Raw genomic sequence first — 112,847 nt, forward strand, 5'->3', positions numbered from 1 at the left:
GATGTCGTAAGCAAAACGAGAAAAAAGTATAGGCGAGATTGTCGCCCCTTACAAAAATCCCACTTCGCAATAAAAGATATCCAACATCGTACCCATATGTTTAACACATAATTTCACTTCATCATACATCGACCGAATAATGTTTAACAATATATACCGTTAATTCCGCTCTAATTAAGCTTGTACCAAAGCCCGTTTCGATATATTGAATCATAGCATTTCATTAGGTAAAAGCCATGAGGTGGGTGTCAAAAGCTGCAAAAATGTGCCAGTGTGCTGAACGGTGATATTCAAACTGTCTGGTAAAACAGTGATGCATCAAAATCGCTAAAGAACATTTTCTAGTTCTATGAATCAAGTTATCAGCATTTAAAGGCTCCCTAAGGAGTAGACCAAGTGCATTTTTCCAATGAACTTTCGTTTTACTGACACTGCTTGATATGCATTTATCAGCTGATCTAAAACCTTATAAAAAAACTAAGCATACGGAGCATAAAAATAACGGAATATAAATATAATATTGTAATATTGAATATGTTATGTAACATTAAATTAATTCAATACTTGTGTAGCAGAGAGGGAATAATATTATTCATTTCATTCAAGTTTAACTGTTAATTTCTAGTTTAAAAAGGGGGAAACCTTTCGTATAGCATCATATTATTTGTATGTCCGTTCCATCTTCCTATGTGTCGTCATCTATTGGATGATTTATTAAACTAATAATTTAAGACAAAATATTAAAAGCACATTTTAACCATCGACTTCGATCTGCAAAGTTATAGTTCATGCAATTTCTATTCGTCATATGGAGTAAATAAAGCGTGTTCGTTGCTGAACGCTAGGTAGCATGATGACGAGAATGTGGCTTAGACCAATAATATCACATGTTTTCTTGAGGCTTGTTGCTGGTATTGTTAACACTTTTCAATGAATAGAAATGCAAACTATGCCCGTTTCAATTCACTGTCGTGTGGACGTCTTTGAAAAACTAATTGACCATGTTTTTCAATGGATCGGAACCATTTTCTCACTAATCTGATTGAGAACAAATGTTCCCAGCACATTAAATGACTATTTGTCAGACATTTATCTTTTAGGACCATCACAAGCTTTTTTATTTTACCTGGTGAACTAATTTTTGATCCCTCGTTACCGAGACTCCATTTCAAGAAAATGTGTTCAATAGATATGGCCTCTAGGGTGTTCACAAAGTATATGCTGACGATTGACCATGCAAGACGAACGATGAACAACAGGCAAAAAGAGAAAGGCCAAAACAAAATACAAAAATACACAGACATTGTTTTATATAACGCATCCTTATCAAATATCAATAAGTGTGTTAAAAATTGTGTGTGCTTTGTAAGTCAAGTAAAGTAAGTATTGTGTGTGGTGTATCAAAATAACTAAATAAGCCTACCTGCTAACAAAGAGACTGATAAATGGGATGCCATTAATACAAAATTGAAGACCATTTATTATTTTCAACGTGGCATGTAGACGGGTTAAACTCTTCAACAGTTAAATGCACTTCATGGCACATGTTAAATAAATATGAACGTTTTGGTATGATGATTGTCTACGCTTATCGGCAGGTCGCTTAACTGAATCATTTTACACACAAAACAATATTAAATCGGTGTGACTTAAACAAATTTGAACACGGTATTATATAAACTTTAGTATTTCATCCATAAACATAATAAATTTGGTAATATTAATCCAGCAACAGTGAAGGTCAGTTCCAGGTGTTTTTCGCACTTAATCAAACAACATCAGATAATACATATCTTAGGGACTGATTTTGAGATTTTAAAAGTAAATATTTATTGTTTATATAATAAACAATTGTCAATAAGTATACAGCACATACGCGTTATGTATATAACCAACGAGTGGCCAATTGACTAGTGCATGGCATATAAATATAGTACATGTTCATATACAAACACAAAATTAGCGAGAGGTCTGTCCCTGAACGTCACAACACAATTGTCAGATAATATATAAGGATCTAGAACTTTGAAACTGAAAAAATATGGAAATAACTGTGTTAACACATCAAATATGTATGACTGAAGCCGAGAGTATTAACACAAGTAAATTAACCAATATCAACACCTTCCTCATTTCTCCCATTTACAAGCATGAAGCATGTCATTTTATAGAATCAAAGTTATATCGTTCCGTACTATGTCACATATTTATCTAGGAATTCTTGAATTGCTTAATTGTCATCAGGCAAAGAATCTTTCATACAAGCATAGATATTATCATGAACAGCATACTGATATTACAAATATATACTAATCTTCATATTATTCCATTTATGAGCGTGCATACATGAAAGGTACAGAGATTTCAGGCCATATAACAGTTGAGCACGTAATTTCTTATGTCGTAAACTATTGCGTATGCAATGAAGAAGAATGTAAATGGTCGTAACTAGCATACAGTTCAATGCTGTGCGTATTATCAAAGTCCTTTATATAAGTCTTCACGTGACAAATTGCATATACAGAACAATATATATATATAACTTAACTTAAAAAATATTTAAACTGGGGGTCTTTGTCTATGAATATTAAATCACGTATGACATATACATGGAACATTTCAGCCAACAAATCAAAATTGTCGAGGTAATAGACTAAACACAATGCAATCAAGATGTTCACATAATGACGTATTTCTGTTTTCATTCTGATTGTCAACCTATTACCAACCCACGCGAAAGACAATATAATCTAACCGGACATGAGGTCCGACAACATTTGAAATTTCCCGGGCCTTACCAGATTTTGCCGGACCTTGTTCTTCGTAAACCAAACAATATAAAATATCATTTAAAATTTTATTTTTATTATTATGAAGTTCACAATGTCTAACAATTTTAAATACAACAAAAGAACAACTTAATAAACAGTTTATATTTAAAATATGGTAAAACTTTCAATAAATAGCGAAGAAAGCTTTGTGGTTTTGTTTTAAAAATAACAATTAATTTGATCGCTGAATCAGCTTCTACTACTGCTGACTTTCACATAAAATTTTGACACGGAACAGCAACGGTCGTGTGGTACTCAAAAAATTATACATGTATTGAATAATTGCATTTTTATTTCACCATTTCCTATACAGTATTTTATTGATTCTTTTTGTATTAATAATTTGTTTATGAAACCACAAACCACGCGTTTAATGTAGATTGGCACTGGACATACTTCTAATATAATACAATATGAGCTATGCTAATCGTTTTGCGTAATAGGGCTTTCATCTTTACAATTTCTTTCATTTTCTGTCGATCAATATTAGAAACACCATATTGAAGGAACATATTATAAATGTTTGTGTAGAACGAGTGTGCTGCATATATAGGCACAAATGTTTTATTGCATACACCGAAAAATACTTTTGCAAATTGTCCCGAAATCTGAATTAAAAGTACTTAAGCATTCCGAATAAATAAAACGCTAAGGTATAGACACGTGCGTGGCCATATAACTAATTAAAACACGTTGACTGTGTGCAGATAAAAGTCGAATACGAACGAAATTGTGTCATTTCTGTAGCGTTTTATTGATTTTTTGGCTCTGTTTCAATAGGGTGATACATATAATATTTCTGTAGACACATGGTCGTCCCCTTTGCACGGCGGTTTATGTATGTTTGCAGGGCAAATGGCTTCAAATGTATACGTATATAATATTATAAGTACAAAATGAATGTTCATCTATTAATCGATACAAATTATTGACTTTTAAAATCGGTTTACATTTGTCATTTTTCGTTTGTTTAATATTGTGAGAGAAAAAAACGTGACTCGAAACAAGGCGTGACTCGAAATAAGGCGTGACTCGAAACAAAGCGTGACTCGAAACAAAGCGTGACTTGAAACATGGATGTACGTTCGTACATGTGCTTTCTAATGGTCCTCATTGACGTTATCATACACGCTTTACAAAACCTTGACGGCTGCGAGAAGCAGTTATCACAAACTTTAGACATTCGAATTTTAGACCGTCGATATAAATCAATGTCTTTTTAACACCTATGATTTATGTCGCTCAACATACCGTATTGTGTTTACTGAAGGTCCTCCGCTAGTACATGGCCGCCCCCCAGGAGAGTGGATCAGACGTTTTATTGCGAACACATTCGACTCATGATACGGAACAGGTTTCGTATTGCTTTTGAAGTACTACTATCCTCTGTTCGAGTTCAAATGAGGAGATTTTCAAGTACGTCCATAATCGCCCGTGTGATCATCTGACACAATCTATATACTCGTGATTTGCGGGAGGTCTGAGTCAACAAACAACGGTTGTAAAGTTTGTTAATCAAAAAAGCGAGGGTTAGATCAATCGTTATTATGGAAATAATGGAGACAATCTCTCACTTCTTATCATTAGACAATATGTGAAACAATGTTCCACGTTGATTGATATTGAATCATTATTATGTTGATTACCAGTATGGAAGTTAGTGGAATAACAATATTCATGCTGTTGTTTTTCTCAGGTATGTTTTAAAATGATTTGTCATTGAAGAGCATGGAGCAGATAAGTTCGTTTTTTATCATGATGAGTTGTTACTTATTTGATCAATCTAATGACGACAAATGAAATCCTCTTACTAGTATTTTAATTATGATAAAATAAAACCGTAAACACTTTTCGACAAATGACTATATTCCAGTATTTGCAGGACGATTAGTTGGTGTTGATGCACGTGGATATTGGCAACCCAGCAAGCTTCTATTAAAGACTATCTCATTCTCTGTGGTTCAAGAAAAAGACGCTGCCTCTGACCAAACGGCTTGCAATAAGATAAATCGAAGCTCTCCGTTTGGTTGCAATGGTTTCAAATCCTTAAAGTCAAAACAAAGAGTGGAAATAACTGACTTACTTCCAAAATTACCTTCGTCGGAACCAAACACAATACGAAATGAGACAGCTGGACAAAATTTTTCGAGCGAAGGACCGCTTCCCCAGATAAACATCAGCCTAGATAATACGTTGGCGGCACAATCTACAGAGCAGAATTCCACAAGCATCTTAACGGAAGTAATAAAAACAAAAATAGTTGGCGGTGTTAACACTGAACCCCGAGACTGGCCCTGGCAGGCGTCCATACAGTATAGAGGCGACGACCATCGCTGGTGGCACTTCTGTAGCGGAAGTTTGGTCTCCCCACGCTGGCTGGTCACTGCGGCCCATTGCGTGGCACTCCTCAAGTAAGCTCGTACAGTTTTCATCGTTGTATGCGTTTTCAGCTTCGCCTTTTCTCCGTCGTGCGTAGTCCGTCGTCAACATTTATCTTGTTATCAATCAAGAGGCCACATTCATGTCCAATGTTAAATAAACTTGGTAACAACATGTGTCCCAATGATATCTTTGACGAGTTCGAAAATCGTTCCGGTTGGATGAAAACATATGGCTGCCTGCGGGCGTGTCAGTTAAACCTTGTTTACACTCAAGAAAAAACATTTATTACCCAATCGTCATGAAACGAAGCTAGAACATAAGTTGAAATAATACCTTGGATTAGTTGGAAAAATGGTTCCGGTCTGTTGAAAAAACATGACCGCCAGGGGGGGGGGGGGGGCGGGGCAGAGAATGTTTCCTTGTATGGCTAGAGTAAAACCTTGTTAAAACTCTAGAAGTCACATTTTAGTCCAATCTTCATGATACTTGGTCAGAACATGTGTCTCACTGATATCTTGGTCGAGTTCGAAAATGGTTGCGGTTGGTTAAAATATTGCCGCCAGGGGTGAGGAAATTTTCATTATGTGGCTATAATAAATGCTTTTCAACTCTCTAGACGTCACATTTATTTCCAATCTTCATGAAAATTAGACAAAACATTTTGTATCTTTTACGACTTTGACAATGGTTCGTCAATGGCCGCCAGGTGGGGGCGGAGCATTCTTCAATATATGGCTATTTAAACCTTATTAACACTGTAGAAGTCACATTTTAGTGCATTCTAAATGAAACTTATCTCGGACATCTGTTCTCATGACTTCTCAGTCGAGTTCGAAAATACTTCCAGCTCGTTGAAAAACATGGACACGGAGAGGGCGCGGCAGTTTTCCGTATACATCTATTACTTTTGTGTTAACTTGATGACGCTATATTAGGCACAATTTGGGTTCAATCTTTATGAAACGAAGTCTGACATTTGACCCAATAAAATCTCGGTAAGATTGAAACTTGATCATGTGAGCTCAAAAACTAGGTGTTAAAAATAAAACATTGTATTACTTCAGAAGTCATTTTGTAGTCCAATCTTCATGCATCAACTCGCACTCAGCTCGGAATAGTTTTATTTTAATCATGTTGGGCTCAGGTGAGCGCCTCGGGACCCATGGTCATATTGTTGTTATTAAAAATGTCGTGATATAAAGAGTTTTCAGAAGACAATATAATTTTATCATTCACGTGGGTGTACATAGTACAATTGCATGTACATGCTTATTCACATGTATTGCTGTTATCTGTTGTTGATGTATGAGTGCCAATGTATTCTAGATTTGTTATGTAAAAAATCTGTATCATGGATTTATTTCTGTTGTTTTAGGATTTTATTTCTGCCATCTTTAAAGTTTCCCTTTTTTATCAAAATATCTTATGGATTTAGAATACTACCCGACGTAAACTTGTTAACTTGGCGTAATAACTTCAAATGTATAGATCTATGTGAATCGCCATTTGTAGGGATCATACCATCCGGGTTGTAGTTGGCGAGTATCGACTGAGCGTATATTCTCACAATGAGCAGGTTGTCAACCCGGAGAAAATTTATATGGTAATGTGAAATCTATAATAATCAGTAACGTTGGTCTTTATTGATAAATATCGTATTAACCCATTTATGCCTAGCGTGTAGAAAAAGGCCTTTGAAAAAGCGTAGACCCAGATGAGACGCCGCATGATGCGGCGTCTCATCTGGGTCTGTGCTGTTTGCTTAAAGGAATTTCTGTAAGAAATATTCTAAATATAGAAATAAATAATATAGACATCCCTTATTTTGGAAATAAATTGATGCAATTTAGAACGATGGGAGAGATCACTAGGCATAAATGGGTTGATATCGTAGTAATCATACATTTTATTGTGCGGGAGAGCAATATGAATCTCATTTAGATCTATTGCATTATGCGCATAAAGATACTTTGTTTGTGATCGTTTGCGTGGGATAAAATTATATGACTTATGAATATAAACGGCTCCCGATTTGTCCGAATGATTTTAGGTTGAACACAATATATTAATATATATCGCATATTGGATGGCCTTCAGATTTTCCCTAGTACCAGTCCATGTGCTAAGATAGCTTAAATACCAAGTGTGTACACATTACGAATAACTTGCGCATAAACGCAATAGGGGTACATACAGTTGTGTAGCTAAAACTTTTTTATTTACAACGTCATAAATAGGAAAATAACGGCACATTTATAGTATTGCGCGAGCTCTTAATAACTGTTTACTAAATTTCTGTCTCGGTTGAAGTCAAAATGTCTTTCTACAAGTAAATATCGATCATATTCAATACCTAAAAAATTTATAAATGAATAAAAAGGTTTGACGACGATTTTGTCATTCATATCTGAAATGTAAGACTGATTGCAAATTCATCTTGTCATTATAATGAACTTCACGTTTATAAAAACGTATATAACAACGTATATAACAACGTATATAACAACGTATATAACAACGTATATAACAACGTATATAACAACGTATATAACAACGTATATAACAACGTATATAACAACGTATGTTTATGTATAATATTGTGCCATTATGTTACACACAAATGTTTAATTTTATATAAACACAGCATTCATGTGTTATGTACTCACATTGTGTGAGCGCAATAATTTTAACAATTAAAATTTAGTATTGCATGACCCCCTTCATACTGAAATCATAAACATACCAATTCCATATGTAAACCAACATAATGTGTCGTGCTCTGAGAAAACTAGGCATAATGCATGTGCGTAAAGTGTCGTCCCAGATAAGCCTGTGCAGTCCGCACAGGCTAATCAGGGACGACACTTTCCGCTGTTATGACATTTGTCGTTTAAATGAAGTCTCTTCTTAGCACAAATCCAATTTAGGCGTAAAGTGTCGTCCCTTATAAGCCTGTGCGGACTAATCTGGGACGACACTTTACGTCCAGTTTTCTCAAAACGCGACTCTAATGATAACGATCGATACTAGTGTTATATCTTTGTCAGCACGGGTACTTCGATGCAAGAACGCACCTGTATGACATTGCCATGGTAAAGCTGACACACAACGTCTCCATGACGTGGAACGTGCAGACAATCCAAGCCATAAGCCCGAGACAGGACACGGAGAACAACCACGCCAACTGCCACATCTCTGGCTGGGGAAACGTCATAGGTTACTGACTAAACACTAATATAAGTTACAAAAAATACTTGCAATATATCATAGTTATAAGTTACAAAAAAATACTTGTAATATATCATAGTTTATTGCATCAAACTATTTTCGGCTATGTAATGTAATTCTGAGTAATAATTGTTTTAGATTATGACATGTCGGATTGCTTTTCACGAGTTTTATTACACCCATTTATCTTCGTTTTAGTTCGGTTATGTGTATTATTGAACTAAACACAAAAAACATACATACTGGTCGATTTTCATAAACAACTCAACCAAATTATCAGTAAAACTACTTATAATTCGAATAATGTGTACGTATTTTCTATTAAATATATCGAAATGACTTCCACCATCTCACGTGTAACTGACCCCTGATAACCGTATGTAGGCTCCACGACCGACGTGTTCCTGTCAGATATCCTGCTGCAGAGCCCCATGAAAGTACTGCTCCACAGCGAGTGCAGCGTCCATAACTACGATCTATCGAACTCCCAGCTGTGCGTGTTCAGCCACGTCGCGTCAGCCTGCACGGTAGTGTTACACATGCAGCATAAGATGACGTCATGATGTATTTTGTGCTTGTTTCAATGCACCAGTACTAGCTGCATTGGTAGTCATAAAAAACACGTATTTATTACGGGTGTGTCTGCATCAGCACTTACAGCATTTGTAGACTTCATGACTTGTATTCGTTATTGTTCTGATTGTATAAGCAGCAGCTTTTATTTGTAGACGTCATCTTAAGTATTTGCTATTTATATTATCAACGGCAATTGGTACAATGGGTAACAACATTTAATAATAATAATAATAACTTTATTTCATGAAGAATTCACATAAAGACATAATTTCTTTTTTACAATGTGGTCTTCAGTAACAAAACACAAGTATACATATTAAAACATGCATACGAACATACAAGGGAAAAAAGAAAATGAACTATACAGTTAAATATTATAATAACTTCCTTATCAATTCCGACGACGACGACGAAGACGACGACGACGATGATAATGATGACGATGATGATTATGATAATACAAAATATGCAAAATATGATACAAAAATCAATTTTTCAAAAATTAATCTTTCAAAATAAATCTCATCAGACACATCACAATAAAGTATTTACATAGAATAATTAAAAAATGAGCATACATATATATCAATGATTTGTTTGTAGGTATTCTTTAAATTATATTTTGAATGTAGTATTCGAAGACACTTGTCGGATGCTTATTGGAATTGAATTCCATTTGGTTCGTGACCGAAACGAAAACGCTCGTTTTCCCTAGTTTGTTTTAAACGGAATAGATGATATATCAGTGTGTGTGATGGATCTTAGAGCGTACACATTGTTATTTGAGATATGAATAACATTATTGAAATAGAAGGGCATTGCGTCTATAACAAACTTATGAACAATAGATCCAATAAAAAGTGCATCTGTTATTGAATGTCAACCAACCAAGTTCTTTGAATAAGGGAGCTGAAGGAGTTGAATATGGTTTATTCAGTATTATTTTAGCAGCTCGTTTTTGTATCGAATGTATTTTACGTAAGTGTGACTGTGTTGCTTAAAGGGGCCTTTTCACAGATTTTGGCATTTTTTAACTTATTCATTAAATGCTTTATATCGATAAATGTAAACATTGGATCGTAAAAGCTCCAGTAAAAAATCAAGAATAAAATTAAAAAAAGGAAAAGAACATTGCCCGGACCAGGTTTCGAACCAGTGACCGCTGGAGTCCTGCCAGAGTCCTGAAGTAAAAACGCTTTAGCCTACTGAGCTATTCCGCCGAGTAGATACACTTGAAGTATTTTATACCTTATATAAGCAATCTTCGTATTTTCACAAAATTTAACGACAAAAACAGAACTCTCCAAATTATTCAATCGTTTCGCGTTGCAACGCTTTATAATTTTTAGGTTTTAAAATCGTCAAAAGATGCATATAATGGCTATATTAGACCATGGTAAATGTTCAGTATTACTGTTTCCTCACAAATATCATAACTAAAACGAAAATTTGCGAATCTGAAACAACTTTTTTCAATTTTGTCAATTTACCAAAGCGTGAAAAGATCCCTTTAACACCATAATGCGCAACAATAATCCATAGTCGTTTCATAGTTAATAAAATAGTTTATTCGTTTTAATAAGGCCAGTTTAACGTTAAGTTTACGACATACACTGTTTATGTGAGATTGCCATGTAAGATGCTCATCAATCGTAACTCCTAGTAAATTAAATTCTTTGGTTTGTTCAAGGATAATGCCATTTATATTAAGTCTTAGATTGTCAGTAGAATTACGAGCTTTTGTTTGGATGAATTGACATGTTATTAAAGGAACACCATGTTGCTATACTGTCCAAATCGTTTTGCAAATGTAATTGTAAATTATGAATGTTATAATCCGATACGTGTAATGTTGAATTGTCTGCGTAAAGATCAATTGTTGAGTTTTTAACGAAGGATGGGATGTCACTAATGTAAATAAGAAATAAAATTGGCCCAAGTATAGAGCCTTGTGGTACACCGGCTTTGATATAAATTTTCTGGAACCTATTTTAATACACTGTCTTCTATTAGAAAGATAAGATTTCATCAAAGCAAGAGCATTGTCAGAAAAATGGTACATGCTGAGTTTTTCAAGTAAAATGCCATGACCTACTAAATCGAATGCTTTCCGGAGATCCAGGAAAATTGATCCAACCATGCGACCAGAATCAATATACTGTTACCAAGAATCCACAAGGCGAATCAATGATGTTTGACAGGAATGATTTTGGCGGAAACCAGATTGGTAACTGTGGAGTAGTTCATGCGTTCAAGATATGATTTAAGTTGATTTGTCATGTGTCTCTCAAATATCTTCGAAATTGTTGGGAGAATAGAAATTGGTCTATAATTGCTAAGATCACTTATATCTGCACCTTTATGTATTGGCAAAACATATGCATCTTTAAGCCGGTCAGGAAAAATTCCAGCAATTATACAATTATTAATAATAGAAGTAATCGGACCTACAATGGTATCCCCACAATATTTGAGAATTTTAGAATATTGTCTATTCCGGCAGCTTTGGATATTTTGAGTCTATTATTTTCCGAACTTCAAATATCGTAATCTGAGGAATGTCAAATACATGAATTCCTTTTTTTTGTCTAAAAATGTTTTGAAATTTTGATAAATGTTTGGGTCATATTTTCTTTTCGAAACTATATGGGAAATGTTGATGAAATGATTGTTAAACTCTTCTAAAATATCTTCAACATTTTCAATATCTTTATTATTTATCCTTATTTTTGTTGGAAGAGCAAGTGAAGTTTGTGGTTTTGTTAAAGCTTTAAGAATATTCCATAGATGCTAAACTGATGCATTTTCCTTCACCGATTGGTTATAAAACTGCCTTTTACTTTTTTATTAGGAATGTTACACGATTTCGCTGTTTCTTGTATTCATCTATTTGATGATGCTTTTTTAACCAATCGCGAATTTTGATATCTTGTCTTATTTCCGCTGTAAACCAACTGGGTAGACGATCAGATTTTATTCTTTTTGTTTTTAATGGTGCGTGAACGTTTAGCGCTTCATTAATTTTATTTAGTAAATAACTAAGTGAAGTATTTGGATTTGCTATTGTTTCAACATGTTCTACATTTGACATTAACATTAACATTTGCGCAACTACCGTGGTATACTAGTTGTTTCTTTGCGAAACCGCACTTTTAAGATAGTTTGTTGCACATTCGCGACATAAGATTGGTATATCTGAGGTTTCGCATTGACGTCACATTATAAGATGACTTTGTATGCTTCTGTCACAATGGTAGTATATGGTTTATGTCTTCGTATGTTAAGTCACTGCATTATTAGACGTCCTTTTACATCAATATATCACTGTTGAAGTTTATTTTCTGGTGCATAAGTATCACTGCATTGGTAGAGTAGCATGTGTGTCATTGCATCGGTATACTTGTTGGTGCATCGATGTCACTGCGTCGTCAGCGTCGTGGTGGTAAAGATGTCTGTTATTGTATACAATATTCGGGTATTACATAGCTAGTCATGCTGGTTAAGATGTGTGCCGTTGTATTGGCAAAATTTACCTCATGCCAGATTTAGGCATGTTAGCACATAACGCTCTGTTGAACTTTATTGGAAAATTTATGTCAACAAATGTTTTTCTGTGTTGGTAAATACTTGTCAAAGTAAGTCTCGTTAAGATGTGTCTGTTAATTTGTGAACGTGATACATCTGTATCAAGGTGGTGATAGATGCGTTTATACGGGTTGCACCACTCAATAGTTAAACCGTTGTGCTGTACCGTGATAAACGCGTCATTGTATTTAAGGCGTGTTGGCACATCTTCGATGTTGCTATGTGTGGTGCTTGTAAGATTACCGATCGCCTCGGGCATCGTACAGAAATATTACGTACAATCCTTAGTTATTTGTTCCATTTATTAAAGCGCCAATTGCAACTTTTTGAGTCTCACTTGGTAAACAGAACAAGAATGTCGAATTTGCAATACTAGATCATTTTGTTACATATTGTTGTCATGTTCATTATTTATTGCATACATCTGAATCTGGGGTGGCCATTTTTATTTGTGAGCGTTAGCTCACAAATAATGCAGACCGAATTTTGCAAATCAGTATGCCTTAGCTACGCTATGAACCGAAACCCGTGACTGCCTGTGTGGATAACTCCAGTAAAATCTAGCAGACGACAGAATGCTAAAAGCGTCTGCTTTAACCACCGCATCTGCCTGTTCTCACTGGAACAGTACATAGTGTGTATTTAACAGCTTGTAAGACAACGTTGGCCAGTCTAGTGTTTATCATTGAAATCTGTACATATTGGCTGCTTTCAGGGAAAACGGGGCTTAATGCATGTCAATAAGATTAGCCTGTGCACACTGATTAGCTGTATCAATGATTTGAAAAAAAACACACATCTCGACCTGTGTTTTAAGACACACTCTTTATCAATTTGAAATGGTTGTGGTCATTTCAAACTTGCGATATAAAAAGCTACAACATAATTTTGTAAACTGAGTTGCGTCTAAGATTATACAACAGCGAACAAATCCAGTGCCTTCAGCGCTTTGATTGCTGTACGTTGTCCATTTCATGTAACTTGCCAACATAGGTCAGTTGTGAATGGCAATCGATATGATGGTAAATTACAATAATAACACATTATACCGAAAAATATTCTCATGCAAAATTGAGATCCTGATTTCGTCCTATTTTGGTTGGTGAAAATGTCATCCCAGGCATTTACGAAGCGCTTTTGCAAGGGCATGCACTCGTGTAAATTCACCGACATTTTAACTTACAATTACCTCCTCTGTACTGTGTTATATTGTACATAATTATTCCATCGGCAGCATTAATTACAGAATTACAATTCCCGATATTTGAACTATGATAAGGTTGAACGTTTGGTCTATACTGTCAATACGATTAAAACACTGAAAATAACTCAGCTTTAAAAATAACATGTATTCTTGTCGTTTTATAGGGTGACAGTGGCGGTCCGCTTGTGTGCGCCGTGGGGAGCGAATGGCGGCTGACAGGTGTGGCGTCCTGGGTGGCTAGCAGCACGTGCGCGCCCTCCTATCCAAACGTGTACACGCGCATGTCTTTTTACATAGACTGGATGAACACTGTCATCAACTCTAAGTAGAGCCCGTGCATGCGCATGGTGTTGTATTTCGGCGTTTCCGGTGACTATCACAACGACACCATAGCGCTATATGGAGTGCCTTAATTTTGTATCTGCAAGTAATCTCGTTCGGTTGCACTGATGGTTACGGACTTTGAACCCCTAGGAAGACAATATGTTTTATTTCAATATTGCATATGTTTTAATAACTATTGTAGACAAGTCAAAACATATCTTTATCTTTGTTAATATTATTCACGACATTAAAACAAGATATTTCTAGTCATGTCCTTTTCAGTAATCGTTATTTTCAAAGACTTCCACGAAGTTAGGGTTCAGCGCAAAATCCATTTGTTTTCAACTTCTAGTTGAAGAGGAAACGGCGTTTTACAATTGTCAATGTTATTGAAATCAGAAATTTGCTTGTATATGTAAATGCATATAGATCTGAAAGTATCAGTATTGTGTTGTATGACTATTACAATATACAGACATATTTTTAAATGGCAAAGTTGTATGATACATATAAATTTGACATTTACAAATAAACATATAAAAGTAAATTCAATAATACTGTATTGATATGATAGAGATTACAATTTTAGTATGAAAGGTGTCCTCTTTATCAAATTCTAGTATTGAAATGGGTCCAGTTTATCAAAATTCTTGTATTGAAATGGGTCCACTTTCTCAATGGTATCGTATGCTTTTTTTTTTAAATTGTTTCCAAATTGGTCTACTTTATCAGAGTTCCGGTATAAAAATGGTCATTGTCGGCTCGATTGGTCATTGTCGGCTCGCGTACTACTTAAATGTACCCTGGGTACTCTGAAGTATGTTTAAATGAACCCCAGATATAAACGGATAATATACTAAAACGTACCCTGGAATTCTAACGCTAAATTTGTCGGCTTTTTTCAAACAATATGAATGTTTCATATTTATGCCAATATATTGTATAATGGAATCTATATCATCGAATCTCATACTTAAAAAGCATTTTGCGACAGGTCTTGTTGAAAGAGAATCGCGTTTCGTATTTGACGCCATCGGATTTTATGCGGGAATAGAGCTCGGGTACAGTATACATTAGCAGGGTACGTTTAGGTATATTTTCCGTACCCGGGGTACATTCAAGTATACTTATAAGTACCCGTTGTACATTTAAGTAGTACCCGAGCCGACAATGACCAATCGAGCCTCAGTGGGACACTAAAATTTTTGAAGTTATCCCCCGGGGATCAATTTGTGATCATGAAATTGGTAGTCTGCACCGCTGGAAAATGTTTGTTGGGGGATCCCGTTATGTCAGAAAATACCGACGTCCAATCAAACAGCTAATACCGTAAACCCATAAAAAATAGTACGCGGTATTCGTGATTCATTCTCATCCATTGGTTACAAGCTGTGTTATTTTGGATAAATACACGTCATATGTGTTACTAAATATAGAAAAGGATATCCCATAATTTTCATCAATATTCGTATATGTATATATACTTGACCATTGACGGCATAAAATACAAAACAACAGCAAAAGAAAACGAATACACTTTTACATTACTGGATACACTTGAACGTTTTGAAAATGAAATAATAGCTACGAATTACATGTGAATTTGCGCGTTTACTTTAAGTCTGATGCAATGTAAATCTGGTCTTGACCTTGCCAGTTGATTTTCAAAAATATAATTGTATGCTCAATATTACAAACTGTACAATACCTTAGCTAAAAAAGTGTAACAAACATAAGTTATAAATAAGAAAAAAACACTGTGAATGTTATTAAATAAAATATCGATTTCGTTTAAAGAAATACAAAATAAAAGGAACTCTTTTTTTCGGCGCAATGATTGGGAATGCTCATTGTCACTTCCGTCTAATTCTGACTACAACATCGAGCAACATGTCAAACAAAAACGCATCTGAAAACGATATACAGAAACTTTAGTGTGATATCTCAGTGATTATGGCGTCGACTAATCAAGTAATTAAGCATAATTGTGTATGTCTTAATCATCTAAAGGAGAATTCTTCGCGAGAAAGTTACGAAACCGGTACAAAAGCTGTTGTACTTGTAGACACGGACCTAGCTTGGTGTTGCGAAAAGTGGCGAAGACCGCTTAAAATAGAAGTCGGACACTTCCATTGGTGTGGTGGAACTTTTGTTAAACTTTTATCACCCATACCTTGATCGGTAAGTTATCAAAATGTGGTGTTAAGAGATTGTTATTGTGATGAATCGGAATTCTAGACAAAGTCAAGCCCAGTGCCGCGGTTTTGGAGGTGGATGTGCAAACAATAGCAACTTTCACAAGTTATTGCGGTTAGATAGTGTTGGAGAAGTAACATCTGGAAGAAAGCCCATGAACTTAAATCAACCCATAGAACGTACTCAGAATAACAAATCAAATCATATTAACAGCACAATGGCAATTCTACAACCAACATTATTTGAAAGTTGGAACTCGGGATGTGTAGCTTCAAACAGCCTTACTTGTTCCCACCAGTCAAAACCATTCACACTCTTTAAGAGCATGTTTTTGTGCAACAACAACAACCCAGGGCGATTGTTTCAGTACACCAGTGCAGATATTACCAACAGAAATACAGACTTTTGTTCAATGGACAACTCAGGTAGTGTGAATTCCAAACGGGCCAGATCAACAATTGATAATTTGTGTAGCAATCATATTCAACAAACCATGGTAATTCCAGAGTGTCAAAAGTACATTCCCCCTCCTTTGAGGGTGGGGCATGATCATAATAAACCTTGTATTACTCCTTATAATGCAAGGTTGCTTGCTAATAGTCGGAAAGTTGACTCGTCGGAACCCAAACTTCTAGCACACTCCATGAATACCCAGTCCAACGTATGTGTAAGTATTGACAGAAAATGCTCAGACGACAGCAAAAAAATACAAATTTCTGCTGATTTAGTTAAATGCATATTGAAGGAAAACAAGGTACCGGATGAGGCTGTTGGGAAAAGACAACAAGGTTGTGGTCCAATAAATAACATTGACAGTGTTAATAAAGAATCTTCTACATCAAGCACTGACTGGTTCGAATATAATTGTCAGAGTAAATATGTCCCAATTGTAATAAGTAAAGACAAACTGAAGAGTGAAAACTTGTCAAAAGCAGAAGAGTCTAAAAATATTATTTCGCAACATGCAGAAAAACAAAGTGGCATTCACAGTTGGTTCAGTAATGAATTTGACGAGAACGTACAGAAAACTGTGAACTTGCATTCATCTAGTCATGACTGTGATAATGTTGATGAGAAATGCTTTGTTTCACAAAATGTGTTGCCTATCAAATCAAACAGTTCAACAATAAGAGAACAGGAATGCATCACAGAACTTCAACCAGCTGTGTTGTTTTGCAGAGCCGTCGGCAAAAAAGCTCGGCCCTCAAAAAAGAAAAGACGTCAACAACAGTCTCGACAGAAAGCTCCTCTAGTTCTGGATTCACATAGAGGTAATGAAAAAAACAGTGAAGCTTCTATGAAACTTGATAATACTGTGTGCATCAACATTCATTCATTCCAGTTTACCTGTGATAGCGATACATGTAGTTCAGATTGGAGTGATGATGAAGGTGAATTTGATGAAGATTTCTCGTCTCTTGAAGAGGACAGAGATCTTGGTCTTCGCTGCAATAATCTATTTACCTCATTGAGCATTTTAAGTGGTCCCTGCGCCATTTCAAATGCATGTGATAACGAAAACTCTGCTGTGTCTTCAAGGTTGCAGGCCATAAATAACTCCTGGCAGGCACAAAATGAGTCTCAACCAACACAACAGAGGCAGTCAAAGAAACAGGTATGCCAAAACAATAAGCATGGTCAAGAACTGAATAATAATCAAACTGTAATAATAATAATAAGTTATCTTTAACTGTAATTTTCAAAATTGACTGAAATATGCCCATAAGGAACTAAAGCCTCTGATTTAAACTGATCACATACAATGAGATAAATGCATAATGACACTAAAGCATTCTATGGTGCGGATATAACGTTTACTTGAACACTTAAGTATGACTTCAGCGTTTTGTGTTTTTTATCATTATATGAACTCCTGTCATTCGATGTGACACATACTTTTAGAACAATTGACATTCTCAATAAAAGTATTCCATGTTTATTTGGTTGAATTTCAGGTTCGGTTTGCAGCAGACCATGATTTGACTTCAGTCCACACTATCATAGCTTGGGGACACGCTTACGCAGCAGCCAGGAAAGGTCCTTGGGAGGAATATGCCAGAGATCGGGCTCGGTTTGCTCGGAGGATTGAGGAATGTGGTGCTGTTCTGAATCCAATTCTCTCACCAATTCACAGATCCAATGTGTTCACTCAGCGGTTAATGGCTAATGATAATTAAGCATTTACTTTCACTGTTTCATGCCAAGTGCCTTTTTAATGTTTTATCATTTTCATATTTGTACGCAGGTGTGGGTCATTGAAGTACCTGATTATGTTTTGGAAGTGTTTGAATGTTCATTATCTTATCAGAAGAGGCTTTTATTTTATTTGTTTAATTCCAATTTAGAAATTGGCAGAGTGACATTTTTATATTAATAAAACAGTAAATACATGTTACATATGTATTTGTTTATTTAACATTTCATTATATGGGCCTCCTCCAAAATAAGATGGGTCCCTTTTGACTAAGATAATTTTTTTCTTGATTTTCTAAAGGTCATTTATATCTTATAATTTTAATTCATTCGCTTATGGTTTTAAATAATAGTAATCAAATTGTTTATTTACACTGTTAATTTACAGACGCATATAATTTTAAGTGCATTATTTTTAGTGCATTTACAAGGTAATATTTTGGCAGTATTTTTTCTCTTTAGAAATTATTATCTGAAGTAGTTAATTTTTAATATCTTTAAGTTAAGGTTTAATTGACATGAAGATTAAACTATTCTACAGGTATGCAAGTTATAATTGTATAATTTTTATTAATATTAATCACAGTTTTCTTTGTCCCTGTTGTTTCCGAATTCATATTTAATGGTTGTTTTAACTGTAAAATGACATTGAAGTCTTTAACAAATGTTCCTTTGAAGATTGCTTGTTATAAGTTGTATAAAATGATTGTAGTACTAGTGACCTTAAGATAAGGTGGATGGTTAGCTAAAGTCAAAATTGAGGACAATACAATTTGCCGGCATGGAAATTATTCGGGTACATTAAATATCAATGCATGATAAATTTATTCTGTTTTATGAGTTAAATTAATGCTTTCATGTTTACATGTGTACTTCAAAATGTATTTCGTAAGAAGTGATTTTTTGTTTAGTCTGTGTTTACATAACTGTCATGGATGATGAAATAAACATGTAACTAAGGAAATGTTTAACACACTGAATTTATAGATCTCACTAAAGGCCATAAATAGAACACACTGAATGTATAGATCTCACTAAAGTCCATAAATAGAAATAACCTCTGAAGGTAGGGTGGACATTCTGTTTGACATGTTTAAGGAAATTCAAATTGCAGCATCTCTGTTTGTGTTATTTATTATACATGTAATAAATATGAAAACTTGTGCAAATTGTTAAAATGTTTAGCCATAACATAAACAGAATACACAACAAATTACATACATAATGACATTAATAAGCAGTCAAACAAACAAATACAATAATAAGAAAAGACTGAATGAATGTCTGTGGAATGATTGTTAATTTAATGGATATGTACAAGCTTGTATAACTTAAAGTGAAGAGGTAAAGCCATTGATTTTGCGCAGTTATGAATTCTACTGGTAAACATTTTTTGTAACAGGATGTTATTTACATTATATTTTCTGAAATTGATTCAGTTTAACCACTGTCGCACCTGACTGCCTTTGCATTATGAATCAAACCAAATCAGTACTGTTTTTATATATTGGGACACATTTTGTTTAAGATATAGATTGTATGATTATTTATGCTTTAGATTTTATGATTATTCATGCTTTAAGTGTTTAAAACTGCACAGTGTCATTTCAACCAATTACCTGAGATGGTAAACTTACATTTTCTTTTGTAATATTTGCCAATAAAATGTTAACAACACACACATACAGTAATTACATGCAGGCAGGCAAACTTGGTAGTGTACTGCATTTTCCATTTTTCGAGTTTACTTCCCCAAATAAATGGTGTGGGAACTGGGCTCGCCCATTTTTTCAAGACTTCCACTAAAACGTCTTGGAGTAAGGCAGTTTTCAGGCATTTGCTTCTTCATTTATGTGTGCCATATGTGTTCATTATTGTCATATGATAAATATGGTTAAAAAGATCTAAACTAAGAAATAATAGAAACTATATGTCAAAATAATTAGGAGGGAAGACAAAAGGTATTTGAAACCTAATAAAATGTACAAAACCCCAACATTCTAATGCATACATGAAGTAATTTTTAAGTTTTTCTTCAAGCATGACTGACAGTGCAACCTGTAGTTAGCTTGAGTTGAATGGTAAATAACTTCCTATTCGAAAAAAATAAATGCGGCTTTGAATTGGTACATGAAAAGCAAGTTGAATGTTCGAGATTTTAAAGTTTTTCTTAAAGCATGACTTCCAGTGCAACCTGTTATTCATGGTAAACAACTTCCGATTTCAACAAGGGCTGTTTGTAAAACATGCATGCCCCCCATATGGGCTGTCAGTTGTCGTCGCAGCCATTGTGTGAATACGATTTTTTGTCACTGACCTTGACCTTCCACCTAGTGACCTGAAAATCAGCCAGTCATGATCAATGTACCTATGAAGTTTCATGATCCTAGGCCTAATAATTCTTGAGTTATCATCCGGAAACCATTTTACTATTTCGAGTTACTGTGACCTTGACCTTTGACCTAGTGACCTGAAAATTAATAGGTGTCATCTGCCAGTCATGATCAATGTATACCTATGAAGTTTCATGATCCTAGGCGTAAGCATTCTTGAGTTATCATCCGGAAACCATTTTACTTTCTGGAGTCACTGTGACCTGGACATTTAACCTAGTGACCTGAAAATCAATAGGGGTCATCTGCCAGTCATGATCAATGTACCTATGAAGTTTCATGATCCTAGGCGTAAGCATTCTTGAGTTATCATCCGGAAACCATTTTACTATTTGTAGTCACTGTGACCTTGACCTAGTGACCTGAAAATCAATAGGGGTCATCTGCCAGTCATGATCAATGTACTTATGAAGTTTCATGATCCTAGGTGTAAGCATTCTTGAGTTATCATCCGGAAACCATTTTACTATTTGTAGTCACTGTGACCTTGACCTAGTGACCTGAAAATCAATAGAGGTCATCTGCCAGTCATGATCAATGTTCCTATGAAGTTTCATGATCCTAGGCGTAAGCATTCTTGAGTTATCATCCGGAAACCATTTTACTGTTTTGAGTCACTGTGACTTTGACCTAGTGACCTGAAAATCAATAGGGGTCATCTGCCAGTCATGATCAATGTACATATGAAGTTTCATGATCCTAGGCCTAAGCATTCTTGAGTTATCATCCGGAAACCATCTGGTGGAAGGACTGACCGACCGACATGTGCAAAACAATATACCCCCTCTTCTTCCAAGGGGGGCATAAAAATTAAATGGTGGCCATTTAGTGGTACATGTCGAAAAGCAAGTTGAATATTCAAGATTTAAAAATACATTTATTTGTTCAACTTTAGGACAGGTATCAAAGCATCGCATAAAAATCTTGACTTCATATGTACTTTTAGGAACATTTCTGATCAAAGTATAAATTAAATCTTTGTTAAACAAATCTTAAAACATGAAAGGGTTTATTAACATTTTAAATAATTTTGATCTAAAAAGACTTAACACAATCAAGTCACAGACTTGAACACTTGCGTGTATGGACTTCTTTTAAGTTTTACCTATGGAAATAGTGAATGCTTGTCATACTCTTTATGTTGTCAAAAGGAATGGCAATAAGACAATAATGCATTTAAAGTTAATTCTAGTCCTTTGTTTGCATGACCTACTTAAAAATCAGGGATACCAGTAATGAAGACACACACAAATCTAAAAATTCTTTAATACATATTGAATTAAACTAGGAAGTCACAATCACTTTGTTCTTTTTGTCTTTTAAAATATTTTAACAATATTGGCACAAAATATATTCAGAAACACTAAATCATTTTCTTAAAGGGTCTATACATTACTTAAAATCGTGTCTTTATTGTTAAGTCTTGAGAATATTTGGTGTATATGGGCCCTGATATTGCAGTACAATAATCCACCATATTTGAGAAAGAATGGACTAAGCAATTTATTAAACACAACAATATTATCTGAATCCATTAGAGGGCTTGTCTAGACATAGTGTAAAAAGACCAGTATTATAGAACTCATAAATGAAATACAGCATTTTTTTTTTAAATTTATGAGCATTATCATTTCAGTACCAGTAAGTTGATGAAAAGTTTTGTGGTCATACCGAAAGCTAATCTGGTATACAAATCCACTAAAAAAGAGTGCTGCATTATAAGTAGGGGTTGATGAGTACAGAAATCCATGGAGAAAGTTTAACCTTTTATTACTGTATATGAGTCAGTGGGAAAACCAGGCTGAATGCATGGGTGAAAGTATTGTTCCACATTAGCTTGTGCAGTTGATATATTTTCTTTTAAAGAGACTTCCCTTAAACAACTATATCCCATAAAAGCTGAAAGAGTTGTGCCTGATTCAGTGTGGACAGAACAGGCATATCTGGGACCAAACTTTTCACACATGCATTAAGCCCGTTTTTCCCAAAACGGCTGATATAATACTTTCAACCATGTGCATGAAATATTTATGAAATATAGCTGCTACAAAATTGTCTGTTATTGGTTACATGAGTTAAAATAATATGTTAAAATTATATTGCATCATGATAATAAACATTAACATACATAATTATCATAATTACCCATTGAAATAGACATATGGTAAGCAATATTCTTAGTATTCTTAACAATCCATCATTTTAAAGCGATCTTCTTCAATCTCCATTGAAAGGATCAAACAGCCTTATCTATTAAATGAGCGAAGTTAAACTGTTTTGAAATCACATATATGAATCAGCACACCATGATTTGCTTTTATCTTAACCCATTTATGCCTAGCGTCTAGAAAAAAGGCCTTGGCAAACAGCGAAGACCCAGATGAGACGCCGCATTATGCGGCCTCTCATCAGGGTCTGCGCTGTTTGCTTTAAGGAATTTCTGTAAGATATATTCAAAATATAGAAATAAATATACTAGACATCCCTAATTTTGGAAATCAATTGATCCAATTAAGAAGGATAGGTGAGTCTACTAGGCATAAATGGGTTAAACAAGAAAAATCAGTAGTCTGAGTTCTCATAATGAAAAGAAAAGTATTCCTGCCAGACAACTGGTAGGATTGAAACAATTATCAAGGAAATTAGTTTCAGACCAACATAAATTCAATGCCATAAAAATTCGGCTTCATCTACAAAGCAGCGACCATAATTATACTCCCCCATTCAGCAGAGCATCATACAAGCTAAAGAACTGACTTGTATTAAAACAGGCAAATTCGTTGAATTGATATGCCCTGCCATTATACTTCTGGACACAAAATATGGCTCCGGACACACAAAAAAAGCATTTTTTCAAAATACAAAGGGCCATAACTCCGTTATTATTCGATTGTGTACAATGCCATTTGGCGAGCATCATCCTCTTATCCATATATATACTCATACCAAGTTTCAATGAAATCCGCCAAAGCACATCCAAGATATGGCTCAAGACATAAAAGTGCCGGACAGACGGAGGGACACCGTCAAAACAATATCCCTCCGCCTACGGCGGGGGATAATTACTCATCAATTAAGATCTTTCTGTTTTATCTTAAAATACAGGAAGTTTCCAGTCAAGATAGTTGTTTATATATTGGTGTTTATTAGCCAATAAACAACAATTTGGAGTAATAATGAGCATAATTTTAAACGCCTTGGCCCAGATTTACCAAAGATCTTATGACACATGTAAATTATGCTCACAACAAGTATACATGGTAACATTTGTAATCAATTTGTTCCTTAATAGATACAACGGCAATAAATGACCGGTATTGATATTTACTTAAATAAAAGGTTGGAGCTATGAAATTCTTTGTCAAAAAAAGCATTGTAAGTTAATTTTTCGAATGATGATTCATAACACGGACTCAAACAGGTAAGTATTTACACAAACATATGCTTGATGCATGCGGGTATTGTCCCACCTTAGCCCAATACAGTAGGCTAATTAGGGCAACACTTTTTTCCCAAACTTAATTTTCATTTTAGAGGAGACTTTCTTAAAACAAAAAATCCGTAAATGCTGAAATTGTCATTCCCTGAGAAGCCTGTATTGATTGCATGCTACAGGCTTATCAGGGGCCATGCTTTAACCCTTGCATGCTGGGAAATTTCTTGTCTGCTAAAATGTCGTCTGCTGAATTTCTAAAATTAGCATTTTCTTCCATTTTTTTTCCAAAGAATACTATCAGAATAGCAAACAGTTTGGATCCAGATGAAAGGCCTTCAAAATTCGGTTCCAGCACTGAAAGGGTTAAGCACATGCAGTAATATGCCCAGTGCTCCCAGAGAATGGCCCAGATGTTTTATTATAAGTTGATTAACAATTACTTTTTTGATTCCAAATATATATCATTAATTTCTTTTTTTTCATTTGTAAAAAGAACTGCATTGTGCTGACGGCATTCATGGATTTCCATTCTTTATGATGACATCCCATAAATAAAATGTGATCAATGTCAGAATCAGGTGTACTTGTTTGCCTTGTTATTTATATAAGTTGTAACAAGGGTAGTAATATCTTTGTCAATAAAAACTTAGCATGTAGCAGGTTAGACTTATGCACACCCAATGGTACATCTTTGAACAGTCATCTGATCTACCATTACACTCTTCTCAGTGTTCTTCGGACAGTGACGGGGCATGATAATCTTGTAGCAGCTCAAAATGACGTCTCCTTGTCAGCAATGTCAGTTCAAACTTGTCCATACCTTCACTCAGAGCACCCTTCTCATTTATTTTCACATTGTTGGTGTTTGCCTAAAACAATATGAATATCAACATAACAGAGTAGTTCATGTTTAACTAATGGGAATTCTTTGCAATTAGCCTATCAAAATTATATTGATCTGATGATTTCTTTATTCTAAACTAATTACATTTATTTCTTACCATGAAAAGTGTTTGAAATTGCAACTGTGAATCTAGGTGCATTTCATATACAACAACACATACCATTACTGTACATAGGTGCATTATTTAGTCACAACACCATAGCACTACAACCCACACACTAATATTTAAACCCACCAACATCAGTGATGCCAGGAACGTGCGACAGGTCTCATGGATGGGTTTCCCTCTAACAACATCCCGAAACTTCACGGTGGCGCCTTTGTCTAATCTGTCAAGGACTGCAGAGCCGTACGTGTTAATGTCAAAGGAGCCGCGCCGCTCCTCTTCTTCGAGCCTTGGCAACACCTTGTCCTCCCACTCGGATACACGTCGGGACAGCTCTGTGATCTGGGCATACTTCTGGGCACTGCTCATGTACTCCTCCTGTGTAAGCAGACAATATTATCCCTTTGCATGCTGGGAAATTTGTCTTCTGCTAAAATGTCGTCTGCTGAATTTTTAAAATTAGCATTTTCTTCGCTTTTTTCAAAGAATACTATCAGAATAGCAAACAGTTTGAATCCTGATGAGACGCCACGTTCTGTGGCGTCTCATCTGGATCCAAACTGTTTGCAAAGGCCTTCAAAATTCTGTTCCCGCACTGAAAGGGTTATTGATCATGTTATGTGAACACCAGGCCCTGTGTTCATAGAGCTTCTTTGGTAAATTTTCAGGCAATTCCTCTAAAATATTACATTTTTCTTTGGCTATTTCATGTTGAGGTCATTTTAAATCAAAATCGCATAAGCATGTACAAGTTGCAAAAATGGTTAATATTGCTTAATTCTGTAAGTGGACTTTAAGGCGGAAATATAGAGTTTAATGTACAAAATTTCAGATTACTTCCCCATAAGCAAAACTTAAGATTTTTTTGTTAGGCTTTTGCAAACAGTACATAAAACAGCCAAGGACCTTTCACCTCTTTTTGTTAGAAAACCTCTGACTTACTCGCAAAGAAGGAAAGATGGGGTGTGGTCATAATTTAATACATTCATTTTTTTGTTAAAATTATAGCAAGGGAATCACAAATCCTGGTACATTGTATCACATCAGTTGTAGGAGAGAACTTCATGGTGTTACAGAATTTTCTGAAAGGATGAAACCTTTTAATTGCCTCTTAGTCTTACTACAGTGTATATGAAAAACTAGATAAAAGTCCAAAGGACACAGATGCCCAAAATATTTCACTTGAATTGCTGCTAAAGATAAAGCCTATATCACATGTGTAACATAATTACACATAAATAATTGTTGTACTATATACATTGTACATGGTCTTCAAATAATGCTCCTTTGTGCTCATTTATTTTTAAATCCCTTTATGTACAAAAAGTACAGACACAAAATGTCCCTAACAAGCAAACAAGAACGCAGACACACAAACACACACATAAACAGGGGTTACACTATAATCTATATGCCCTTCTGCAAGCATCATGGCAGGGGGCATAAACAACAGAATCTGTAACTTAAGGTAAAGATTTACCTCCCATGTATCGCTTTGGCATTGATTTTAACACTTGTGACTCCTTAATACAGAAAGTGCCGCTTCATTTAAAAAAAAATAATTATGACTTGCATATAAAGAATAAGCCATAATTGAACAAGAAAGAACTTAATTTAGAGAATTTACCTCAAAGTATGCTCTCCACCTTGAAGATAGCCAATCTGTATTTGTGCATAACACACCATCCCATATAGATATACATTGTATATACAAGAACATGCCGAGTTATTTTTATAGTCAAATAAAACAGATTGGATAAAATAAAGTATGACTAAGACCTTTAAGTTACCTAACAATACAACATTTCTTACAAACGATTCATAATTCTACGATGCATTTCGAATTTTAGAACTCTGACCCAGAATATGTTGCCAACAAAATCCACAACTTAAAAGCTTAATTTTAGAGTTCAACCTCAAAAATAGCCATCATATTCTTGTCAATGAAACACTCCATATTTAGGCTACCATAATTCTTTTAAATCCTACCATGCATGGAAAGTCTCAGGGCAGACCTACTAATGTGAATCAGTTATTTTGTGATTCATACAAACAAACTTTGCACACAAACACACACACATACACCTATGAGAAGTTTAACAAGAGTACAGTACTAAGACTACGACTTCTATTACTCATTTTCAACCAATCCACTCATCAAACTCACCACATGTTTCCGCACTAAATCTTCATAGCTATTGAGAATAATACCATCTTCAAGTCTCTCTGAAATTTAATAAGACATAGTCTATGAAAGTTCTTCATACAAGCACAACAATGTTTAAAATACTGTTGCAGAGACAAACATTACAGATTTACCAATTTTCTATTCAGTATGATTTAAATAAATATTTTTGTACAATTCTGCAGTTATGTCTCTAGCAGTAGGAGTTTCTGTCTGGGACGCACAGCTGATTATCATTACATCTCATTAAATGCAATGGATCTGTTCTGCATAAGGCTTTAAAGCTTTAAATAGGCATGCTGGAAGCATTCGTTTTGTTGCCATTTATGAAAAAGAGCTGCACTATAAGAGGTTAAAATTGACAAACATGTTATCTTATAAAGAAATCCTTGAATATTTCACCTGTTTCAACTGCACTATCTAGTTTTACCTGCCCATGGTTTTTCTGTGGGTTCTGCAGGATCGTACGGGTCATTTGAGCTTAATGCATTGTCAATAGCATTGAAGAGGTTATCATCCACTAAATCATCAATGTCATCATCCAAGACAGCTGCCAAATTTACAAGTGATAATTGTAACAGCAAACTTGTTATAGTTTAACAAGATTTATTGCGACCAAGTAGTCACAGTGACAAATATCAAAATGAAAATCACAGTAAACTCAACTGTACATGGATCACTTAATGTGTCAGAATAATTGTGTAAAATGATAGTTTTAGCTGTCTATTCTTATGAAAAAAACTGTTATGATTAACAAAAGGCATAGTTTGAAAGGTTGACATTGTTAAAGAGCTTTTTTTCCAATACATGAGACATTTTGTTACAGTTTGCAAGGATGATGAATGAAAAGTGATCTTTTTCAACTCTTACTTATTCTTTTAGTGCACCAAACTTTAAAAGCAAAACACCAAATGTTTAAAATCTGATAAAAATCAGTTCTTCAGTATTTTTTATTGTCTAATGTAATTTTGGTTTATATTGATTGTGTAAAAGATTTTTTGTTTTCATAACAAACCAATTTATACTTGACGAATATCAAATACTTGCTGTATATCAACTTGCCAAACAATAGCAAGTAACATGCTTAAAATATCTTGCTCCCTATGCAATTTATACAAAGGTCAGAACTTCTCACAATTCGGGAAAAATCACCTATGCCTCTGGAATATAAGCATCAATTTAACTTTAAAGTTACTTTTTCAAAGATTGTGATTGACAATTATCCAACTCTTTGTCAAAGTTAAAAAAAAAGCACTGTAAATCACTTATGTCGTAGACTCATACAGAAAATACAGCTTTGTTTATCGATTATAATCATTTGAAATTTATAAATTAATCAAGTGTTACAAAAAAGTTTTGTCGGTTAAACGTGGATCACTTACTAGTATATCAAGTAAAAAACACTTAAAAGTAAAACATTCAAGATGGTAAAATGTTTGTTTTTTTCTTTCGAAAAATCTTTTCTATTTTTTGCAAAGCTCTATAGTTCTGTGGTAATAATCTTGAAATTTAAGGCATTTACTGACTCACTTCAATATATGCCCAAATCTGTGAACAAGTTGAAAACCTTTTATTGCTTAATGCATAACTTTTTAAAGTTCTTAATAAAACTTACATAAAAACTGAAAAGACTAAACATAAAAATATCAGTTATACATATATTACAACTTCAAACGCTTTTTTTCCTATAATTAACAGCTATATTTTCAAACATCTGAAAGTCAAAAAATCAATGTGAATTTCGGGACTGAATTTCGGGAAAAATATACTTTTTGCAATTAGGAGAATTAAAACATAATGGCTTTGAAATAAGCCAAAAAAGCCTCGAAAGTTATCATTGCCAATTAATAACTGTTCAAAAAGATGATGGCAACTGTTGATTTAATTAATATTCTAAGCAGATGACATGGACAAATATTGAGCATTTTTTGAGTAAAATTTATGGAACAATTTGTTTCAGATTTTCAGCTGTGAAATATCTGCCCTTATTATTTTATTTACTCCCATCGCACATATTTACACCAAAATATTATAATTTGATGTTGACCTCAGTGCATTTGTACCAAGTTATGAGTAATTTGACAGGTACAACTGCATTTGGTCAAAGTACTACCCTTAGTGCATAAGATACCTGGCAAAGCAGGGAAGGCATCAATATTCTCTTCTTCTTCCTCCTCCTCCTCCTCCACTGCCACATCTGGGGCCTTCTGCTTCAACTAGCACAGTACAATTAGAAGATATTTTCAACAAGACTATTGCCAAGCAATAAATGTCCCCTACCGGCTCCATCATTGTCAGATCAAAAATATTATATATAAATATATATTTAATTATTTTTTTGTTGCCATAGCAAACCTTAATTTTTTATGTGGGAACAAAATGAAATGACGTGCATAATCTCCATATTGCCATCTATCCATGTTTCAAGTTTCATGAAAAAATATGCAGAACTTTTAAAGTTATCACAGGATCCTGAAAAGTGTGATGGCCTGACAGACAGAATGACAGACATACGGAGGGCAAACCATAAGACCCCTCCGGTTTCACTGGTAGGGGACAATAAAACCAGGTTTTCAACGTCTTAACAATTACTTTTACCTAATTTAGTGTCCAAGCTTGTACAAAGTACAAGCTAGGTCTGCCAGTAAGCTACCTACCCAATGTTTCTATTTTTAGTAATTCTTACCTGCATCTAGCTGATACAATATACATTCCCATGCTAGGTCTTTATTCAAGCTTTCATCACCAAAAGTTTAATCAAGGTCTATTCAAACTCAAGTCATTAAATGAAAAACACACGTATGAAGACACTCAAAAGCCCCTCTGCTTGCCATACCCCAATATTATAACCAGGATATAATGACCAACTTATTAAAAACCTGCTATATAATGTAGCATGTCATAGGAAAATTAGGCTTAATAAACCTGCTATATAATGTAGCATGTCATAGGAAAATTGGGCTTAAAAACCTGCAATATAATGTAGCATGTCATAGGAAAATTGGGCTTAATGCATGTGTATCTGAAAAGGACAATCAAAGACAGCTCTTCCCGCCTGTTGTGAATATTTAGTATAAAAAGACTTTGTAACACTGACAACACTTACTTGCATGTAGCCCAGGACATCCAATTACTTCAAATGTAATTCTTGCACTTAGATGAAATGTTATTTAGAACATGGACCAGTGATTGTTACTATTGTCTATTGGTCATGCAACGGCTTTATGAAAACTCAAAGAAAAAGTTTTTCCCTTGTACCTGAATCAAAGAGTGTATCTAATTCTAAAAGCATAAGCCTTTTACTAAGCTCAAATACATAAATATGCACTAAAAACATGACAGTTACCTGTTTCAGCTGTTCCCTATGCAGAGTTTGCCTTCGTTTGTACTCCAACCAGTACAGCCCCTCTAATTCATGGAATGTCGGCACTTTCAGCTGACTCTTCGGGAACTTGTCCACATTCGAATACACTGATTACCAAAAATTATATGCTTATTTTGATACATTTGTTCAATTTTGTTCTGTGATAAGATTATTGGTTTTAAAGATTTTATAGGATAATTCATTTATATGTTGATATTTTGTGCTTCCAGATGGACATCACTCTGTCCTTGACGTTACTGTAAAAATCTATAGCTTGGTTGATGCAATTCACAAAGTTTGCCTGCAATACAGACATTAAAACTGACGAAAAATACATTTACACTGCGGATCATTTATGAAAGAATAAATATTTCATCTGAACATTAATAGACACATTTCTTTTTTCATTTAAGATAAATTATTCAACTCACCTTTTTTTTCAAAGTATGAAGTCAGATCCTCCAACTGGGTGTTCTGAGTAGCTGCAGAGTTACGTTTCCTTTTCTTGCTCTTGTCCTCTACTCCAGGACAAAGCTTATAAGACCGACCTAGCATAATCATACATAATGGATGAGTTGCAGTATTCTTGTTAAAGGGTGAACAGGCAAACCAATTCATTTAACTCTTTCAGTGCTGGAACCGAATTTTGAAGGCCTTTGCATACAGTTTGGATCCAGATGAGACGCCACAGAACGTGGCATCTCATCAGGATCCAAACTGTTTGCTATTCTGATAGTATTTTTTGAAAAAAATCGAAGAAAATGCTAATTTGAGAAATTCAGCAGAGGACATTTTAGCAGATGTCAAATTTCCCAGCATGCAAAGGGTTATGACAAATACATTTTTTTATTAGTGGATATCAGCCGAAAACTTCATTAAGTGTCAAGTTTGACCAGTTGACAGTTTGTAATATTTGAGAGGGCAGCAAGGGAATGGAGGGGGACAACAAGGCCAAACAAAACATGGTGAGCAGCTCTGCAATTTCATCATGTATCATGCTCAGATTCAATATTTAAACAACACCAGCTAGTAGTGGGAGACAAGGCAGGTACAACACCAGCTAGCAGTGGGAGACAACGCAGGTACAACACCAGCTAGCAGTGGAAGACAACGCAGGTACAACACCAGCTAGCAGTGGGAGACAACCCAGCTACAACACCAGCAAGCAGTGGGAGACAACGCAGGTACAACACCAGCTAGCAGTGGAAGACAAAGCAGGTACAACACCAGCTAGCAGTGGGAGACAACGCAGGTACAACACCAGCTAGCAGTGGGAGACAACGCAGGTACAACACCAGCTAGCAGTGGGAGACAACGCAGGTACAACACCAGCTAGCAGTGGGAGACAACGCAGGTACAACACCAGCTAGCAGTGGGAGACAACGCAGGTACAACACCAGCCAGCAGTGGGAGACAACGCAGGTACAACACCAGCTAGCAGTGGGAGACAACGCAGGTACAACACCAGCTAGCAGTGGAAGACAACGCAGGTACAACACCAGCTAGCAGTGGGAGACAACGCAGGTACAACACCAGCTAGCAGTGGGAGACAATGCAGGTACAACACCAGCTAGCAGTGGGAGACAACGCAGGTACAACACCAGCTAGCAGTGGGAGACAACGCAGGTACAACACCAGCCAGCAGTGGGAGACAACGCAGGTACAACACCAGCTAGCAGTGGGAGACAACGCAGGTACAACACCAGCTAGCAGTGAGAGACAACGCAGGTACAACACCAGCTAGCTAGCAAAGAAGCCCCATCCTGGGGAAACTGGACTTGCATGCGCGTAAAGTATATAAAACAAGAGATTGCCAAGCAATATTTTCCCCTTACGGTGAAACTCCACCATTTTCAGCAATATTTCTAGTCTATTTGTTGCCATAGCAACCAGAATACTTGATGTAGTATCAAAATGAAATGACGTGCACAATCTGCATATTGCCATCTATCCATGTTTCAAGTTTCATGAAAAATATGAAGAACTTTTAAAGTAATCGCAGGATCCTGAAAAGTGTGGCAGATTGACTGACAGACAGAGCGCAAACCCCTCCAATTTCACCGGAAGGGGACAAAAATGTCTTGTAAACAAAAATCCAGTTTAGGTGGAAAGTGTCATCACTGATTAGCATGTACAGCTTGATCTAGGGTGATACTTGACACACATGCAACAGGCCCAGTTTACCTAGAATGAGGCTTTATGAGCCATGTTCTGAGAAAACTGGGCATAATGCATGTGCGTAAAGTGTTGTCCCAGATTAGCCTGTGCAGTTTGCACAGGCTAAACAGGGATGACACTTTCCGCCTAAACTTGATTTTCGGTAAGAAGGGACTACCTTGAAAGTAAAAATACCATAAAAGCAGAAAGTATTTCGTCCCTGATTAGCCTGTGCAGACTGGGACAACACTACGCAAATTAAGCCCAGTTTTCTCAGAACGCGACTCATATTTTTTACCTTTCTTGGCTGTAGGTTTAGCAGGTCTAGACTCCTCATGAGCGTCCAGTTCTTTCCATGGGTCCTTCACCTGCATCATTCAACTTACAGCATGCTTACCTTCATATATCAATAGATGTCTGTGAGACAAACCGCAATTAGAAAATCAGTTAATACTCATTTTAATTTGTCAAAAAACAAAACTGAAATATGGGACATTTTACAGATGGTACCTGATGATGAGAATTCAGACATGATTAGAAAAGCTAAAAACAAAAACGCATTAATTTTCTTCAACTCTTAAAGCTTAAAACTGAGATGCCTTGTAAATTGATTTCCGCATACATATGCCAGTAAATGACAGCTGCCTTATTTAAATGTGAGGTTCTGTGAGATTTAGTGTCTAGTGAGTAAGTTGGCCCAGTGCTACTTGTTTTCAACATAAATATCACACTGTCTGCCTAGTGCCATGTGATCAGAAAGGACTCTCAGATGCATTCTCAATGCTTGCTGCTAGTGATAGGCAAGTCTATCTCTGCTACTATTCATGATGAATTATCACTCACTGGTTTTGTGGCTGCACTAGTCTTGAGTTCCTTCTGTCTCTTGCTTCGCCTCAGCATGTCTCCACCCACAACCTGGGACATGAAAAATCAATGAAATGTCAAATGTTTAACCCTTTCAGTGCGGGAACCGAATTTTGAAGGCCTTTGCAAACAGTTTGGATCCAGATGAGACGCCACAAAACGTGGCGTCTCATCAGGATCCAAACTGTTTGCTATTCTGATAGTATTCTTTGAAAAAAATCGAAGAAAATGCTAATTTTAGAAATTCAGCAGACGAAATTATAACAGACGACAAATTTCCCAGCATGCAAAGGGTTAAAACAATCAGCACATTGTCATCCACGGCAGATAAAACTAGGAGTTGTCACAGGACAAACGAATGCTTGACTATACTACATCACATCTATGTATCTTTAAAAAAGAGTATTCCTTCATACAATAACATCTGGATACCAGATGAACACTGTAACCATAGTAGTTGTAAATCTGACTCTTTTCTTGTGTTACTATGTTGTTTGCATATTGATCATAAAGTTTATATTGATTGTGTTGTAAACTGCACTATAAGTGTAAAATCAAACTTTGTTAAAAAGGTCCATTTTTAATGACACTAGCAAATGTACTAGGTATTATCTCTTTGAACACTGTAGCCATAGTTGTTGTAATTCTGATCCTTTTCTTGTTTAAGAATCACTTAATATTATTGTGCTATACATAAATAATTATTTAAGTTAAGTAAAAAAGGTAAAAAGGTTGAAGGAAGTATGATCCTAATTCAGCTTGAGTAATGATTGTATTAATATCGCGAAAACACATTACATATGGTAATTTAAGTATATGAACAAACATGCCTTTGTAAATTGTGTGTATATGTATATATTATGAATGGATAAAAGCATTTAAACAGGAAAAAAAAACCAACATCTGGATACCATATTTTTTAACAGATAATATGTGAAGTTTCAATTGAATACCTGTAATAGAAACAGTGATATGGAGTTAATTCAAGTTTACCTTAACAAGAAAATTACAAAGCTGCCTATGCAGAATGCAAACATCTGAGTGACTACCGGTATTTTATAGCTCGAACAAAACTGTGGAGATAAATACTATCTTAATGCACCAATCATTCATTGTTTTTTGCTCTGCAAACAGTGTATTCAGAAAAAAAAGAAGCAAATACATCAATCAATATATATACCATCAATACCGTTATTTATAATATTACTCAAAGTTTTCGAATAACCCCGTTTGTGGCCAAAATAATAATTTTTTATGACTCTTTATTTTCGGACACACAGGTTTTCATCCAAACTTAATGGCTCTAAATGTTTGGAAAGTTTATTTAAAAAGTGCTATTTTACTAGAATTCTGCCTTAATGCGATTATCTGGTGCTTATCTGGTGTCTCGATTGTTCGTTTTTAAAACCAAATTAAGGTCATAAACTTGGAAGAGAATGCCTTAAGATAGACCAATTCATTTGTGTTATTGGGTAAACAACTATGAATAGTAGTCAACAATTGTTTCGCCTAACAGCTTAAAGTAAAACATATATAAAAGTAATGTATACTATTTTACTTAGTATTTTACAACCCGTGCTATTTTTTGTTAAAACAATAGACGCTACACATAATGCATACCTGTATCTAATCATCAATGCAATAATATAATATATAATATACAGAATTATCAATTTAAATTTATTTAAGATATACAAGTACATAGCTCAACAATTTAAAACGTAGACATACAAACAGACCTACAAAGTAATTCATCATGGAATTTCATCCATATGGCTCTTGAGTTCTTTGGCTGTTTTCTCATATTATGATATTACTAACTTCAAAAATGGCAGCCTTGTGAAGCATAGGTATAACAAGGATGCAAGAACAGTTGTTTATTTGTTGACAGTTTCAAAATTTCCAAAATGATCAACAATAGTTGCAGAAAAGCATGTTTATTTTAACTTACCGGGTAATTGTTTATAACACGCTTCGTTATAAATTTTTGGTTTAACTTTTGTTTAAGGGATTATCAATTACAGATAACTGTCAACACTCAAACACAACTGTAGGGTGAAAGGTACATTTTGACAACTATTTTGTGTACTGGAGATCAATAGGCAGCATGGAGTGTTGGTAATAAGAAACAAAAACATGCAATTCATGTACTCTATATGCTTTTTGAAAAACAACAAACAAACAGTTATTCAAATATTTGTTTTCAAATATTCCATATTTCTTGAAATCGCTCATTTATCTTAACTTGGCGTGTATTTATGATGTTTAACCTAAATAAATAGATAATTCTAATATGTGAATCTATTAATGAGATAAAGAGTGAAAACTATGGTTTTTTTTGGAAATGATATCAATAAGGTGTCATAACTTGAAGTTGAACGATTATAACAAAAGCCAAACCTTATCTTAGAATGTCACCAATGAGTACAATATTTTGGAAGTTTTGAGAGTGATAATCCAGAAGCCTTGATTTAAGGTAATTGAGAGTTGAATTGGGAAAATAACTCCGTCAACATTAAGTGTTATATTAAAATCACAAAATGTAAACTTACCTGAGTTTATTAGAGTTGCATGTGTACAAAAACTTTGGCCTAGAGCTATTAAAGCATACAGTATTTCCTACTTACCGGAGTATTGATAGCCTGGGGTGAGATCTGCTCTGGCAGTGGCTCCTCCCTTCCATCATCCATCGGTATAGGGTCCTCATCCTCTAAGGGGAAACCCTCATCCACTGCACAATACATCATTGGGGCACAGCTTTGTATTAAATCAATTACACCTTCCTGTGTGACTAACAGAGGCTTGTAATCACATGAATAACAAGGACATTAAATAACTCAGCTGAGAATGGCAGTTGATTAAGGTTCAAATCAAATGTACAGAAGCTCTAATAATTACTTCAGGAGCTGCAGAAGCCCCACATGTTAGAAATGCAAATGAGCCTTGTTCTGAGAAAACTGGGCTTAATGCATGTGCGTAGTGTCATCCCAGATTAGCCTGTGCAGTCTGCACAGGCTAATCAGGGACGACACTTTCCGCCTAAACTTGATTTTCCATAAAGAGGGACTTCCTTGAAACTAAAAATACTACAAAATCGGAAAGTGTCATCCCTGATTAGCCTGTGTGGACTGCACAGGCTAATCTGGGAAAACACTTTACGCACCAGCATTTTGCACAATTTTCACAGAACAAGAAACAAATGAATAACAGGAGCACTAAACAATACAACACAGGGCTGCAGTCTATATGAATAACAGAAGAAAAGAACATACTTTTAATTACTTTGATAATCTTAGTATGCAAGTGTATGTCCACAGTCCAGGTTTTTGTCGCTAGTTTGTCAAATATTCTTCATTACACACAAAAATCTTTGTCAATTTTTTTTATTGGATCTTTATTATCCAACTGTGAAGTAAGTGTTGTGTTTTAGTAAGTTTTAAGTCAAGCTGGTGTAGCCAAAATGGTAAAAGCTTCAGAAAACAAGGGCTGTTTGTAAAACATGCATGCCCCTCATATGGGCTGTCAGTTGTAGTGGAAGCCATTGTGTGAATATGTTTTTTGTCACTGTGACCTTGAACTTTGACTTAGTGACCTGAAAATCAATAAGGGTCATCTGCCAGTCATGATCAATGTACCTATGAAGTTTCATGATCCTAGGCCTAATTATTCTTGAGTTATCATCAGGAAACCATTTTACTGTTTCGAGTCACTGTGACCTTGACCTTTGACCTAGTGACCTGATAATTAATAGGGGTCATCTGCCAGTCATGATCAATGTACCTATGAAGTTTCATGATCCTAGGCGTAAGCATTCTTGAGTTATCATCCGGAAACCATTTTACTATATCGGGTCACTATGACCTTGACCTTGACCTAGTGACCTGAAAATCAATAGGGGTCATCTGCCAGTCATGATCTATATTCCTATGAAGTTTCATGATCCTAGGCGTAAGCATTCTTGAGTTATCATCCGGAAACCATTTTACTGTTTCGAGTCACTGTGACCTTGACCTTCGACCTAGTGACCTGAAAATCAATAGGGGTCATTTGCCAGTCATGATCAATGTATCTATGAAGTTTCATGATCCTAGGCGTAAGCATTCTTGAGTTAACATCCGGAAACCTTTTTACTATTTGGAGTCACTGTGACCTTGACCTTTGACTTAGTGACCTGAAAATCGATAGGGGTCATCTGCCAGTCATGATCAATGTACCTATGAAAGTTCATGATCCTAGGTCTAAGCATTCTTTAGTTATCATCTGGAAACCATTTTACTGTTTAGAGTCACTGTGACTTTGACCTTTGACCAAGTGACCTGAAATTCAATAAGGGTCATCTGCCAGTCATGATCAATGCACCTATTAAGTTTCATGATCCTAGGCCTAAGCGTTCTTGAGTTATCATGCGGAAACCCCAGGGTGGACGGACCGACCGACAGACGGACGGACATGTGCAAAACAATTTACCCCCTCTTCTTCGAAGGGGGGCATAAAAACGTCATTTAAACCAATCCTATGCATGTGTCAGTTGTGATACAGTTCTGTCTGTTATAACTTCCGGGTAGTCCTTAGTCCTGTCCATGACCAAAATAACTACCGGGTAGTCCTTAGTCCTGTCCATAACCTAACCTAACCTGGGTTGTTGCTGGCCTCTACAGCATCGTGACCCTCCGGCGTGTGTTCCAGGGCATTTTCTGCAAGAACAAAAACCAGTGTTGTTTTTTCACCATTTTGGGAATGGGGCTGGGTCCCTTTGCATTGGGAAAATTCACATCATTTTGACTTAATTTGGGAAATTAGTATTGTTCATTTTTTGCTAACAAATGCTGTAAATTAAAAATAAAAGTGATTTTAATACAATATTTACTAATAATAAAACTTATCAAGCTGGATTTGAGATGAATTAAATGTTGAGACTTATTGAAACAAATTTTATCTTCCATTGGGAATGTGCAGGTCCCATTTGGGAGAAATATATACTTTTTCCTATTCATTTTTTCTTGAAAACCCCACTTAAACGGAATGAATATTGATATTCATGCTTAAATATTCAGATAAGACAACTACGGAAAATACCATAAAAGCCAACAATGTCATCTAAGATTAGCTTAGGTGTGGACTGCAAGTTGCAGCAATTGTAGAACCGAAAGCGAGAGTTAAAATGGATTTCGTCCAATTTGAAACTTATTGATAACTGGTGTCTGACTTTAAGTGGCTCAGATTAAACACAATAGTCTGACCACATACCAGACTTTATGTTGAAGTCCACAAAAGAAACTTGAGATGGATAATTAAAAAAGATCTGTCTGAAAACTTCCCAGACTAGAAAAAAAGGCTTATTCCAAACAATTACTGTGGGCTTATTCCATACAATTACTGTGGGCTTATTCCATACAATTACTGTGGGCAATCTGTTGAAGTTGCTAAAGGATCTATAGAGATAATTATAGATGGGTGTTTAAATGGATTCATCTGATATCTACCCAAATAGACAAACGGCTCAGATCATTTCTTGAGAATATTGTTTAAATACCATGAGCTTCATGTTGCAGTTTTTCCAGGACTTGAAGAGAATGCAGCAGGAGTCTCAGGTGGGACATGTCCAGTAGCAGCGTGCCCTCAGCATGAATGTATGATGTGTTCATCTTGAAGTCATTCCTGCTTGCAAGCACCTCACCAGACTTGCTTATAACACAAAATGATACTGGCATATCAGTTACAGCAGATACTTTCACAATCAGAGCTCGTATTCACTGGACCTTTTGGCCTTATGTTGGGTGAAAAACATCAGTTTGTTTTGGCATTTGTGAGGAAATATTTCAAAATTGAGTAATGAAAACTGCTGTGTTACAGTTAAGATCAGTTTGAAGGGAAAACTGCATGATTTTAGAGGATGGCGTTATAATGGCCTCTATATTGGAAAGACAAAAACTGTGAAAATAAGTCCAGACTTTGGCTTGGTGGTCTTTCTTTACATCTGTTTGTAAAAAGATGATTATCAAAGAGCAGCTCATTGCAAAAATATAAAGTTCTGTTTTAGTTCAACACATTTCAACCCATTGATACTTCTATTGGGCAACAGACAGGGGTCTTAGACACAACACACTATTTCCATATGGCGAACATTTGTGGTAAGTTACTTTACCATTTCTCGCTGAATTATGAAGCCACATTATGGACAAGTTGTTTGATGCCCAATATTACCTTTGACCCGTAATGAGCCCTTGAGCTAGACATGCACGTTTTAAAGACAGCATTCTATATATAAAATTGTAAAAACTTGTGGCATGTCTTTTATAATGGTATAGTAAATGATGAAGCTACAGTCTAGGCAAGGTGTTGTATGCGTGTTAAAATGTGACCTCTAAATTGACATTTGAGCCAGGTCTTACGCAGAACACGCTTATTCCACACACGTTGCTCATTTCTACTTAGTTATTTTTAGATAGCAGAATAAATTAAGAAATCACAGTCTGGAAAATGGTATTGTGTCCACATTTGATTTTCGACTTCTAAGGGTTAACTTGACATTTGAGCTAAGGACACAGTCATACACCCAAAACACTTTATCCACATGATGAAAATTTGTGGTAAGGTATATTACATATAGGATCTGGCACGAGTTGTCATATCATACCATATTTTATTAAACGAGTGCAGGAATTTTGTTAGTAAGCAAGCCTTTGGCGAGCTTACTAACAGATTTCCTGGATGAGCTTAATAAAATATGGTATGAAATAACGAGTGTCAGATCTTTTTTATCACATGCTTTTAAATGAGCAAATTAAATAAATATTTACGCAAACATAAAAATAAATCCTGAATGTTGTCTACATTTCGTTACATCATTTGACGTTGCAAAGTCATTTCAGCAAAATAACAAAATGCGATTGGTCAATCAAACAAAAATAAGCCAATGAAAACGCTTAAAAAGTATATTACACATGTGTAAGATAAAAATATATGTAATGGCTATATTACATGGGAAACAGGGTATGGCATGTGATAAAATTACATAATGAATAATTAAGCTTGGATGTATTCATTCATTCAACTATCAAGATCTCTCAAAAGACTATACAATTGTCAAGCTCAAGAAAGTACCTGAGAAGAGGGTTCTCTCCCTTTTCCCCTTCTTCATGGGGTATGAGGCACAATGGCATCTCTGGAAGTAACTGAAACTCCTGTAAAATATAATGCATGGAAAGGTGTACATGTAGTACATGTGCATTTAACATTCAAGAAGTTATCTGTAATTTTCTAGCTAAAGTATTTTACAGGAACGACTGAAAAAATGTGTACAGACTCAATACCATGTTCATTATCATAAGATATCAAAATTAAGTATATGAGTAGAAAATTAATGTTGTTAATTTGAATGTCTCTTTCTTCTATACGTTTATTTTAAATGCGGCCTGTAAAAATACACAGTAAACTGCTTGCTCTCCACTCATCAACTGCATTTAACAAGGTTTAGATTTTTTATTTTCCTTAATTAATTACAGATCAGATTATCTTTATCAAATTATCACTTGATTTTTAAGACCAAAATTTTAAAAGCTGGTAATTTACATTAAAATTTAATTAATCATAACACACAGATTGAAAATGGTGACTCACATTTAGAGCTACCCATCTGATAACAAAGACATGCCTGTGAATCAAGACTACACTCCCATGAGCCAATACTGACCTCCTAAGAATCAAGTCTATCTCTCTCAGAACAAAGCCTAACAAAGAGTAAAGACCACAATAATAAGCTCATGAGAACAATATCCTGTTGAGAATCTAGACTTACACCATAATCATTACAACTTAAGATATATTTGCAGTCAAGTCGTTGATATACTATTGTTTGAGATTTTTTATTCTAAAATGCCCCTATGACCTTATTGATTGTAAAATATGTAGTCTCATCCTTCTCCCAAGATGCTCCAACATACTTTTTGATCCTAGAATGTACAGATATTGAATGCTAATGATTTTAGTTTAAACCTATTTATTTTAGCTTGATTGCATCCAAAGCCTCAGGCTTATAGAAACACTCTCGAGTCCTTTTCCTGGGCATTTAACCAGTACTTGTTGTCTTTGGGGACAAGTTGCTATCTTCAATATTGCAAAAGTTATGGCCAATTTAAAAGTTATGGCCAATGTTAAAGTTTGACGCAAACAAACCAAGAAACAGACAGGGCAAAAACAACATGTCCCCCAGTATAGACTGTGGGCCATAAAAAATGTTGATTTATCTTGCTACAATAGAACAAACATGACAGCAATCCCATGACTCACTTCTGGTGACTCAAAGTCCTCCTTCAGGTTGAGGTTCTTGCCCTCCTGGATGTCATCCAGGCTAAGGAACTGCTCGTCAGCATTCTTGTCAGCAAAGTCAGCATCACCATCATGGCCCTCATCATCAACAGAGGACTTCTGTGCTTGCTTTCTAATAGAGATATGGGGAAGGATGACGTTTTAACTCTTTATATTGACTTCAATGTAAATATTTATAGCATGGGTCTCACTTGACAGCAGAAGTCCAGAAACGGTGCTTAAGCAAGTAAGTTATGCAAAAATATTTGTACGATATGCACACATTTTTAGATATCTGCATTTATTACTTACTTTAAGACAGAACAAGAGTGCCAAACTGTCACAAGATACGCCCTTTTGAAGGTTTTGGACAATTTGATAACTTTACCATGACCCATATTTAAACTTGACCTACATATCATCTAGATACAACTTCTGACCAAATTTAGAGAAGATCAGGTGAAAACTACTTCAATTAGAGAGCAGACACCATGCTGAATGCTTGAAATGCACTAAGTGACCTCGTGACCTAGTTTTTGACCTCGTGACCTAGTTTTTGACCCGGCATGACCCAAATTTGAACTTGACCTAGATATCATTTAGACACAACTACTGACCAAATTTGGTGAAGTTCGGATGAAAACAACTTCAATTAGAGAGCGGACACCATGCTAAATCCTTGAAATGCACTAAGTGACCCTGTGACCTAGGTTTTATACGGCATGACCCATATTCGAACTTGACCTAGATATTGTTTAGATACAACTTCTGACCAAGTTTGGTGAAGATCGGATGAAAACTGCTTCAAATAGAGAGCGGACACCATGTTCAATCCTTGAAATGCACTAAGTGACCCCGTGACCCAGTTTTTGAACCGGCATGACCCATATTCGAACTTGACCTAGATATTGTCTGGACACATATTCTGACCAAATTAGGTGAAGATCGGATGAAAACTACTTCAATTAGAGAGCAGACACCATGCTAAATGCTTGAAATGCACTAAGTGACCTCGTGACCTAGTTTTTGACCCGGCATGACCCAAATTTGAACTTGACCTAGATATCATTTAGACACAACTTCTGACCAAATTTGGTGAAGTTCGGATGAAAACAACTTCAATTAGAGAGCGGACACCATGCTAAATCCTTGAAATGCACTAAGTGACCCTGTGACCTAGTTTTATACGGCATAACCCATATTCGAACTTGACCTAGATATTGTTTAGATACAACTTCTGACCAAGTTTGGTGAAGATCGGATGAAAACTGCTTCAAATAGAGAGCGGACACCATGTTCAATCCTTGAAATGCACTAAGTGACCCAGTGACCCAGTTTTTGAACCAGCATGACCCATATTCGAACTTGACCTAGATATTGTCTAGATACAACTTCTGACCAAGTTTGGTGAAGATCGGATGAAAACTACATCAATCAGAGAGTGGACACCATACTAAATCATTAAAATGCACTAAGTGACCTTGTGACCTAGATTTTGACCTGGCATGTCCCATATTGAACTTGACCTAGATATTGTCTAGATACAACTTCTGACAAAGTTTGGTGAAGATCGGATGAAAACTATTTGAATTAGAGAGCAGACACTGCTGTGGACGCCGTCCGCCGCCCACCAAAACTATAATACGTCCCGTTTTTTAAAAACGGGCGTATAAAATTGGTGTTGACAAGGTTGTCTTCATGGCTATGCATTAGATCTGTTATTCTCATGTTTTTTGTAATAACGGGTGTTTATTTGTCAAACTTAAATGTGCCATGAACAACACATTTAAAGTAGTATGTGTACATTTACACGATTGTTCAATATTTATCTGCTAAGCATTTTCATACTATACCATGCACTCTGTGATTTATTTGTAACTAGTTGCAATATATTGTTGTGTTGAGTAGTGGGGTAAATATTTGTTCTACATATCCTTAAAACAAGAGTATCAGTAGCTAATTTGTTTAAACCTAAATGTATTTATTTTTTAGCTCAATTGCATCAAAGCCTCAGGCTTAATGGAACGCTTTCGAGTCTGTTTCCTGGGCCTTGAACCAGGACTTGGTGTCTTTGGGGAGATCTAGAGCACGTTCAAGCATGGGGATCGAACCCGTAACCTGCCTGTTGCTAGTAAAACACCATATCCATTACACCACGGCGACCTTCATAACTGTAGCTAACGGATATAATACTATTATGGAAGTTGCTTCTTGAGTCGTGGATTATTTTTGAGTCTTGAGTATTAGATTGCTTGGAATCCCTTGATAGAACATTCCCACATGATGCAGTTTGTTATGCAAACAAGTTTTGACACAGTCAACATTGTTTTATGATAAAAAATGCGACAAAAACAGGTAAATATTGCAATTCATCATAACGCAATATGTTCTTATCAAATATTTTCTCCTCTATGCATTGTTCATACAGTGTTTCTAAGTAACACAAGTGTTTGTACAAACTTTCTCAGAAACCACTTGATGTAACAGAAGAGAATTGAAAAGTTATTTTGCTATTTGTGGATATCAACAATGTGTACCATATAACATGGTCATCTTTGAACTAACTTGGTGTGCAATAAACACAACTTGTAAACACAGAACTCACTTTTTGTTTGCCAGTAGATCCAACACCTGGTAGACCAAACTGTATAAATACTCCACCTACAATATACAGGCTGACATAATAACAAGCACATTTTGCTCCTTTGTTTTTATGCCCCCGGATCGCATGATTGGGGTTATATTGTTTTTGGCCTGTCTGTCTGTCATTGTATGTGTCTGTCTGTCCTTAAACGTTAACCTTGGTCATAACTTTTGAATTATTGAAGATAGCAGCTTGATATTTGGCATGCATGTGTTTCTCATTAAGCTGCACATTTTGAGTGGTGAAAGGTCAAGATCAATGTCATCCTTCAAGGTCAAAGGTGAACAAAAAATACAAGGGAATTAATAGGCTTTAAAGGATATAATTATCTGTACCTTACAAATGATAAAACAAGAAACCCTCAGAGACGGGTGATGCTCCCCAAAGGTTTTTTTTGTCACAATATTGCACTATGTATTCAGATAAAAGGAAACGTCTTGAGGGGCATAACTTTGGACAAAATAATACGATGGATGATTTAGCAACTTAAAAATTTCAAAGGGCCATAACTCTCTAAATAAATCATCTAACCAGAACCCACAAATAACATGCGCATCTCCTCAAGGTAGTTAAGCTTCCCATAAAGCTTCATTGAATTCCAGAAGTTTATAGAAAATTTCAAAGGCCCATAACTCTGTGAAAAATCATCCGACCATAACTGGCTGATAATATGCACATCTCCTCTTGGTAGTGAAGCTTCCCATAAAGTTTCATTGAATTCCGGTCATTAATTGCTGAGAAATAGCCCGGACAAAAATTTTGCACGGACGGACGGACACACGGACAGACGAAGCGGCAACTATATGCTCCCCCCAAAAATTTTGGGGGAGCATAATAAAATAAATCAAAGCGGCACAGTAGGGGGCATTGTCACTGTGTTTCTCATCTCTTGTTTGTTCATAGATGTTAAATATATGCTGTTCAAATAGAATGCAATGTGTTTTTATTATGAGCCATTAAATAATCAGTGGAGACTTAAACTTGTCCCTAAAATTAGCAAAACCACTGATACGAGTTGTCAGCATTTACCATGCAATGAAATGCATTCATAAATTCAAATATTGACAAATAATCATAAAATAATACTATTTGTTTTATTCTTGGAGGTGCTTATTATATTGCTTTATTTTCTAGTTGGCTCAGTCTTTAAAAGGTACATGTTACTGTTGGCAAATATTACAAACATGAGCATGGCTTGACAATCAAAGACTATATTAGAAATATCCCACACACTCCCACAGGGCATTATTGAACAAGACTATTGCCAAGCAATATATGTCCCCTACCGGCTCCACCATTGTCAGAAATTTTTTAAATATATATTTTTTGCCATAGCAAACAGAATTCTTGACATAGGAACAAAATGAAAAGACGTGCATAATCTCCATATTGCCATCTGACCATGTTTCAAGTTTCATGAAAAAAAATGAAGAACTTTTAAAGTTATCGCAGGATCCAGAAAAGTGTGACAGACACACAGACTCACAGACAGAAGCACACAGCGCAAACCATAAGTCCCTTCCGGTGAAACCGGTAGGGGACAATAAGCATACAAGGAAAAAATTTTCAAGGGTGTGAACTGTTTAATTGGCCAATTTTTTATATAATTACATTAAGTTAAGGGCTGCTTCATGGTGTTACATACCAAATCTAAACCTGTACATGTACTTTCAGAGATGTAAATTTTTGCTGAATAATTATTTTATATTAATGCTAATTATGTAACAGATATCCAAAGTTGACAATTTGGCGAATTATCTTTCAAAATGTTTAAGGTACTATAGAATGATAACATTCTGACATGCACAGCTTCATATCATAAGGAATAATCAATCACAATTTGTGTATAGCATCTTACATACAGACATCTGTTTGTGTATAGCAACTTACATACAAACATCTGTTTGTATATAGCAACTTACATACAGACATCTGTTTGTATATAGCAACTTACATACAGACATCTGTTTGTGTATAGCAACTTACATACAGACATCTGTTTGTGTATAGCAACTTACATGCAGAAATCTGTTTGTATATAGCAATTTACATACAGACATCTGTTTGTGTATAGCAACTTACATACAAACATCTGTTTGTATATAGCAACTTACATACAGACATCTGTTTGTATATAGCAACTTACATACAGACATCTGTTTGTGTATAGCAACTTACATACAAACATCTGTTTGTATATAGCAACTTACATACAGACATCTGTTTGTATATAGCAACTTACATACAGACATCTGTTTGTATATAGCAACTTACATACAGACATCTGTTTGTATATAGCAACTTACATACAGACATCTGTTTGTATATAGCAACTTACATACAGACATCTGTTTGTATATAGCAACTTACATACAGACATCTGTTTGTGTATAGCAACTTACATGCAGAAATCTGTTTGTATATAGCAATTTACATACAGACATCTGTTTGTGTATAGCAACTTACATACAAACATCTGTTTGTATATAGCAACTTACATACAGACATCTGTTTGTATATAGCAACTTACATACAGACATCTGTTTGTGTATAGCAACTTACATACAAACATCTGTTTGTATATAGCAACTTACATACAGACATCTGTTTGTATATAGCAACTTACATACAGACATCTGTTTGTATATAGCAACTTACATACAGACATCTGTTTGTATATAGCAACTTACATACAGACATCTGTTTGTATATAGCAACTTACATACAGACATCTGTTTGTATATAGCAACTTACATACAGACATCTGTTTGTATATAGCAACTTACATACAGACATCTGTTTGTATATAGCAACTTACATACAGACATCTGTTTTGATTCTAGTTTATCCCCCTTTGTAGGGGAGGGAGGATAAATAAATATCATATAAAACAAGACTATTGCCAAGCAATATATGTCCCCTACCGGCTCCACCATTGTCAGAATTTTTTGTTGTTGTTATAGCAACCAGAATATTGACATAGGAACAAAATAAAATGACTTGCATAATGTCCATATTGCCATCTATCCATGTTTCAAGTTTCATGAAAAAATATGAAGAACTTTTAAAGTTATCGCAGGATCCAGAAAATTTTAGCCATTTTAACCATTTTCAGCAATATTTCTAATCTATTTGTTGCGAAATCAACCAGATTTTTTGACGTAGGAACAAAATGAAATGACGTGTATAATGTCCATATTGCAATCTATCCATGTTTCAAGTTTCATGAAAAACTTTTAAAGCTATCACAGGATCCAGAAAAGTGTGACTGACTGACAGACAGACAGAGCGCAAATCATAAGTCCCCTCCGGTGAAACCGGTAGGGGACAATAAAATATAGGTTTGACAATACATACATTTAAGTTATTTATAATATATTCAATTGCATTACCTTTTTGCTGTAAACACATGCAGAGCTCTGTACTAACATTGCAGCCTGTGCAAAGTTCATAGTTGTTTGACCACCATCAAATGAAATTACGATAGTTTCCAACTGCAATCACAATAAAATAGAGAGGGTTACAATGACCAAAAGGGTCATCTGAAACTAGTGAGTTGACAAAGATACAACAAGAAAGTTCTCAATCTATGTAATAAGTCCAACTTAAAATATTAACCAAAGAGAATGTGTATTACATTTGCTGCACAACATTTAACATACAGACTGCTCAGCTGCGGGTGCAGTTCGAATAAATGAAAGCTTGTCAGAATTAATTTTTTTTAGAGGTCACAGTGACCTTGAGGCTTGACCTTTGACCTTGCGACCCAAAAATGGGTGTTGCATGTAGAAATCATCAAGGTGCAGCTACATATGAAGTTTCAAAGTTGTAGGTTGAATCACTTTGCTTTTAGAGCCAATGTTCAAAACCTTAGCAAAATGTTAAGGTTTTAGCATGACGCGGACGGCTGACGCGAGTTGGCTATGACAATACCTCGGGTTTTCTCCGAAAACAGCCGAGCTAATAATACACTTGCAAGACATGGATTTAGTGTGAAGATAATGTATCTGATACAAATGTCAAGCTGACACAAGCAAGAGACATTTATTTAACATCCAACAGTCAAAATGCAGAGTGGCTTGAGGATTTGAATTTTAGCCTTGAGCAGTGGGATGGACTTTATAGGTTGGGCAGTTGTTGTGTGATCGTCACAGTTTCTGAGGTCATTATTCACATCTTGGACTGTCTTATATGATCCTATTTTATGAATCACTAACAGGATAGGAAAAAGAAAAAAAAGTGCATCTGAAGTCTTTTTGCTGAGAACTTTCTGCGCCATGGAGCTTAACTCTTTCAGTGCTGGAACCGAATTTTGAAGGCCTTTGCAAACAGTTTGGATCCAGATAAGACGCCACAGAACGTGCCGTCTCATCAGGATCCAATTTGTTTGCTATTCTTTGAAAAAAAATCTAAGAAAATGCTAATTTTAGAAATTCAGCAGACAACATTTAAGCAGACGAAAAATTTCCCAGCATGCAAAGGCTTAAACATTTACCTCCTCAAGGTAGTCTTCCAGGTGTGCAGCAATGTCTACATCCCAATTTTTTGTAAGGTCTTTAATAGGCTGGAGTATGTGAGAAAATCTGGAATCTATACCTTCAGCTTGGCTGCTGGTCAACATTATGGAACAATTGGCTGTAACTGTAAACAAACTTCGATTTTAATTTTAACTTGTCACATTTTGTGATTATACCAATTTTATGAACAAAGATAAATGATATGACGTATAAATTATTACACATTTATATCTGGTTAAAAATATTTCACCTTAACTAATTGATTAGATTTAGATGTATATTTTTTTTAGACTTAGCAAAACCTGTAAGACAAACTGAAGAAAACAATCCAAATGTCCTTGAAACATTAACTTATAAGGTCCTGTCAGAAACGAATCTCTGAAAATAAATTTTACGCATTCAAAGTTTGTTGTTTGCTTAGTTTGATTTGGTTGCTGTTTTTTTTACTTTTGTTCAGTCTTATCAAGGCTGGGTCAGTTGACCAACTCATACCTTTCATTATTTAGTTAATTCACAATATTCAGCTTCTAAAGTCACAATGTAATACTTTAATTATGCAAGTTACTAGAAGAACGGCTCAATTTGAGGTAGGGGGACATTGCCATATAAAGGATAGTAGGGAACAATCCCCACGCCAAGTTATGTGGGCAAGCTGTGATTTTAAAAGTAATTTCGTTTTGGGATCGGGTCCGTTTGCCTTGGGATCGGGTTCATTTTGCGGCCTTTTTTAAATAGCAGAAAAAAAACTGAACTTACTACAATTATGACTGTTGGAACAAAATTTTAATACAGCTGCAACATCTGCGGTAAATAGAAAATCTTAATTGAACAAACAATCCAATGATTTAAAGTGCAGCATAATACAACCTGAGTTAGCTCTTCTGGTTAACAAGAAACAAAGCCAGCGTGTGGCACAAATTGATCACATTTTTTAAAAAGATTTCAAACTTATCTATCGATTTAACTGACAGGTCCCCGCGATGTTAGTTACAATATAGTGGTCCATTGCTGGGGCCTGGATAAGGACAACTAAGTGGACATGAAGTTGCAATAATCCCACTCACAGCCATTGACCCTGCAGGTCGCTGTCCTCATAAAAGCACAAAGCATTCAAGAAGAACCATGGTGTTTGGGAAGTCACTGATTCTAGCTACACTTTGAAAGCATTCTGAGAGCTCTCACAAAAAATCGAGTACTGGTTCAATACAGGAAACGGACATATTAGCTTATAGATAAGCTTTAGTCTTAGACTAGACCTTGAATAAAATAGGTTTTAACAGGGACCTAAACAAACAAATATCTATAGGAATCCCAGGTTTTAACTAATTCAGGTAATGGAGGTTTTGAGCCACTACCAGTTCATTCCACTGATACTTGTGTGAAAGCACTGCCTATATACATGTATATTATTGATAATATACAGGTTATATATGATACTAACAATATATAGTTGGAAAGGTGTGAAAAATACCATACAGGTGTAAAAGAATCACAAAAGGAAACTTTCGCACCTCTGTGCAACCAGGTATGTGTATTAATACACATACCTGGTGCAACCTAAAATCAATTCAACTAATGTTTTATTTCAATATTATTTTTTCAGTTAAATGTAATATTTACATGCATTTCAAGCAATTTTAATATATTTTTTTTAAATATAAAACATAAACAAAATGTATTTGATTTTCAGTTTAAAAGTTTCTTTTAATACATTAACAATATCAAGATTGATTACATAAGTTTATTAAAACAATTTTCAGTAAATTGACAATATTTAGTTTCTGGCATCTAGAAAGAATTTAACCGATGAAATCGCCGGCTTTTGGTGGTGCTTTCCGAGAACACTGTAGGCGGATGGTCAGGTTCCCTGCACCTGCCTCGCATTGCAAAACAAATAACATCACTTCATGTTTTTTAATTATTGAACATAATGAACTAAGCACACAAATTCTCTAATAACATATACTTATATATAATTATAATTGTTAGAACTAATGTAGTTACTACATTAATATACATCCCGTTATTATTTACACCTACACGGCATTATTCACACCTTTCCGCCTATATAAAATTATATTGTCAATGGGACGAATCGTCTACCCCTTTTCAACACAAATATCAGTGGCATGAACTGGTAGTGGTACGAAACGTCAATAAACAAACTAATTCTACTCCGAGCGAAACGTATCAGAATTAGAAAAATTGTGCTTATCAGATGATATATATATATATATACAGACATACACATGAGAAAATCAAATTTAGTTCAAAGTATATGAGTACGGTTCACTTGTACCTGTTCGATCAAGCAATGTATGTTATCGGTACTAAAAGACGGTAGAATTGTTACTTTCTGTTTGAGACTTCGCGCGTGAACAAAACACTTAATTTGATTGGCTAAACAAAATCGTTTCCGGGTCAATATTTGACCCTAGCAACACGTAAACAAGGGAAAAGGGACGATCAACAACGATTAACGCAGACATCATTAGTTTTATTTTAAATAATTACAGTGTAACTTTAACTTTATCATTTTATTTTTGCGGCGAAACATAAAAATTGCAAATATGGAAGGTACTGCATGATTTTTCATCAAAATGAGCTTTGTATACGTATTGTAGTAGATTCGGATAGTGAATGATATTCGGAAATAGCCTGAATAGGCTTAACTGTGTAGTATTGTAACGGGTACTAGCTATAAAAGAAATGCGTATGACTTTGTTTAACATTTTGTTGATTTTAATTAATCTAATTCAAACATGCGGTCAATAATATTTTACAGGCTGACTATATTAAACTGTTAATTTGTAAAAGTTTTTCAACAACAAATCTTTAACGGCAAATGTAAAATTTTGTAAACTTCAATAACGTAATTCCTTTTCAATAATGTGGTGACAAAACATCTCATATGTGGACACCAGGTCAGAAAGCACAAAAGCTGGGCTGTCTGGCCAAGATCAGCACATCTATCATGTATACATCTGCTGCTCTGTTTCAAAATGTACTTGATCAAGACTTACTTTACCTAATCTTGATAATTGCTAAACAGTATATGACATGATAACACATTTAAGATGTGAATTGGATAACATTAAAAGGCCATTAACTTGTTTCATATTTACAACACAACTTTGATTTAAGTTGAAGGATATACGTTGTTTCTGAACCAGTCAACATAAGCAATTGAATAAATACATGTATGTTGCATTAAATTATTACTAAGATTAGTACATTATAAAAATTCAGTAAAAATATACTTTTTAGATGTACCAATATTAATCATGTATTCTCCATCTTTAATATAAATATAATCAACATTTCTGCATCAAAATAAGAAAATAATAGAAACCATAAACATATTAACTTGAAATGTTATGTTATGTTTTTCCCCATTAGAATTACAATATATATGTTTCTTTTGCCAGTTGATTCATTCGGTAAAAGTAAATTCATAATTATATGAATCGTTTTCAGCACATTATACTATTGTAGCAATTTTAAGCTCACCTGATTGCTCAGGTGAGCTTTTGTGACCGGTCTTTGTCCGTCGTATGTCTGTCCGTCCGTTAACATTTGCTCGTAAACACTCTAGAGGGCACATTTCTTGTCCCATCTTCATTAAACTTGGTCCGAAGCTTTGTCCCAATGAAATCTCGGCCGAGTTCGAAACTGGGTTGTGCCTGGTCAAAAACTAGGTCACTAGGTCAAAAAAAGAAAAACCTTGTTAACACTGTAGAAGTCACATTTTTATCCCAATCTTTATGTAACTTTGTAAAAATGTTTTTCTTAATGATATCTTGGTTGAGTTCAAAAGTGGTTCCAATTCGTTGAAAAACATGGCCGCCAGTGGGCGGGGCAGTTTTACTTATTCAGCTATAGAGAAACCTTGTAAACACTCTTGAAGTCACAATTTTTGCCCAATCATCATGAAAGTTGGTCAAAACATTGGTTCAATTGATGTCTCGGACGAGTTCGAAAATGGTCGAGATCGGTGAAAAAACATGGCCACCAGTGGGCGGGGCATTGTTCTCTATATGTATATAGTGGCAGTTTTCCCTATTTGGCTATAGAAAAACCTTGTAAACACTCTAGAAGTCACAATTTTTGCCCAATCATCATGAAAGTTGGTCAAAACATTGGTTTTATTGATATCTCGGACGAGTTTGAAAATGGTTGGGATAGGTGAAAAACATGGCCGCCAGTGGGCGGGACATTTTTCTCTATATGTATATAGTGAAAACATGTGAACACAGTAGAAGTCACATTTTTGGCCCAATTTTCATGAAAGTTGCTCAGAACATTTGTTTCCTTGATACGAGAGTTGAGTTAAAAAATGGTTCCGATCAGTTGAATAACATGGCTGCTGGGAGGGGGGCAGTTTTTTCATTATGCCCCCCCCCCCCCCTTTCGAAGAAGAAGGGGTATATTGTTTTGCTCATATCGGTCCATCCGTCCACCAGATGGTTTCCGGATGATAACTCAAGAGCGCTTATGCCAAGGATCATGAAACTTCATAGGTACATTGATCATGACTCGCAGATGACCTTTATTGATTTTCAGGTCACTAAGTCAAAGGTCAAGGTCACGATGACCCGAAATAGTAAAATGGTTTCCGGATGATAACTCAAGAATGCTTATGCCAAGGATCATGAAACGTCATAGATACATTGATCATGACTCGCAGATGATCCCTATTGATTTTCAGGTCACTAGGTCAAAGGTCACGGTGACCCAAAGCAGTAAAATGGTTTCCGGATGATAACTCAAGAACGCTTATGCCTAGGATCATGAAACTTCATAGATACATTGATCATGACTTGCAGATAGCCCCTATTGATTTTCAGGTCACTAGGTCAAAGGTAAAGGTCACGATGACCCTAAAAAGTAAAATGGTTTCCAGATGATAACTCAAGAGCGCTTAGGCGTAGGATCATGAAACTTGATAGATACATTGATCATGACTCGCAGATGACCCCTACAGATTTTCAGGTCACTAGGTCAAAGGTCAAGGTCACGGTGACCCGAAATAGTAAAATGGTTTCCAGATGATAACTCAAGAACGCTTATGCCTAGGATCATGAAAATTCATAGGTACAATGATCATGACTCGCAGATGACCCCTATTGATTTTCAGGTCACTAGGTCAAAGGTCAAGGTCATGGTGACCTGAAATAGTAAAATGGTTTCCGGATGATAACTCAAGAACGCTTATGCCTAGGTTCATGAAACTTCATAGGTATATTGATCATGACTCGCAGATGACCCCTATTGATTATCAGGTCACTAGGTCGAAGGTCAAGGTCACAGTGCCAAAAAACGTATTCACACAATGGCTGTCAAGGTCATGGTGACTCAACTTAGAAAAATGGTTTCCGGATGATAACTCAAGAATGCTTACGCCTAGGATCATGAAACTTCATAGGTACATTGATCATTACTCGCAGATGAAAAAATGATGAAACTTGACCAGGATGTTTGTTTTGACAATATCTAGGTCAAGTTTGACATTTGGTAAAGATTGAATGAACCGACTCCTCTCAGGTGAGCGAACTAGGGCCATCTTGGCCCTCTTGTTTATTGCAAATAATACATTGCACCTTTCTTGATTTGTTCTTTTGTATCATCCGTGTGAAGGTTCTTCAGTTACTATTTCAGTTGCTTATTTCTAACATAAATATTTATTTTCTTATGACAGCTAACCTTTTGAAAGTCTTGCTTTTAATTCTAGATGTTTCTTTAAAGTGTCTTATGTAGCTAAACAGATTAAAAAACTTACCGGTGGTACAAAGAGTAGCAATACTAAATTTTTAGAAAACTTAAATATACTTTTTTCAAAATGTGTGCACTAGTTCTAATGTTACTTTGGTCAACTTTTTTTTAAATGTTAGATTTTGTTCCTGTAAACAAACTACTCGCAAAGCATGCACAATTTTACAACAAGACTGTCTTGTTGTGAGCCTTTTTGTTTTTTTATTTGATGATAAAAGCTTCAAAAACAGGACTACAGTTGCCATATTAATTTTGAATGTCTATCAAACAGAGTTTGCTGTGGCGTAATGGATAAGGTGTCCGCCTAGTGATTGGGAGGTCATGAGTTTGAGCCCCACTCGGGGAGCGTTCTCTAGATCTTCACCAAAGATACCAAGTATTGGTTGTAGGCCCAGGAAACCGACTCGTTTCTATTAGCAATCAAGCTAAAATAAAATGGTTTAAACTAAACAGAATTAAAAGTACTAAGCATATCATCTGTGCACGAGCAAGTCCCTGTGATTTGTACATTTTACTTAATAAGTAGGTTGGTCACGTTAAGTAGAGGATTGTGATTGATGATGGAGGCCTTGTGAAAATGTCAAGGTCAAATGTCAATGTCAAACTAACCAATTGATGGTCTATTATTGAGAAATTTGGTCACTAGTGGGACTGTGGGACCATACTTATTGTTTTGTAGCAATCAACATTTATCACTGAAATACGAAAATATTTTTTTAGTTGACTAAAAGTTTAATTCACATTTTTTGCAAATATTATTTCAAACACCCTAGAACATATATACTTTGTCTTGTGTTTGTTAGTGCGAAATGATGATTTGTGAATTTATCTTAAGAAAACCAGGTTCAAAATTAGATTCCAATGCTCACAAAATTCAAATTTATTTTGTATAATAAAGTTATAATTTTCAAAGCTTGCCAAATCTGGAAGTGACAATTTGATAAATATTTCTTTAAGTACTGAAAAGTCATAATGTCACAATGTTGTGTATGAAAATACATTAAAACATCACAACTGTAACTGAACAAGAATGGTTATTGTTACAGTTGTCTGTTAGTCAAATAGGCAGACATTTTGACAACATTTTCCAGTATCCTTAACCATTTTTGCAAGATGATAGAAAAACCACTCATAAAATTGTGCAATCTCAAATTTTGGTAAATATTACGCCTGAGTAAATGATATTTTGGTGTGAATATGATGTAACTCGTTGTTTTGAAGTGTCAGTGACCATATCTGGTATTGAAATGCTATTCTAGGCTTACGCTTAATTCTGCATCTTAGCATTAATTTGTAGTTAGATGCTGCTTTTAACATTGTGTGTGTGATGTGTTCTTGTAGTTGATGCATTGTCAGTAGATAGTCCTCAGTCTTTTCAAGATGTTGTTGGGCTTTCTAACACCACACGGACAGGTAACACCAGTCTTCTGGACATACTTCTGCCAGTTCTTAAGAGCACATTTACCCTTTCCCACTTAGAAGTAAAGTGAAAATGGCAAACAGCATAAACCCAGAACAGCTTGGGAGTTACTTGCAGTCTGTTTAGGTTTAATGCTGTGTGCTGCTCATCAGTATCTAAGGGTTGGAAATGAAGTCTTTAAAACTTAAATCTAGTAAGAAAGGTCTTAAATTTAATTTTGTAAGGGACTGCACATGCATTAAAATATGTATCTAAGTGGCGAAGGGTTAACTGACAGAATAAATGCATAGATTTCTCTGATAATTTACTATGAACTAACAATGATTTAACTTACAATTTGAGTATAAGAAATATAATATAAATATAAACCATATGAAAGATAATTATATTTTTAAACATTTTCGTGTGTATAGATTTTCTTGACTTTTGTACACCTTATATGTTACTTAATTACTGTTTACTTATTTGTGTGATTCAGTGTAAAAATTGCATTGATTGTTGTGTGATTTTTGTTTTGCAAATAGCATAAGTGTGGCTATGCTGTTTTATAATTTATTCAATTATTAAATTAATATTTTATTAATAGCATATTTGTTTGAATTAACCTGTAAGTATTGAGTAGTTAACTATCAAAACATTTTTAACATCTGTCAATTACTGTGGAAAACAATCAAACTTTTAAATGATTTTGCAGAATATTAAATGTTGAATTTCACTCTCATTTACTATAAAAATATTCTCCTATATTATGGCTGCAGTTGATAAGGGCCCCAAGATTTCCTTCATGACAACCTTGGACCGGGAGATGTTTCCCACCAAGATGCCGCAGAATCGCTTTGGTAACGAGATTTGTCCGCTTAGAGGAGCGCCACACAGAGGTCCTGGTTGCTATGAGAATGAAGAGGTTATTTAAATATCTTTTTTGAAATCATGATATGTACCTTTATTCATAATACTTAAAGTGTTAATGATTTAACTTTGTAACATAAATCTCTCAAAATTGTAGCAGGAAAATGAATTGCCCTGATCATCATGAGAATCATATATGCACATAATTGTTTATGCCCCCAGATCGAATGATCGGGGGTATATTGTTTTTGGCCTGTCTTTCTTTCTGTCTGTCTGTCATTCTGTCCCAAAACTTTAATCTTACAGTAAAGTTTTGCAATAACTTTTGAAATATTGAACATAGCAATTTCGTATTTGGCATGCATGTGTATCTCATGGAGCTGCACATTTTGAGTGATGAAAGGTCAAGGTCATCCTTCAAGGTCAAAGGTAAAAAAAACAACACCAAAACTTTACCCTACAGTAAAGTTGTGAAATAACTTTTGGAATATTGAACATAGCAACTTCATATTTGGCATGCATGTGTATCTCATGGAGCTGCACATTTTGAGTGGTAAAAGGTCAAGGTCATCCTTCAAGGTCAAAGGTAAAAAAAAAGTGGCGCCAGAGCCCCAGATAAGGATTTGTGAAATTAGTAACTGTACCGCTACTGACAGAAAGAAAAGGAGTAACGCTGACAATCAATTAGTACCTGAACTACCATATCCAAAAATAAAGGTAGTACTGTACTACTTGTGTTCTTAGATATTGAAGGGTGTATAACTGACTTTACAGAAACATTTGCAGCAATTATAATAGATATATTTAGCTTCTTAAACAGTTACTGTATTTGGGTTTCCATTCTGAATTATGATGCAAATACAACTACTACACTTTAAAACTCATGAATAAATAACGTTTTTAGCCACTGATGCAATCAAATCGTTTAATATCGGGGCGAAAATGCATTTTTCTGGGTTTACAGATTTAATGTCATTATATGACAACAAAGTGTGTTTTTTTAAAACGCTTTCTGTCCAGCTGGCCTTCCCTTGCGCGCATACATATTGTTAACGAGTTATCGGAAATCACCCGACAGAATAGACAATAATACCAGAACTCAGTCTACAACTTTTTGGTTATTTATATAAACGAAAAGCGCCGTTAGGTTAGAGACCAATAAAATCACGCCGCGCTGAAGCGCACGTATCGGTGCGACCAGAATTTTTTTGTTAATGCGTAAAAAAGATTTTAAAGTTGTAATTGTACGTCCAGTTTATAAAAATAAATGCGTAAACCTTCATGAAAAAGCCGTATTTACGGCTGTACGGCCCTTACATGGAGCTCTGGGCGCATTAGGGGGCATTGTGTTTCTGACAAACACATCTCTTGTTTTTGAAAGGTCTTCTGCTGGTCGATTAATATTATTGAGCACTTCGGTCCAATCAGAAAACATCAGGGAGGTTTGTATTGAATATAAAACGAAATACAGGGAACACCCTTTAAACCGTGAATCCTTGGGACCATGATAAAAGTTTAATCTCGAGGGGATTCCAGTCTAGAGGAGAGGTAGCTTTTGATGAGTCTCTGTTTATTTAAGACTTAATCCTCACAGTAGTCAAATGTTTTTATTGTTTCATGTATCCTGATTATACATTCTTTTGTACAATACCAATTATTATATTTTCATTAAACATTAAATTTCACAAACAAGTTTATTTATATAAATATATGTACCATTCACAAACAATGTTCCTCTTTCAAAGCAAACAAATTTTACAATTAGACAAGAATATTAAAAGAATGTTTAAACAAGTGTGAATTATGACTTCAATTGGTAGTGAGCAGAATAATTTCCAAGGATATTTTGAACTAAAGTACTCTGGTCATGATGCATAACCAAAGTTCCCAATGTGTTCTCTGTCTTTTTATGACACTTTAATCCTCGGTTCACATTTTATTGTTACTGTGATGAAGTTTTTTTTACAGATAAATATGGGCCGTGCTCTGTGAAAAAGGGGTTTAATGCATGTGCGTTGTGTCATCCCAGATTAGCCTGTGAAGTCCGTACAGGCTAATCAGGGACTACAATTTCTGCCTAAACTGGATTTTGCTAAGAAGGGACGTTCTTGAAGGGAAAAATATCATTAAAGCAGAAAGTGTTGTCCCTGATTAGCCTGTGCAGACTTCACAGGCTTATCTGGGACAACACTTTTAGCACATGCATTAAACCCCTTTATCACAGAGCATGGCCCATATATAATGAAATAAAAAGGGGTCTGCATATTTAGGCTCTTTTTGGGGAAATTCCGTTTAAGACACCATCCGGTTTAGAGGGTTTCCACTTTACAATTTTTCAAGTGGAATAAGTAAGATATCATTATTTGAGGTCACAACTGTAGTGCTTCTTTCAGGTTATATATAATTTTTGTTTACAGAAAACAAACTTCTGGTATGGCATAGAGCACAAAATCAACTCAAAGAAAGGATACACACTTGGTGCTAGGACCGGCCCTAGATTCCCAAAAGAGCATGTTGTAAGTATTGATTTATAATCTCAGAGCCGCATAATGTGAAAGTGGTTCTTATATATGCCATATGCAGCCAGTGTAACACCAGACCTGAGCCTGCTCACTTATGAAGTCTGGTCGGGAGCTACACTGCCTTCTATAAAGTCATGCTAGATTTCATGGTCTCATTAGCAGACGCTGGGTAGCCAGCGGAGCACCTGACCAGACTACGCAAATGTTAGAGCTGGTCTAGAGCTCCGCTGGCTGCATATGGCATGAAAATCATTTTCAGAATCAACCAAATTTGCTGTTAATAAAGGTTCAGCTGTTTTTCTTTTAACAGATTTTATGAAAGATATTAAAGGTGCCTTTTCACAGATTTTGGCATTTTTTAACTTATTCATTAAATGCTTTATATCGATAAATGTAAACATTGGATCGTAAAAGCTCCAGTAAAAAATCAAGAATAAAATTAAAAAAAGGAAAAGAACATTGCCCGGACCAGGTTTCGAACCAGTGACCCCTGGAGTCCTGCCAGAGTCCTGAAGTAAAAACGCTTTAGCCTACTGAGCTATTCCGCCGAGTACACTTGATAAACGTATTTTATACGTTATATAAGCAATCTTCGTAGTTTCACAAAACTTAACGACAAAAACAGAACTCTCCAAATTATTCAATCGTTTCGCGTTGCAACGCTTTATAATTTTTAGGTTTTAAAATCGTCAAAAGATGCATATAATGGCTATATTAGACCATGGTAAATGTTCAGTATTACTGTTTCCTCACAAATATCATAACTAAAACGAAAATTTGCGAATCTGAAACAACTTTTTTCAATTTTGTCAATTTACCAAAGCGTGAAAAGATCCCTTTAATAATACTATAACAGTTGTTGGTATGAAGGAGATTGCTTTTAGTTTAAATGCTGTTTTGTTAGCCTGACATGTAAATCTTTCAGGGCGAACTCCCAAAAAGTAAAAGTGGATTAGATTTATTATGTTTTGATTGGAACGTAGCTAAGATCAAGAGACAAAATACCATGGCAACGGTAAATCATACACACTTTTTGCTACTGTTGGTTATGGTGCACAGTGTTCCAATAATGAAATTAAAGTGTTCTTTTTCAAAGTCAGTGTACAGCATTTATATCAGATGATAAAATATTTGATATTTAAATGTTTTCCTGTGTCATTATCATGGTTACTTTTGTTTTGTTGTGCAAAGTGATGTGGAAGTTGCACACATAGTGGATTCTAAAGGAGTTGCACTGACATTTTTTTCTGGGTTACATATATATAAAACAAAGCAATCTAAATTGATATTTATAACAAAGATTTTTGACTTTGTGTGTGTGTTTGTGTGTGTGTGTAATTTCAATTTATTTAGCCCCCTTTAGCATTGCAACTTATCAACCATATGTACCTACATATGTCTCAAATTCTATTCCTCTTAAATTTCTGTTACTGAAAGGATTTTGCTCCGACTTTCACAGATGAATGACTTTAATGTGTAGATGATTGTGAAAAACTGAAATTTTGTTGTGACAAGTTTCTGCAGAATTATGGTCATTTGTCTGGTGTTGTGTCCACTTACACTGTTGTGGATTTGTCTGTGACAAATTGATAGTTTACATTATTAAATATAATAAATGTTTAAAACTTTAAATGCCTAAACCAGTGTAAAAAGGCATAGTAAGCTTGGGTGCAATTATGTAGATTGAATGAAAATTGTAAACAAATTATATAAAAAAAACTTGTCAATCAAAGAATGTTGACAGCTTGATTCTGAACTTGACTATGTGTTTAGTTCCAGACACCCAGCCCTATGGCTTATCAGACAGAAACCACAAAGCTTATGGAGTTTGACACGTCACAGAAGCCGTTCCTTGTGGGGGCCGACAGATTTCCCGTGTACAGGAGGGACATCAGTGAGGTCTTACCTGGGTATGAACATCACATAATTTGTCAGGGCTAAAGTAAGGTCCTGAGGACCCTTTCTCCTAATCAATGTTTATATGAGCCATGTTCTGAGAAAACTGGGCTTAATGCATGTGCTTAAATTGTCATCCCAGATTAGCCTATGCAGTCCGCACCGGCTAATCAGAAACGACACTTTCTGCTTTTATGACATTTTTCGTTTAATAAAGTCGCTTCTTAGCAAAAATCCAATTTAGGCAGAAAGTGTCATCCCTGATTAGCCTGTGCAGACTGCACAGGCTAATCTGGGACGACACTTTACGCACATGCATTTTGCCCAGTTTTCTCAGGCCACGACACATATGATTTTTTTTTTCTCCAAAATTTCAAATTAACAAAGTTTTATTCTTTCCCTTTCTCAGTGTTGTATGTGCATTATTCTCAAAACAGGGAAGTTAAAGCCCTTTCCCAAAACAAAAAATAAGTTATGTATTTTTTATTATGTCCGTTTATTACCAGGTCATATACATAATGCAAATATTAATTTAAATTCATTTTAACAGCATCATAAAAAGGGGACAAATACCGAGTGAGTCCTTGGATTATTGTTTCACTTAATTATATAACATATTGAATGTTATCATTTGTTTTTGTTCATTTAAAAGGATAACAAATTTACACTTTTCATATGAACTTATTGTTTAAAATGAGTCACAATAATAAATCCAGATTATATTGATCAAACCTTATCATTTCACTCAATCTAGAGTTATAATTAACTGGTATTCTCCACACATTCACTTCATAGCATTAAACATCAATTTCAAGTTACATCTACAAAAAGAATTCTTCTATAACTTTTCATCTGTTTTACTATACCCTGTCATTCATGTAACCATATATGACCATCAAGTTTGATGGGTGCGCTGTTCAAATTGAATCCTTAGTTGTAATTTATTAAAATGATGTCATGTTTTTTTTTTACATCATTACAGGTTTTAATAAAAAAAGGACTTAACTAATAAGATATAAACCCATAAGAAAACAACCAAGTAAAGTCAAATAAAAATCACTATGTTACTAGGCTAAAGATGAAAAATGAGTATTTCTATACCAGGCTATATAATAATAATTTGCTAAAGTTGTTCTGCTCTTGTCCAATTGCAGGCCAGGTGCCTATGAACACCAGGTGCGACGAAATAGGAAGGTGCAGTGGCATCAGTCGTTTGGTGGCGAGCCCATTTTGATGCCCACCATTCAGGTCCGCAGTATCATAGATCAAAACACAGAAAAGGTACTATAGTCCCTTCTAGTTGGATCATTTTCATGCATTGTAGGCCATCTCTGAGAATGTATGCTTTATAAAAACAAGAGGGTCATGATGGCCCCTAAAGCACATACCTGATTTCAAGGTAGAGCAATTGTCGAAGACTTGACCTGGTGACATTTTTTGACCCCACTTGACCCTGATTCCTGCTATTTTCTTTGTTACCTAATATTTGGGAACATTTGACCCAAATTAAAACAAATTGTCATAAGTAAACGTTCTTATTAATTAAGATTAAGACATAAAATGTAGCTTTAAGAATGGTCACACTATTTGACCTAGTGACATAATTTTTGAATGCACATAATTAAGGTTTGACTCAAATAAAAAGAGGTAAAATGGTTTTAATAAGTTTCATGGATGACCTAGTTTTTGGAAACATGCAATGCCTTTTTAAACTAAACTTCAGATTTGTAAAGATAGATATTCTGACTTAATTTCATTGAGATTGACTTATAAATGTGTTATCAAAACAAGGTTTTTATAAGATTAGATCTGATGACCTAGTTTTTGTGTGCATGCGACCCAGATTCTAACTTGACCCAGACATCGTCAAGATAAACAATCCGACCAAGTTTCATTAAAATTTAGTAAAAAATGTATCATTCAGAGTGATAACATGTTGTTTATTTTAATGATTTGAGTCGCGTTCTGAGAAAACTGGGTATAATGCTTTTGCGTAAAGTGACGTCCCAGATTAGCCTGTGCAGTCTGCACAGGCTAATCAGGGACGACACTCTCCGCCTTAATAAGATTTTTGGTAAGAAGGGACTTCCTTTAAATGAAAAAATACCATAAAAGAGGGAAAGTGTTGTTCCTGATTAGCCTGTGCAGACTGTACAGGCTAATCTGGGACGGCACTTAACACACATGCATTTTGCCCAATTGTCACAGAACAAGACACATTTGACCTGCTGATCTAGTTTTGGAGCACAGGTGACCCACATGCAAATTTGGCCTAGATCTGAAACAAGACAAGCATTCTTACCAAGTTTCATGAAGAATGGATAATAAAATATTGTCTCTAGAGTAATTACAAGCTAACAATTATTTATCACACACATTGGGATTCGCATAATGCAATAAATAGGTTGATAACAATGGCTCACGTTTAGCATTTCCTGCTAAGGTTATAATTATATAATAATTATATCATGTATTACTAAAATACATCTATGAGTATTTCATACAGATATAAATTAAATACTGTTCTGTGCTAAATTAATACATTCTTGACATAAACTTAAGCGGAACATTAATTAAGTCAGTTTAATTATTCACTAAGTTGTAAGTTGTGTATTCAAGTAAAATAAAAAAAATTACTGTATAGTTTGATCCCATTTTATGATCACTAATACCAAACAGTGTGTTAAGAATCATGCCCATTTCTTATTTTCAGTTGTTCAGCACAAAAGAAGAAAAGAAGTACAACAAGAAGTTAGCATATTTGAAATTGTATTACTGAATATATATGTTGAAATAAACTTTGATATTTTCTTTTGATGTGTGCTCAGATTTTATACAAAGCAGTGTACATACATCATAGATTTTAGTACTGTGTCCACTGGCAGCTGGTGTGAGGAATCTGTTTAAATATTCATAGTAAGTTATGAGGCTAATCCGTAGTTTTAACCCTTTGCATGCTGGGTAATTTGTCGTCTGCTAAAATGTCATCTGCTGAATTTCTAAAAATAGCATTTTCTTCGATTTTTTTTCAATAATACTATCAGAATAACAAACAGTTTGGATCCTGATGAAACGCCACGTTCTGTGGCGTCTCATCTGGATACAAACTGTTTGCAAAGGCCTTCAAAATTCGGTTCCTGCACTTAAAGGGTTAACAATCATTTCAAATTTAATAATGTCAGTTTGTACAGATAGGAAAATTGAACCCAATTTCTAAAACGTTTTAAGTGGTTAACAAAGAATATTTTTCAGTTCTAACAAAAGTAATACATTTTGTCATTATGAAAATTCTAAAATAAAATGGTACTAAAATCCAAAGAATATTGTTTAAATATTGTATGTTATGTTTTGAAATCCAATAAGAATTTAGTTTTATTTACCAGGTAATTAAATTCACTGATATCCAGAATCCATTTACTGTTTTATAAAAAATATACATTTATGAATGTAAGCATTTTTGAAACTGGTTTTGTACATAAAATAAATACTTTCATAGGAGCAAGTTCTCCTAGTTGCATGTTAAGGACTTAAAAAACAGTTTGAATTTGAAAGTATTTATCTCAAGGATAAATAGGCACTGATCAAGTAAAAACATCTGTTAATTTTTATCATTTTCAACCACTGTCTGGAATTATTACTCGATATAAATCCAAGGATTACCAATCGTTACTATATGTTTATGTTATTACAGGTAAATGCCACACATATTTTCATTTAATATGTTCACTTCTAAAATTTGCTGCTATATGTACATGTTGCAGTAATTAATTAAGCAGTGTTTTTGTTGTTGATTTGTGATGCAGAATAATAACATATGTATGTTGTAATTTTGATGTTACTTTATTTTGATACTGAAGGATCTGCCATTATTTGTAATATACTATTTTGATCATTTATGGAAGTAAACTTTTGTCCTTATAAAAGTAATTTAATATTAACATTTTTTATATTCAATACATAGTATTTTGTATACTTTTTGAGAATCATTTTGTCTCTTGATTTAGCTTGACCTGTACATGTTAATGTTTTGCAATGTTATGTTTGCTTTTTAAAATAGGATGTTACAATTTAAAATCATGCAATAAAAGAAATGTTTGAATGCCCAGAGGCTGCAATCAAGTTGTGCTTGCCTTTGTTTTTGTCCTGTAACTGACAACCAGAGTTCAGGGGACCCATTTGATACTGTATCATGTTAACCTCAACTATATAACTGACAACCAGAGTTCAGGGGACCCATTTGATATTGTACCTTTACTTTAAAGTATGAAGAAGATACATCAACATTTCAGAGCAGTTTGTTGAAGCAGATTGGTAACTCAAAACAATGTAATCGTATAGGACGAGAAACAACTCCCATGAATACTATATATACTGCATAAATATCAATTGAGACTCGTTTTACAAACAAGAGGGCCAAGATGGCCCTAGTTCGTTCACCTGAGAGGAGTCGGTTTACCAAATGTCAAACTTGACCTAGATATTGTCCAGACAAACATCCGGGTCAAGTTTCATCATTATTTCATCTGCCAGTCATGATCGATGTACCTATGAAATTTCATGATCCTAGGCGTAAGCATTCTTGAGTTGTCATCCAGAAACCATTTACAGCCATTGTGTGAATACGTTTTTTTGGAACTGTGACCTTGACCTTTGACCTAGTGACCTGATAATCAATAGGGGTCATCTGCGAGTCATGATTAATATACCTATGAAGTTTCATGAACCTAGGCATAAGCGTTCTTGAGTTATCATCCAGAAACCATTTTACTATTTCAGGTCACCATGACCTTGACCTTTGACCTAGTGACCTGAAAATCAATAGGGGTCATCTGCGAGTCATGATCATTGTACCTATGAAGTTTCATGATCCTAGACATAAGCGTTCTTGAGTTATCATCCAGAAACCATTTTACTATTTCAGGTCACTGTGACCTTGACCTTTGACCTAGTGACCTGAAAATCAATAGGAGTCATCTACGAGTCATAATCAATGTACCTATGAAATTTCATGATCCTAGGCGTAAGCATTTTTGAGTTATCATCCGGAAACCATTTTTCTAAGTTGAGTCACCGTGACCTTGACAGCCATTGTGTGAATACGTTTTTTGGAACTGTGACCTTGACCTTTGATCTAGTGACCTGATAATCAATAGGGGTCATCTGTGAGTCATGATCAATGTACCTATGAAGTTTCATGATCCTTGGCATAAGCGCTCTTGAGTTATCATCCGGAAACCATCTGGTGGACGGACGGATGAGCAAAACAATATACCCTCTCTTCTTCGAAAGGGGGGGGGGGCATAATGAGAAAACTGCCCCCCGTCCCAGCAGCCATGTTATTCAACTGACGGGAACCATTTTTTAACTCGACTCTCGTATCAAGGAAACAAATGTTTTGAGCAAATGTCATGAAAATTAGGCCAAAAATGTGACTTATATTGTGTTCACATGTTTTCACTATATACATATAGAGAAAAATGCCCCCGCCCACTGGCGGCCATGTTTTTTCACTGATCCCAACCATTTTCAAACTCGTCCGAGATATCAATAAAATCAATGTTTTGACCAACTTTCATGATGATTGGGCAAAAATTGCGACTTCTAGAGTGTTTACAAGGTTTCTCAATAGCCGAATAGGGAAAACTGCCACTATATACATATAGAGAAAAATGCCCCGTCCACTGGCGGCCATGTTTTTTCACCGATCTCGACCATTTTCGAACTCGTCCGAGATATCAATTGAACCAATGTTTTGACCAACTTTCATGACGATTGGGCAAAAATTGTGACTTCTAGAGTGTTTACAAGGTTTCTCTATAGCCAAATAAGGAAAACTGCCCTGCCCACTGGTGGCCATGTTTTTCAACGGATCGGAACCACTTTTGAACTCAACCAAGATATCATTAAGACAAACATTTTGACAAAGTTACATGAAGATTGGGCATGAAATGTGACTTCTACAGTGTTTACAAGGTTTTTCTTTTTTTTACCTAGTTTTTGACCCGGCACAACCCAGTTTCGAACTCGGCCGAGATTTTATTGGGACAAAGCTTCTGACCAAGTTTCATGAAGATGGGACAAGAAATGTGGCCTCTAGAGTGTTTATGAGCAAATGTTAACGGAAGGACATACGACGGACAAAAACCAGTCACAAAAGCTCACCTGAGCAATCAGGTGAGCTAAAAAAAGTTGAAAGTGTTGTTCCTGATAAGCCTGTACAGACTGCTAAAGCTTATCTGGACAACACTCTACCCATATGCATAAAGCCCAGTGTTCCCAGAACAAAACTCAATGTATTTGTTGCAGGTTTTTTATGTTTGAACGGCTTCTTTACAACTGACTGATATAATAATGAATTGACAACAAAATAATATTTTTAAATATATTTTCAAGGATCAGTCATGGATAATATAAACACTGCTCACTTACATCTAATTCTTAATTCATTGTATAACATTCAGTGATGCTATATATTAACAAAATAAAATAGTTTTGCCTAAAACCATAAAAACACTTAACATACCACAATTTGATTTCTACCAATAAGTAATGCTAAATGCAGACCGTATTTACAATTGTATATGCCTGATTTAAAAATTAACAAGCAAATTCATTGAATTGATATCCCCCGCCAATATACTTCTGGACACAAAAGTTTTCTGGACACACAAAAAAAGCATTTTTTTCAAGATACAAAGGGCTATAACTCTGTTATTATCAGATGGTGCACAATGCCATTTGGCGTGCATCATCCTCTTATCCATATATTTACTCATACCAAGTTTCAATGAAATCCGCCAAAGCACTTCCAAGATATGGCTCTGGACACAAAAAAAGCATTTTTGCAAGATACAAAGGGCTATAACTCCGTTATTAACAGATGGTTTACAATGCCATTTGGCGTGCATCATCCTCTTATCCATATAATTATATACTCATACCAAGTTTCAATGATATCCGCAAAAGCACTTCCAAGATATGGCTCCAGACATAAAAGTGCCGGAAAGACAGACGGAAGGACGGACAACGCCAAAACAATATCCCTCCGCCTATGACGGGGGATAATAAAATTTACTCAGCATATCATGGACATACTTTGTGTCACCTATTTGGTACACAACTTTTGAACATGTTTAATATGTTTGTGTCAAATGTTGTTTTATAAAACCATGAAAATGCATTTTAAAAATAACATGGAATAATTACAGTCAATGTGTTTGTGTTCTGTCTATAGTTGATCAAATATCAACAGTTATACGCAAGTAATTATTACATTTAAAGCATCTTGAAACTGGATCAATTTGCTTGCGTTCTAATAGAAACATCTGCATTTATAAATACAAAATGTATACTTTTGTTTAAAAAAAAAGTAATTCCAAATTGAATATTAAAATTATAGTATTTTGTTAATATTCTGAAAATTATTGTGTCTCTTGATTTTGCTATACCCGTTTTCACTTCTTTATGTAATGTTTGCTTCATACAGTAAAATCGGATGTTATAATTGAAAATCATGCAATAAAAGAAATTTCTGTACACCCAGAGGTTGTGAGTCAAGTTGTGCTTGCATTTGTGTCCAGCAGCTGAGAGCCAGAATTTGTAGGACCAATTTGCATCGATATTTGCATCAGGAAGACAATGATATTGTATGTTAGCATCAACTATTTCAACCTTCATCATCAAGGGATGTGAGTTTTGAAACATGTTAAGTAGGTGGATATCCTACAAAACCCCCATTATTGGGGGGGGGGGGGGGATTCACTCTTAATTATTAGAAGGTACATAAACATTTCAGAGCATTTTGTTGAAGCAATATTGTCACTCAAAAGAAAAAGAAACCTGAAGAAAGGACAAGAAACAACTCTCTTGAAAAGTATAATATATGCATTTAACAAATATCAAGTGAGCCATAAAGGGTCGTCCCATAATAGCCTTTGCAGCATAAAGGGTCGTCCCATAATAGCCTGTGCAGCATAAAGGGTCATCCCATAATAGCATGTGCAGCATAAAGGGTCATCCCATAATAGCCTTTGCAGCATAAAGGGTCGTCCCATAATAGCCTGTGCAGCATAAAGGGTCATCCCATAATAGCATGTGCAGCATAAAGGGTCGTCCCATAATAACCTTTGCAGCATAAAGGGTCATCCCATAATAGCCTGTGCAGCATAAAGGGTCATCCCATAATAGCCTTTGCAGCATAAAGGGTCGTCCAATAATAGCCTGTGCAGCATAAAGGGTCGTCCCATAATAGCATGTGCAGCATAAAGGGTCGTCCCATAATAACCTTTGCAGCATAAAGGGTCATCCCATAATAGCCTGTGCAGCATAAAGGGTCGTCCCATAATAACCTTTGCAGCATAAAGGGTCATCCCATAATAACCTTTGCAGCATAAAGGGTCGTCCCATAATAACCTTTGCAGCATAAAGGGTCGTCCCATAATAACCTTTTCAGCATAAAGGGTCGTCCCATAACAGCCTGTGCAGTCATCAAAGGCTAATCTGAGACAGCACTATCTGAGACAGCACTATCTGAGACAGCACTATCTGAGACAGCACTATCTGAGACAGCACTATCTGAGACAGCACTATCTGAGACAGCACTATCTGCCTTAACTGGAGTTTTGATAAGAAGAGACTTCCTTTTTACAAAAAAAATAAAATAAAAGTTGAAAATGTTGTCCCTGATAAGCCTACACAGACTGCACAGGCTCATCTGGACATCACTTTACCCATATACATCAAGCCCAGTGCTCCCAGAACAAAACAATGTATTGTTTGCAGGTTTTTTCTATGTTTAAAGGGCATCTTTACAACTGACTGATTTAATAATGAATTGACAACAAAATCATATTTTAAAATATATTTTCAAGGATCAGTCATGGATAACATAAACACTGCTCACTTACATCTAATTCTGAATTCATTGTAGAACATTCAGTGATGCTATATATTAACAAAATAAAATAGTTTTGCCTAAAACCATAAAAACAGTAACATACCACAGTTTGATTTATACAAATAATTCATGCTAAATACATACAGTATGTATGCATCAGAATTTACAGTCATAAAATTTACTCTGCATATACATTGACAGACTTTGTATCAATTATTTGGATCACATTTTTTGGACATGTTTAGTATGTTTGCTTTTTTTTATATTTTGAAGTCACTTAACAAAACCATGACAATGCATTTTTGAGAATAAAATTGATTAATGACAATGTGTTGGAACTATAGTGTATTATATAGTAACAGTTATACATAATTATTACACATAATATTTAAAGCATCTTAAAACTGGATCAGTTGGTTAGCATTTTCATAAAAACTTATGCATAAATAAATAATTTACATCAAATCTAGCAAGAAATTTAAGGACATTGTATTATTTTAGACTAGTAATGCAAGGGTAAATGGTAATGTATGCCAATGAAATGGTATCTAGCACATCTGTAGAACAATGGATTCAAACAAATTTATAAAATGGCTTGTTTTATAAAATGGCTTGTTTAAAAATGTATGCATGACAGTGAATATGAGAGAGCTTCTTAAAGAACGTACATTGATGATAGACTGATGCTTTTACATTTGTCAGACATTATGATTAATACCTTTGAGACAGTCTAAAGTCCTTTGCTGCACAACTTGACATCTATTTTGCATGCAATTAAGTTACAAATTACAGAATAATGCACCAGATTGTCTGAAACTATTTCTGTTAAAAAGAAGCACATATACTACTCAAAATTTGCTAAGGATTACTTTATATTTTTAAATTATCTTCAATTTAATTTAATTTAAATTGTTATTTTGCAGGTTTTGATATTAGAATGGGTGTTTTTGATTTTATTTTTATGTATTGATTTATTATTGATGCGTGACGCTGGCTGAATCTAGCTAGGGGTAAACTTCAAATTACACATACTATAAAAAGTGATCCTTAGCAAATTTTGAGAAGTATATTAAGCTGTGTTTGCTGAAAACAAAAGACAACACAAGACAATCTAATTACCCTATATTTCCTTCCTTGCACTGCAATTCATTTATACCAATATTATTGCATGTACAACTAAAATTGAGCAGTGCAAGACAAATCAAACGTTCTACAGTTACCCTTGGTACACCTTTCACAGAGTTTAATTACAGACATACCTAAACATATTAATTTCTGTCTCAACACTTATAAAACAATAAAATTCTTGAGATGTGCTAAATGAAATACTACTGACATATTCGAATGTGTATCCTGGATAGACATTTAGACAGAGTTGCTTACAAACAATTAATTGATAATATAGTAAAATCATATTATATATAGAATAAATATTTTACTAACCCGTTTTTTTAGTCAAACTAATTTTTTAAGCTTCAACATATAAGTATGAAACAAGTAAAATCATATTATATATAGAATAAATATTTTACTAACCCGTTTTTTTAGTCAAACTAATTTTTTAAGCTTCAACATATAAGTATGAAACAAATCACTACATAAATGCCACCAGTCCGAACATATTTTTCTGACATTAAATTAATGAATATTTTTAAATAGATAAAATTTCATAAATAATGTTTGGAAAAGTCCTATTGACTTACAGGCTACATATATGTTTTCCAATTTCTTGTTATTTCTGTATGGAATGTAATACTTAAAATGATACATTTGTGTAATCATTTTAAATAAAACTTACAAGTTTCATGTTATGATGTAGGTTAATAAAATAATGATGTTCATTCTCTGATTGTTGCTTTAAAATGTACAGCAAATCTTTTAGAAAAACAAAATAGATCAACAAATCAAAGTAGACTATACATGTACTTCAATGAGCATTTTTATTAAAATAAAAAAAACAGAACCTTCTTATACACTGCATATGAATATGCAAAATGTCAGTTCACTTAAATCATTATTTTATAATATGACTTCATTTGATATAATATATATATATATGACTTATATCAAATGAAGTCATATTATAAAATAATGATTTAAGTGACACAGCCATTTTAATAGAAACTTTCCATTTAACTCATATACTGTTTTAAGACTTGTATTGAAATAAAAGAACGATAGGTGCATTAAGATCATTGCATTTTTTAATTGATAAGATAAAAGTACATAGCATTCTTTCATTATACTAAATATGGAATGCAGAGTAATATTTTTAAGTTACTTAACTGTTAACTCTTAACATTAATCAGTAAGATATATGATCAATCATACTATTTGCTGTCAGAAAAGCCACACATTTATGTTACAGCACAAAATATACTACTTAAACATAGATATAAATCCAAGTAAAAGTAGATTTTAACCTGAGATTAATGTGTTTATATGGCACGATTCAAGTATGAAATAATAATTTAAAATGTAACGCCATTTACCAAAATGGCAATGCTTTGAGTATATAATTCAATATATAAACATATACAGTGTGCAATATTTTTTAAACACGATTCCCAAAAATGTGTGTTACAAAAAGCTCAAGATTCAAATAGGTCGCTTTTGAAAAGAGTCCACTCAAATATTCCTCAGCTTTGATAGTGTAAAGAATGTTTCCTGCCAATCACCTATTATTTTGACTATAAAGAAATGTTTGTAATTGAAAAGCTGTAGTAGTTATGTAGAACATGCAAACAAACAGATGAGGATTTATAAATAACAAGAGGGCCTGAAAGGTCCAAAGTCGCTCGCCTGAGATAACAGGATATTATTGGGACAAATCTTCTGACCTAGTTTCACGAAGATCGGAAAATAAATGTGGCCTCTAGAGTGTTAACAAGGTTTTACTATAGCCATATAAGGAGAAATGCCCCGCCCCCTAGCAGCAATTTTTTTAACCAACAGGCATCATTTTTGAACTCATCAAAGATATTATCGGGATGAATCTTCTGACCAAATTTCATAAAGATTGGAAAAATGCTCGCCCCTTGGAAGCCATTTTTTCAAGCAAACATAATTATTTTCCAAATCATCCAAGATGTCATTGAGACCAATCTTCTGACCTAATTTCATGAAGATTGGACAATAAATGTGGCCTCTAGAGTGTTTACAAGGTTTTACTAAAGCCATATACATGTATAGCCATAAAAGGAAAAATGCCCCGCCCCTGGTGGCCATGTTTAAAAAGCAACCAAAGCCATTTTCGAACTCATCCAAGATATCATTGGGACAAATCTTCTGACCAAGTTTCATGATGATCGGAAAATAAATGTGATCTCTAGAGTGTTAATAAGGTTTTACTATAGCCATATAAGGAAAATAGCCCCCGTCCCTGTGGTGGCCATGTTTTTCAACCAACCTGGCATCATTTTTACACTCGCCCAAGATATTATTAGGATGAATCTTCTGACCGAATTTCATGAAGATCAGACTATAAATGTGGCCTCTAGAGTGTTAACAAGATTTTACTATAGCCTTACATGTATATAGCCATATAAGGTAAAATGCCCGCCCCTTGGCGGCCATGTTATTCAAGCAAATGTAACCATTTTCGAACTCATCCAAGATATCATTAAGACAAATCTTCTGACCATATTTCATTAAGATTGGACAATAAATGTGGCCTCTAGAGTGTTAACAAAGTTTTACGAAAGCACTATAAAGAAAAATGCCCCGCCCCCTGGTGGCCATGTTTTTCAACCAACCGGCATCATTTTCGAACTCGTCCAAGATATTATTGGGATGAATCTTCTGACCAAGTTTCATTAAGATTGGATAATAAATGTGACCTCTAGAGTGTCAACAAGATTTTACTATAGCCATATAAAGCCATATAAGGAAAAATGCCCCACCCCTTGGCAGCCATGTTTTTCAAGCAAAGGTTACCATTTTTAAACTCATCAAAGATATCAGTGGGACAAATCTTCTAAGCAAGTTTCATGAAGATCGGAAAATAAATGTGACCTCTAGAGTGTTAACAAGATTTTACTAAAGCCATATAAGGAAAAATGCCCCGCCCCTCGGCAGCCATGTTTTTCAGGCAAACGTAACCATTTTCGAACTCATCCATGATATCATTGAAACGAATCTTCTGACCAAACTTCATGAAGATTGGACAATAAATGTGGCCTCTAGAGAGTGAACAAGGCAAATGTTGACGTCGCACAACGGACGACGCATGACAGACAAAAGGCGATCACAAAAGCTCACCATGAGCACGTTGTGCTAAAAACAAGAAATAAGACAATGCCAAGAAAATACTTTTTTTTCAATTACTCCAATTAATATGGAAGACTTTAGCTATCTTTGCAAGCAAGGTCTGCATCTCAGCTGCCGACACAGGAAATGACCGCACAAAACATCGATTCCGAAATAAGTTATTGCTTATAAAACATTTTTAGATTTTGAGTAACATTCCCTTTGATGCAACTGGCTCTAAATGATATCCCAACCTAAGTCTGCGTGTCAACTGCTAACAAACAATATAACAGCTCAATACCCCAATCCAACTCAAGTTTCTGAGTCAACACTCGTGTTTTTCTCTAAATTGGGCCATGCTCTGTGAAAAGGGGGTTTAATGCACATGTGTAAAGTGTTGTCCCAGATTAGCCTGTGCAGTCCACTGCACAGTAATCTAAGTTTATAAGTGTTCTAAAGATATTTGATTATGTAAGCAACTCAAAATTTAAACTGTTCACAATTAAATTCTTTAAATAAAACAAACAAGATTTAAAATATAATGAATGGAAAATAAAACATGTTTAAAAAGAGTATCAAAGCAGAAATGAAAACTTGTGGAAGGCAAGTAAATAATACACATTTTAACTTAAGCAACATTCCTTTACACTAAAAAACATCTGAAAATTTACCGGGCTGGTTGAAGGAGAATGTAACTTCCTGGGTATAATAACAGACCAGTACAACAGAAACAATTTTATAAGATATTTGATAAAATTACTAGTACAAACATAGACAATATAAATATGACTCAAAAGGACTTGAGCTTTCAAAGCTTTTATACAAAGATGTAATACATGTTATAGAAACTATATAGTAAGTGCAATCTGCTTTCATACGTGAGCATGTTGTTGTAGGCTAGACCACTGAATTATTTGTCTTTGTCACTGGTTTTGCGCTCTCCATTTGGTTTTTCTGTGATGTTGAAGCAGTAGATGTTAAGATGAGCACATATTTCTCGACACACGTTATAATTGTATGTCAACCAGTTCTGAAGACTATATATCTGCAAAACATAAGAGTACATTTAAAAATTGTTGTGTTAAAAGACTGATACTGGGTTAAGAACTTTTTTTAGTTCAAAAAATGTCATCCAAAAAGTAAGTAGATTTATTAAAATAATTAAAAATGGTCTATGTAAACCATGATGACCAAAAACTAAATTGTTGAGAAAATCTGTTCTACCATTAAATGTCATTGGTAAATGGAAATCTTACAAAAACAATCCATAAAAGGATGTATTCATTAAATTTGGAGTTGAAGTATTGGTTCATGAAGAGCATCATTGGCCCCAGAAGACTCCAGTCTAGCAGGTGCATTTCACTTTTAGTCATGTGCGCCACCTGCAGTACAAATAGACATCTGCATTCATGGCTGGAGTAGTGATGGAACGATTACTGATGACAGCAGAATTAAAAGAAAGAGATTTGGGCTATTACATTATGAACAACAAGAGATGTGTTTGTCAGAAACACAATGCCCCCTATAAAATACAATTTCAATGTATCATTTGGTAGGTTTAGAAATTATCTCCCTTTTAAAGCTTATTACTTCCCTTGGATTGTATTTTTTGACTTTTGACCTTAAAGGATGACCTTGACCTTTCACAACACAAAATGTGTAGCTTTATGAGATACACATGCATGCCAAATATCAAGTTGCTATCTTCAATATTCAAAAAGTTAAGACAAAACTTTAACGAAGGGTAAAGTTTTAGGAAAGAAAAATATAATGATATTTGACCTTGAAGGATGACCTGACCTTGACTTTTCACCACTCACAATGTGCAGCTCCATGAGATACACATGCATGCCAAATATGAAGTTGCTATATTCAATATTGCAAAAGTTATCAAACTTTAACCAAGGTTAAAGTTTTGTGACAGAATGAAAGACAGGCCAAAAACAATATACTTTAATATTCTTCGAAGAAGGGGGCATAAAAAAGCCATGATTTTCACAGACACCCATTCCCGAAAACTTGATGAGGTGATCTAGTTTATGACCACACTTGTCCAAGATTAAAAAATAGCCTGCATATTGTCAAGATTAACATTCTGAACAGGTTTCATAAAAACTTAATCCTATGTGTGGCCCTAGAGTGGTATTAAGTTGTAAATCAGATTTGACCTGGTGACCTTAGTGTTTAGACCCATCTGATCCAGATACAAACTTGGCCTAGATATTGTCATATTAAAAATTCTGATCAATTTTCATCATTCTTGAGTAATAAATTTTGCCCTTAGAGAGAAAGTTTTTTGTTTTAAATTTGACCAGAGGACCTAGTTTGTAGACGATGATGATGATGATTGAGTCATAAATATGGCTTATAGAGTGGTAACAAGGTTTATCTAAGATATGAACAGGTGACCTTGTATTTTATGCACATGACATTGATTCATAAACAGCCTTTGCCAAAAGAAACAATCCTTCTAAGTTGATCAAGATTGAAGCATAAATATGGATATTTTAAGATTTCACTGTGTCTACTCGTTTTTTGGAGGCAACTGTGACCCAGATTAGTTTTCAATGTCAGTTCCAAAGAAAATCTCAAGCCATTTGTGAGTAACCAGCTTATTACAAATGTTAAAACCTATTTAGTAAATGGGCACATTTTCAAGTGCAAAAAGGACCACAATTTTGACAAATATAAAAATAGTCATCAATATTAGCCAACAGCATTTATTAAATATGTGGAATCATTCATGATGAAATAGCCAACATAAAAACGTCAACCTATCTTAGAGAATGATACTGACCCAAGTAGAATACCTTGCATTTGCCATACATGTATATAAATGTCTAGCTAAACATGTCAAAGTCCAAGAGGATTTGTAAATTGACTAAATTATAAGTTGTGCATACCTTTATTCAATATGAATGGGGGCTAACTATTTTTCACGACTAAAAGTAAAACAAGAGAGCTTAAAAAGATGACGGGACATTACTTACTACAAGACTATTTGTGATTTTAGAATAGACGAATCCAAAGCTGAGCAGATATAAACAGGGCTGGTCGACATATACAGATGTCTTGTTGGCTATAATGACTTGAAGGGCTAACAGGAGACCGATTGGCAGCACTGGGAAAATAGTGCTGGAACCCTAAAAAAACAAAAGTCACATTTGAAGAACCATAAAGCAGAGCATGCCATCTGAAAATATCATAGACATTTACCACAGAGTGGGACAGGACTGAGGATTGGTATAACCATTAACATAGCTTAGATTTTACTTTACTGAGACAGTACTAAAAACTTTTGATCAAATACCTGATTTTATGTTTAAGTTTTCTTTTTGAAAAGTCAACTTTTTGGCATGCGTTAGATTAGCAATATAAATCTGGGACTGACAGATTTAAAAACAATACATTATTATAGGGCGATGATTGCCCTTGATCGCTCACATGTGTAATAGGCTATGCCAGCTCCTTACCCAGGTTTATGATTTGAACAATCTTTATTTAAGACCTCAATTTTACGTTCCGAACCAAATATCAAGATCTGGGACTCATGGTTTTAGAGAAGACATTTTAAAAGTAATTTAATATAAAAGTGTACATGTATATAAATCATATCACCCTTGGTTTGTAGACAGTTATGACCCTAAAAGCAGGGTTTGAACAACCTTTGAAGAGGAAAACTAGAATATGTTACACACCAAATATTTTACCCCTGATCATTTGGGTTGAAGAAAACATTTTTAAGGTTACTTACTATATTAGTCTATATAAATCAGGTAACATGTGGGGTGAGGCCAATTTAAACCCCAGGGGTTTTATTTGAATAGACTTGTTTTAAGACCACAATACCATGTTATACTAAAAATATTTTACATCTGAACTTTGAAGTTTCACAAAGGATTTTTTTACAGTTATTTACTATACACGTCTTTCTAAATATGGCAAACCCTTGTACCTGCCTATTATGACCTAGGGGCATAATCTTAACAACTTTGAAGAGGACAACTATCAGAATACAATTTTACACACCTGCAACAGTCCAACCTTGCTTAGCGGTCACAATATTATGGTCGTCACCTTGCTATAGTTTCAGTCCAGATTCCCTACGACGTATATCATTTTTACATTACACCTAAGTATAACTGTAATCTGGCTATAGCGACCAACACTCAGTATGTTTCAATCCAAAAGCCAAGTGATGTATTAAGCAGTCAAGATGCAGTCATTGTGAGATGCAAAAAATAAACACTAAAATCAATCTGCGTTGTTGTCTTTTACCTCTGACCTCATAACCCTAATTGTGTGTCAATTTGCAGCTTATGAATCTGATTGTGAAATGCCTCTTACAATTAATGCGGTTGACAATAACAAGAGGGCCAAGATGGCCCTAGTTCACTCACCTGAGAGGAGTGGGTTCATTCAATCTTTACCAAACGTCAAAATTTGACCTAGATATTGTCCAGACAAACATCCTGGTTAAGTTTCAACTTTCATCATTATTGAACCAAAACTCTGGCGTATGGAGTGTTTTTGTTTTTGTAAGATTTGACTTGGTGACCTATATTTGAGTTGACCCCCCTTATCAAACATCAAACTTTGCTTACAAACATAAATATTATGACCAAGATTCATATAAAACAAAATAGTGACCTCTAGAGTGTTTACAAGGATTTTGTATAATATAATGAAAATTTGGACAATCTAAGAGTAATAATTATGGCATTAATTATGTGATTTTGCTCATTATCAAACTTGACTGAGATCTTTCAGCAACTTTGATGAGGTGAGCTAAAAAGTGTGTTTCACCGATCTGAGTCATTTTCCAACTTGTTAGAGAAATCAATAAAAAAAAAAACAGTGTATTGATTAAGTTTCACGATGATTAGGCAAAAAATGTGACTTCTATAGTGTTTGATCACAAGGTTTCTCTCTAGAGCCACATAAGGAAAACTGCCCCCTCTAGCAGCCATGTTTTTTTTTATAACCGATCTGGACCATTTGCGAACTCATCTGAGATATATATAAAACCAATCTTTTCACCAAGTTTCATGATGATTGGGCAAAAACTGTGACTTCTAGAGTGTTCACAAGCCTTTTTAACTATATAAATATAAGAAAACTGCCCCCCCCCGGCAGCCATGTAATTCAACTGACCGGATCCATTTTTGAACTCAACTCTCATATCAAGAAAACTAATGTTCTGACCAAATTTCATGAAAATTGGGCCAAAAATGAGACTTCTAGAGTGTTCACATGTTTTCACTATATACATATAGAGAAAAATGCCCTGGCGGCCATGTTTTTTAACATATCTGGACCATTTTCGAACTTGTACGAGATATCAATAAAACCAATGTTTTGACCAACTTTCATGATGATTGGGCGAAAATTGTGACTTCTAGAGTGTTTACAAGGTTTCTCTTTAGCCAAATAAGGAAAACTGCCCCGCCCACTGGTGGCCATGTTTTTCAACGGACCAGACACTCAACCAACATAGCATTAAGACAAACATTTTGACAAAGTTACATGAAGATTGGGCATAAAATGTGACTTCTACAGTGTTTACAAGTTTTTTCTTTTTTTTGACCTAGTAACCTAGTTTTTGACCCGGCACAACCCAGTTTCGAACTCGACCGAGATTTCATTGGGACAAAGCTTCTGACCAGGTTTCATGAAGATCGGACCATAAATGTGGCCACTAGAGTGTTTACGAGCAAATGTTAATGGACGGACAGACAGACGGACATAGACAATTCACAAAAGCTCACCTGAGCAATCAGGTGAGCTAAAAAAAAACAAAAAAATTAGGGTTTGTTTTCCTGGGATTATAATGGGGCAATCTTCAAAATACATTATGTGAGAGTATGTAAAACGTTTTAAATAATTATAACTACCTGTATTTAAATGACTACTTATTATTACTAACAAAAATTGAGGTAGTAATTACATAATTATATATGGATTTGAAAATAACATACTTATTACTTAAATGAGCTTTGTAGCGTACACATCAACTTTACATGCAATATGATATTTAAATCACAGGGTAACAATGAGTTGTACACACAAGTTCCTCACTTTAGAGGAGCAAGTGAAATGTGGGGAACTGTTTGACCATGGAACAAGTCTGCATGTGACTGTAGTTGCAATATATCAACTCTCAGCTTTATAACCCAAATGATCAAAGGCTCTGGGAGTCGGTTATATGGACTATATGAAATTGCAATGGAATCATGTGTTGCATAAATGCATAGTGAAATTATGTCATCTATGTCATTAAACCATGCCTCTTATTTAAGATAAATTATGATATGCTTTTGTGGTTGTTTGCATGAACATGCAAAAATACTGTTCATTTAACAATATTTTTTAAACTTTTGTTGTCTGTTTGTTTCAATGAGAATGATACTATTACAGTACAGCCAACGCGGCACAAACATAATCCGCGGCTACGCCACGGCCAGATTATTAGTACGCGGCGGCTGAATCGTGTGTTGACGCCGCGTATCGCCATGGCACTCGACATCGATCCGCGCAACGACGCCGAGTCTGTATTAACCTCGAGTACTTTTGCGGAGTTAATCCGCAGCATACCTACGCGGCGGATGGAGTGAAAAGATATCCACCTACATGTAAATACATGTATGTGTAGCGTAGAAACCAAGATTTACGCTGGTTTCATAATTATTATTTTCACGTTTTAATAAGCGAGATGACAAGTTATGCGCTTTAACAAATTATCGTTAAATTAATAACGTGCAACTGTTAATGTTTCGTTCGATTATCAAATTATCATTATTAAATTTGTAATCCGAAACACACTTCCGAATTTTAATGCTAACGCGACCTTTGGCAAATTCTAGCGTCAAATAAACAGTGCTAAAATATCCTTTGTTTCATAAAAAGCGCACAAAAATTATGCAGACATGTAGAACGTCGTTTGGAAAGTGTGGGTGTATTTTGTGTTGTATAAATACATGAACATCACGTCAGGCGTAAATCGCGTGTTCAGTGGAAAAAAAACGCCCCGATTAGACGTTATTTCATCATCTCTTTAAATAGTAACAAATGCCAAAATGTATTTGATACTTAAGGAAATATGGAGAATGTTTGTGTATTGTAAATATTTACCAGCATTTGCTTTAAAACTGGAATATATGGGATTATCGGGTAATTATTAGCGATATAAACTGTATAATATGAACAAAATAAAACGTGTTTATATACGCATATTCAAACAATAGTTAAGCTGATAATTAACAAAACAACAAATACGTCTTCACCGTCTTGATTTTTGATGTGGCTTCAAACTGCTAATTTTCTCAGCTTAAATATAATAGCAAAATCAACATGCAATAAATTTATAAATCCACCATATGCTGGAGCCTTGACCATGTGTATGTGCGAAAACATAATTACGTGACCTTGTTAATGTGTGAAATACATACACTACAGGCGGGAAACAAACTTAACTGGCCAGACACATTAACTTTGCTTACATGTATATGCTAAAACAATCCGCGCACAATAAATTTATTATGATTTTAATTATTATTATAATTGTTCTTTCAAAATTTGTTAACTACTTGTAACTAATAATTTTAAAAAGATTTTTTATTTCATGATTCGCATCGACTCGGCATCATGTCGCGGATCGCGGCATGCCTCGGCGGACAGGTGCGAAGCTTCACCGCATACTGACGCGGCTTCAACGACTGACGCGGCATCGACTCGTTTCGGATCGCGAAATACGTTTGTTCCGTGTTGGCTGTACTGTATCTAACCAGGCATCTACAAAGTGGTCACCTGAGTACAGCTGTCACCTGCCTACAACAGCCATGTTGACTACTCCCTTGACTCACCGCTGCACATTGTTGAACGTATTTATTTTTCACTGACCGTTGTGATAATTTTACAAAATAAATCTAATTAAATCATATGGCCGCTGTGGAATAGCCAGTTTCGACTCCAGGGGCATAACTTGAACAATCTTAATGGAAGACCACAGGACCATGTTACAAACGAAAGTAAATATAAGACCTCTGAGATGTGCGGCTTCATAGAAGATTGTTTAAGTTTCAACTTTGAAAAATTATGTATACATGTAGCTATGGTGACCTACATTTGAAGCAAACCAGAACTATTTTACCATTTAAAAAAAGGATTATTTCTGTGAAGTTTCATCAAAGTTTGTCCAGCAATTTAGGAGGAGATGTTGTGAGAACCCAATGTTGACAATATACTTACGAGAGATACACAAGGGCCACCAACCACATAAGCTCACCATGATCACTTTGTGATTAGGTGAGATTATAATACTGTTATGATAAATATTTTAGTTCCTGAACTGAAAGTGATCTAAATTAATTGAGGAATACCTCTGCCTAAGTTAACTTTTGCATTATGTGAACAAAGAAATTCAATTTTTGTTTTAGAAAAACATAATTGATGCTTTATGGAGTTCACAAGTGCCAGGCCAACATTGTAGAGCTATATCATCATTTTGTGATTCCATACCATATGGAGAAAATATTTATTTTGTAAATTTACTAACAACAAGGGCTGTTTGTAAAACATGCATGCCCCCCTATATGGGCTATAAGTTGTAGTAGCAGCCATTGTGTGAATACGTTTTTTGTAACTGTGAATGGTGGTGGTGGTGGTGGTGGTGGTAGCAGAAGAAATAGTAGTAGTAGTAGTAGTAGTAGTAGTAGTAGTAGTAGTAGAAGTAGTAGTAGTAGTAGTAGTAGTAGTAGTAGTAGTAGTAGTAGTAGTAGTAGTAAAAGTAGTAGTAGTAGTAGTAGTAGAAGAGTAGTAGTAGAAGTAGTAGTAGTAGTAGTAGTAGTAGTAGTAGTAGTAGTAGTAGTAGTAGTAGTAGTAGTAGTAGAGAAGCAGTAGTAGTAGTAGTAGTAGTAGTAGTAGTAGTAGTAGTAGTAGCAGTAGAAGAAGTAGTAGTAGTAGTAGTAGTAGTAGTAGTAGTAGTAGTAGAAGTAGTAGTAGAAGTAGTAGTAGTAGAAGCAGCAGCAGCAGCAGCAGCAGTAGTAGTAGTAGTAGTAGTATGCATTACAAAAATGCAGTTAGCCTTACATTTGGTAAAATTTAAATATATTACAAGGGAGGCAAATCTGTAACAATAAATTTAAACTTATTGCATTTGTTTCCCCTGTAGTGAATTACCTCACCTGTCCTGGTTATATTTATATTAATCAACAAAATAAAACATAAACACAATATTTAATATACAAAATATACAAAAAATCTCATATTCTGATAATATTTTTACTGATCCACTGTATTTTACTAAAAGGATGATGTTTCATTGGACTGATAATTATAGATTTAGGATTACAGACCAGTTGCGTCAGTAATATTGTTTAGAGTGTGCCCTGTTGGCCGCGTATGCATTCTTGAATTATCATTCAAAAAAACCATTTTACTATTTCGGGTCACCGTGACCTTGACCTTTGACCTAGTGACCTCAAAATCAATAGGGGTCATCTGCGAGTCATGATCAATGTACCTATGAAGTTTCATGATCCTAGGCCCAAGCGTTCTTGAGTTATCGTATGACAACCACCTGGTGGACGGACGTACCGACCGACCTACCGACATGAGCAAAGCAATATACCCCCTCTTTGTCACCGTGACCTTGACCTTTGACCTAGTGACCTCAAAATCTATAGGGATTATCTGCGAGTCATGATCAATGTACCTATGAAGTTTCATGATCCTAGGCCCAAGCGTTCTTGAGTTATCGTATGACAACCACCTGGTGGACGGACGTACCGACCGACCTACCGACATGAGCAAAGCAATAAACCCCCTTTTCTTCGAAGGGGGGCATAAAAATGTTAATTTAATAAAACTGGATGCAAAAACAATATCCTCTATACATCAACCTTCTCCAATATTCATAATGTTTGCCACACAAAACGATCACTTTCATTACTTACAGCGACTGTACTTTTGTTCTTGCCCACACCACCCTGCAGGATGAGTTGCGATGTTTTAAATATGAAGTACATTGACGGCAACCAGCTTCCTAAGGCACATAAGTAGCGAAGTGGTACACCAACAACAGGAAGCTGAAATTTGATAAATATGCATCATTACATACTGAAACTAACTTACCTATTATAACCATATAATTTATATCACTTTATTCAAATAATCTGTCAAAGTTCTGTGAAAACAATGGAGAACTAAAAAAAAACAAGAGGCCCCAAAGGGCACTGGGTCGCTCAACTGAGAGACTTAGATGGAAAGAAACAAACATGAAAACTCTTCAGCAAATATTTCAAACTATTAGTATGACAAGATTGACTTCAAAATAAGGTGTTCCAAAGTATTCACAATAGGCCTATATAGAAAATTACCCCACCCACCCTGGTGGCCATGTTTTTAATATCCAGATGTTTTTAAATATATAATACAAAAATCATGGCTCGCGCTGTCGTTCGCCATTTGAGCCATTTGCGAAAATATTGAGAAATTGGCTCAAGAAAATTCTGATTTGCGAAAATTCTAAAATCTCGCAAATCTTCATTGAAATTATCCGCCATTTAAATCCAGACTGGTTTTCTATAGTTTTCTCTTTGTTTCATTAAAAGTGTTCGCAAATTGAACAATAAACGAAAACCGGTCTGCACCAGAACATGAGACATCGCTTGACCTTATTGTTATTGAAGCGCACGTGGTAGCTGGCCAATCAACATTGAGTTCGCTCACACATAATTTTGGGTCAATCATGTGTAGACGCTTGGAATACACAGTTGATATTGTCGTCTGCCAACAATTTATCGGCCAATGGCAAACGTCGTATTTAAAGATAAACAAATGACAAGAGCAACAATAAATAATTTCTCAGGTGATCACTTTAGACCTGTGTACAGACTATCGATCTGAATTAAAGTATGATCATTAAATAATTAGTTCCATGTTGATGATGTTACACCTTTCTGACTGATTATCGACGTTATCGTTTGAAATAAAAGGTGATAATTTAATAAGTTGTTTTACCCACAAGCTATGCTATTGTAAAGAAAAATGTCAACTAAATGGTATATTTATTACGTATTTGCTAGGCTACCAATTTTCATTTTCTGCAATCAAACGATATTCAAATTTTATTTCAAGTGCAGAACGCGTACAATTCATATAACTGTCGTTTTCGGATACATTATTTTTCGCTGATTTAAATTAATTTTCGGAGTTCTTTAAAGAAGAAATAGAATGCCGAATACACATGCGGTATTACAGGCGATGGGGTTTATATTATTTCGAATTGTATTCACTTGATATTGCAATTGGAAATACTATAACAAAGAACAATTTGTAAGTCTCTGGGTGGGGTGGGGGGCTTTGCCATTTATTCCTGTTGGGTTCCTGGTTCTAAGACACCCGGGCTAATTTTCAGGATTTCAAATTTGGGACAAATTACTCCACTGTTAAGTGTACATGTACATATTAACTTATGTTTGTACTTAGAAAAGTACCATAATAATTATTTCTATATTGAAAACTGCATGTTATATTGTATGTGATATGCCCTTGTTGTCATAAAAAGAAATATGAACAAGTTGATAGTATATATTATTATTTCAAAACCACTTTTCGCGCGCCGAAAAAACAAAGTCTGGTTGGCTCAAAGAAATTTTGGGCCAGCGCTAGCCCTGAAAAATGCTTCTTACAAACATATAGAGAAAACTGCCCCATCCCTTGGCGACAATGTTTTTCCACTGATCACGACCATTTTCAAACTCATCCGACATATCAATAAAACCTACCAAGTTTCATGATGATTAGCCAAAAAATGTGACTTTTAGAGTGTTCACAGGCTTTTTCAGTATAAAAATATAAGGAAAATGACCCCCCCCTGGCGGTCATGTTACTAGATGGATCAAAAGTGAAAAGAAAAGGTTGGCTGTTTCGGCAGATATATACATATATGCGTTATCAGTAGTTTTGTGTGTGTGTGAGTACAATTTTTTTTAAATAGACATTTGTTACCCGTTGCAACAAAGCTATTATTTTGGATAAAAGTAATATGAGGACAGTAATTTAATAATGAGCATCAGCAAAAAAAAATGGAAGTACATTTTTCAACAAATTGTAGTCCAAATTTGAGATCATGAGATAAGCAACTCAGCATCTGATAGGGGATGACTGTTTAAAATCTGTTTAGCAAGAACACTTTTAGATACTGAAAACAATCGTTTTTGTTCAAGAGATTGTGTTTTTATAAAATAGTTTTTGCATAATTAAATAAAATATGTTGAATTGTTATCATATATCAAAGTCAGTTATAAAAAAGTAAGAGTATGAGAATATGTAAAGCTACTAGAAATTCAATATTGATCTTCTTTTATAGTACAAAACATCACTTGATCTTTCTTATAGTTATAAATGTGTGAAAATATAGAAGTAAACACACACAAGACATTTGAAAATGTATCATATCAAAACAACTATCAAACTATTTGTAATTTAAATGCACAAAAAATCTGTAGCATAAATACATTATTTTTGCAAAAACAAATGCAAATCAACTTTTCTGCAAACAGTTGTAAGTGCTTCTTAAAAGATGTGATAAGTTGTTGTTTTTTTTACTACCAAATTGTTCACATTTTGACAAAGTGTTTTTAAACAACTGGAACAATTTTAGGACTCACCTTGCATTGATATTTCCAATTGAAACAACAAGTAAACCTGCTAAAACCACACATCTTTCATAATCACACACAAACTACTGACTAACTGAAAATTGTAGGGGTAAAACATTTCAAGTTGTAATGTCTTATCTATCTGATGAATGGTTTCCATCTGACATCAACACAAATAGTGCCCAGTTAATTGGGGTCAATTTTCAGGAGTGTTACACAATTACCAGCTGGCAACAATGCAGGCACAGGTATAAATGAGTTTTATAGAGAGTAGCCTCGGATAAGTGAATGAAAAATCAAATAAGATTCATATATAATGCTTCTTGTTGTTTTATTGTTTATACCACTATGTTAAATTTCTGCAAAGATATAGATAACAATCATAAGTAATGGCAATAATTAATTTGAGTAATGCAAAAATTATAATTAGATATTTGGGTTGTGGTTAATGTTTCTGAATCCATTACCAGTATCATCATAATCATCATCATCATCATCATCATCATTGTGCACCAAGATCCGAATTACAACTAGAATGTTAACATGGTTTTATTATAGTCATATTGTGAAAACTGCCGCTACCCTGGCGGCCATGTTTTTCAACAAACCGTAACCATTTTCGAACTCAGCCAAGCTATCAATAGAACAAATCTTCAGACCAAGTTCCATGAAGATTGGGTTATAAATGTTACTTTTAGAGTGTTAAAAAGGTTTCACTATAGCCATATAAGCAAAGCTGCCCGCCGCCTGGTGGCCATATTTTTTTCAACTGACCAAAACCATTTTCAAACTCAGCCTAGCTATCATAAAAACAAATGGTCAGACCAAGTTTCATGAAGATTGGACTATGACTCCTAGAGTGTTAACAAGGTTCAACCTTAGCCATATGAGCAAAACTGCCCTGCCCCCTGGTGGCCATGTTTCTTTACCGATCCAAACCATTTTCTAACTCAACCGTCGTATCCTGGAAAGAAATGTTCTGACCAAGAAGAAGATTGCACAATATACATATAGAGAAAACTGCCCCCCCCCCCCTGGCGGTCATGCTTTTTCACCAATCTGGACCATTTTCGAACTCGTCTGAGATATCAATGAAACCAATGTTTCGATCAAGTTTCATGATGATTGGGCAAAAATTGTGACTTCTAGAGTGTTCACAAGGTTTCTCTATAGCCATATAAGGAATACTTCTCCGCCCCCTAGCGGCCATGTTTTTCAATGGACCGAAACCATTTTTTAACTCAACCAACATATCATTAAGTGAAACATTTTGACAAAGTTACATGAATATTGGGTATCAAATGTGACTTCGACAGTGTTCACAAGGTTTTTCTTTTTTTTTCCCTAGTGACCTAGTTTTTGACCCAGCATGACCCAGTTTCGAACTCGGTCGGGGTATCATTGGGACAAATGTTCTGACCAAGTTTCATGAAGATCGGACAATAAATGTGGCCTCTAGAGTGTTCACAAGGCAAATGTTGACAACGGACGCACGACGGACAAAAGGCGATCACAATAGCTCACCATGAGCATGTTGTGCTCAGGTGAGCTAACAAGCACTTTGTAACAAACAAGGCTAATACACCACACTTATTTGACAGAGTCTTGAACATTTCCATTTCAAAGTGATTACATATTTTAAGTTTATAATTCATCTGTTCTAAAAAGTAGAAGCAGTGTAGTCCACAGACTTCGGTGAAATAATTGACAAACCATCTAACAAACAGCGTGACTCGAGGTCATCGGTCAATTACCCAACTTTTTTCAATTTTTGAGAAGAGTTAAAATAGCATGTTTGTTTTTTTTAGTATTGAGTTTCACTCAACCCTGATGTGTCTGTTTATAGCTGATATTGTCGAGAACTGACCAATATTGACAGCTTGACAGAATGGACACTATTTTAATATATCATCTGAATAGAGCTAAACATTTTTAATGTTCACAATACTCGACAATGGCTTTTCTGTTTATGTGTTTGTGAAAGTAGGCCATGGCTTTACTGTTAATGTGTTTTGTGATACTAGGCCATGGCTTTACTGTTTATGTGTTTGTGATACTAGGCAATGACTTTACTGTTTATGTGTTTGTCATACTAGATCATGGCTTTTCTGTATATGTGTTTGTGATACTAGGCCATGGCTTCACTGTTTATGTGTTTGTGAAACAAGGCTATGGCTTTGCTGTTTTTGTGTTTGTGATTCTAGGCCATGGCTTCACTGTTTATGTGTTTATGATACTAGGCCATGACTTTACTGTTACTGTAAAACCATTAAATTTCATGTGGTACGAATTTTCGGGGATTTTGTTGGTCCGCTGAACCACGAATTCAAGTACCAACGAATATTTATACATTTGTTATTCGAAATCGGTCATTTCCGAATGTCATGTCGGGCAATCGTGCTATAGTAGTTAGGACGTGTCTGATCTGTTCCCGTTTCCAACCATTCTGAAAGAGATTTGAATGAGCTATGCTAGTTAATACTATATGTTGTTTTCTTGATAAGTGTTTGGGTAATAATACTTTTTAAATAAGGCACGGTATTTAAACCGTACATCAACTGATTGTTTTCTTTTACGTGACGTCGTCAAATTAACAGTTTGCAGATTTATCACATATGTCAATTGGTGCAAATTAAAGTTAAAAGAGACATAACGGTTTTCACACTTGTATTTTGGGGACCTTATTACTCAATTTGAACTACTAGGGGATCGATTGCGCTGAGAATTGCAAATATTGTCCAAACAGCATTGATGGCAATTAGCGAGCGTGGATCCACAAGTGCGCCGCTTTGTCTCTCTTATCGCTCTTATCAAAATTAGCTGCAACACTTTCATGCTTCAGTGCATATTAACCTCAAGTCTTGCTGTCAACACAGATTAGCAGATTATGCTTCGTTATTACTCTTGTTGTTTTAATAAAATTATTATGACGGTCAGTCTTCCCAAAAATGTGAAATCCATGAAATTACGTGTCAACAAATAAGTTGTTTTTTATTAAACCACGAAATTTCATACAGACGAATTGCTATACGTTTACAGTAATGTGTTTGTGATACTAGGTCATGGCTTCACTGTTTATGTGTTTGTGATACAAGGCCATGGCTTTACTGTCTATGTGTTTGTGATTCAAGGCCATGGCTATACTTTTTATGCATTTGTGATACTAGGCCATGGGTTACTGTTTATGTGTTTGTGATATTAGGACATACAATACTTTTATGTGTTTGTGATACTTGGCTACAGCTTTACTGTTTATGTGTTTGTTATACTAGACCATGACTTAACTGTTAATGTGTTTTTGACACTAGGCCATGGCTTTACTGTGTATGTGTTTGTGATATTAGGCCATGGGTTACTCTTTATGTGTTTCTGATATTAGGCCATGGGTCACTGTTTATGAGTTTGCGATACTAGACCATGGCTTTACTGTTTATGTGTATGAGATACTAGGCCATGACATTACTGTTTATGTGTTTGTGATACTAGGCCATGACTTTACTGTTTATATGTTTGGGATATTAGGCCATGGGTTATTGTTTATGTGTTTCTGATTCTAGACCATGGCTTTACTGTTTATGAGTATGTGATACTAGGCCATGGCTTAACGGTTTATGTATTTGTGATACAAGGCCATGGCTTTACGGTTTATATGTTTTTGATTCTAGGCCATGACTTTACTGTTTATGCGTTTGTGATATTAGGCCATGGGTTACTGTTTATATGTTTCTGATGATAGACCATGGCTTTACTGTTTATGAGTATGTGATACTAGGCCATAGCTTCTCAGTGGTTATGCTATTGTTAGGGATATAGTTATATAGTGGCTATAGGAATACTACATGATTGAGAATTACATGTAATAGTGTTTTCCTTTCCTTTCAAGTAGTCGGCACACAACATTAAATAAGGTCAGTGTTCCCTAGATAACATATACAAACAAAATGGTCCTAAAACATTATGATAGATTATCCAACAGACTGACTGTGCTAAAAAATAAACCTCCAATTCTTCAGAAGGAGAATTCATTAAGATATTGTTAAAATGTATAAAACAAAAAATCTAACTGGAGCATAATAAACTAGAACAAGAGCTTGTCACAGTAGTGTCAAATCCCTGCCAAAATGGGTTTGCCTATATGAGAACATTTGTTTTAGAGTAGAATAATAATAAAGGGAGATAATTCAAAAACTAAAAGAGATAGAGTTATGGTTCTTAGTCACTGCACTTTTCCTACTTGCCATCTATTTATATTTCAAGTTTCAAGTAAATCCCTTCAAAAGATTTAGAGTTGTGCTCCGGACAAAAATTTACTTTGAAATTAAAAATAGGGAGATAATTCAAAAAGTAAGGTAGATAGAGTTATGGTTCTTATTCACTGCACTTCTCCTACTTGCCACCTGTTTATATTTCAAGTTTCAAGTAAATCCCTTCAGTAGATTTTGAGTTATGCTCCGGACATAAATTTACTTTGAAATTAAATAAAGGGAGATAATTCAAAAACTAAGGTAAACAGAGTTACGGTTCTTAGTCACTGCACTTCTCCTACTTGCCATCTGTTTATATTTAAAGTTTCAAGTTAATCCCTTAAGTAGATTTAGAGTTATGTTCCGGACAAAAATTTACTTTGAAATTAAATAAAGGGAGATAATTCAAAAACTAAGGTAGATAGAGTTATTGTTTTTAGTCACTGCACTTCTCCTACTTGCCATCTGTTTATATTTAAAGTTTCAAGTAAATCCCTTCAGTAGATTAAGAGTTATGCTCCGGACAAGTGACCTTGTGACCTAGTTTTTGACCCGGCATTACCCATATTTAAACTTGGCTTAGATATAATTTAGACACAACTTCTGACCAAATTTGGTGAAGATCGGGTGAAAACTACTCAATAAGAGAGCGGACACCATGCTCAATCCTTTAAATGCACTAAGTGACCCCGTGACCTAGTTTTTGAACTGGCATGACCCATATTCGACCTTGACCTAGATATTGTCTAGATACAACTTCTGACCAAGTTTGGTGAAGATCTGATGAAAACTATTTGAATTAGAGAGCAGACACTGCTGTGGACGCTGCCGACAGGGTGAAACTATAATACGTCCCGATTTTTCAAAACGGGCGTATTAAAAAAGATAACATTGATAATGAAATTGTAAGTATATGCTTCTATTCAGATGGAATACTGGTAACGACGTTTTAAGTTGATAAAATAAGTATTTAATTGTAACAAGAGGACGATGATTGCCTCTTTAAGTGCTCACTAATTGTTGCAAACTCGAAATGATAGTAGGCACAACTGTCAACTAAGTACGACAAAAATAGGATAGACCTAAAATAAGGGCATATGGCATGGATACCCAAAATTGCCTTTTATGTATCAAATCTCAGCTTATGTCAAACCTGTCTAATTACTGAAATTGCAAGGTCACACTTCGGAGGTTATAAGTCAACTTTGGCCATAAAAAGCTTGTATTTCATATAATTGCTTTTTCTATAATAGACAAAGAAGTCAATATGAGATTTGACCACCCCTGTAAGAAGAAACAGCCATATTCTGACCATTTTGTGATCAAAATAACAAACAAATGTAGTAAATAAAATGCACTTACTGTATTGTCAAAAAATCCAGGAGATATTGCACAAATTGTATAAATAAATATCACAGTAAACTGACCCTCTGTTACGTCAATCCTGAAATAAATGTGAATACAAGTCATGTAGTTTTCAAGCACAAGGTAATTTGTGTTTCCCCCCCAAAAAAGCTAAAAAAGCATTGCTGCAATATTATCAAAAGTATAATGCTTTGCCAACAACAGCCTGCCACAAACACAAAAGATGTTGTCTACTAGGTTATTGTTTTTTGAGAACCGGATCTTCACAAGTTTCATCAATTTTAAGTTCTGGCAGAATTTAAGCCCCATTAAGACTCAAAATCAACGAATATTTCGTAAAATAAAATAAAAAAAGTTAAAACATAAAAAAATCAGTGTTCCTTATAGCAATAGCAAAAATTTCATCAAGCTTCCGACACTGTCCATAGCAAATCTCATGTTCACATTTCTCCGCCAGAAATTCACATTAAATATATTGTCACAAAAAATAAAAACAAGCGTTAAGTATATTGTTAAATCTTTGTTACAATACCACATGTAGTGTTGAAATTTTGACTATTGCTATAAGGAACACTGAATTTGCATGGGTAAGCTTTATTTTACGAAAAAAAAAGAAATATTTGTTCAAAGGAGCTTTATAACTTTTTTTATTATTTACATTACCCAGCAAGCACCAAAAAAAAAGAAACATGCGTATTCCACATATAGTCCTCTATCCAGAAAGCGATTTTCATCAAGCTTAAAAAGTCTTGTATAGATGCGGGATCCATTCGTTAGTTTGCACTTATTTTTGTAACCATAGCATATAATGTGCATACATGTACCACATCTCATGCCGTACAAAAATTGCATTTAGTTATGATTTTTTAAAAATAATAATACTTATAATCTATTATCAATGGACATATAAAGAATGATATTCCTTAAAGAAACTGCAAATATGCAATGGTTTGTAAATTCAAAATACAATTATGATAAATCATTCATTTAAAAAGTACAGCAGAGTGAAGTGTATAGTAATAAGCATATTTCATGCTTTTTACATTTTTCCAAATAATTTTTTTTTAAATGGAAGACTTACATTCCAAATTTGAGTGTTCCTGTAACATAGGTCTGCCAGTGTGCCATGTAAAAGCATAACTCTGACGCACAAATTTCAAATAAGAGGACCATTGGCTCCTGTCCAAGTTTCAAAGAAATGCAGCAGCCTACCATCACAAAAACTGCAATGAAAAATACATTTCTCATATACAATTATCAGCTAACAACAAATTTCCGTAAAAAAACAGACTAGAGCTTTGTCACAGACTAGCCATATAACCCCACATGCTGCATTGACACAAAATAATTTGCATGCTGTCTTCACAAAACAAGAAAAGCTAATTTATAGCGATTTTTAAGAATTATTATGCCATTATCATTTATGGCCATTTTGACCTTTGAACTCTTGATTTTTTTTGCATGGCACGCATTCCGATGATTGTGAACCAATGTACTGAGTAATATTAAAATCTCACAATGAATGACATTGTTATGGACCAGACAAGCTCATTTATGGCCATTTTTTTATCTTTGAACTCAAAGTGTGACCTTGACGTTGAAGATATTAACGTAATTCTTTTGCATGACACGCCGTCCAATTATGGTGAACAAATGTGCCAATGATTTTAAAATCTCTCCATAAACTAAATAGTTATGGCCCGGACAAGCTCATTTATGGCCCTTTTTGACCTTTGAACTCAAAGTGTGACCTTGATCTTGGAGATATTGACATTATTCTTTTGCATGACACACCGTCCAATGATGGTGAACAAATGTGCTGAAAATGATTTTAAAATCTCACAATGAACGACACAGCTATGGCCCGAAAAAGCTCATTTATGGCCATTTATTACCTTTGAACTCAAAGTGTGTCCTTGGAGATATCGACGTAAGTCTTTCGCATGACACACCGTCCAATGATGGTGAACAACTGTGCCAAGTGACGATGAATGACATAGTTATGAACTGACATACATAGACTGACCATAATAGCTCTGCTTCTGGTATAACTAATACATAGACTGACCATAATAGCTCAGCTTCTAGTATAACTAATACATAGACTGACCATAATAGCTCAGTTTGTAGTATAACTAATACATAGACTGACCATAATAGCTCAGCTTGTAGTATAACTAATACATAGACCGACCATAATAGCTCAACTTCTAGTATAACTAATACATAGACTGACCATAATAGCTCAGGTTCTAGTATAACTAATACATAGACTGACCATAATAGCTCAGGTTCTAGTATAACTAATACATAGACTGACCATAATAGCTCAGCTTCTAGTATAACTAATACATAGACTGACCATTATAGCTCAGCTTCTAGTATAACTAATACATAGACTGACCATTATAGCTCAGCTTCTAGTATAACTAATACATAGACTGACCATAATAGCTCAGCTTCTAGTATAACTAATACATAAACTGACCATAATAGCTCAGCTTCTAGTATAACTAATACATAGACTGACCATAATAGCTCAGCTTCTAGTATAACTAATACATAGACTGACCATAATAGCTCAGCTTGTAGTATAGCTCAGTATAACTAGCTCAGTATAACTAGCTCAGTATAACTAGCTCAGTATTACTAGCTCAGTATTACTAGCTCAGTATAACTAGCTCAGTATAACTAGCTCAGTATAACAAGCTCAGTATAACTAGCTCAGTATAACTAGAATAAGAGTGAGCACTTTGTGCTCATGTGAGCAAAAAACAAAATGAATTGTCACTAAAACATGTTCATTATAAATGTATTTGTTGTTTCAATTTTCTTCTGATACCTTCTACAACTACTTTGTTGTTAAATGTTGTCATACTCATATGTGCTTGGGTACCATTAAAAATTAAGGTCATCTGTTATCAATTGTAATAATCTTATATTATTTATTCTGCACAACAAACTTTTGCACAACAAGTTGGCAATCTGATTAAGACAGATAATAAGAGTTTGACCACAAAATATTGTATCGTGGTTATGGCTATCACATTATATCAAATGTTCAGTCACCAATCCCCTCACCAAATGTTGATTAATAACATCAGAACACAATGTCAATGATCATCGGTCAATCTTCGGTGTAAATACTACTTGTTAAATATCCTTGATAGCCCACTTAGCAATTACAACTGATGTAGCTTATTTCGGTCAATTGTTTAAGTAGTTAGGTGTAAAGTTTAAACAATATATTTGTTATTGCTTCTTTATATACATGGTGTGTGAGGATGGGACACTTCTGAATTTTATGGTTCATTTTTTGTGAGTGTAAACAGACATTGCAAATCCAGGGGTGTCAATTGTCCCAAATTTGAAATCCGGAAAATTAAGCCGTAGGATAAAGGGAAGAGAGGGCCCAACCCCTCAAGCCCTAGCTTATTGTTCTTTTTTTAAAAAGTCTTTTTAGGTGCAATTTCTGCTGAGTACAATGCGAAATATTATAAACCAAACCATCCGTAACACCGCATGTGTATTTGTCATTCTAAACAAATGATATTAAGAACTTGAAATTAAATTAAAATCGACAAACCAGCGTATCCGAAAACGACTGTCCGAAAACATGTCGCGATACATCATTTGCAAATGAAATAAAATATGCATATCGTTTGACTGCAGAAAATGAAAACCAGTAACCAGTAACCTATCAAATACGCAGTCAATATATAATTTGATTAACATATTGTTTTAAAATATGATATTGCAGTGCTTTACTTAGCCAGTTACTGCTCATGTCAGTGCCAGCCGCTTACCAATCAGAAATCAATAAATAAAATCGGTACCAAGCGCAAATGTCCGGAATGCCGACAATGCTATAACAATATTCGTTCTGAAATGATCCCGCACTAAAAGAATTTAGTACCTACCCCCACCCGCCTTAAACAAACTCATCGGATTTACATTCACCTCAAAATCAACCCTGGCCGGCTCAAATCCGGATTTCCGGAATAATCCGGAAAATTGACACACCTGAAATCAAACACTAAATACTACTCAAAACCATTAGGCCCTAAGGGTCAATATTAATATTTCAAACAAGTCAGAAGGACCATGATGGTCTTTGAGTGCTAAACTGACTTGAAAGTAAACCAATTGTGAAAACTTGACTTGGTGACCAAGTTTCTGCAAACATGTGACCAAGATTCACACTTTAATGTTTTAAGTCCAAGGCCCAGAACTATGCCAAAAATCAAAAGACCAACACGAATTTCACACTTAATCTACCAGTATATGGCATGTATGTAGACTTGCATATCTCAAATCAGCTCAATATATATCAGAAAGCTTTGCATAAAAACATACAGAAAACAGAAAAAAATTACTTCCCATGTCAAAAATGAACTGTACCTGACAAATTATATATACAAATTATCTCCCTGTAAACCTTTAAGTTCCATTTTCAAAAATTTAGATTAGTAAAAGTCCCCTATCTACGTCAAAAATCAATGGACCAGTACACATTTTACACTTCATCTGTAAGTCATGTAGGCAGACTCACATACCAAAAATTAGCTCAATATCTTAAAGCATTGCATATAAAAACCTCCACTCTCCAGAAAACTAGAGCTTTGTCACAGACGTGACGTATAAGCCCACGTGCCGCATTAACACAGACTATTTTGCATGCTGTCTCCACAAAACAAGAGAATCTAATTTATGCCAATTTTTAAGAATTATTAAGCCATTATCATTTATAGCCATTTTGACCTTTGAACTCTTGAATTCTTCCACATGACAGGCCATTTTATGACTGTGAACAAAATTAATGTACAGAGTCATTTTAAAATCTCACAATGAATGCCACAGTTATGGTCCAGACAAGATCATTTATTGCCATTTTTGAGCTTTGAACTCAAAGTGTGACCTTGACCTTGGAGATATCAACGTAATTCTTTCGCGCCACACACTGTTCAATGATTGTGAACAAATGTGCCAAATGATTTTAAAATATCACAATAAACGACATAGTTATGGCCCGGACAAGCTCATTTATGGTCATTTTTGACCTTTGAACTCTAAGTGTGACCTTGACCTTGGAGATATCGACATAATTCTTTCGCGCGACACACTGTCCAATGATGGTGAACACATGTGCCAAATGATTTTAAAATCTCACGATGAACGACATAATTATGGCCCGGACAAGTTCATTTATGGCCATTTTTGACCTTTGAACTCAAAGTGTGACCTTGACCTTGGAGATTTCGACGTAATTCTTTCGCTCGACACATCGTCCAATAATGGTGAACAAATGTGCCAAATGATTTTTAATTCTCACAATGAACAGCATAGTTATGGCCCGGACAAGCGCATTTATGGCCATTTTTTACCTTTGAACTTTAAGTGTGACCTTGACCTTGAAGATATCGACGTAATTCTTTCACGCAACACACGTCCAATGATGGTGAACAAATGTGCCAATTGATTTTAAAATCTTACAATGAATGACATAGTTATGGCCCGGACAAGCATTTGACCTTTAAACTCCAAGTGTGACCTTGACATTGGAGATATCAACGTACTTTTTTCACACGACACACTGTCCCATGATGGTGAACAAATGTACCACGTCATTTTAAAATCTCACGATAAATGATATAGTTATGGTCCTGACAAATTTTCTGTTTACAACACACTAAGTGACCCCGTGACCCAGTTTTTGACCTGGCATGACCCATGTTCAAACTTGACCTAGACATCATCTAGCTACAACTAGTGACCAAGTTTGGTGAAGATCAGATGAAATTTCGTGACAGACCGACAAAGTGTCTCCTATATAGCCCTCATTACCAGTAATGGGGGTATAACAATGCCAGAGGGAAAGACGTAAAGACTGCTATATGCCACTCTACTGGGGGCATACAAATTGATGCCTTAAGAAAGATGGTGCAAATCATACAACACTCGTTTGGCACAGGGTGATCACAAAAGATCACCATTAACACTGAAAAAGTCTGTCAAGATGTATGTGTAACAGAAATGATAGAACACAATATAATAAAGACATCAATGAAAAAGACGATTCCATGTTGTAGGGAGCGAAAGCACAGAATGTCAGCACAATTGTACTTAACACTTAAGTAACTGAGACAAAACTTTTCGTCTCTGTTTAAAGACTTAAGTAACAATGACCTTGACCCAAGCAGATCAAAAGCTAGGTATGGTTGAATGCTACTTACACACAATACTTCCATCCAAACGCAACTTATACAGCAGAACTGTTTTTCTATTCTTGACATTAAAAACCTTGACCTTTTTATGTGACTGGCCATAAAAGTAAAATAGTTTGTTTTATGTGAGTATGTCAGATAAAGTAGAAAAAATGTGCTAAAAATTCCAATCTGTGATACAGTTTTTAGCAACCATTGTCAATGGTTAATAACATGTATCTTATTGTATACCTAAATACTAAAGAAAGACCATTTAATTACATGTACATTTTAAACTAACTACTGTCTTAGCTTTTTTAAATATAGGTCATCTAACTCTATATAAAGATGAACATGTACTACTATTATTTACTTAAACTGTTAACACAATTCCATGATTGACCAGTAACAGTAAAGAAATGCAAACCACTGCGATTAAGTTGATTTCAATGCTAGCCCAATTACATGTGGTAAGGGAAATATCCAATGGCCACCTAAAGTCCTGGATTAATTGTGAAGTACAGCACTTTTTCCTCACATTTTACTTAAAAAAATATTTCAAATTTTATGTGCATGTTATAATATACAACCACCGGGCCTATATATTGCTGTTTTTTTGTAAGGCTCATTCTATGTAAGTAGTGACTTTTTACATACCAGTAGACAAGGAGTCACATCCATGGTCGAAAAGCTCTCCTAATGGGGTGTTAGACTGGGTCCTCCTCGCTTGTTTACCATCAATTGCATCAAGTGACTGGTAGATGAACAGCCCTGATGCACACATGACGTATACCCATCGTGGCGACTGAAATCACATCCAATCAGTACCATATGTAAAATAATTTTAATATGTTAAAACAATTTAAAGTTAGTTTTTTATATCAAATATGGCTAATGTTTACAAATACCCGGTAGATCAGTGTTCAGTATCAAATTTCTCTCCTTTTAATCAAACATCATCTTAAACGACAAAACTAAACTTTAAACAATTATAACAATATAACCATAACATGAGGTCAGTTACATGTAAGTGCTCACCTTTATGCAAATTATGGAAACCAATTGTTGAAGTCTTGATCTGATAGAAGTCACAAACTTAGTAAGGGAACAATTGGAATAGTTTTAATTAAGAAGGTATTTGTCCATAGGGCATGGATGAGCACACATTCCACTATTGTCCAAAAACTTCAATTAGTGTGACTTGACTTTTAATGTAAAGTGACAGGTATTACATGTGACACTCCATGTCCTCCTAAAAGTCATCTGATACAAGTTGTCTTTAAAGTACAGCCTGGACAAGCTTATTTATAGCCAAATTTGACCTTTGACCTAAAAATGTGACCCTGACCCCGACCTCTGAGGTGTAGGGTGAGAGACTTTTACACACAAAATGCCGTCCCCTTATGGTGGTCAATATTGGTAAGTTATCTCAAAATAGTATGATGAATGAAAAAGATTCAGTCCAAAAAAGCTATTATGGCAAAATTTGAAGTGTGACCTTAACCTTTGAGATAGGGAAATGAGAGCACCATGCAACACATAGTTTTATGACATTTTGCATATGTACCAGGTTATATTACAATCAATTAATATATGGCATTCTTATGGCTAAGAAAGGAATTTTCAAGTTGATTTATTAAAAGAAAATCAGCTTTCTAACTACTAAAGAGCTAAACAATCGCTAAACCATCTCAAGAGTTGAAAGCGTTTTTTAACAAAGCTGCGCTTTCATGGGTTAACATCTGAGGTGTGGCTTTCCTGTCTGTCAACTTGATATTGTAGCAAGTGTGAAAACAGCAAAATGAATAGTTGGATACCTGAGTCTCACAACAGATATCAGATTGGATTTTGAGGGATATTTATGTAAGTAATAATTTAGTTTAATTTTGGTTGCATGAGAAAAGCGCTTCTGTTAGTGGACATCCGGTCGTAAAAACGTCCATAAAAGGCAGTCGTACATCCATATTACAAAAGGTGTAAGTCTCTAGGATGTCCGATAATCTGCATGTATGCTGTTTTCTAATACACAGCACATAGAAAATCTTAACTGTAAATCCGGTCATTCACACCGTTATCTCCGCCTAGGAGCTATTGCATTTCATGAATTTCTCAGCAAGAGACCAATATTGATGTTTCCAGCAGTCAAATCAATTCCTTTTTGGTAAGCGCTTCAGTCATTCAGCCCTCAGGCAGCCCTAAACACGCCAACCCCATGTGAAGGTGTAATCAACAATTGTACATGTCTCAGATCAATACCGACCTATCCCAACGAGTGTAGAACTGTAGAATAGCGAAACGACTTGCTATTTTTTACAAAAAAAGTTTCAACATTAAAAAATGTAATACGATTATCATAACAAAAAGAAAAGATCTAAACATTCTCTGTGTTACAAAGTTTTTACTCAGCCATCAAATAATAAGTCCACGCTGTCCCCAAGGAAGAATGACATGACATCGTCCATGAAGACCAATTTTCGCACGCTTTTAAACAGTACACTGTACAAAAAATTAAAACAACATACATGGGAAAGTTTTATTTCTGGCTCGAATTTTTTTAACTTAACATGAATAATGAAACAGTGCAATGCTTTTTAGATAACACATTTAATTATACGCAATGGAAAATACTAATATTGATAATGCTGGAACAATGGTAAGCATCACATGATTGATGCATTTTCAATCCCACAATTCACTTTGCATATTCTCTTGCATTGAATGGCAGATGTTTGTTTTCATGAAATTCTTAAACACAGTCATCTTCAATATTGGACATATTTTGTTTGTTTTTAAATAGAAATGGTAGTTATACTGGATTATCGGGTAAAAGCTACAGTTGGAAGCTTAAGGAAGCGCTGCATGAGATTTGCAATAACATTGTGAATGACTGTGGCAGGGCTTCCACTAGCTTTCAAAAGTTGGACTTCCAAACATTAAATTTTGGACGTCCGAAATAATACAGTAAGAAGTCCCAATTTTATTTCATTGAATATTTTAGTTAACCCTACCGTATGTGTTGATCGCTGGATAAATACATGTTCCAACACTATCCAATACGTTATAATTCAGTATTATTATGATTTCAATGTTCAAAACCAAAATATGACCACTATTGACGCTAGTGTGTTTAAGAATTTTTTTGTCTGAGGTCTCAATGTGTCAATATTATCTCACTGTGTGCATTGCTGTTGATGTATTTTTTTTCATTTTAAAATACTACATGTACCGAGTTGTATGTCTATATTTAGTTACGGCACATGGTCTGTTTTGACACGCACTCTTTCCATGCGTGGAACTTAACTCTGTCATTAACAATTTTGGGCTCTTATTAAAACACGAGTTTTACATGGCATAATGTATAGTGAATGGTGCAGGTGCGTAGAAAGGGACTTAGATAATATCATCACATGGCTGTAGAAAAATTGTGTAATTCAGTTCTATAAATGGACATGACATAATATACCTGTACTGAAATTAAATGGTTACCGCATACAATTTTTAATGGGTATTGTTTTCAAGACTTACTTGCCATAAGTAATTAATTGCTCACCATTGCATTTAACGTCTCATAAGGAACAATAGTTTACGGTAGAAAGGTGTGATGTTGATACCTGACACCGTCTTTCATGTACTGTTTAATTACCATGAGATATAAAGTAAATTTTAAAACTGTGATTCCTCGTAAACCAATCTGCAAATCAATAAACACTTACTTTATGACTGACGTCAATCAAAAATAATTATTGCCAGTTAACCCCGCCCTTATATGCATTGGACGAGTGTCAGCATTCATGGCTGTGTAATGTGACTTAATTATTTGATACTCTTATCAGTGGGTGATCTATTACCCAATGTCCCCTTTTATTGCGATTAAGCATGTCGCGCAATTATCAGAGTGAATGACCAGATTAACTGTCATGATTTGTATGTCCAGTGTATAAGAAAACAGTATACATGTGGATTATTGGACATCCAAGTGACTTCCACCACTTGAAAACGGACGTACGCCTGCTGATTTGGGTATATTTATGCCCGGACGTCCATTAACGGAAGCGCTGCTGTGGTACCGAAATAAGTTCATATAAACTGACTCCCAGAACCTTTGATAATTTTTGCTATGGCTGCTCTGGGAGTCCATATGCACTGCTTCATACACATGGGTGCAGTTCAGCGCACGGAATCCGTGGGCTTCACTAAACAGAGTTACAGACGTCGTTCGAGACAAATTGAGGAAAATAATGAATAAACTTCATAACCATGTTAAATTTACCTGAATGGAAACCTATGGATGTTATCCTTTGCATGCATCCGATAAAAACATGACGATGTTTCAACACACTTTTCTCGCTGACATTGTTATGTTTAAATTTGAAACAGTGTATTCTGTATCGAATACCACATCGTTATCGACTTTTTGGCTCCAACACATTATGCGACGTACAAAATAAAGGTGTAATGCGACCTGACCTATAATGGGTCAATTTTCCAATATGGTGGATACAGCGTACAAAAACAACCTTAGTCAATACAAATCAATTATTTCTTGCTTTAATGGTACCATTTGGATGAGTTTGTGGATAAGATATCATAGGTAAATTTTAATAAGCTCTTGCAGTTTCAGTGTTCATTAACCTTTGAATTGTTGATAACATTTTGCACCCATGGACAAGAGAGAGCGCATTGCAACTCTCAGCCTAAGCTGAGAGTTGAATTATTGCAACTAGTACCTAAATATGCATGCTTGCAATGTGTTTTCCATGTGTACTTATGTTTAAAGCATTCAGGGAGAACTAGCGGTAGAAGAGAGGAAGGGGGGTGGGGGCTAATGCTGATAGTGATCGCCTCAAGGGTTTTTTTTTAGAAAAAGGGGAGGACGCTGGACGCTGGGTAAAAGGGGAAAATCGAGCGCGAAAGAGACATATTTGGGGAAAAAATAAAGACTGTTCATTTCAATGTCTATAACTCACCTACAGACTTCAGGGTTTTTTTTAGAAAAAGAGGTATGTCTCTGACCTTTTTGTTCTTAAACACATGAACAAGTATGATATTAAAGTCAAAGTCCTAAATAAAATTGCAGGGGTAGATCTAATAATGGGAAATGTTTTCAACTGGGGCCGGGGAACGATGTCATCATTGTGATTTCAATTTCATGATGAATGGGTTGACGATCTAGATCTGCTACAGTATTGGAAGGGAAAGGTGCGGCAGCTGCCGATTGTCTTCTTTCACTTTCACAATAATCCGACAGTATTAATCGATGTTGATTACATGTACCTCCGAATCCTGCTGGGTTTCAACGAATTTTGATGATTCATTCTTAAAAAATGCGTCAACGCAATTAATATTTTCCGAGTCCGAACGTTTTATTTTGTTCGTGTATGAACGCCAATTGTGAGACTTTTTTCTGTTTTAACGTTTATATCTTGGCTTTCACATAACCCGGATGAAAATTCGACTGGTTTCCGGTAATTAATTGACGAAACACCCTTCTTGCGCAAGACCAAAATCCAGTAAAATAGTCACATGATTAATACGATTAGTTCGTATTTGAGATCGCAGTGGTGTAGTGGATGAGGTGTCCGCCTAGCGATGGGAGTTTGTGGGTTCGCTTCCCACTCTGGGAGCGTTCTCATTATCTCCTCCATAGACACCTAGTACTGGTTCTTCCCAGGAAACGGACTCGATAATGTCCCTCTGCCTATAATACTAGAAAGAGCGGTTGGCAGTATACAGAGATAGATAGATAGTTGCCAGGTTTCCATGATGTAATTTAAGAGCTATATATAGAATCACTGGGATTCCCAGATTTGAGTGTTTGTCGGGACAGAGAGAGCGAGATCGTTGTACATGGAACAAATTGGATAAGTGTCGACTTCCCAAAGAAAAAAAACATTTCTTTGAGGGTAAAATATTATATTTTGGTGAAAAATTATATTTTTTGAGGGGCAATGGTATTTTTAAGGAAAAAATTTTGGTAGGAGAAGACGCCGAATATCGGCGTCACTTTCTTAGTAAAAAAAACCCCTAGCCTCTGAGTAACAGTTCTTTTTACAATTTTAATTTGAAATAATTACCTCATGTAAACCATCTGGGTTGTAAAGCATCAGAACAGCTGACGACACTACATTCATAAGGAGACCGATGAGGGTTATCATATTCGGTGACCATGTACGGGGAATTTGTTCCACAAGCCATTTCCAAAATATCTGCATGACAGGCTCGCATAGTGAGCTACCCTGGGCACTGTATTTGTGCTCTTTCAAAGCTTTAATCTGCTTTGTTGTAAGAAGTTCGCCCGACATGTTGTGTTGTAATCAAATATTTTTAAAGGCGAATCAAAATTAAACAAATAAAGCCTATAAATGACGAATAGCTTATGTATTTAATGTTCAACACCCTAATTTTGCACTATGACTTGTATACCCGGAAATTAGATTTATTTGGTTACCGGCTGTGACAGGTTACATTATACTAAATAATCGAATCAGTATTAGCTGAAATACGTCTTCCATTTTGTTCTTGCGGTAAAAACGTCTCTTTCTGAATTCGCCTTTTAACAATGTTTTCAATTGCCAGAAAGATGTGCGGTTATTTTGCGCTTTTACATTATAAAATGTGATTCAGATTTCGCTTAGCCCCCAACTTAAGACGGTTGGCTCAAAAGTCGATATTTTGTTCGTCCAACGGAAGGTAATATTTATTATTTACATCGTATGGAGCCTGTCGTACTCAACATCGTACATAGAGTCTGTTATACTTAATATCGTACTTGGGGCATGTCGTGCTGAACATCATACGTAGAACCTGTCGTATTTAATATCTTATTTGGGGGACATCGCGCTAAACATCGTATACGGAGCCCGTCATACCTGACTTACTACACGGAGACAATCGTACATGGGGCTTACCATAATTTATGTCGTACATCCGATCACGTTGTACTTAACATCGAAGATTTAGTCCGTAGAACTTAAAAGCATACATGGGGCCCGTCATTCTTAACATCAAACACGGAGCTCGTCAAAGTTAACATTAGATTGATTTACAATCACGTTTATAAAAGGAATTGCCATTAAATAATAAAATTCGCCTTTTCTAAGGATTGCTTTACTTGAGTTCAAGGTCTCAGTCGTTTTATACATTACGGACCCAGCACCGCGTCGCCCATCATAAATGCATCACCGCTGTGTTAAGTTATTTACATAATGATGTGCCTTTCAACGACGAATTCGACGCCGGTGTATTTTGAACAAGAATAGACGGCGCGGACACGGCTTGTACTATCTTTGTTGTCGTAACGACTTATTGGGATGTTTTTTCCCTTATTTCGCCGCAAAAAGGAACTGAATTATAAATAGATGCAAACATGTTGATATGTAGTAAATGGCATTTTTTAAATCATCTAAATTTTAAATAATGTTATAGGCTTTAGGTTTTGTTGATGTGAAATTAGTATTTGAAGTAGAAAAGGCTGGTTCGTTTAAAAAAAGAAATCCTTTGCTGGCGCGCAAAAGAAACATGAATACATAAGGTAATACATGAAGTGAATATATCCGAGTAATATTATTTTTATTCACTTCAGAATTGTATGCATTATTTTCTTTAAAATTGGATTCAAATAAGCTTGTATAAGGAATGAAGAACTATTCCTTATTCCTTATTCGAATAAGAAATAAGGAACCACGAAAAAGGAACCAACTTACTAGCCATCAGTGAAGTCTTACGCGGGTTTTTTGGCGTTCTATTATCTATATACGATTTAAAAGCGCTTTTGATCATGCCTCGTGTAATTTGGATATGGATCGGTTGACGGAAATTGGCACAAGAATTGTTCTTATATTAATGTTATAGGATTTATGCAACGAGATGCGTCCTCAATTTGAACACATATTTGATCATATATTCGCTGATAAGTAAAATTTCGCCTGCACTTTCGTATATTAATTGAATGTTTGAAGTGCTATACGCGTTATTAGCTACGTTAGTTGCAAATGAATTACTGGCGGTGTGTGCTTATGCTAATTTTAAAATGTTGGTATTAATGATTGAGTATAAAGGTCCGCAGCTTATGCATTTAAGTATGTTTATTAACAGTATATATACATCGCGGTATGTTTGATATTAGAGAAAAATAGTAAAAATTTAAGGACACCACTGCTGCATTAGAGGCAGTCGTTATATAATGTTAATTACAAGCTACCTTTAAAGGGGCCTTTTCACGTTTGGGTAAATTGACAAAATTAAAAAAAAAAGTTGTTTTAGATTCGCACATTTTCGTTTTGGTAATGATATTTGTGAGGAAACTGTAATACTGAACATTTACCATGCTCTAAAATAGCCATTATATGCATCTTTTGACAATTTAAAAACCTAAAAATTATAAAGCGCTGCAACGCGAAACGATAGAATAATTTGGAGAGTTCTGTTGTTGTCGTTATATTTTGTGCAACTACGAGGATTGCTTATATAAAGAATAAAATACATCACTCATTGTATGAGTACGGATGGCCGAGTGGTCTCAATGGTAGACTTTTGCTCCAGAACTCCAGGGGTCAGGGGTTCGAGCCCTGTTGAGGGTTAACTAATTAATTATTTTTTATTCTTGATTTTTTGCTGTCCCAGAGCTTTTTAGATCCAATGGTAGACTTATGCTCCAGAACTCCAGGGGTCAGTGGTTCGAGCCCTAATGAGGGTTAACTTATTTTTATTTTATTTTTTTTATTCTTGATTTTTTACTGTCACAGAGCTTTTTAAATCCAATGTTTACATTTATCAATATATAGCATTTAATGACAAACTTCAATACATGCCAACATCTGTGAAAAGGCCCCTTTAACAAAATGTAAATAAAAGATCTCGCATTTATATATAGTTGTAACGCGAACTTTAACCATTCTTTTCGTTATAATAATTGCTTTAAGCAATATTATTTAAACAACGTATTCAGATGATGTACAGTATTATATATGGCTAAATCTTTTATTTTTGACAAAAATAAAAACTTCTCAGAACAACACACAGTTCCTAAGTACATCATGTTACTAAGTAATGTTCGCGTTGTGGGCGTAGTGAGCTATAAGACCTTTTCATATTTTCGATCTCAATTACTTTTAGAGTTTTGTACCTTGTTATAACGAATCGCAAATATGCTGACTATATGCAAGCTGGAAGTGCCTCTGGAGGAATTCTAACGTGCGGTAGATAAAATATTCGTGCTTAAGGCCTGTTTGGAAAAGTATAGTTGTATACAATGCCTGTGTCGATAGCTTAATGTAAAGGGCAGTGTTCAACTTTATGGACATAGTACAGATTGTGCAGATTGTTACTTATGTTCCAACCAGCACTTTTAAAATAACATGCCTCACGTGTTACCCTGTTCAAGGACGTATTGAAGGCCATGTCTGATTCCCCAGCTCAGTGGTAAAGGTTACATAGACATGTTAAAGATGCTGAATCTCTAATATTACAGCCTTGTTTTACAAATAAGCACACAATTGTCGAAATACATACCGTAAAAACGACTTTTGATAAAATATTTGAATTATGTTTAAACTAATCGCCACTTATTCCTGCATGTCAAGAAATGTGTTTGTCTGCATTTCGCTGGTTACATCAAAACTGCCAATCACAGTGTGGACCATACCATGTGGTCCGTGACGTCATTTTGTCTAACACGCAAAGACGAAAATTGTAAATATTTCATCCGCTAAGAATATTTATTTTTTATTTACATTCTAGGTCAAACGCATATAACAATATCACAATACATACAAGCATAAAAACATAGTTACACCAATGTTATTTTAACAGTTGTAATTATCAAATAATATATAAATATTTAAATAAATTCAAATCTATATATATTATAACAGTTATAAAAATTAGTTATGAATTGAAATGTTATATTGACCTATGGATAACCCATTAAGCTAAAAGCTTATTTCCAATGGGGTCCATTAAAGGTACGAGAAAAAAATGATCAAGTTGTTATATGATCTAACTTACACACATATTCTTTGGTATTGAGAGAAAACATGTGAATTACCTAACGTTTTGTCTCAATCCGACCAATGTTAACAAAAAATAAAAAAAAACATTACCAAACATGAGGCTTAACTAAATACATCTTATTGCAAATATGGATACATTTCAATTCAAATAGTATATGTCACAGATTCCAATTCCAAAAACCGAATCCATGTAAGTATCTTACTATTTACCCGATTTTGACGAAATAAAGCCCCCGCTATGGGTAAAGTTGAGCACAATTCCTGGTTTCATAAATATTTGATACCAGATGAGTAATGTATTCTATCATTCGAGGCAAAGTCATAGTTTATACGTTACGATGAATGCTAGCACGGCAAGCACATTTTAAATATTCCAAAATATCCGTTTTATATGCCGTTTTGCAGTGCACTCATACCTGCGGACGTTAATAATTCCATATACACTGTGTTTGTCCGAAAAATATCATAAAACACCATATGTTAAGATTTCCAATGTACACACAAATTTGGCAAACTTGACAAGCAACATATTGCAGGCTAGCTTAACAAGTGGATATTCGGCTAAAACGACCAGTTATTAATTATGTTTCTGAACTGACCTGATGTTAATGACGAGTTATTAAACATAAATATCATTAGAATTTCAACATATTTCTTGATCCGGAACATACAACACAAAAAATACAATGTCGGGCAATAACTTCGATGCTGTTTTGCACATAAAAAAATGTGAAACTTTCACAGAAAAAGCTTGTTTAAATACTTATTGCGAATGTGGAGCTCATAAGGAAGTTAGTATACAGTCATTAAGTGACTAAAATCTATAGAACTATAAAAGGCACAAATATGTTGCATAATAATGCATACTCGTTTATTTGTTTTAACAAAACTGTTCTCGGTAATGTAAATATTAAATTACTGACCTTTACTCCTCATGGGCGAAGAGTTTTATTGATGGAAGTATAATGTCTGAAATCAGTAGTTATTTATAAGTGCAGATTGTATCCATTCGTTCTGTTTACACATCTTAAACACGTTACTTTTTTAAGTTTTTTACATTGTACATGGCTGAACGCACATACGACAGGGCACAGAAGACAGTAAAAAGACACAAACTATACAAGGGACACACATACCTAATTTATTTGAGGTACATGTATATAGATTGACAGCATAGAAGCTTCCGATTCTACACTTATATCAACTGGTCGTTTTTTCCAGCCGAATACCAGTGCTTGCCTTGAGTTCGGTGCTTGTAATATTAGCCAAATTCTGTGTGTGCATTGGAAATCTTAATAGATGGTGTTTATGTTTTTTGTTTCGGACAAAACACATTGTATATGGAATTATTATGGTCCGAATATTTTATTGTACTGCAAAAAGGCATATAAAACGCGTATTTTGGATGATTTAAAATGTGTTGGCCGTGCTTTCATGCATTGCAACGTAAAAAATATGAATTTGCCTCGAATGATAGACTAAACTTCTCATCTTGTATCAACTATTTTTATAACCGGGAATAGTACTCAGCTTTAGCCAAAGCGTCAAAATCGAATAAATTATAAGATACTTACACAGATTTTAATTTTCGTGGCGAACGCAATATTTACAATTTTCATCTTTGCGTGTTAGAAAAAGCGACGTCACGAATCACGTGATATGGCCACACTGAATCAATGCCGAAGTAGTCTGAGCATTCCTTAGCTGCACATAAACCGCCTATTGTCAATTAAAGGCATATTTTCATATTTTTACTGTCCCATCCTATACATTTTAATTGATACTAAATGTGCTTAATTTTGAAGCTGATTTGGACAGACAAAGATGGTTGGTACCTGAACAAAGCACTTTTTATCGAATTAAAAATTCATTTTAAGTTGATATTTGACGACATCTACCTCTAAAAAGTAATATTTCTAATGTCCCAGGCATGGGTGATTAAGTGTAAGGGGCACACAATATCGTTATCTGGTGATTTAGAGAGGGTTTTTATTTGTTAACTGGAGGAAACATAACTGGAAAACATAAAAATATGCATTTGGACTCTTAAATCATTCTCATAATGTTTACATAACGTATTTAATGAGTGTCCCGAAAACTGCGGCAAGATACGTTAACAAATTTTGGTATCACACATTTGGTATGAAATAATGTAAATATAGTGTGAATCACAGGTGGTTAGCGTGTTGCTATGATATTAATTAGTGAAAACATCATTTTGAATGATATATAATCATATTATAACGAAAAATGATATTTTATGGGAAAAAAATCACTATCAAATATATATATATATAACAAGGTATGCAACTCAAAATCACCCCAAAACGGGGTGCATCGCTTTGAACAGCCTTATCTTCATCAATTGTGCAGCGATTTTCACGATCTTGGTCTTATTCAACGCAGAAATGAATTTCCTTTCTGGCAATGTATATGTCTTGCAATATTTTTACAAATGCTGGGTCAACTTTTAAGAAATAACACGATACACAACTCGCATGACCCAGTTGACAATGATCATGCAGTCTTTATGAATGAAATCTCCAGTTGTAGAGACACACCTCCGCATTGGACCAATGAAATCACTCGTTTGTTTAAAATGTCAGTTAGTTGAAATGTATGTAAACAAAGGTTTCAAACGGCGCTGGACAGTTAGTCTTGATGCATAATGTAACGACAAGAACGGTAATAATATTTTTTCATACGTTTTATTGAATTATGGTATCGAGGTACATGAACTTTGTAGGGAAGATGCCCTTTACTCCGTGAAGATTTCAGTCTTAAAGACTGCATGATCATTGTCAACTGGGTCATGCGAGTTGTGTATCGTGTTATTTCTTAAAGTGGTTAATTTAATGTGTTATAACTGGGATAAGTTACCGTTTTAGAATCATTAGTTTTGTGTTTTACATGATATTATACTTTAAACTTAAATTTCTAAGGTATTGTTAATGACTAAGTGTGCTTTTTAGTGCATAAAACGTAACACCCAAGCTTAACGTATCTTACATAAAGTTAACGTATATTACACGCTCAATGTTATGTTTAGGGCACAACTTTTAAAAGATGGATTTTATTTTGTCAGTAAATGTGTGCTTGGTTGATATAACAAGGGTCAAAATTACATCACAATGAAAGTATGTGTATAGTTTGAAGAAGTATTAAGACCTCGTGTTTTTGATATTATATTTTACGTATCTTACAATTTTGCTAAAGTATCTTACATTTCTATCCGAACTCCACCATGATAATATAAGAAAGAATACAGTGATAGGGAAATAATTTGAATGTGAATGACCTGCAGGAACATGGTAATGTTAATAAATGAACATGTTACAGTAGTACATGAGCTATATACCTTCAT

At 35.0% G+C, this 112,847-nt stretch overlaps 5 protein-coding genes across 8 annotated transcripts; 3 read left to right on the forward strand and 2 right to left on the reverse strand.

Annotated features, from left to right (window-relative positions):
- Positions 1 to 4,348: 4,348 nt before the first annotated feature.
- LOC127853801 (elastase-1-like) lies at positions 4,349 to 14,573 on the forward strand. Of its 2 annotated transcripts, none has more exons than XM_052388582.1 (6): positions 4,349 to 4,527; positions 4,714 to 5,242; positions 6,726 to 6,816; positions 8,261 to 8,429; positions 8,826 to 8,968; positions 13,971 to 14,573. In XM_052388582.1, exons 1-6 carry the CDS (start codon positions 4,467 to 4,469, stop codon positions 14,133 to 14,135), a joined length of 1,158 nt encoding a protein of 385 aa, XP_052244542.1. In that variant the 5' UTR covers positions 4,349 to 4,466; the 3' UTR covers positions 14,136 to 14,573. The 2 variants fall into 2 exon arrangements, with proteins under 2 accessions (XP_052244542.1, XP_052244532.1); XM_052388572.1 differs by having other exon boundaries at positions 4,350 to 4,527; positions 4,705 to 5,242.
- A 1,263-nt stretch (positions 14,574 to 15,836) lies between these two features.
- Positions 15,837 to 19,682, forward strand: LOC127853775 (uncharacterized). The gene is made up of 2 exons (XM_052388545.1): positions 15,837 to 17,941; positions 18,282 to 19,682. The coding sequence occupies exons 1-2, from the start codon at positions 16,352 to 16,354 to the stop codon at positions 18,501 to 18,503; spliced, it is 1,812 nt and encodes a 603-aa protein (XP_052244505.1). The 5' UTR covers positions 15,837 to 16,351; the 3' UTR covers positions 18,504 to 19,682.
- A 2,480-nt stretch (positions 19,683 to 22,162) lies between these two features.
- Positions 22,163 to 51,781, reverse strand: LOC127853763 (condensin-2 complex subunit H2-like). Its single transcript, XM_052388535.1, has 18 exons — positions 51,696 to 51,781; positions 49,375 to 49,520; positions 48,272 to 48,373; positions 44,841 to 44,896; positions 42,218 to 42,368; positions 41,033 to 41,112; positions 39,462 to 39,613; positions 38,563 to 38,622; positions 36,556 to 36,659; positions 33,908 to 33,979; positions 33,363 to 33,432; positions 31,339 to 31,455; positions 30,890 to 31,014; positions 29,675 to 29,759; positions 27,974 to 28,093; positions 27,526 to 27,584; positions 25,488 to 25,736; positions 22,163 to 25,217 (listed from the first exon to the last, which is right to left on the reverse strand). Exons 2-18 carry the CDS (start codon positions 49,498 to 49,500, stop codon positions 25,074 to 25,076), a joined length of 1,872 nt encoding a protein of 623 aa, XP_052244495.1. The 5' UTR covers positions 49,501 to 49,520; positions 51,696 to 51,781; the 3' UTR covers positions 22,163 to 25,073.
- A 19-nt stretch (positions 51,782 to 51,800) lies between these two features.
- LOC127853859 (protein pitchfork-like) lies at positions 51,801 to 64,666 on the forward strand. 2 transcript variants are annotated; one of them, XM_052388663.1, is made up of 7 exons: positions 51,801 to 51,973; positions 56,510 to 56,581; positions 57,347 to 57,492; positions 59,855 to 59,953; positions 61,733 to 61,869; positions 63,010 to 63,136; positions 64,569 to 64,666. In XM_052388663.1, the coding sequence occupies exons 1-7, from the start codon at positions 51,967 to 51,969 to the stop codon at positions 64,632 to 64,634; spliced, it is 654 nt and encodes a 217-aa protein (XP_052244623.1). In that variant the 5' UTR covers positions 51,801 to 51,966; the 3' UTR covers positions 64,635 to 64,666. The 2 variants fall into 2 exon arrangements, with proteins under 2 accessions (XP_052244623.1, XP_052244628.1); XM_052388668.1 differs by lacking the exon at positions 56,510 to 56,581.
- Positions 64,667 to 70,700: 6,034 nt separating this feature from the next.
- On the reverse strand, positions 70,701 to 105,907 carry LOC127853820 (choline/ethanolaminephosphotransferase 1-like). 2 transcript variants are annotated; one of them, XM_052388610.1, is made up of 8 exons: positions 105,548 to 105,907; positions 100,131 to 100,278; positions 94,352 to 94,493; positions 93,268 to 93,349; positions 84,953 to 85,084; positions 77,990 to 78,142; positions 76,256 to 76,381; positions 70,701 to 76,044 (listed from the first exon to the last, which is right to left on the reverse strand). In XM_052388610.1, the coding sequence occupies exons 1-8, from the start codon at positions 105,773 to 105,775 to the stop codon at positions 75,910 to 75,912; spliced, it is 1,146 nt and encodes a 381-aa protein (XP_052244570.1). In that variant the 5' UTR covers positions 105,776 to 105,907; the 3' UTR covers positions 70,701 to 75,909. The 2 variants fall into 2 exon arrangements, with proteins under 2 accessions (XP_052244570.1, XP_052244578.1); XM_052388618.1 differs by lacking the exon at positions 77,990 to 78,142.
- Between the last annotated feature and the right edge of the window lie 6,940 nt (positions 105,908 to 112,847).

Source organism: Dreissena polymorpha, chromosome 1, assembly GCF_020536995.1.
Source record: "Dreissena polymorpha isolate Duluth1 chromosome 1, UMN_Dpol_1.0, whole genome shotgun sequence".
In the NCBI taxonomy this organism is placed as follows: domain Eukaryota; kingdom Metazoa; phylum Mollusca; class Bivalvia; order Myida; family Dreissenidae; genus Dreissena; species Dreissena polymorpha.

Bases quoted from the DNA above. Each gene is read 5' to 3' on its own strand.
- LOC127853763 (XM_052388535.1), bottom strand. From the start codon at position 49,500: ATGTTGACCAGCAGCCAAGCTGAAGGTATAGATTCCAGATTTTCTCAC. The intron at 39,614-41,032 runs GTACTTTCTTGA...TTGTGTTATAAG, and splicing joins GGAGAGAACCCTCTTCTCAG to CAAGTCTGGTGAGGTGCTTG. The intron at 33,980-36,555 runs GTAAGTAGGAAA...TTCATGTCCCAG, and splicing joins CCCAGGCTATCAATACTCCG to GTTGTGGGTGGAGACATGCT.
- LOC127853820 (XM_052388610.1), bottom strand. From the start codon at position 105,775: ATGTCGGGCGAACTTCTTACAACAAAGCAGATTAAAGCTTTGAAAGAG. The intron at 85,085-93,267 runs GTAAGTGCATTT...ATCAAATTTCAG, and splicing joins CTGGATTTTTTGACAATACA to CTTCCTGTTGTTGGTGTACC. The intron at 76,045-76,255 runs GTAAGATTTCCA...TATGTTTTGCAG, and splicing joins TCCTTTTATGGATTGTTTTT to ATATATAGTCTTCAGAACTG.
- LOC127853775 (XM_052388545.1), top strand. From the start codon at position 16,352: ATGAATCGGAATTCTAGACAAAGTCAAGCCCAGTGCCGCGGTTTTGGA. The intron at 17,942-18,281 runs GTATGCCAAAAC...GTTGAATTTCAG, and splicing joins AGAGGCAGTCAAAGAAACAG to GTTCGGTTTGCAGCAGACCA.
- LOC127853801 (XM_052388572.1), top strand. From the start codon at position 4,467: ATGTTGATTACCAGTATGGAAGTTAGTGGAATAACAATATTCATGCTG. The intron at 5,243-6,725 runs GTAAGCTCGTAC...CGCCATTTGTAG, and splicing joins CATTGCGTGGCACTCCTCAA to GGATCATACCATCCGGGTTG. The intron at 8,969-13,970 runs GTAGTGTTACAC...GTCGTTTTATAG, and splicing joins ACGTCGCGTCAGCCTGCACG to GGTGACAGTGGCGGTCCGCT.
- LOC127853859 (XM_052388663.1), top strand. The intron at 56,582-57,346 runs GTAACACCAGTC...TTATGGCTGCAG, and splicing joins TTCTAACACCACACGGACAG to TTGATAAGGGCCCCAAGATT. The intron at 57,493-59,854 runs GTTATTTAAATA...TTTTGTTTACAG, and splicing joins GTTGCTATGAGAATGAAGAG to AAAACAAACTTCTGGTATGG.